The 125,621-nt window shown below is 60.0% G+C and overlaps 4 protein-coding genes and 1 long non-coding RNA gene across 39 annotated transcripts; 3 read left to right on the plus strand and 2 right to left on the minus strand.

The window, feature by feature from the left end:
• The first annotated feature begins 17,096 nt into the window (after window positions 1-17,096).
• MAFK (MAF bZIP transcription factor K) lies at window positions 17,097-28,465 on the plus strand. Of its 2 annotated transcripts, none has more exons than XM_033840854.2 (3): window positions 17,097-17,264; window positions 25,005-25,084; window positions 25,921-28,465. In XM_033840854.2, exons 2-3 carry the CDS (start codon window positions 25,049-25,051, stop codon window positions 26,353-26,355), a joined length of 471 nt encoding a protein of 156 aa, XP_033696745.1. In that variant the 5' UTR covers window positions 17,097-17,264; window positions 25,005-25,048; the 3' UTR covers window positions 26,356-28,465. The 2 variants fall into 2 exon arrangements, with proteins under 2 accessions (XP_033696745.1, XP_033696746.1); XM_033840855.2 differs by lacking the exon at window positions 17,097-17,264 and adding an exon at window positions 18,705-24,354.
• Window positions 28,466-31,007: 2,542 nt separating this feature from the next.
• Window positions 31,008-42,266, minus strand: TMEM184A (transmembrane protein 184A). 6 transcript variants are annotated; one of them, XM_033840845.2, is made up of 10 exons: window positions 41,982-42,266; window positions 38,619-39,053; window positions 37,780-38,339; window positions 35,083-35,248; window positions 34,484-34,574; window positions 34,302-34,377; window positions 34,101-34,192; window positions 33,174-33,343; window positions 32,505-32,702; window positions 31,008-31,777 (listed from the first exon to the last, which is right to left on the minus strand). In XM_033840845.2, the coding sequence occupies exons 2-10, from the start codon at window positions 38,683-38,685 to the stop codon at window positions 31,518-31,520; spliced, it is 1,680 nt and encodes a 559-aa protein (XP_033696736.1). In that variant the 5' UTR covers window positions 38,686-39,053; window positions 41,982-42,266; the 3' UTR covers window positions 31,008-31,517. The 6 variants fall into 6 exon arrangements, with proteins under 6 accessions (XP_033696736.1, XP_033696737.1, XP_033696739.1 ...); XM_033840846.2 differs by having other exon boundaries at window positions 37,780-38,067; window positions 38,179-38,339; window positions 38,619-42,266; XM_033840848.2 differs by lacking the exon at window positions 38,619-39,053 and having other exon boundaries at window positions 37,780-38,067.
• Window positions 40,380-42,391, plus strand: LOC141276579 (uncharacterized). Its single transcript, XR_012326461.1, has 3 exons — window positions 40,380-40,520; window positions 41,238-41,309; window positions 42,266-42,391. It is a non-coding gene; the product is annotated as an uncharacterized lncRNA (long non-coding RNA).
• A 4,362-nt stretch (window positions 42,392-46,753) lies between these two features.
• Window positions 46,754-48,545, minus strand: PSMG3 (proteasome assembly chaperone 3). 2 transcript variants are annotated; one of them, XM_019947397.3, is made up of 3 exons: window positions 48,237-48,545; window positions 47,803-48,040; window positions 46,754-47,246 (listed from the first exon to the last, which is right to left on the minus strand). In XM_019947397.3, exons 2-3 carry the CDS (start codon window positions 48,016-48,018, stop codon window positions 47,094-47,096), a joined length of 369 nt encoding a protein of 122 aa, XP_019802956.1. In that variant the 5' UTR covers window positions 48,019-48,040; window positions 48,237-48,545; the 3' UTR covers window positions 46,754-47,093. The 2 variants fall into 2 exon arrangements, with proteins under 2 accessions (XP_019802956.1, XP_019802955.1); XM_019947396.3 differs by having other exon boundaries at window positions 47,803-48,545.
• A 261-nt stretch (window positions 48,546-48,806) lies between these two features.
• Window positions 48,807-106,291, plus strand: LOC109552128 (uncharacterized). Of its 28 annotated transcripts, XM_073793259.1 has the most exons (9): window positions 48,808-49,347; window positions 51,383-51,580; window positions 51,957-52,026; window positions 52,486-52,560; window positions 55,188-55,253; window positions 87,150-87,279; window positions 95,998-96,138; window positions 98,272-98,702; window positions 99,015-106,291. In XM_073793259.1, the coding sequence occupies exons 6-9, from the start codon at window positions 87,253-87,255 to the stop codon at window positions 99,331-99,333; spliced, it is 918 nt and encodes a 305-aa protein (XP_073649360.1). In that variant the 5' UTR covers window positions 48,808-49,347; window positions 51,383-51,580; window positions 51,957-52,026; window positions 52,486-52,560; window positions 55,188-55,253; window positions 87,150-87,252; the 3' UTR covers window positions 99,334-106,291. The 28 variants fall into 28 exon arrangements, 7 of the variants coding, with proteins under 7 accessions (XP_073649363.1, XP_073649360.1, XP_073649362.1 ...); XR_012326456.1 differs by lacking the exons at window positions 51,383-51,580; window positions 51,957-52,026 and having other exon boundaries at window positions 95,972-96,138; window positions 96,676-98,547; window positions 98,647-98,702; XM_073793257.1 differs by lacking the exon at window positions 51,957-52,026 and having other exon boundaries at window positions 48,809-49,347.
• Window positions 106,292-125,621: the final 19,330 nt, after the last annotated feature.

Genomic DNA, 125,621 nt, shown 5'->3' on the forward strand with positions numbered 1-125,621 from the left:
TCAGTGGCAGAGGATTTAGGGTCCATGCTCAGACCCTCGCGTCCTCCTCTTACTGGGGGTCTTCATTACGTCCCGGGGCTCTGCACCCCGCCACTTGCAGCGGGCAGCCTCCCTCGAGGGCAGCCCTGATGGGTCCCTGCAGAGCGGAGCGGGGTCCCTGCGCGAAGGGCAAGGTGCTCCTCACAGAGCAAGTGCGTCAGAAAGGCAGCATCGCAGACAAACGAAGCCGGACGTGGGGCAAAGCTGTGAAATGGATTTTACTCAGTAACGACTGAGGCGGGGAAAGCGCTGCGTTTTAAAGGGAGAAGGAGGGGGTGGGCCCAGGTGAAAACTTGCAGCGGGTGACGTGATGTCTGGGCGTGACGCTCGCGGGCCAGAGGCCACCGGAGGCTTTAGGGCAGGCGGCCTCACCGACTTCCAGCCACTGAGACTCGGCCCAAGAGCTCAGGCCGTGCTTGCCTGCAGCCTGGCGTGCAGAAGGGCCCGACTTCGGGAATGTGTTCCTCGTCCTCTCTCCACCCTGAAGCCCCCACCAGCCACCAGCCAGGATAGCGCGCCATCTTGGAAGCTCTCCCACCCATCGCAGCGTGGAGCAGAGACAGCCCTGCCCAAATTGCAGACGAGCAAAACCGCGATTGTTATTATTGTAGGTCACTAAGGTTTAAAAAACCTTTTGGGGACATAATTTCAAACTTATGGAAAATTTGCAAGAATAGTACAAAGAATTCCCATATATCCCTCACCCTGTACCCTAAAGGTTAACATCTTACTATCTTTGATTTATTCATTTCTCTCCGTTCGGATTTTTTTTCCTGAATTATTTAAGAATTGCAAAGAGTCCCCTTAACTCCTAAATTCTTGAGTGTATATTTTCTAAAAATAAGACATTCTGTTATGTAACAACAACAGTACAATTATCAAATCAAGAAATTAACATCAAAACAATCCTCTTCATTATGCTAAGGCCTTATTAAGACTTTGTTGGGACTTCCCTCGTGGCACAGGGGTAAGACTCCATGCTCCCAATGCAGGGGGCCCAGGTTTGACCCTTGGTCAGGGAACGCGATCCCGTGTGCTGCAACTAAGGAGCTGGGAAGCCACAACAAGGAGCCTGCCTGCCACAAGTAAGACCTGGTGCAACCAAATAAATAAATAAATTTTTTTTTTAAAAAAGATTTTTGTCAGTTGCTCCTATAATACCCGTATAGTGGGAGGCCATCCAGGACCCTGCAGTGCACTCCGTTGTCATACGTCCCAGAGACCCTTTCGTCTACAGCAGTCCCTGAGTCCTCCTTGGTCGTTCACGACCTTGACAGGCCTCCTCGTCCAGGACTGCTATTCTGCAGAATTCCCCTCAATTCGGGTTTGTCCAGTGCGGCCTCGTGAATAGGTCCAGGTTACGCACTTTTGGCAGGAATGTCGTGGTGATGCTAAATTCTTCTCTGTACAACTTATCAGGAGCTACATGATGTTAATTAAGCCCATTACTGGCAAAGTTAATTGGATTACTTGGTTAAGGTGGTGCCTGCTGGATTTCTCCTTTGTCAAGTTACCACTTTGCCTTTGTAACAAAGAAGTGCGTGAGAGATAAGTGGGGCAGGCCTTGAGACTGGACAGCTGTCTTCCTCCCCCTCAAACTTTACCAGCTCAGTTTCAGCGCCCTGGGTGGCTTGAGCCAGAATCAGTGATGATGATGTTGGTAGCGATGGTGGTGATGGTGATGGTGATGGTGGTGATGATGGTGGTGATGGTGTTGGTGGTGTGTGATGATGATGCTAATGATGGAGATGGTGGTGATGGTGATGGTGATGGAGATGATGGTGATAGTGGTGATGATGATGGTGATGGTGGTGGCGATGGTGATGGTGATGGTGGTGATGATGGTGGTGATGGTGGTGGTGGTGATGGTGATGGTGGTTTGTGATGATGAGGATGACGGTGATGGTGATGATGATGGTGGTAGCGATGGTGGTGATGGTGATGGTGGTGATGATGATGGTGGTGGTGGTGATGGTGATGGTGATGGTGATGATGGTGATGGTGGTTTGTGATGATGAGGATGACGGCGATGGAGATGGTGGCGATGGTGGTGATGGTGATGATGGTGGTGGCGATGGTGATGATGGTGGTGATGGTGATGGTGAGGATGATGGTGATGGTGGTGGCGATGGTGGTGATGGTGATGGTGATGGTGATGGTGATGATGGTATGATGATGGTGATGATGGTGATGGTGGTGATGGTGATGGCAATGGTGGTTTGTGATGATGAGGATGACGGTGATGGCGATGGTGATGATGGTGATGGTGATGATGGTGATGGTGGTGATGATGGTGATGGTGGTGATGGTGATGGTGGTGATGATGATGATGGTAATGGTGATGGTGATGGTGAAAGTGGTGATGATGTTGGTGATGATGGTGATGGTGGTGATGATGGTGATGGTGTTGATGGTGATGGTGGTGATGATGATGGTGATGATGGTGATGGTGTTGATGGTGATGGTGGTGATGGTGGTGATGATGGTGGTGGCGATGGTGGTGATGGTGATGGTGGTTTGTGATGATGATGACGGTAATGGAGATGGTGGTGATAGTGGTGATGATGATGGTGATGATGGTGGTGGCGATGGTGATAGTGGTGATTGTGATGATGGTGATGGTGGTGATGGTGATGGTGATGGTGGTGATGGTGGTTTGAGATGATGAGGATGATGGTGATGGAGATGGTGGTGATAGTGGTGATGATGATGGTGATGGTGGTGGCGATGGTGGTGGTGGTGATGGTGGTGATTGTGATGATGGTGATGATGGTGGTGGTGATGGTGGTGATGGTGGTGATGGTGATGGTGGTTTGTGATGATGAGGATGATGATGGAGATGGTGGTGATGGTGGTGATGATGGTGATGGTGATGGTGGTTTGTGATGATGAGGATGATGGTGATGGAGATGGTGGTGATGGTGGTGATGATGTTGGTGCTGACCGGGAAGAGGTGCTCTTCTTTCCCTTATTCCTTCTGCATTCCTGAGCTGGCATTCTAATGTCAGGAAGAGCTGTCCTGTCTTCTCCATTTATTCACTTATTTTTCCCATCGGTTTGGACGCTTGGCTTCTCTATTCAGCAGATCATAATCCTTTACTCTTACTATTTATTTGATGCTCAGATTGTCCGAGGTTTGGTCAGCGGGGGCCTCACCCAGCAGGTTCCTGCCTTCTTTTGATGTGACTCTTGAAACACTGCCTTGCTTCCCTCCCTTTCTTACTTTTCAAAGCCACTAAGTTTTGAGGTTGTTTGTTACACAGGAATGAATAACTGATATAGATGGCTCAGAGGGAGGATGGAAAGAGTGAAGGATAGATGAAGGATGGAGCAAGGGAGGTGACACTCAGTGAGTGAAGAATGGTACCCGCCACCTGAGAGGGGAAGACAGGTGGGGGGAGGACAGGTGGGGGGAGGGACACAGGGGTGGGCGGACCGCTAGGGGATGAGTTTGGGTGGATGCGTCAAGAAATGCCCCCTCTGCATCAGCCTCCTGGCGGCCTCCCCAACCTGCCCCATCAAGGCTGCCCCTGGTGGCTCTGGAGAGACCCTCCTTTCAAACCTTCGAGTGGGAGCTGGTCTGTGGCTGCTGCAGACAGCTGAGTTCTAGGAAGACCTTCAAAGAGAGCCATCAAACCAGGGCCAGGTTCCAGCAGACACTCTGCCCAGTGCCGGCCTTCCTCCGGGGGGCGTGCAGCCGGCCCCCATGCTGTGTGAACTCACGACCATCATGGGGAGGGGTGGACGTCTAATGGGAGGCTCCATTCTGTGAGCTGTGCCCAACCTCTGACCCAGCCACCATTCCTAGGATTTGACCCCTACTGTGCAGAAATGTAGGCACCAGGTTGATCTTCTAGGAGATCCAGTGTCCAGCCACCTGGACTGATCAGTGCAGCCGTGGGGCATCCCGACAACACACTTCTCAGAAGCTTCTGCAGAAGGACCACGTGGACCCTTCTGTGATGAAACAGCCCAATCGGTGGTGAAGAGAAAGAAGCCATTCGTGCACCAGCATGTAGGAAGTGACCACATCCATCTAAAAGTGGGAAAAGTCTGGAACGAAACACACCCAGTGGTCCCCATGGTTACAGGGATGGGCGGGGCAGCCATGCAAGCCGTCCTCTCTGTGTGGTTCATTTTTGCAATTATGTGAATGTCCCAGAAAAAGAAGTTTCCATTAGGGAATGAAGAGCAGTGTGCTTGCCCTGTGGGATCCTCCCGCAGGGGCTGCTCAGGCCCCAGCCTCCCTCTCTGTCCCAGGACGGGACAGGCATGGTCCAGGCTGGCATTTACGGTGCGGGTCCTCCCCGGAATGCTTCCTCCATCCTCTTTCTCACCGGACACAACCTCTTCTTCCTTCCAAACCCAGCCTCCCAGCTCAGTCGCTTCCTCCGTGAAGTCCTCAGGGGTTCCCCTGCCAGGGCAGGTGGCGGCCACTCTCCTGCTGGCACCTTCCCACAGCGATTCGCATGCCTGTGCGGCTGTGCTCGAGCAGTGCCCCCAAGGGACAGCGCCTGGCCCTTGCAGAATGCAGCCTGCCTGCCTGCCTGAACGTTCTGGACAAGCCCCGAGGCTGGGGTCGGGGTCACGGAGGTCAGAGGTCAAGGGGTAGATGGAGGGATCTTTTCCTCGGGAGATTCTGGGGCAGCAGCAGGCCAGGGACTCAGATGCACAAGCGGCATCGGAGGACTGTCCCCCACGACGCCGTCCGTCCACCCGGAGGATCGACCACGCCTGGTCCGGGAGAAAGGAAGACGCTGCAGAGGGGCAGCGAGGGGCCACCAAGCAGCCCACCCAGGATTCTGAGTCCCGCGGGGCCCAGGAATCTGCGTTCCACAGTCTCCCCGAAGATGCGGGGTCTCCAGACCTCCCTGAGACCCCACTGCGTTAGCTCCCTGGGGAAGCACCTCAGGCTGGGAGGCAGAACCACAGACATTTCCTCACACAGTCCTGGAGGCTGGCCATCGAGATCAGGTGTCCCAGGGCCACGCTCCCTCCAAAGGCTCTGGGGGAGGGTCCCTCCGGCCCCTTCCAGCTCCTGGGGGCCCTAGGCTCCTGAACTCGGGCCGCGTCCTCCGTCTCTGCTGCCGACTTCCCAGGCCTCCCCTCTCTGCATGTGTCCTTTTCTCTCCGTGGATTTAGGGCCACGCTAACCCAGGATGATCTCAGCTCGAGATCCTTACCCAAATTATAGCCACAAAGACCCTATTTCCCAACAAGGTCCATTCTGAGGGTCCTGGTGGCGTGTGTTTTGGGACCTCCTTCCCACCGACAGCAGCTGCAGGACCCCGGTCTGCGTGGCCAGCCGCTCCCCCTTGCATCCCACCCGGCACCGCAGCCTTCTCGCCGTCTCTGGGACACACCAGGCTCCTGTCTCAGGGCCTCTGCTCGGCCCTTCTATGTCAGGAAGCCCAGGTGCTGTCACCCTAGCTCCCAGAACCACAGCCCAGGCCCTATGGGAACTGCCGTGCCCAAAAGCTCCCTTTAGAGCCCTGGCCGCCCCCGAGATCCTATGACTTACCTGCCGGTCTCATTTTTAAGGCCTGCTTCCCACCTGACTCAGCCCCCAGCAGCACCTGGCCTGTGTGTCCCCTGCCCGGTGCAGGGCTGCAGGCCACACTCAGTCATCGTGGGCGGGGTGAGTGGACCAGGGGTGCAAGGCCCCGGAGCAGAGGGAGACCCTAAGCAGAGAAGCCACCATGGTCGGGAGCTGGGTTCAGCCTGGAGGGACACGTCCGGCGGGCAAGCCCAGGCCTCTGACCCCTGCAGTCCCAGGTCATCTGTACTGTGACCTGGAGCCACGCAAGAGCCTTGCCCCCCAGGCTCCGGACCTAGCGACTGCGTGAGGGGCACGCATGTCTGCCGGGCCCCCCGTGGCTCCATGGGGGGAAGGAACCCACCGGCACCAGGGCTGGGGTTGCCGCAGGTGGGCGTCAGAAGTGAGAGGGACCAGCCCAGGCCCCCGGGGGGGCGGTGCGGAGGGCAGGGCTGCAGCTGTGTGTGTCTAACGGCCTCTGGGCAGGAAGCAGCTGCTCCCGGCTGGGGACCTGGGCCCCAAGCTGGGCTCCAGCCCGGGCGGTGTCTCCGGGCTTAGGTCTCCTTGCCCGGGTCAGTGGTCCCCAGCCCAGCCAGGCCCGGCCCTTCCCAGCACTCACAGTGGGGGGAGTGGGATCTGGATACCCCCTGGAGCGGCCACAGGAGGGGGGGGGGCTGCTCGGCTCCCAGCTACCTGGTCTCCCAAATTTAGAAACTGCCTCACCCGCACTGGAAGCCCCGTCAGCCTGGTGACTGGGTTTCGAAGCCATGAGTCAGTGTTTGTGGGGACTCAGACACCCGCGGCTGGGCAGGGGCAGCGGGTGCCCATCTGCTCTCACGTGGAGCGTTCGGGAATTTCCTCCGGGAATGAACAGTCCTGTCCAGAGCGCGTAGACCTGGATCTGCCCATGTGATGCCGCTGCAGGGGGGCCGGGCCGGGAAGACGGGTGCCCCGGGCGCCCCCGGCCTGAAGCCGGCTCTGGGGGCCAAGAGCTGGGACTGTGCCGGGCAGATCCTGGCCGGGAGCGGAAGCCCCAGGGGCCGCCTCTGGCCGGAGGTGGGGAAGCGCTTTCCAACAATTGTCTGAAAATAGAACGGGCTGGCTCCCGAGGAAAGGAGTCCCTGCCCCGGGAAGGGAGCACATGGGAGCAGGAAGCCTGCCGAGCAGGGAGGGGCTCCCCGCCTCCCACCCGGGGAGGCCCCGAGGCCTCGGTTTCTCGCTTGGGGAAGTGGAGCTGAGGAAGCAGGCCTGGGGTGCAGCCCGCCCCCCGCCCCATGCATGGCGCAGAGGGTGCGCTTCCTGCCAGGCCCCAGCAGTGTCGCTGCTTTGCCCCCCTCGTCCAGTGAGGGCCGGAGGCCTGGCACACTCTGCGGAGTTCAGCAGTCCCCCCACCCGAGCACCCAGGCCCCCAGGACCAGGCTGGCACTCCCGGGACGAGGCTGAGCCCAGGGCCCACTTCTGCTGCAAAGCAGATCCACCTCGGCACACAGTCCACCTCGGGACACGCTGTTTCCACGCCTTCCAGAGACCGCGAGGGGGCAGGAGGCTCGTGGCACCCACAGAGAGCAGGGCACAGAGGAGCCAGCTGCCCCTGAATGGGGGCGCGGGGGTGCAGAACCCTGGGGTTCCAGGGAGCACAGTTGGAGAACCAGTGCAAGGGGACTAAGGAGTAGGGACCCCCAGGCCCAGCCCCGCGTTCTCTCCCATCCTAAGGCTGCTGCAGCGGGCTGGAGGGCACCGCGACAATGACTGCATCCCTCCGGCCTGTCCGGGGCAGCCCGGATTTCACCTCTTACGTCTCACTGTCCCGACACACCCTCAAAATCTCCCCAGCACCGCCAGTGGGGTGGCTATGCAGGATTTAGTTTCCTTGTTTGCGTTTGTCAAGTTTCCTGCAAAGAGCATATATTACGTTTGAAATCAGAAAAACACCCTCAAGCACTTTTTTAAAAATAAATTTATTTATTTATTTATTAATTTTTGTCTGCGTTGGGTTTTCGTTGCTGCAGGCGGGCTTTCTCTAGTTGCGGTGAGCGGGGGCTACTCTTCCTTGTGGTGCACGGGCTTCTCATTGCGGTGGCTTCTCTTGTTGCGGAGCACGGGCTCTAGGCCTATGGGCTCCAGTAGTTGTGGCCCGCAGGCTCTAGAGCACAGGCTCAGTAGTTGTGGCGCACGGGCTTAGTTGCTCCGCGGCACGTGGGATCTTCCCAGACCAAGGCTCGAACCCGTGTCCCCTGCATTGGCAGGCACATTCTTAACCACTGCGCCACCAGGGAAGCCCTCATGCACTTTTCTTAAAAGCAAATACATACATAAATGAAAGTCCCAGAGATTCTAACACACATCCCAGTCCCACTTTTCCCCGTCGACACTTTTCTTCGAGAAGCACCGCCACAAACTCATACCATGTCATGTGTTTGAACTTTGGCTCTGAAATTAGGGACAGATGTTCCCAGGTCGTCTTGGCCCACCATGACGTTCTCAAGCTGAGGAAACGCCTGCCAATGGAGGGAGAGGAGGCCCCCGGCCTCCAGGTGGGTGACTTCCAGACTGCGTTGGTCATGGGAGGGATTATTCACATCCCGGGTTATTATCTCTCCCGGTCCAGGGCTAACTGGGCTCAGCTGGGCGGTTCTTGTGTGTGTGCATGGTGGGGGGAGAGGCAGGTGCAGACGTGGGCCGCAGGTGTCCGCGTTTCGTCTGGCCGCAGCTGGGACCTTCGCGGTGGCACCTGCGTGTGGCTTGGGCTTCCTGACTGCATGGCACAGGGTTTCCAGGTCAGGAGGTCTGAGAGACAGAGCCAGGCAACACAATAGTAAGACGAATGTGCTTGGTCTCCTTCCAGCATTCCTGGCACAGAGCTCAAAGCCCTTGGAATTTCCTGAGGGACAGGGCTGTCTTTGGTTATTCCTAACAAGCCCCTTTGGACCACACCTGAGTTTATGCTAATGAGGCGACTCAGGATGGGGCCCCTAGCCAGCTGCTGGTGGAACCCACCCTGTGATGAGAGGGTCGGAACTTTCAGCTGCACCCCACCCACCCCTGACTCCAAGGAGGGGAGGGGCACTGGAGATGGAGTTCAATGGCCAATGGCCGGTGGCTGGATCGATCTTGTGTACGTAAAAATACTTGATGAAAACTCTAGAAGGAGAGATCCTAGGAGCGTCCGGGTTGGCGTACACAAGGTGTGCAGGGAGGGCGGCTGCCTCAGGAGGGTGTGGGGCTCTGCACCCCAACCCGGCTCTGCGCACGCCTTGCCGTGTGTGCCCCGTCCATCGCGTTCTTCCTGAGCTGAAGCCTCTGCGGTGCACCTGTCCTGAGTATAATGATTTCCCACGTTCTGTACTTTGTTCACATAGTGAATTATTGAACCTGAGGTCAGGTTCATGGGAACCCCTGAATCTGTAGTCGGCCAGGTAGACTGGAGGGAGCCTGGGGACCCGGGGCTCAGAACAGGCCCCTGAAATTGTGGGGGGACCTCTTGGGACCGAGCCCTCACCCAGAGGAGTTACTGGTGGAGCTGAATCGAGCCGTAGGATGCCCCGTTGGTGTCGGAGAGTCACAGGATTGGTTGGTGTTTGGAAAAACCAAGCAGTCCCTTTTATGACCGACCTGCTTGGACGGTACAGCACTTCCACCGTCCTCTGTGGGTCAAAGCTGTCACGAAGGCCTGGCCCGGTTTCCGGGGAGAGGACACCCGCTCCACTAGTTGGAGGACGATGTTTCCGGGGCCGTCCCGGGGCACATGGCGCTACAGTCGTGAAATCGTGACTTGGCGATTGGCCCGCTGCGGACCACGGCATCCGGTCACGAGCCGTGCCCGCGGGTTGGTGGACGCGTGGGCTGTTTCAGTTTGGGGAGGTTACAAATAAGGCCAGAATAAACACCTGTGCACAGGCCTGTCACGTGGACCGACTTCACTGCACCCAAATACCCAGGCGTGGTCCTCTGTCCTCCTTAACTTGGAGGTGACAAAGCTGTCTTGCTGGGTTCTTCAGCGGGGGTTTCGGGGCGGGGGGTGGCTAATGAATACAGCTAAGTGCCTCACCTGTGTCTGGGGCAGAAAAGGACTCAAAGCGCAGCTATTAATATCCTTGCTGTTGTGGGAGGGTGGGGAGAGACAGGTGACTTGCATCTCCCCCGAGCAGTTCCGTAACATTTTGTATCGGATAATTCTTTGTTTTCTGGGGCCATCCTGTGCCTTGTAGGACGTTTAGCGGCATCCCTGGCCTCGACCCACTAGGTGCCAGTAGCAATTTTTTCTCTTGGTAGAACAGGGGGAAGAACCATTCAGAATTTACTCTTAAATAGTCCACAGCATCTGCAGGGAAAACTACAGGCGTTTCTCCGCAGATCGCACATACACAAGGCATTATTGGCTTCACAGGTGAGAGAGCCTCTGGTGTGTTCTCTGTAACAAAATCCACATCACCGTGTAAACAGGTACCATTGTCGTGTTCACTTACGATTCCAGAAGGAAAGGCACGATTTGGCAAAAAATAATAATAATAATAATAATTTTGTTTTTGGATCCTAAAGTCAAGTGCAATTTTTGAGAGATGCACTTCTGGCAACAGTCTTCTGTCACTTCTCCAAGCTGTGACAGCCAAGAATACAAAAATGTGTCCTGTCTCGGCCAAGTGTCCCCCAGGCCAAATCATCCTGGACGAGAACCCCTGCCCTCCAGCGTCTCTAAATTCCAAGGGCAGGAAAGGCTATTTATTTGCAGAATAAAAGGCACGTCTCCTGGGGTGAGGGAGGGAACGCAGCTCGGCTCTCCCTGCCCCAAGGGTACCTGGTAAGAACCTGGTATCAGAGCCGTGGTCACTGCTGGCCCCCTCCTTTGTAATTCACAGGCCCTAAGACAAGGGAACGAGCAAGTTCAGTGACACACTGGTGGCCACGAGCACAAGTTTGCCATCACCTGGGTCTCAGGTGTCCCGCCTGGAAAATGGGACCAAATTGCATCTGTGTAGCCGTCAGTACCAGTTTGAGGAGTGGCTGCAGACCCCAAGAGCAGCCAGTATGTCCTCGCCAACTGGCCGCCGGCAGTTGACGGGCTGGAAATATTAGGGGGAACCCCACCCAGAGGTGTGGCGCTTTGCAGAGGACACGGCTGTCGCCGGCAGTCGGGCAGGGGGTTGCAGGGGGAAGGGAGGTTAGGAATCTTGACAGAACTGTTCTCAAATTGTGACTGGGAATCGGCTATGTTATTTAATAATACATGAACACACAGTAATCATAATCATGATAACGGGAGTCTTTTCCTTTGAGAACAGTTGGCCTTCTACAAAGAGCTCCCCTCCCCCCATGTGATCCTCCAAGTCAATCCTATTCCCAGTTCAAGGGTGCAGAGACAGGCCCAGACGTGACCACACAGAGGAGCCTTTGGAAGCCAAACTCTGCTGCTTCCCTCTCCGGAGCCCCTCGCTCCCCTCCTAGATTTGAGATGCCCAGGGGCCCCTTTCCCCTTGGCTAGGGGAGGAGGAGACCCTTTCAGGACTCAGGGCTCCAGACCGCTCCTGCCCACCACCTCCTTCACCCCAGCAGCCAGGAGGGGATAAGCAGTCAGGCTCACAGCCGCCCCCCCAACCCCTGCCACAGCCCTGCCCCCCGGCAGAGGTCCGGGCTGCAGGAGGCACTCCCAGGAGGGGCCTTGGCCCTGGGGAAGCTTTCTGGAGGGAGGGACGGCTGCAGCCCAGCAGGGCCCTGAGAGCAGGTGCGTTGGTGGCATGGTGGAAGGCCAAGGAGGGGACCTGGGCTCTGCCTGGCCAGTGCCCTCCTCCCCGAGCCTCAGGTCCCTCATCCTCAAAGGGCAGCCGTGGTCAGCGCTGGGCAAGGGGAGGGCACCGCTGGCCGGGCCGAGGGCAGGAGTCATTTGTTCTTGGGTCAGCAAACATCCCCCCGCAAAGGCAGCCCCGTCACAGGCGTGGGGTGCCAATACCAGCCCTTCAGTTCCTAGAGAGCCCCACTGGCCTGCCCGTGGAGGGGTGGGGCCTGCAGCAGGTGCCCCATGGTCCGGCCCATCCAAGGTTCCAGCCCCCTACCTTTCTGGGGTCCAGGACTCTGGGGACAGCTGTGAGGATCCTGAGGGGTAGTAAGTGCTGGGAGCCCCTCGCGGCTAGAGCTGCCCCTCACCTCCCTGCTGAGTAATTGATCTCGGGGCCCCAGTGTCCCTCAGTTTCCCTGGACCTTGGCCAGGGCCCGCTGAGTCTGCCCACGGCACGCCCGACCTCCAGCTCTCCGGAAGGAGGGGGCGGGGTGGACCCTGTGCCGGGAGGGGGGCCCAGGCTCCTAAGAACCAGCTCTGCCCAGCTGGGCGACGGGCAGGTCTGTCTACCCCAGGCGTGGGCCGTGATGGTCGCAAGGCTCTTCCCAGGGCAAAGAGGAGCCGTGTATCTGGGTAAGCAGCGCTGTCTCTGCCGTAAAGCCGTCGTAAAGGCGCCATTTATTAAGGCCAACCAGGGACCCGGCGCTGTGCGACGGTCTTCACGGCCATCTAGAAACTGCACTCTCACACCAGTCCTGTGAGGTCGGCATAGTTCCCTCCATTTTATTTCATTTTTAATTTGATTCTGTAGTTTTGAATAGCTAATACACTTCACGGTCTGGCAGTCAGAATGACATAAGGAAATTGACACAGCAATCTCGTTTCTATCCGCGCCCCATCGTCCCCCAACGGCCAAAGGCAACCCTTTTCCTTAGTTTCCTTTTTATCCTCCCAGGCTTCCTTCTGCAGGTACAGACATGAATACAGTTGCTGCCCCTCCACGGATACCAAACTCTGAGGGTGCTCAGGCCCGTTACATAAAATAACACAGTATTTGCATGAAACCTGTGCACATACACTTTCAATCATCTCTAGATTACTTATAACATATAATACAATGTAAATGCCATGTAAATAGTTGCCAGTGTGTTGCAAACTCGAGTTTCTGCTTTTTGGAACTTTCCAGAATTTTTTCCCGCAAATATTTTCAGTCTGAGATTGGTTGCATCCCGGGACACGGAACCCAAAGGTACAGAGGACTGACAGTATACATTTTTATAACTCTCCCTTCCTTACGCTAAAGGTAGCACATCACACCCCCAGTTCTGCACCTTGATTTCTCATTTACAACAGACCCCGAGGTCTTCAGTATCAGTGTACGGGGATCTCCTGCATTCCTTTTGCATGGCTGTGTACTACTCTGTCATACAGGTGTCCCACAGTTTATTTAGCTGGTCCCTTGATGAGGACAGCTTGGTGGTCTCCCCTCTTCCTTTATTATAGCCGCTGCCTCAATGCTGAGCTCGTACACCCCCAATTTCACATTTGACCAGGTGCGTGTGTGGCACAGATTTCCAGGAGTGGGATGGCTGGGTCAGAGGACAAGTAAGGTCCAAGGTAAGTATGGAAGAAGCTGCCAGATGCCCCTCCTGCGCCCTCACCAGCAGTGTACCTGAGGGCCCGTTCGCCCAGCCCTGCCATCAGAGGAAGTGGTCTGACTCTTGGATTCTGACAGATGAGCGATGGCGTTGCAACGCCGTTATCGTGTGTGCTTTCTCTTACGACAAACGTCTTTCCTGTGTTTGTCGTTTAGATGTCCTTTTCTATGAAGGATCGCTTCGTATCCTTTGTTCCTTTTTAATATTTATTTATTTCGGCCGCACCAGGTCTTAGTTGCGGCACACGAGATCTTCGTTGCGGCATGCAGGCTTCTTAGTTGTGGCATGTGGGATCTAGTTCCCCAACCAGGGACTGAACCCCGGCCCCCTGCATTGGCAGCGCGGAGTCTTACCCACTGGGCCACTAGGGAAATCTCTCCTTTGCTCCTTTTTATTTGTCTTTTTCTTTTACATTTCTAGGAGCCCTCTGTACATGAGGAAGACAGTCGGAGTCTATACTTTGTGGTGTGACTTGCTTATGGTGATTTTTGCCTCAAACCACTTTTACGTGTCTGGATTTTTAATCATGATTAGAAAAAACTTTCCCCACTGCAAAGTTTTAAAGGAAGTCACTCACGTATTCTTCAATATTTTGATGCTTTTTTAATCTTATTCTTCTTATTGTGGTGATGTACACATAACGTGATATTCACTATTTTAACCATTTGCAGTGTCTCAGTTCAGTGGCATCAAGTATATTCGCATTGTTGTGCAACCACCGCCCTCCATTTCCAGAACCTTTTCATCATTTCATGGTTTCTTTTTAAAAATGTTAATTCTTTGATCCATTCAAAATGTATAATACTGCTGTACCGTGTGGGTAAACCGTGGACCCAACTTTATGTTTTACTAAATGGTTATCATGTTGTCTCAACATCATTTATTTAAAAAGCCCATCTTCATTTCATTTTATCAAGCCCATTTTATTTTTGTATTTATTTAAAAAAATTTTTAATTTTGTATTGAAGTAAGTAGAGTTTATTTATTTATTTTTATTTATTTACTTATTTTTGGCTGCGTTGGGTATTCGTTGCTGTGCACGGGCTTTCTCTAGATGTGGTGAGAGGGGCCTGCTCTTCGTTGCAGAGCACAGGCTCTAGGCGTGTGGGCTTCAGTAGTTGTGGCGCATTGGCTCAGTAGTTGTAGCTCGTGGGCTCTAGAGTGCAGGCTCAGTAGTTGTGGCGCACGGGCTTAGTTGCTCCACGGCATGTGAGATTTTCCTGGACCAGGGATCAAACCCGTGTCCCCTAAATTGGCAGGCGGATTCTTAACCACTGCTCCACCAGGGAAGCCCCAGAGTAAGTAGAGTTGATTAACAATGTTGTGTTGGTTTCAGGTGTACAGAAAAGTGATTCAGTTATACATACACACGTATCCTTTTTTCAAATTCTCTTCCCATTTAGGTTATTACAGAGTACTGAGCAGAGTTCCATGTGCTGTACAGTAGGTCCCTGTTGGTTGTCTATTTTATTTTTCAAAATATTTGTTTAGTTGGCTGTGCTGGACCTTAGTTGCAGCATGCAGGATCTAGTTCCCTGACCAGGGATTGAACCCAGGCACCCTGCATTGGGAGCACAGAGTCTTAACCACTGGACCACCACAGAAGTCCCTGGTTATCTATTTTATTTTATTTTTTAATACATTTTTAAAAATTTACTTTGTTTTTGGCTGTGTTGGGTCTTTGTTGCTGCACGCGGGCTTTCTCTAGTTGCGGTGAGTGGGGGCTACTCTTCGTTGTGGTGCACAGGCTTCTCATTGGGGTGGCTTCTCATTGCGGAGCACAAGCTCTAGGCGCGTGGGCTTCAGTAGTTGTGGCACGGGCTCGGTAGTTGTGGCTCGCGGGCTCTAGAGCACAGGCTCAGTAGTTGTGGCGCACCGGCTTAGTTGCTCCGCGGCATGTGGGATCTTCCAGACCAGGGATCAAACCCGTGTCCCCTGCATCGGCAGGCAGATTCTTAACCACTGCACCACCAGGGAAGCCCCTGGTTATCTATTTTATTTTTGTTTTCTTTATTTTTGTTTTTGTTTTTTTTGCGGTACGCGGGCCTCTCACTGCTGTGGCCTCTCCCGCCGCGGAGCACAGGCCCCGGATGCGCAGGCCCAGCGGCCATGGCCCACGGGCCCAGCCGCTCCGCGGCATGTGGGATCCTCCCGGACCAGGGCACGAACCCGCGTCCCCTGCATCGGCAGGCGGACTCTCAACCACTGCGCCACCTGGGAAGCCCCTGGTTATCTATTTTAAATATAGGAGTGTGTACACGTCAATCCCAAAGTCCCAATCATTCCCTCCCCAGCTCCTTCCCCGACGCCCCCCGGGCCCCACCCCCGTAACCATACGTTCCTTCTCTAAGTCTGTGAGTCTGTTTCTGTTTCGTAAATAAGTTTGTTTACCAAGCCCATTTTACAGTCGAGGAAACTAATACCCAGAAGTGAACTGATGCGAACGGCTCCAGCACAGGTGTGATCTCTCTCTCCCAGGTCCACCTGATGCAGCCTCTCCAGGCCCTGCTTTCATGGTGTTGATGAGACCATTTAGACAGCGCTCTTAGTAACCAAAGGTTACATGAAGAGACTGCGGTCCAGTTAGGGAAATGAGAACAGTGAGGAGAGAGTCAGTTACACTGATCGCTCACTGTGGTGTCCTGCTGAGAGGGCCACAAAGCAACAGCCTCTGAGGACAGAGGGTGTGGGCTAAGGGAAGGGGAAACACCTTTCAAATTCCGGCTCTGAAAACATCCTGGAGAGATGGGCTGCTGCTGCTGCCGCTGTGTTTATTGGTAGCTGTTCCTGTTGAGGCCGGCAGCAAACTCCAGTGAGCCTGGCTGCCCCACGAGGCCAGGGCGCCCCAGCAGAGCAGGTCACTCAGAAGGAAGCCCACCAGTGGTACCGACTGCAAACCTCTCAGCACTTTCTCCCGTTCCCTGAGCGGCCTGAGATGGTGGGAGGCCTGCCCCCCTCTCCCAGAGCCTTGGCATTTTTCCCTGTTCTCTACTCAGAACTCAGACTTGTGGCCTCATTATTATTTCTGAGAAGGATCCAGAAACCGTCCAGGGGCTTGGCCTCCCATCCAAGTGCTGGGGAGGGGGTAGTGGGCCAGGCCGTGTGACTGGACGGGTCACCTCCCCAGCTTTGTCCTCCATCTGCAGCACGCGGAGGCTCTCCTCTCCTGGGGTGGCCCTGACCTGAGGCCGGGGAAGCATCCTGGTTCTGCCTTTGCAGAACCTGCAGGGTCTGTTTTCCCATGGCAACCATCAGCTGGGCCTTAGGTGGGCACTGTTCCAAGGGTCTTGGACCCCTAGACATAGAGGTTATGGGATGAAGCCATTTATCACCATTTTATGTTGTTCTCTTTCCAATAGAAGAGAAGTAGTTCTCTTTACGCACATCTTGGTCAAGACGGGAAATCAAAAGAAAGATAGGGGCGCCTATCAGGAGGGGACGCCAGGTGCCCTTTCCTCATTTGTGGGGCCGGCCTACCCCACAGACAGGGAGGTGTGTGTGTCCCTGGACCCATCTCCTCTTGTGATAAGACCACTAGACCGTCCCCAGACACGGGCTTCCGCTGCGATCACTCCTGGGGAGGGCGGGGTCTCCGAGGGCCCTGGTGAGGCTAAGGGATGCGCGGGGGTGGGCGGTGGGGTGTTCAGGGTTAGGGTTAGGGGAGGCCAACTGGAGAATACGAATGTGGAGTCCATACAGGAGCCTGCCCTTCCCCCGAGCTGAGAGAGGGCGAGCTCGAGGGAGAATGGGGGTGCTCCCGGCTCGGTTCGACGTGTGGGGACGACTGCCGCCACGTGTGGGGCGCAGGGCACGCCGGGGCCGCCACCACGCAGCGCGCGCTGCACCTGCGGTCATAGGTACCGCCCGCCCGCCTTGCACAGGTGGGCGCGGGGGCGGAGCCTCTGGGTGGTAGGAACCTTGGGGCGGGGCGTCGGCCCGCGGCGGCGGGCGGTGCCTCGGGTGGGCGGTGCGCTGGCGCGCGCGCGCGGCGGGTGGGCGGGGGCGGTGCGCGCGGTGGGCGGTGCGGCGTGACGCGCGCCGACGCCGATCCCGGAAGCGGTGTCAGATGCTGGGGAGCCGGGCGGGCGGGCTGGCGGCGGGCGGTGGGCGGCGGGGGGGACTTGTTGTTCTTCGCGAAGTCCGAGCCGGAGCGCGCGGCGGAGGCGGTGGCCGACGGGGAGCGCGAGAGTGAGCGCGAGCGCGAGGAGAGCGCGTGCCCGCGAGGAGCCGCCGCGCGCCCGCGCCCCCCGCGCGACGCCAGGTGAGGATCTGCCGGGCAGGGCTGGGCCAGGGGCCTGGGGCCGGGGGACCGGGCGGGGGGCGCCAGCCGCTGAGTCATGGCCCCCTCAGACCCGTGACCAAATTGGGCCGGACCCTGGGACTCCGACCCGGCCGGCGCACCTGCCGTCAGGTGTCCCGTCCCGAGCGCGCCGCGCGGGCTGGGGGCCTTCCTTCTGGGGAGGGGAGCGCGCTCCCGACCCCGGACCCCAACCCCGTGTCCGGAGGCGGCGGGTGCAGGGCGGGCCGGGAGAGGGCCGAGTGGGGAGCGCGGCGTTCCTGCGGGCCCGGTGCCCCCTCCCGGCTCGCCCCACCTGTTTTGCTCTCAGGCCCCGGAGATAAGCTCCGGGGGAAGCGGGGGCCACGTGCCGGGGAGCGCGTGGCGACCGGGGCGACTCGGGCCTCGCGCACCTGGGCGCTGCCCGGCTCGGCCGCGCGGTCCCGCCCCGGCGGCGCTCAGGCCCGGCCTGCGCTGCCCGCGCCCGGGTCCCTGCCGCGCCGAGGGTGGCCAGGGCGAAGAGAAGGGGCCTCACCGACCAGGTCGCGGTCCGAGCAGCCGACCTGCCGGGGCTCACGGAGGGAGGCCTCGGTGTGGAAGCTTGGGGTGGGGAGGGGGACGGCGAACGCGTCACTTCCCGAACCCCATGGCTCGCGGCTCATTTTTCTCCTCTGTGAATGGGGTGTCTCCATCCCTTCTCACTGGAAATGCGGGTCCTTCGGTGCCTTTCCCGAGTTCAGGACACAGGCGATGTGTCAGTAGTCTGCCTGCTTCCACACGCCTTCTCCGGAACCCGGGAGGGAGGGAAGTGTTGGGCTATGGCCCCGGGTCTGCGTTGGAAAAGCACATCGCTTTGCCCTCCGTCTCCTGTCTCCCGTTGTAGTATCCTCACGCGCCACGTGTCCTGGAGTCTTCACCCAAGCGGCACTTGCCCACGTTCTGCCCACATTCCCGGAGCACTCGGTTCGGGTTGCTGGAAGTCCCCCGATCTCTTTCGTGTGTTAATGATTACGCTCTTGTTTACCTTCCCCACGGCCCTGGTAGCCCAGGCAGAAGTGAGCTCTTCCCCCTAACAGTTCATTCAGAGTTGACCAGCACTCATCACCCCCTTGCCAGGAGCCTGGCCTCACTCGGGGAGCTCCCGCGACTCGCGTGCCCACACCCAGCCCATAGTGACAGATCAGCGGCTCCCCCGCAGTGTGGCTTGGCGGCCCCACTGCCCTCCCCTTGCCCCTTTATTGGCATTGGCGAGGTTTTCCCGCACAGCAGTTGCTGCACAGGTGGCTTAATGAAGTACGGCTGTGTGCCATGTGTGCTGTCTCTGGAGCCCGGTCTCGAAGCCTCATGTCTTCGGGGGGATGGCGCTTTTTAAAAAAGCATTTGTCTAAGCGGGGCGGGGGGGGGGGGCTGGGAAGCTGAAGGTGGGCTGTGCCGTGGGTGGGGCACACCTGCAGCTTGTTGCATCCTGGATGGTTGACACCTTTCGGAGAACTTCTCTCCCTGGGTCCAGTAGGAATGTTTGAGTCTGAGCTCGGTAGAGGGTGTCTGCTTTTATGACTTAAGGCTAAACCTCTCGCTCTTCCAAAATAAAACATTTATTAACTCAGAACCACAAGTGAGGCTTCTCCCCAGAGCGCCTTTGCCTCTTGTGCTCGAGCATAGCTGGCCTTTGAGGGCTGGCTTCCAAGTTCAGCATCGCTCACTTTCAAGGTGGTTGCTAAAAATGGGAGTTGAATCGAGGCTACTGGGGAAGTCGACTCCGGGGCTTGCTGCGTCCCAGCCCTTTTTCCAGCCCTGCAGCTGAGGCTGCCTCGGAGCCAGGTCGTTTTCCGGACCATTCTTTGTCCCCCGCGGTGCATTCTTTCACTCTCTGGCTCTGCCGTCGCTGCGGAGTTTGTTTACAATCTCGGGCAACCTAGAATTCCTGCCCGTGTCCTGGCTGTTCCCGAGTCTAAAGGTTTCTGGACGGACTTTCTGGATGTCGGGTCCAGTCCACACGGGAAATGGAGCCCCGGCCAGCTGGGAGCGTCCTCTGTGTGGCCGCTCCTCAGAGCAGTAAACAGTGACTCACCCTCCCCTCTGCTCCCCGCCCCCTGTTCTCTGCTAATGGAAGATGCATTGCTCCGCTGTTTACTTTTGCTTTTTATAAGTCACAGACTCGTCATGTTTCCTCTTTCTTACAGTCTCAGGAAATTGAAAGTGTCGTCTTAAAATTGTAGGATTCTAGAGCAGGTAGAGATGAACCTGTGTGGTCTCAGTCCACACACACACACACACACACACACACACACACACACACACACTCCATTTTATGTGAGGAAACTGAGCCCCGAGCCTCCTCGCCGGCCTGTGGGGCGGGGTCCCGTGTCCGGGGTCTGTGCAGCACCTGCCTGCCCTTCTGCGCTGCCTGTCTGGGTGCCCTGGGCCAGGGGGCAGAGAGGAGACGGGGTGGAAGCCGCCCCAGGCCCCCTCCCTTCAGTGCAGTGCTCACACACTTGCTCATGCAGCAGACCTCTCACCTGCCAGGAGTGGGGGGAGCAGGTAGGTAGGAGGGTCCGCTGCTCTCCATCCAGCGAGGGAGGCAGGGCTTGGACAGAAGGACCAGGTCTTGGGCTCAGCCCTCGACGTGTGCTCAGGAGGGGGCACCCCCCTAACCACAGGGAAGGCAGGGGAGTCTTTCTGGTGATGCCAGGGTTGGGGGAGGGGAGGGCAGGGGGCTCAGAAGTGGGAGGGTACCCAGCACAGATTTGGGGGGGAGCTGGCATGGCAACATGTGGTCAGGAGAGAGGTGGGCTCAGGAAGGACTCTGACCGGGGGGGCTCCCTCTGCCTGCTTGGAGGGGCTGCATTTGAGCGACCGAGATAGGAATACAGACGAGACGCAGGGGGCCCGGGCCCAGGCGGTGCCGTAGGGCCGGAGCATCTAAAGGGTGATGCAGGCCGAGCCTAGCAGGTGGGCATGGAAGGAGAGGCGAGGCCTGGGGGGCCATCATCACCTGAGCTGGAGACCCAGGAGGAGGGCAGGTGTGGAGAGAGGGTGAGCCTCCGGGGCCCGTGCAGGCATCCCTGGCTGGACCTGGAGGTTGGGCTGGTTGGAGCCCTGCATGGCACAGCTGGGCTGGGGGAGAGCAGAAGCCAGAAGGGGACCCCCCGGGGGCTTGAGGGGATCAGGGCCTGGCCTGAAGCTCCGTGGCAGGAGCAGAGGGGCACGGGGCGTGGCGGGTGCGGGGCGGCGGTCCGCCTGCTGTCAGCCCGGCAGCTGCCTGAGTCACCTCTGGACGTAGCCAGGATGACACAGCTTCCTCGGGCTGCAAAGGCAAGGTGACCAGACGTCCTCCGAGGCAGGCAGACAGTCACGTCTTGCCGGAGGGCGGCCAGCCAGGGCCAGCCTGGAGGCTGGGTGCAGGCCGGGCTGGTGGGGTGCGCGTAGAGGTGCGGCAGGACACACACCCCGTCTTGCGGAGCTGGGGCTGGGCGGTGGGAGCCCTTCTGGTCCTGGGACCTGTCTTCAGCTAGTTCGTTCGTGGGATGAGTCGATGTGTGCTTGTTTGGGAGATGGGTGCCCGCTGTGTGGCCAGAGCGGGGGCCGCCGCAGCACGGTGGCTTCTGGCTTTGGGGTTCGCTCTCGGCTGCGGGAGTGGGAACCTGCCCTCCCTCCTCCTCCCCCTCCTCTGACCTGACACCCTCGAGGCCTGGGAATGGCAGGGCTGCTCCGTCCGCTTGTCTTGGGCTGAGGGGCACGGGCACGGGCCGGACAGGAGCAGTGTTTCGAGGGCCCACCCTGCTCGGTATCAGAGACGCGGCTTCTCACGTGCAGGCTCACGATCTGGGCAGGCGGGCTAGTCGTCCAGTCTAGGCGCGAATCTGAAACTCTAGAACCTCCCTTGCTCCTAGGTAATCCAAACCCGGGGCTGTTCAGGTGGGTCAGTGCTCCTGTCAGCCACTGGCTCCCCTGATGGAGAAAATGTTCCCCGGGCCCTGGACCCCGGCCCAGCCCCTCGAGGGCCGGAGCACACGGGGGACGGCCAGGCCGTGAGTCACCTCAGGAGCTAGGTCACAACCGAGGAAGGGGTTTGTGAGAGGGAAGGTAAGAAGTGGTCCTGGCCCAGGCCCACCTGCCTTACAGAAGAGCAATCCTGAACTGTCAGACCTGGCCGCCCTGCCCTGCCCTGTTCCTAATGGGCCCGGAAGGGGAGGGACGCCCCAGCCCCTGAAGGCCCTCCAGACCACGCGGTCACCTGAATTGCCTCCATCTAGTCTGCTGGGGTTCCCTTTTCCTGGAGAGGAAGCCGTCTTCCGTGTTCAGCTGTAGGTGAGAATGGAGTTTCCGGCTTTGGGTTGAAAACCAGCCTTAGTTAGGCTGACGGTCGCCTGGAAGGTGTTCTGGGGTAGAAGTGCTGGCTGCACGCTGTCTGGCCCAGCAGCTCCTTCAGGGCTTGGGGAGGGGGCAAGCGGAGGGCAGCCCCGCCATCCAGGCTCCCAGCCCAGCGCTGGCCACCGAGCTTCTGGGGTGACCCCACCAGGACGAGCCCAAGGGCTCTCTGCACGTGTGTCGCCAGGTTCTGTTACTTGGCGGCAGTGCCCGGGCGTCCTTCCTTGTACGGGGCTGTTGAAAAGACGTGTGGGGTGACCAGGCTCCGATGCGGCGGCGCTGGGCGCCCCTGCCCGTGCCCAGCTGCTGTCTCCCACCCCAGCCGGTTCCAGCCGAGTCCCAGAAAGCAGTTCGTCCTGTGTGAGCTCTGCTGGCCCATGAGGTTGCCTGATGTTCCGTGGTTCACAAATACCCTTTTAGGGCAGTTGTTTCAAAATCAGGTGTTTTATAAACTCTTCTTCACACCTACAAAACTCTTCTCCGAACCTCTTTCCAAGAGCGAGCTGTTGTTTTTCTGAAGTCAGAAGTGACGTGAGGTCGATCCTTTGTGTGTTTTGGGTGTTGGGCGAGAGGCGAGTAACCGTGCCGCTCCTGTCCCTGTGCCGAGTCTGCGGAAGGGCCCTCTGTCCCTGGGCCTGACTTTGGTGTGAGCCCCTTGGGCAGGCACCGGGCCGGGAGGAGCAGGTCCCTGAGGAGGGGGCGGAAGCCACGGCAGTGGGGGTCATGATGCTGAGCAGGGCGGTGGGTGTCTGCTCCCGCCCCGGACTTGCCACCTTTCCGCAGGGCCGGGGTGCTGGTACAGGCCCTGCAGCCCGGGGGGTTGAGAGCGCGGCCCTCGGCCGGAGTGTCTCTCACGGCGTCACCTGCGTGGCCCAGCTGAGGACATTTGGCACTGGGGCCCTTGGTTCTGATCCCCTCATTTTTCAGAAGGGACGATCGAGACCCACAGAGAGAAGGGGGTCTGCTTCATCACCCCCAGAGGGAGACCAGCCCCTCGGCTCCATATTTGCACGCATTCGCGCCATCTGCTTGGACACAGAAGGTCTGAGAACTGAGGAAAGGTCCCCGAGGTCAGACCCCGGCTGGGACCCCAGCCGGACCACTCTCTCCCGTCTCTGCCGGGGCTCCTCGCCCGTGGTCCTGGGCCCCAGTAGCCCAGGTGGTGGACGAGGTGGGCTCAGAGCCGGTGGACGTAGCCTGAGGGTCTGCCTGGGCGACCTTGACCTGGTGAACAAGGGCGCCTAACGCTCGTGGGACCTGTGCAGAGGGCAGGGGGCCGAGCCCACGGGGTGCTGAGGCCCAGGCCTATGCACATCCTGGGAATGGGCGACCCACCAGGCAATGTCACGGTGGGCAGGTCCCCAGGGGAGGCGTCCCTGCCCTGAAGGTGCCCGGGTCCTGGCCAGGCCGGTACGTTACTGAGGGTCTGCTCGGGGTCCGAGCGTAGCCCCCCCTGCCCCCCCCTTCCTTTTCCCACCGGGTGGGAGCTGGTCCGGGTGGATGGGCGGGGCCTCAGGCTGTGGGAATGTGAGCCCAGCTCTGTAAACAGCTGGTGACTCACCGCCCAGCTATGCCCTGGCGTGCTGAGAGCGAGCTGGAATGATAGCCGCTCGTCCTGGAGAAGTTTCTCATGGCCTCCCAGCCGCCTGGCCCACCAGCCCTCCTAGTGGCTTCTCCAGCCCAGCGTTGACCCCTGCACCGGAGGGAGGGGCGGCCCGTGGGGCACTCTTGGGTCCCCCCAGATGCCAGGGGTCAAGCCACAGTCAGGAAGCAGCTCTTACTTCCCTACTAGGATTGCCCCAGGAGCGGCTGCATGTCTGTCTTGAGCACACATGTAGCTGCGAGGAGAACAGAGGGGCACGGCTCCCCCCGGAGGCCACACTGGCCTTGCTGCCGTCCTGCTCTCCCGCACCAGCGCCCGGGAGAGTGGCTGTGCTGCCGGGGCCGACCAGGGGTCCAGAGACCTGGGTGCTGAGCCCCTCTGGTGGTGAAGGGTGGCGGGCCGCGGAGGCAGGGTGGATGGGTGGAGGGTCCAGGCAGCGCTGCAGCGAGGGTCTCGGGCTGCGGGAGAAGGCCGTCCCCAGGTCTCCCTCACCTTGAGGTGGAGGCTTTGCTGTGGCTCCATCTCTGGCCCCAAGACCCTCCTTGGGTGTTTCTCTGCCGTTCTCTCTGCTCAGTTCACCTCATCCGGCGTTCGGAACTCGGGGGGCAGACCCCGACCCTGTAAGCTGGAGACACGGCGCACCAGCGAGTCGGGCCGGTCCTCCGCATGCCTCCCCCAGCCGCAGGCATGAGGGGCCTGCTTGCTGCCCCACAACCTGCGCTGTCTGCTCGGCCTGCCCCAAGCCATTGTTGCTGTGGGCTTCTCTGTTTCCATGACGACCATGGGGGGTTGGCTACTTCCCAAGGTCGCCATGGCAACTATCAGAGGGGAATCGTGCTTGGGATGCTTTGGCTGGCTTTTTCATGAATGATTAGAATGTGTGACACAATGCAGACGCGAAAACGAGAAGGGCGGGGCGGGCGGCCGGGGCTGGCGGGCGGCAGAGACGGCTCCCGCCAGACGGTCAGTGAGCTCTGGAGGTCCCTGGTCGCGGGCTGGCTGGCGTAGGGAGCCCCCGCCCACGCTCTGGGCCTCAGGTCATGGCTGTGGGGCAGCCTAGGTGAAGGTGGTGATGTCACAGCTGCAGTGCCCTTGGCGGAGGTAGGTCTGTTGGGGAGGGTGGGGCCCGGCCAGGGCGGGCACGGGGCTCCCCCCAACCCGTAATTACGGTGAGCTCAGCAAGCCAGGGGCTCCCCACCTGGCCTCTCGGGGGGCCAGGTGGGCCCAGAGTGATGGGGTCTTGCCAGGGCAGGGGCTGTCCCTGGGGCCAGTGGCGATTCACAGGGGCTAGGTGTGGCCTTTCGGGAGGGGGCTTTGCTACGGCGCACTTGGACCCCTGAACATGGCGTCCTGCCCCAGGTGCAGACGTCTAGCTTGGGGCCGGAGGCAGAGCAGGAAGCGGCCGCTGCTTCTGCCCGGTGCCAGCCCGCGGCGCTGGCGCTCATGGCCCGGGCCCAGTGGGCGGGGGCAGTGTGGGACAGCCGTGGCTGCCAGGCCCCAGACAAAGTGCACGCAGGCCGCTCTCGGGCCGCTGCTGGAGTTGGGGGTGTGGGCAGGTGTCCTCCCGGGCCCCCTGGGCAGTGGCTCAGGACCCCCAGGATGCCCCTGCTTGCAGGGTGCTGTGACTGGACAGTGCAGAGCGGGGAGCTGAGCCTCCTCGGGGCATCCCTGCAGGGGGTCGTCCCTGCTTTGGGTCACCTGTGCCCAGTCAGGAACTCATCACACTCGCTTCTGTGCTCTGTGATTTTCAGTTACCATTTCCAAGCGGTTCTGTCCGGGTGACTGTACCCAGGTTATGACGACTAATCCCAAAGCGAACAAGGCGTTGAAGGTAAGGGGGTGGGATGGGCACAGGCCCGGGAAGGTCCCTCCCCGCCCCCGAAGCCCCTGTCCCAGGACCGCCCTAGAGTTGAGGAAGGAAGCCTGTCACCGGGCGTGGGGAGGGGCCGTGGGCTGGAGGAAGTACCTTTGGGAGAAGTGATGCTAGAGTCGCGGGCTGTGGCTTCAGGAGACGCCGGCCCTGGCGCCTGGGGGTGGAGGGGTGGGTGCCTGCCGGCCAAGACGTACTTGTCAGCCCAGCCCCGGACGTGGGCAGGGTGGCGTCTGGTTCCGCAGAGCCCCTGGTGGGGTGCCCGTGAGCGGGTGCTGCAGCTCCGAGCCTGGTGCCGTGGGTCCGCGCCAGGCGCTGCCTCCCTGGGGCTGGCCGTTTCCCTGCTTAGGAGCAGAGCTGGGTCTGGCCGGAGTCAGCTCTCTGTGCGTCTGTGGGCTGTGCCCTTCCAGGCGCCTCCTGGGGTCCCGCTGGGTCCACGTAGCCTTGTCCCACCGGCCTTGGCGGGACCTAACGGGCCTGAGGGGTGCAGAGGGAGGGGTTGCCGCCAGCCCCGCACCAGGCACTGGAGAGTCCCGGGGCAGCACAGCCGGGCCGCGGCCTCGTGGGGTTTGGGCAACAGAGGGCGACCGGCTCTCGGCCGGGCATGGCCGACAGCATCCCTCAGGGGACACCCTGCCCCGTACCGCGTGCACGATGCCGGGCGACCCCACGGCGCCCGTCCCCGTTCCGGGGTGGAGGCCGGGCCGGCCTGGGGCGCAGAGGGGAAAGGGGCCGAGCCCTGGCGCCCGTGGCATGTGTTCCGGTCCCCGCCCCGACCACGAGCTGCGGCCCCACAGGTCAAGAAGGAGGCGGGCGAGAACGCCCCGGTGCTCGGCGACGATGAGCTGGTGTCCATGTCGGTGCGGGAGCTGAACCAGCATCTGCGCGGCCTCACCAAGGAGGAGGTGGTCCGCCTGAAGCAGCGGCGCCGCACGCTCAAGAACCGCGGCTACGCGGCCAGCTGCCGCATCAAGCGCGTGACCCAGAAGGAGGAGCTGGAGCGCCAGCGGCTGGAGCTGCAGCGGGAGGTGGAGAAGCTGGCCCGCGAGAACAGCAGCATGAGGCTCGAGCTGGACGCCCTGCGCTCCAAGTACGAGGCCCTGCAGACCTTCGCCCGCACCGTGGCCCGCGGCCCCGTCACGCCCACCAGGGTGGCCACCACCAGCGTCATCACCATCGTCAAGTCCGCCGAGCTCGCCTCCGCCTCCGTGCCATTCTCGGCCGCCTCCTAGTGCCCGGCGGGGGGCGCGGGGTGCTGGTCGAGGGCCCCACGGGGAGCGGACCCCTTCACGCCGGAGTCAGATCGCGGACCTGTGCCGGGCTCGGGCCGGGGCTGGAAAAGAGTAGGTTCCCGGGGGCCCGAGTGCCACCTGCTCCGCACACGCACGCGCCCACGCGGCCCGCCTTCCCCCGGGCCCTGCCGCCTCGCTCAGGGCCGTTTCCAGGGCTCTGTCTTGCACTGGGGGAGTTGGGATGTGTGGAGGGAAGGTCCTTGGGAGGTTCGCGGCCCAGACGTCTTCCGCCCCTCCCACGAGCAGCGCGTCCGTCCCCCGCTCGGCCCCCCGGCCGGTGCAGGACCCCCTCACCGCCCTGGGTGCCCCAGGAGGAACCGTGCCCCAAGGGGTCCGAACACCCGGGATCCTGTGCCCCGTGAGCGGGTGGAGGAAGGGCTGCATGTGCATGAGAGCGTGTGCGCGCCTGTACACACGAGCGCGTGCAAGCGCGTGTGCACGTGTACCCGTCCTCCCGTCAGTGCGGCAGTAGCGCCGGGGACCTTGGGGAGCGGCTCGTTAATGGGGCTCGGGTGAGCCTTGGGCTTTCCCCTCTGTGTTGGGTGACCTAGGGCAGGTCCCCATCGCGGAGCAGCAGCCGCCTGGCCGGGGAGGCGGAGCCCTGTGTTCCGTGTGGAACAGGTGTGAAGGCGGCGGCGGCAGCCTCAGGCACGGGCCACGGAGCTGGGCAGCGGCGCCCGTGGTCCTGCCCGTGGGTCCTGCTGCTGGAGGAGGTGAGAGCAGGGAGGAGGGTGGGGTTGGAGAAAGAGGAGTGTGGACGGTGGGGGGAGGTGACGATGGGGGCGGCGCTGGGCTGGAAAGGTGGCAAGGACCAGCTGCCGGGAGTGCTCGGACGGTGTGTCGGCAGAGGACACGGGGACTCTGCAACCTTGGTGCTTAATCATCGCCTGGACCCTTCACCCGCTCTTCCTTTCTGGCACTCGGAGCCACTGATGACTGGGGGGCCTTTGCTGGGGTGTCCTTTCCCAGAGAGCCGCTGCGGGGCTTCCCGCGTGGCTAGGCAGGGGCCGCCCCTTCCTGCCCCACCTGGGAAGATGCCGGGGCCGAGGGGTGGGCGGCGAGCCCCGAGCCCACCACAGGCCAGAAGCCCTGGGCCCCAGCTCGTGGTTTCCTCTTGGCTTGCCTCCCACCATTTAGTAAGCCCCCGCGCAGGGTGCCAGCCATCCCGGGAGGAGTGGGGGGAGGGGGAGGGCCCCAAGGGCTACAGCCAGAAAGCGTGCCCCTGTCCTGGGAGAGGGCGCGGGGTCTGGGGCGTCTGGGTCCTTCCGGAGCCACGGCCGGTGTGTAAAGAAGCTGTTGATACCATAGCCATGGTAGGTAATCCACATTGGATATCAGTAAGGACCACGGGGATATTTAAAAGAGAGAGAAGTATATATATATATAAAATTATATGCACATTTTATCGTACAGATTTTCATACCTTTTCTTCCTATTTGATACTGTAAGCCTCTCTAGGGCAGAGCTGCCTGGGAGTGTGGGTGGGAGCGGGACCACCGCCCGCGCCTGGCTTCTTAAGCTGGCCGCTCTCGCCGCCCACCGCTGCCCTTGGGCCGCGCCCCGGCCGGGTGCCCCGCGGGGAGGGCGGGCGGCCCGGGCTCTCCGAGCACCCGATCCCGCAGCCTCCACTCCCCGGCACCAGGCCTGGGAGACCAGCGTGATCCCTCCCCCTCCTCTCAGAGCGTTGAAATTTCATTGTCACAGTTTTAATATATGGATGTTTTAATTTAAGAAAACAGGCCCAGCCCCCTGGCCGGGGGGGCTGGTTTCCCGTCCCCCGTGCTTCCGGTTCGCTCCCCCAGGCGACAGGGCCCTGCCTAGCCCCGCTCCTGTTCCCCGCACCTCTGGCCTCTCAGCAGTTTCATTTGAATATTTATTTTTGTGCTGCTTTCACCATGGTATAAATTATTGAGAAGAGCCCCTATGTCGTGGCCCTGTGGTGTGGCGTGCGGCCCGCGCCCGCGCGTCCCCTCCCGGCCGCACCTAATTTATTGCTGTACCTCTCCGCGTGGCGCTTTTGTACCTTTCAATAAAGAGTTTTCTGGTTTCACGTTGCCTTGCTGCACGGTTGGCGCTTTGGGCCAAGCCTCCCTCCTTCCCTGGCCCGGGGGGGGCGCTGTGGACCGCTGCCTGCGCCGCCCCCCATCCCGGCCCCCGTGGCTGGAGCCCCCCCGGGGGTGGGGTCGCCGTCAGATGCTGCTTGTGAGTGGGTCTCCAGGGCTGCGCGCGGAGGGCTCAGGCAGGTGGAGGCAGGCGGGCTCCCTTTCTAGGTGGTGGGTGGAGTTCCCAAGGCCCCTACTGCCCTGACGAGGAGCCCCTGTCGGTGGGCGCGGCCCCCCTTCCCAGGCGGGGGCTCTAAGGTGAGCTCGCAGTGGGTGGGAGAGATGGGGTCTGCCTGGGGCCGAGGGCAAAGCCAGTAAGCAGACTCCCCTGAAAGCCAGAGCCGGGGGCCCGGCCAACTGGGCCTGCTGGCGGGGGAGCGGGCGCCCTGTCCTCAGGATGCTGCCCCCTCCTTACCCCCCTGACCTTGGAGGGTCAGGTGGGTCAGCACTTGGTCTTGGCCTCTGAAGGAGGGTCAAGCTTGCCAGGAGATCTGCTGCTCGTTGGGGTTTCTGAACACGGGCAGCCCTCCCGCCCACCCCCCCGCCGGGCTGACTGGGGTGGCACCTCGTAACCAAGGGACTGTGCTTCAGCGCCAGCCACTGGGCTTGAGCCCCACCCCCAGCTTCCGTGTGGCCTCCGCCGGCTCCTTCCCCGCCAGCCCCCGAGCTCCCTTCTGCGGAATCAGGTGCGGGGATGGATGCGCTCGGCACAGTGCGGTCGCTGTCTTCCCCCAGCTGAGCAGACCCCCGTAGCAGCCCCGGGAGAGCCCGCACCCCAGCCTGCTGCTCCCGGGAGCCCCCTGGGTGTGTCCCTGAGACCAGAGCTGGCAGCAGCCTCTGGGTGCAGGCTGGGGAGTCACGACCCCGCCCGGCGCTGGGCTCCAGGGAGGTTGTTAAAGGGTTCCTGCCTCCAGGCCGCCCAGCTGCTCTGGGGGCCGCCACCCTGTGGCGTGGACCGCTAGGGCCATTTCACAGGTGAGAACACCGAGGCCAGAGCATGTGGGTGAGACAACCGGCCTCCGTGGCCACCCCTGGCCCCACGCAGTGCGGCCTGGAATCGGGAACCGGGTTTTCGTCAGAGATGGAGAGGTGGCCCGCGGTCCCCTCGGAGCACCCATGCTTCCCCGTCAGCAGGGCCAGGCCCGTGAGGCCGGCAGCCCCTCTGACCTGCTCTGAGGCTCTGTCCCACCTGCAGGTGTGTCGTCCTCACTGCTTGACTTTGTTATGTCGGAAGCGCCTGGCCACGGGCAGAGGGGCCTGTGGGGCTGGGACCGGTGGGCAAGCAGCCCCTCTTGCCAGCTCCGTGACCGCAGGCAAGTGGTTCCACCTCCCTGGGCCTCGGCCACCCGCCCGGGGCCGTCGTGAGGACCGCGCGTGTGACAGTGCTGGCCCGGCCCTTGGCACACGGCGGGTGCTCCCAGAGCGCCAGGCCTGCCTGAGAGCACCCCAGGACCGCACGCTGTGTCGGGGTCTCCAGAAGGCGGCCCTGGCCCACATGCCCTCTGGGTACACAGCCTTGGGCAACTCAGGCCCCAAAGCAGGGCCCCTCGGGCAGCACCGCCTCCCCTGGCTCACCGCAGGGCCTCTGCCCCGCAGCCTCCAGAAAACCTCCCTCCTGGGTCAGCGGGTCTCTGGGGGCCCCGTGGCCACTCGCAAACCAGCTGTCAGACGTGGGGACCCGAGCTGGGCCTGCCAGCCGCAGAGGGCGCGGTAAGGCAGATGGGGGGCCTCCCAGCTGGCGGCAGGGAGGAGGCCAGCCTATCTTATCAGGCAGCCGGGCTGGGCCCTGGGAGAGGCCGCTGGCCTTGAGTCCCGTGCCCCAGGCCCAGGGAACAGGGGGACAGGGGTGACCCCACTCTGCCCTGGAAACCGTACGCTGGTTCCTGCCCTGCTCAGTCTCTCTGAGACCCTCGGTGCCTTTCCCTCTCTCCCTGGGTGACGTGGGAGCCGGCGGCCGGGAGGTGTGGGAGGTCGTGGCTGGGTGGTGCCCAGGCCTTCCTGCTGCAGCGCTGCCAGCTCTGCACGCCTGCCCGCGGGCGCACCACCCCGGCACCTTTCCCCGGCTCCCGCCTCACCCTACTGAGCGCCCCAGACACACTGGACGGACCAAGGCTCACAACCCGCTGCCTCCCCTCCCCACGCGGGGCCCGGCGTCCAGGGCCCACCCTCACTCCCCCGTCCTGTTCCGCCTCCTGGGCCCCAGGCCCCCCGGGCACCAGCCCCCTCCTCGAGCAGGGCTGGCACGGGGCCTTGAACTGGGGAAGCCAAGGCTCCGGACCGCACAGCCGTGCGCACGGCGGGGCAGGCCATCCCGGCTCTAGTCTGAGCTCGTTGCCTGCCTGCTCTGAGCTGCTACTGTGGCCCGCAGCCCCAGAGTGGACGGGGACCCTCCCCGCTGCACCCAGACTTCGCACGATGGGTCTCATCTGTCCGCCTCACTGTGGTCCATTCATTAGAGCACTGACCCTGCAGGAACACAGGCCACTAGAGTCACTAGAAAACCCAGGCTGTTTATGCATAAATAAGTGCAGTTCACCGGGAAGCCGGAGCCCTCCACCCGTGGCCCCAGCCCCTCCCAGACGCCCAGCAGCCACACCGGCCCTTCCTCCACGGGGCCACCCCGCCTCCTGCGCTCAGTGTGGAGCCCTCCTGCCTGTAAGGCCCACAGCTCCGGGGTGCCCGGCCCTGCCCGGGAGCTGTCCATCCAGGGAGGCCACCCGAACCGATGGCCAGGTGAGCCCGGCAGGTCCCTGGGCTTGTCAGGTAGGCTCAGGTGCCCTCTTCTGAGGCCGAGGGCCCACCAGGCGATGGTGCGGCCCCGGGGCGCCTGGCAGGGCTACCAAGCGACCTGCTCCACTGGCCAGAGGTGGGATGGGCAGTGGGCTCCACGGGCCTAGCAGGAGGCTCCTAGGAGAGGCCTGACCTTTGGCAAGACGGTCGGTGGGTGAGGGGCCCTGTCCTTTCCCAGCAGCCTGGAGGCGGCTGCTGACCCCGGGGCCCCTACAGCTCCTCCGCGGGGATCAGCATCCTCTTCTCCATGTTGCGGCTCTTCCTGCCCCTGCTGGAGCCAACATCTGTGCCAGGGTGGGTGCTGGGCAAGGGGTCCCTGCCCTGGCCGGGTCCCGGGGCCTCGTGTGTGGCCTGCTGCGTGTACTGCTGGTAGGCGGGCGAGAAGTTGTGGATGGCGTCCTGCACGATGTCCTGCGGGCTCACGGTCTCCTTGAGGCCGCTGGAGATGCTCTGCATGGGTGCCGTGGGGGCTGGCGACAGGCAGCGGGTGGGCTGGGGTGCTCCCTGCGCCCCATCATCTTCCCCCGTGCACCCGGACCCCAGGACCTGACCTGTTCCCCACCAGCCTCGGGGCTGCCTGGGCCAGGGCTCCTGCATCTCCAGGCCCTGGCTTCGGCCAGCAGAGGGTGACTCCTAGGACCCAGAATCCCAGCCCAACTTCTCCACCCCAGCCCAGCACTGGGGCTGTCCCAGCCCAGACCCCCTGCCAGAGGTGGCAGAGAGAGACCGCCGTGAGCTGGCCCCCATCCTCTCTCTGCCCTGGTGTGAACCCTTCACACCCTCGGCCACTCCAGGCTGAGCGGTCCAGGCTCAGGCCACCCCTACCCAAACGGGCCATTCTTTAGGGACACCAGCACCAGCCAGCCCTTGGCCTCTCTGGTCAGGCTGGTCCAGGTACCTGGGTATGGTTGCCGGAGCGCCCAGGCTCAGGCGCTGCGCCAACCCCCTATCACCGAGGGACCCTTGGGGGCCCAAACATCAGGTCCAGCCCATCTCACTGAGTGTTCAGCCCGCCTGCTCGCCGGCCTGCCTGGGCTCTTCCCCTGGACCACGTGCCGGTGAGGCACCTGTCTGGAGCTTGGGTCCTCCATGGGGCCATCTCCCTGCACATCAAGTCGACATTCCCAGGGCCCGTGGGCAAGACGGGGGACAGAGACATGGCGCTGGGGGGCCCGGGGCTGGCGGGGCCCCGGCTACCTGGCGAGCGCTCCTTCTTCTCCGAGTACACCTGGCAGGTGAAGGCGTAGCGCAGGGCGATGGAGGCAAAGAGCATCTCGATGCAGATGATGAGGTTCTGGTAGCCGGCGGCTACCGTGCCGGCCCGCACACTGCTCCCATCGATGATCTGGGCCTCAGGGATGACCCCACACCGCTCCAGGATGGCCAGCAGCATCCCTGGGGGACGGTGATGGCCACTCAGGTGCCTGCCCCGCACAGGAGACTGGACTGCAGCCGCCCCCAGCCAGGAGTCCCCCTGAGGCCGGCCTCATGGGCTTGGCGGCGGTCTGCCGGGTCTGAGGTCCAGAGGGGCTGGGAGCCTCCAAAGCCGGGGCCTTGGCACAGCGGACGTCCAAGAACTCCCCGAGCGCCTGTCCTGACCTCTCCCTGGCCCCACCCCTCACCGTCCCCTGAGAAGTGGGGTCTGGCGGTGCCCAGAGCCTGGCCCAGGGCCCGCTGAGGACAAGACTCCACCGCCCCCGCATGGCCTCTCCCCCACACATTGGGCCAGACCTGCCGGGTGGGGAGCCCACCATCTCCCCCGTGCCGGGGGCTTGGTGGCCTCCCACTGAGAGGGCCGCCTGCTGAGCCGGCTACAGCTGGGGCATCTCTCTGGGCTCCAGCCCCTGCCTCAGGAGCCCCACCCACCCTGCCAGAAAGAGAGGAAGATGACGGCCTTGATGGTGAGGAACTTGAGGACAGGCTCAAAGGGCCGCAGGAGCTCCCTGGTAGCGAAGTAGAAGAGGAACAGGGCGTAGAGGGCCAGGCTCACGGAGGCGTTGTAGATGAGGGTGACGTAGAGGTAACCGCTGTGGATGCTGGGGGCCAGAGCCGGGGCCGGTGGTGAGGGTGGGCCCGCGCCCCCATGCCCTCCTCACCCTGCCAGCTGCGCCATTGGCCTGGGCCCCCAGCCTGGGCACCGGCAGTGGCTCAGACCTGGACCCTCCCTCCAGGGCCTGCAGATGGCACCCTAGGGGAGCGGCAGAGGAGCTGGTTGCAGGGAGTCGTCTCCAGGTCCTGCCCCCTTCCAGGCAAGAGCCCTGCTGCCCCTCCCCTCTCTACCCTCCCAGGCACGGGAACGGCCCCCACGTCGTGGACCCACCATCGTGCGTGGGCGCTTCGTGTGCATGTCAGCTGTATGAGCGTGTGCACATGCTCATTGTGTGTTCCCATGTGAGAGCACGTGTGTCTGCACATGTGCATGTGTGTGAGGGTGCGTGCGCGTGCGCGTGAGGAGTTCGTGTGGACCCAGGGCAGGGGCACGGGCCAGCGCAGAGCTTGGCTCTCTGGGCCCGAGCGCCCTTAAACCCACGCTCGCCCTCCAGTGGCCCTGCTGCGGGGTAGCGCCGGGGAAGGAGCCCATCGCTGCCCGGGCCGCGAAGCCCCGGAGTCCCCAGGGCATGTGTGTGACAAGGGTCTGTTTGCCACGGCCTTGCCCCCAGCCCTTTCCCAGGAGGAGGAGGGGGAGGGGATTTGGCCCCTGCTGAGCCCTCTGCTGAGCCCTGCCTACCTCCCCTGTGCCCCCCAGGCCCGGCCCGCCCACCCCTCCCTGCCCGCGCGCCAGCCTGGCCTCACTTGAAGTCCCCGTCGTGGTATTTGCCGAACGCCTGCAGGATGATGGTGACCAAGGCCATGATGGGCTTCACAATGCAGAACTGCAGTGTGGCCTGCGGGTGGGGGAGGAGAGTGAGGGGATGGGGGAGGGGCCGAGGACCCCCCAGCACACTGGGCGGTCAGGGGCGGTCAGGGGGCGGCTGGGAAGGGCCGGGCACTCACCTGCTTACAGAAGCGCAGAAACCCGATGGAGTAGGACATGCCCCGAAGGCAGCAGGTGCCGTAGAAGCAGCTGGGCCTGGGGTGAGGGAGTCCCTGAGGTGTGTCCGAGGACACACCCCAGACTGGCCTGGCTGCCCACCCTGGGCGTAGGGGTGCCCGGCGGGCTCTGGGGAGATGCTCACCGGATGGGTTTTCCCCGAATCTCAGCCATGATGCCACTCTCACCCCCCAGGTACTGGAAACAGAGGCTCAGGAAGCTGTAAATGACAAAGGCTGCAGGACAGGGGTGTCGGCAGTGAGCCCGGGCGGTCCACGAGGGCACCCGGCCTGCACGAAGGCTCCCTGGCCGCTCAGAACTCCTTGGCGCCCATTGCCCAGAAGACAGCTGGGGTTCAGCTCGCGCAGCAGGACGCACTCCTCACGGGGGCTCCCGGCCGGGTTCTGGGACCACATGCCATCCCTGGCGGGGGTGGGGCCTGCAGCAGTCACGGCAGCTCTGACGCCCCCCACCCCATCTAGGGCCCGTTCCATTCCACCCCCAGGCTCTGGGCAGGCCCAGCTGCAGTCTCGCCCCCCGCTTGGGAGCCTGGGAGTCTTGTATCGTGAGCACCACTAATCCCGACTGTCCTGCAGGGGCCTCGCTAAGCCAGACTCAGGCCTGGAGGGCGGGGCGCCCCGGGGCAGGCGGGGGGAGTGCAGGCGCCTGGGAGCCCCTCACTCGGCTCCCCCTGCCAGCCCAGCTTGGGGCCACTCTGGGGCCCGGGGAGCTAGCTGTGCTCACCTTCGTAGCAATCCCGCACGGAGTCAAAGTAGACGTAGTGCTGGTGGCCCCCCAGGAGGAGAAGGCTGAGCCAGGAGTCGAAGGCGTAGATGGGGACGATGAAGAGCAGGCGGATGATGTAGCGCTGCTCGTCGGGGACGGTGTAGGAGCGCAGGTGCAGGTAGATCTGGGGGGGCAAGGCAGGCCTGGGGACACGGCCCCCCGCCGCCACGCGGGAGGAAGCAAGGCGGACCTCCCTGGGCCCTGCCCTTAGCGGACTCTGCGCTGGGAACGTGCATTCACTCACGCGCCCATTCATTCATTCATTCAACGAGCATTTCCCCGGGGGCGGGGCATGGGCGGCAGTCACGGCCCCCTCGTGGGCATGACTGGTCTGGGGAGCAGTTTGGCATTTTGACACGGAGGCATTCAAAGGGCTGATACCCTTGGACCCTTTCTAGGGATTTATCCCACGAAACAGATTTATTCAGAAACAAAAGTAGGATTTGCGTTCAAGGACGTTCACGGTAGGGACGCACACGAGGCTGAGCGCGGCGGTGGGGCCCGTGACCGAGATGCAGCCGCGCAGACTGCAGCCCCGAGTCGCCAGCGTGGGGAGACGCTCCGACAGAATGCAATCGGTCACATCAGGATGACAACCTGAGCAGGACCCAGGTGTGTGAAAAAGCAGGGTAAAAATGAAGGGAAAGACATCCCTGGACAAAAGGAAAAGGTGGGTGGTTCTCATGTTCATCTGTATACCTTCTTAGATGGTCCACATTTTCTACGAGGACAAAAAAAAACAGTGACAGGGTCTTTGGAAGGAAGAGGCCCCAGGGAGCCAGGCAAACAGGTAGCTGGCTGTAGTCCCAAGCAACTCTGGGAGGCTTCCCGGAAGAGGTGCCATGAGAGGAGGTGGAGAGAGGGCAGGCAGAGGGCAGGCTGTGTGCAGAGACCCAGCTTCTCAGGGCCCAGCACGGGGAGTGGCGGGGGCAGCCTGGCGTCAGTCAGGCTCCTTATCAGCCACTCCCTCCCCAGCTGGTGCGGCGGGAGGGCACGGCCTGAGCGGCTATCAGGAGATGGACTTCTGCTCCTGGGCTGGCACTGCCTGGCTGAGGGCCTTGGCAAGCCGCTGTTCTCTCTGTCCTTGGTTCCCCGTCTTTAAAGTGAGGGTCCAGTCTCTCTGTCCCATTGAGCTCTGGATGGGTGGGGAGGGTGGGACTCCTCCATGGGAGTGCGGGTGGGGGCAGGGAGGAGGGTGGGGCCTGGGAAGTACCACCCATGGGGTCTCCATCAGCACTGTCCAGGCCGTGGGGCCCCAGGACGCTGGGCTCCAAACACACGTGCCCAGCTGGCACCCAGGATTACAAAAGGTCAGGGCAGGAGACAGAGGACCAAGCCAAGGCCCAGACTGTGGCTGGAACTGGCCCGGACCCAGGGCGTCGGGTGCCCATCCCCCTTACTGCTCCTTGTCCCACAAATCACAGCCGACACCAGACCTAAAGCCATTCTGCCACCAGGGAGGAAGGCATGGCTTCCCTGCAGAGGCAAATGCACCACCCTCCTGTCCGGTCTACCTGTCCAGATGCTCCAGGGCAGCTTGGTAAGACTCAGGGCAAATGCTGCCTCCTCCAGGAAGGCCTCCCGGATGGCCCCAACCTCTTCCGGCTGCTCTCAGCTGCACCGGGCCCACTAATACATTTGCCGTGTCCCCCTTATATTCTGGTTATTTGAGGCCACACCTGGACACGCACCACACAGCAGGCAGCTCTCACTGAGAGGGTACCGCCCTGCCTCGGAGGCCTCTGGCCACCTGCTTCCCTGCCAGCCAGTCTCCTGGCTCACCCCTCCAACCCAGTCCCTATGACAATGCCAGCCAAGTCATGCCAGCAGCTCTGCTCTCAGCTCCCCGCAACGACAGCCTCCCCTGGCTCCAGCACCCCCGGGCTGAGAGCCAAACTCCCACATGATGCCGGAGGCCCCTCCTACAGGCCCCGGGTGCCCCAGCCCAGGCAGCCCTCTCCCTCCCAGCTCTGCTCGTGTCTCTCTGGCGCAGTCCTGGGCTCCCGAGACCCTCCGCTGCCTGAGATGCTCGGGACCCCTCTGCCCAGCCCTGCACTCGGGCGCCACCTCCTGTCACCCGCCCCCTGGCTCTCGCTGCCAGGCCTGGCACCGCTGCATCTCCCCAGCTCTGGGCCCCTCCAGCCAAGCTCTGACCCTGCTTCCACCCCCAGAGCCTGGTCTCACTCCTTACAGAGCCACGTCCCAGCCTCACCAGCTTTCCCGGGGATGCCGCACCTCTGGAGGGGAAGGACCTTTCTGCTCCGGGCTACGTGAGCCTAGGAAAGACCCCGGCCTCTCCCAGCCTCAGTCTTCTCATCCGTGAAAGGGGACAGTACTGCTGACCTCAGTGACCAGGCTGAGGGGCCGACGAAATGCCCCGGGGGAAGGGCCCGGCACCTGGCTGGAGCTCTTCCCTCTGCCTGGAAGAGGCCGCCCACCTTCGGGCCCAGATCTCTCCCTCCCCTGCCCCCTCCCCTGGCCCGATGCTGCCTCCGCGAGCCCCTGGGCGCTGCCCCTCTGGCCCGAAGGCCTCCGAGGTCTGCACCCAGGCCATTGCGCTCGTGGACCCACAGCCCCAGTAGGGCCGGCCAGGGCCAGGCTGAGCTGTGGCTCACGGAGAGGGGTTCCCAAGGGAGCGCGCAGGGGAGGGCTCACCTGGTGGCCGGTGAGCACCAGGGCGGTCCACACAAAGACGCCCGAGATGCCGCGGGCCAGTGCCGTGGTGAGGAAGAGCTGGGAGGCGCCCTGGGAGCTGTTCCCCACGCGGTCCACCTGCAGCCCGGTGGGCACGGCCAGCGGGGGGCTGGACTGCGGCCCGGTTGCCCACATCAGGGGGTCTCCCAGGAGCCCTGAGGCATTAGTCATCTGCAGAGGCGAGGGAGGACACAGACGGGGAGGAGGGAGGGCGAAGGTGCCCGCAGACGCCGGAAGCAGCCCCGGTGCCTGTGGGGGGAGAGAGTGGGCAGGGACGGCGAGGCTGTGCTGAGCGGGCATGCTGGGCTCGGCCACCGTCCCTCCCGGGGGAGTTCCGGTCCGACCCTCCTGCCCTCTTGCCTGGGCTCTGGGCAGCCCTCTGTGTGCAGAGACCCAGGTCCAAGGCCCGGGCCTGGGCGCCCTCTTCCCTGGGGTCAGCCACCTGGGTGCAGACACCAGCTGCCTGACTGTGTCCCGGGGCGATCGGTCCCCACCTCTGGTGTCCCGGGCTTGTGGGGAGCCTGCTTTTCAGGGGCCAAAGACATCTGAGAAAGTCGGGGGGCCCCTGGTGCCCTGCCTACCAGGGGTGGAGTCCGGGAAGCAGGCCAGACGGGGTGGGGAGGCGCCCTGCACCCACAGGGCCTGCCCGAGCGTCTGGTGCCCAGCTCGGCCAGGGCCCCCGGCCACCCCAAGCCCGCTTGCTAGCCCTGGGCGCCCTGTTCCTCAGCTGCTCGTAACCCACCGGGGTGCCGGGCGCCTCCCCCCTCCCTCCAGACCTGGTCACAGGGTCCGGCACCTACCTCTCAGGCAGGAAGCTCCTGGGCCAGTCCTGGGAGGCCCGGCCTCCAGGGAAGCCTGGCTGGTCATTTGTGTGGCCACATGGCCCCCACGGGCGGCCCCCGCGGGGCTGGGACCAGGCTGCCTTCCGGAGGCTGGGCCAGGCCTGGGGACAGGCGGCCGGCACTCCACTCCCGGCGGCCCACCCGAGCCTCCGAGCCTCCGGCTGCGGGGAGGTGCTGGGCGGAGGGGAGGAGTGGAGGCTGTCCCCTCCCCCTTTGACACTCTATCCCTCCCCCGGCTGTTTGCTCAAGGCAGCTGGCTCCCAGGAACCCGCCTGCGCCAGGTGCCCTCACCTGCCTGCGCCAGAAGGCCAGGCAGCTGCTGCCCGGGCCTGAGCTGGGGGAGGGGTCTGTGTGCGCAATGGGTACGGGCTTCCAGCTGGGGTGATGAAAGTTCTGGAAGGAAAGGGAGGTGGCATGACATCGAGGGTATACTAAGTGCCCCTCTGAAACGGGTACATTTATTACGAGAATTTCCCCTCGGCTAGAAAGGCCCCTGGCCCCGGGAGGTGCATTGGAAGCATTGCTGGTTTTCTCTGCCAGGGGGTGGGGGGAGGGGAGGAGGGGGTGTGGCTGGTCACAGACAGGCCACTGGGCCTGCCCTGTGGTCAGCCCTGGGCCAGTGGGAGGGGCTCACCCCCCTGGGCCCTTGGAGGCGCCGGCAGGGTGGGGGGCCTCAGCCGTCTACCACCCTGGGGACTAAGTGCCCACACGGTCCCATCCTTGGTGCCGCCGGACCCTCCCTGCGGCCCTGGATCGTGGGGTCAAGGGGTGGGAGTCAGGGACTCCCACGTGTCCAGGGTCCCCCAAGGGTACAGGAGGGTCCGGGGGGAGGCTGCCAGCCCCTCGGACACACCACCCCGTTCCCCCACCCCTCCGCCCACACTGCCCCCCAGGGGGTCCCCCAGACTCGCCCTGAGGCCCCCATCCTGACTCAGGTAGAACCCGGGACCTGGCCCGGCTCCCCTCACGGCCTCCTCCGGTGCCGACTCTCCTCCTGCCGTCTCGGGTGTCACCTCCTCTCTCTCTTCACCTCTTCAACTTCCACAGGCGCGTCGGGAACCCCGCGCCTTGCCCAGCCCACGCCCTGGACACTGGTGTCCCGCGTGGGCTCCCACTTGGCCCGGCAGGGCTGGCCGGTGTGGTCTGGCCCTTCTCCAGCGGACATGAGTTCCTGCGAGCCCCGCGCCCGCCCCCGAGCCCCGCGTGCCCATGGCGCCCGGACCTGCGGCGCTGTCCGCTCGGCTGCATTTTATAAACCCGGGGTTCCCCTTCCTTCTCTGGCTTCCTGACCCGGTCGCTCCAGAGGCAGCCCCTGCTCTCTGGCCACCTGGGCACACCCCTTCGCCTCGCTGGGCCTCTGCTTTCTCGTCAGCAAAGGTGAGTTTAGGGTCCGCCAGCCCCTGCCTGGGGTATGGCATGCAGGTCCCTGCAATCCCTGGAGACCTGGGACAGCACCCCCTTGCCTTCCCCCTAGCCCCAGACCCCAGACCCCGAGCAGGGCCACATGCCAGGCGCAGCCGGGAGCCACAGGGCCCCGGGGTGGGTAAGGCGGGCTTCACCGGCTTAGAGGGCACGACTGACACGGGTACCGGGTCTGGGGGAGCAAGGGACTTGGCACCCCGGTCCCAGGAGGGGCCGGGGAGAGGCTGACCCTGCGGCCTCCCATGGGGCTCTCCGGCCGAACGAGGCCCCACCCCTGGCGGCTGCTCTCACAGGCAGCAGCCACTCGGGAGAGGCGGCCTGGCCGGCCTGGCCTGATTTCCCTGCCTGGGGCTGGACGCTGACCAAGCCTCTCGCAGGACAGACCTGCCGCCCAGACGCGGGCGGCTGACGCCTCTGACCGCTGTTTACCGTGACCAGGTGACTGGGCCCTGGGCAGCTCCCGGCTCAGCTGTGGGGTGGCCGAGGAGCCTCGGGCCAGTCACAGACCTCAACACCCCGCTCCCCACGCCTGCCCTTCACCCCAGGGACCTAATGGCCTCATTGTGGCACCGAACCTCCTTCCAGGCTCCCCCGCTGTGCCAGCCCCCGTTCTAGGCCGGCCTGCCATTTCCGGTGGCACACGGCTCTCTCCCACGGGGGACAGGCTCTCCCCTCCTGCCTTCCCTGAGCCAGGCCCTTCCAGCTCTGAGCTGCCCACTCTGGGCTCCAGAGACGGGGCTGGAGGACAGGGTGGTGGGAGGCGTCCTGACACGCCCCCTTCCCCAGGCCGGCCCACCAAGGAGTGGCAGATGGGATTTGGCCCTGGGCTTTGGTGGTGGCCCACACAATGGCCACTGACTCAGCTAATGCCACCACAGCCTGGGCCGGGGCGACTGCAGAGGCCCCCAGCACACCTCTGCAGCCTGGGGACCCCGGAGCCACTCCGCCCCTTTCTCTGGGCCTCAGGGGCCGGGGGGCTGAGGGTCCTTCCAGCACTAGTTTGGGGGCAATTTGGGAAGCTGTGCCTCCCCGTGTCCAAGGTGCTGGCCCCTCTGGGCAGGGCACTGGGCCCCCAAAGCCGGGCAGGAGCAGGGCCCTGGGTCCGACACGAGGGCTGGGACCCTGGCCTGGCCTCTCACCGTGTCTGTGACTTAGGGCCAACCGTGGGCCTCTCTGAGCGTCAGTTTCCGCGGGTGACGGCCGGCCGTGTGCAGCAGGTCAGCCCTGGTAAGAGCGGGGACTCGGGAGGCTTTGCCCACTCCTCTCACAGGCTGCTGGCGCTGGGGGCTGGGCGCGGGGTCCCGCCAGCCTCGGGCACTTGGGTGGTCTCCCTCTACTTCCGGGCTGCCGGGCCGACCAGCCCTGCCCTGCAGCCCAGTGGGACCCACCTGGGGCCTCGGAGGCTTCTCTCTTCACCCCGTAGGCCTCCCGTCCTCCGTCCTGCCCAGGCCAGGCCGAGCCCCTCCCCAGGCCTGTTGCCTTGGTCCCCAGGGAGAGCCTGTGACTGCCCAGGGCCTGTCCGTACCTGCCCGCTGCCCCAGAGCGAGCTGCCCCAGCCCTGGCGGGCACCCTTCCGTGAGGACCTGGGGCAGGGGTGCCGACCTGGGCCTGGCCCGGCTGGGCTGGCCTGAGACCCTTTCTGGTCACCAGGTGGCATCCTGGGGCCTGGCAGGCGGCACGGCCTCTGGGGTAGAGATGGGGTGGGGACGGAGCAGCTGTGAGTCTCAGAATTTCAGGGTGTGGGCGCTTCTCTCCAGGGGTGCACGGGGCCCCAGGCTGGACACCACACCTCTCTCGTGGCTGTGCGTGCACACACACGTGCACACACACACACGTGTACACACACGTGTACACACACACACACACGTGTACACACAGGCACACACACGCACAGCTCACCTCCCTGGTGGCTCCCTTGGCCATCTGGCCAGACCCCAGGTCTGTCGCAGGTCTCCAGGCCTGAGGGGGCGACCAGGGTTGTCCGGCCCCGCCACCGGGCCTCCAGGTCTCTGCCGTCCCTCCTCACAGCAGCCTGGGTCAGTCTGGTACGATTGCTACTGGCAAAGCGCTGGCCTTGCCCCAGACCCAGAAAACCCCTCCCTGCTGCCCGCCCCACCCGTCCTGCCAGGCTGGCCCTACCTGCCCAGGTAGCCCGGCCACACCCTCCACCATGCCCTGCCCAGGTTCGGGACCAGCCGTCCCTCCCCCCACCGTCCAGCGGGCTGTTGAGTCTCCGACACCCAGGCGTGGCTCTTTCCTGGACCACTGACCAGGTGTAGCTCTGGCTGCTTCATCTCCCTGGCCCATCTGTGTAGGTGGGGGGGCTCCCACGCCCACTTCAGAGGTGCAACGAGGGTTAAACAGGGTGATGCAGCATCCGCCGCGCGTGGAGCTGGGATGTCCACCCCCCACCCCGCCCCGTTCACGCTGCTCCGTTTTCCTTTCTCTGGTCCCTTCGCCCCTTGATGCCCCACATCGGGGAGGGCCCTCCTGCCTGTTCGCTCCCCCACCTCCCCCGTGCTCCGGCGCCCCCCGTCTTCCCACAGTCCTTCTGGAATTTATGAGTCCCCACACAAGACCGGGGCTCCCCTCTGCTTCTGGCTGTGAACGCGGGGCCTCGACGACAATGCCCACGCCTGCTCTGAATTCGTTCTGATCCATCCGGCCGGCACTCACTCTCGTCAGCTACCCGGCACCCGCTCCTGACGTCCGATTTCACTGCAAGGCGCTACGCCAGTTTATCCAGCTGGGCCCCGCTGTCACTGCCTTATTCCGCGGGTTATTTGTCATAATTGGTTCAGGTGGATCCAGGGCTCTGTCAAACCCTGGATAAGCTGCTCAGACTGGTAACCATGGGCGGCCGCCCTCCTGGCCTCTCTTGACCGCCGAGGGTACCCACTGGCCCGCCCTTGACTCTGAACTGTAGCCACAGGCCCATGTCCACTTAGGAAAAGGGAGCTAGAGGGAGGGGAACTTGGGGTTCTCTACTTGTAGCTCAGCAGGAAACCGTGTCGGGTGAATCATACCGCGTTGGTCCAAGGGCACGGCCAGTCATCTGCAGGGGCTGGCAAATCAGCCCCACGTTCACTATTTACGTTTGGCCATAAACTGCTGGAAGTTGTAATTACAGTTTGATCGCTGGGCAAGCACCATATGCACCCTTTCCATCTAGAGGAATAACGATTCCCACAAAGCCGACGGCTCTGCCTGCGGAAACTGCGGCTTTCTCGGCCTCTTTACCGGAGAATGTATCTCTCCTCCTGAATTACAGCACCTGGGAGCAGAGCAACGCGGAAAGCCAAGGGCCAAATGCCTTTTCTTTTTTTTTTTTTTAACATCTTTATTGGGGTATAATTACTTTACAATGGTGTGTTAGTTTCTGCTTTATAACAAAGTGAATCAGCTATACATATACATATGTTCCCATATTTCTTCCCTCCTGCGTCTCCCCCCCCAAATGCCTTTTCATACGAGTCGCGTGTCTTGATTTATAAGGCAGAGCAGAGCAGTGAGGCACTGGCTTCAATGACGGAAGCCTTTGGTCTCAGCCCGTATTCTGTAATAGCTACCAGACAGCCTCGGGCAGCTGTAAGTGCTCCTCGGGAAGGCGCTGGGGACCCTGGTTTCAATTATACGTCAGTTGCCCCACCATGTTCCGGGTGGGCAACCGTGGGACTGTGCAAATGACAGGGGCTCAGGTGTGTTTGCATCCTGGGGCCACCACTGATCACCTGGGGGTCTGGGCGACCCGCCCTGTCCTGCTGAGCCTCGACTTTCTCCACGGCCTACCTGCCTCTTAAGGGCAGTCATGAGGACTAGATGGCGTGTGCACCGCCAGGGCCTGGCTCGCAGGAGGCCCCCGCACGGAGGCTGAATCAGAGCCAGGCAGAAGCACCGAGGCAAGTCTGCCTGCAGCGTGGACAAGGCGGTTGGCCCACGCCTCAGAGAGAAAGGGGTCCAAAATGAGTGTCAGCGAGGGCCCGGGTGACGGGTGACCGGCGTGGACTCCAGGCTCTCCGCCCACGTGAAATCCCAGACCCGCTGCTCGGTGGCAGCCACGCCTCAGTTTCCTCATCTGACATGTAGATGAGAGCAGCGGCCTCGCGGGGTCGTCGTGAGGATTAAACGTGTTACCACGACTGCATGAAGGGCTGACCCCAGACCTCACCAACAGGCAGCGTGGGCCAGTCCTGTCGTTGTGCACTTAGGGGCCAAATCAGAAAACTACAGCTGCAAATCTGAATTTAGCCCCAAGCTGGAGCCCGGCCCACGGTTCAGGTTCCCCGCTGGTCAAGCGAGAGAAGCATGTTTCCACGGACAGACACATCTGATTGTTAGATGAGGGGTGTGCCTAATTACAGGCTGATTCTGAGCGAGGAGGCTCCGGCCCGGTTGTGCTCCAGTGTCATCGGACAGTGCCCTGCCCTTGCCCCTGGCCCAGGTGCCGGTTCTCCAGGGGTTGCCCGCCCACTGGACCTGCTGACGCCCCGCACATCTCCTTTACTCCAGTGCCTGTGTCCCCACACCTGCTATGAACTGTGTCACCTTTGGGGTCCTCACACGTGGATGGACAGGGCCTTCCCTTCTTCTCCAGTTGGTCAGCTGTTTTCTGGCTTTTAAAACTAGTGTCCGTCCAGGCCCTCCCAGTGCAGACGCCAGGTGGGATCTTCTCAGGAGAAAGACTGGACTGAGAGCAAGCAGGGAGGGAGGTGCAAGGCTGTGGAGATGTCACACCGCAGTCCCTGAGCCGGATTTGGCCACCAAGGAGCCCTGTGTCTCCCGGGGTGGGTCTGCCTGTTTCCCTCGGTCGGGGGTCGGGCCCTGGGCCCCTCAGGCTCCCCGCACAGGAGCCCGCGAGGTGCCGAGCCTGCTCGGGCATCAGCGCCCACTCTGGGAAGTCTGGCGGATCCCCACGTGCGACTCCCTGGCCCTTCTGATGCTGAGGCCGCCTGGTCACCGCGTGAGCCTGGTGTGCACCTGTGGATTCACCCGACTGTCCCCAGAGGGGATGTGAGCTCTGCAGGCTGATGGTCCCGCCCGGGGAGGCTGCTGAAGGAATGAGCCCTTGAAGACAGCTTTCCTCCGTCCCACCTTCAACAAACTCACTAAGTTCTTTTCAAGTTGGACCAGCAGTGCAGCCTCTCCCATCACCTGTCCTCAGCAGGGGTTTCTAAAATCAGACTCAGGGGCTTCCCTGGTGGCGCAGTGGTTGAGAGTCCGCCTGCCGATGCAGGGGACACGGGTTCGTGCCCCGGTCCGGGAAGATCCCACATGCCACAGAGCGGCTGGGCCCGTGAGCCATGGGAGAGGCCACAACAGTGAGAGGCCTGCGTACCGCAAAATAAATAAATAATAAATAAATAAATAAATAAATAAAATCAGACTCAGGATTCCAGAGGCTTTTGGTTCCAAGAAAACCAAATTAAAACATCCTTTCTGATCTCAAACACTCGGATCCACCCCCCGGTGTTCCCCGGAAGGGCATCCTGGCTGCCCACTCCGTTTCAGGATCCCAGCTGGTCTCTGCTTCCAGACCCCGGCTCTCACCTCAACTCTCCTGCTGCCCCTCTTCTCTCATGAGACTAAGAGTCAAACGGTACAAAGATTTACCGGTCTGGTCTCTAGTACGACCAGTGACTCAGGTCACCACATCTGGAGGGATGAGGGAGCCCAGGTGGGTCCCAGGCCTGGGCACCTACAGGCCGTCTTCTGTGGCAGACACGCTGTCCTGAAGGCAAGCCTCGCCTCGCGCTTCCACCAACCCTTGGGGTATCTCCAAAGGGCAAACCCAGCCTGACTTGGAAGCCTTCAGTAGCTCCTTGCAGCTCAGGATCAAGTCCCAAGGGCTCAGCAAACACAGAAGGCCCTGGCCACCTGTCCCCAGCCCTTGGGCTTCACGTTCAGCCGGCCCCCAACACCCTACAATCTGTGCTTCTCCTGCCCCCTGGCCTTTGCTAGAAACACCCTCCTCCCGCGTCAGGATCCCCTTGCTACAGAGCCTTCCCTGGGCAGCGGGGCGCTGCCTGGTCTGCCCCACGCGGGCCCTCCCCGGCTGACCCTGTGCCCGAGGGGTGACGCACGTCTGCCCCCAGCCTTCAAGGACGTGGCTCCGGAGGCTAGGGTACCAGCACGCAGTGAGAACTCGAGCAGCGTCTGTGGAACGGAAGGCTCAGAGAAGTCACGGGCAGAGGGGCAGGATGAGAGTGCGAGCAGAGCCGGATGCCGGGAGCCGAGTGTTCACCCAACAGGTTCTCTTCCCCGCTGTGGTTCACTACAGTGAGCGTACACGTGTGCCTGAAGGGTTCTCTTCCCCCTGCAGTGAACGTACACTCTGCCTGAAGGGTTCTCTTCCCCGCAGTGAGCGTACACTGTGCCTGAAGGAAGGGCTCTCTGCCACGCAGTGAGCGTACACGTGTGCCTGAAGGGTTCTCTTCCCCGCAGTGAACGTACACTCTGCCTGAAGGGTTCTCTTCCCCGCAGTGAGCGTACACTGTGCCTGAAGGGTTCTCTTCCCCGCTGTGGCTCACCACAGTGAACCTACCCGTGTGCCTGAAGGGCTCTCTGCCCCGCTGTGGCTCACCACAGTGAGCGTACACTGTGCCTGAAGGGTTCTCTGCCCCGCAGTGAGCCTACACTGCGCCTGAGGTTTGGCAACGTCGTTAAGGGCGGCGTTTTGGGACACACATTTATTTTTAAGAAAAGAAAATTTCCCCCAACAATTCGTCTGCACACTGAGGGCCATGACTCGTTCCGCCAATTCTCAAACATGTGCAACCGTGTGGACCCAGGGAGGACCGCTTACAACGCCCCAGGACACATCCCACGTCCTCCCTCCACAGGTGACGCCAGCCCCCAAACCAAAGTCGGCCCGAGACGTCATGTTTCTTCCAGCTTCAAGGACCAAAACCAGATGAAGGCGCTCCTTCTGACTGAGGAGGGTCTCCAAATCCTTGAGAGGGCGTCTGAGTTGCCACGTGGCCCTGCTGGACAGCAGGGGTGGTTACTCCGCGGTCACCACACCTGGCACGTCCGGATCTCCTCTTTCAAGGCCGTCACCCCCGCCATGCTCTTGTCCTTTACGGCTAGGGCGAGAAGGACTGCTCTGTTTCCAGCTTCCTGAGACACAAACGCCACCAGATTCTTCGCGAAGACATGGACGAGAGGCTGGCGAAGGCAAGGAGAGACCACTTTAACTGCAAGAAACCTGTTTTCTTCTTACTGCCTTCACCGAGTACCCCTGAGGGACCCAGAAGGGCTTCCCACACCACCATTAAAGCACCACCCGGTAAGTCCAGCGTGACAGCGATTCAGATTCAACAAGACTCTCCAGACACTCCGGTCATAAACACACTGCTAAGGAGCATCATAGATCTGCCTCCTCAGTGCTTTCTGGCTCCTGTCTCTTCCGGCTATTTTTACTCTGGAAGGACCCATGTGGGTCTGCAGAGGGAAACCCTGTCAAATGTCACAGGCGATCTTTCCTGAGTGGAGTAGGCACTCACCACCATAACGTGCTATGACAGGGTCAGAATGAGGGGAGGCCTACGTTACAGAATCAGCTCGTCCGGGAACAGCAGCCCCCAAGGGCAGGCGGGTGCCCTCAAGTGCACGGAGGCTGCGGAAAATGCTGTCCTGGGCTGGAGGCAGGTCTCGCCTACCAGATGCTCCACATCCGTACAGACAAATTACAGGCACGGGGAGCCCTTCCCAACCACTTTACCTCGTCCTGCCCGAGAAGGACTTTAGTGGTCAGCACGGGCTTGCCGACGTCACTGGTCACATTGCTGGGTTCCAGGGAGACCAGGGTACCCATCTTCCCGAACTGGGTCACCACCACCAGGATGTGAGTGCTGAAGGCTGTACAGACCACCTGGGTGGGGACCCCACACACCACTGCAGTCTTCTCTTTCGATATCACCAATGGCTTACCTTCCATAGCTGGGACTGCTCGATGGCGCCTTCAGTTTACGTTAAAAAGATAGAAAAAAAAAAAGAGTCAATCGATCAATGGCAGGTAGCCTTGAGGCTCCAAGAATAAGCAATATTGGGCATTAAAACAGAAACACAAGTAGGCCCATTCAAAAGCCTGTGCCTCTTCATCCATACAGGCTTCATTCGCCCGGAACTTTCTGGATCCCTTAACTAGACACATACGTATAAACAGACAGGCGGGATGTCAAAATACACTTTCGCCTCAGGAGGCAGGTGAGAACTCCCCTTCCCCACGCGTCGGCCCCCGCCGTCCTGCATCACTGTGACCCCCACCGCATCCCAACGGCTCTCATTTGAGTCTTGGGGGCCTCAGTCGTGCCATCGCGCGGGGGTGGGGGTGGGGGGAGTAAGCGCCGCAGGTGCAGAAACCCGGCGGAGCGGGTGGCGGCGCCCGCGTCACCCCTCTAGTCCGCACACTGAGGTTTCGTTTTCTGCGTTTAGGGAAACCATCGGCCCCATGGGAGAAGCAGCACCCCCCCCCCCCCCCCCCAAGGCGGAGGGCAGAGGGCGGCTGGAGCCGCCCGGGGCCCGTGGGGACGCCCACCCCCTCCTCCCCCGTCCGGCCCTGCCAGATACCCAGCAGCCCCGCCGCCCGCCACGCAGCCCGCACTCACCGCGCCACGCCCGGAAGTGACGCACGTGGGCAATGCGGGCCCGCCCCCCGGCAAACCCCGCCCCTCGAGCCGCAGGCCTGCGCGCTCGCTCCGCCGCCCCCCGGAAGTGCAGCCTCAAGTCTTCCGGTCCCGCCGGCCGGCGGCTTCCGGTCCCATCGGCGGCTTCCGGGCCCTGGGCAGCGGGCTTCGGTGCTGCTGGGCAGGGACGGGCTCGGCGCCGTGTCAGCGGGAAGGACCCGCACCGCCCCCCCCAACCTGCAGGCCTCGGCTCCTCGGTTCCAGGCCCTCAGTCGAGGGGCCTGGGGCTTCCCCAGAAGGGGGTCCTCGGGCCTTCCTGCCGGGGACCCTGCAGCTCTTTGGTTGGGGAACCTCAGGAATGGGGTCTCGGGCCCCTTGGCCGTGGGCTCCAGGACCCTCACAGAAGCACAGGGAGCTGAGAGAGAAAAGCAGGGCCGGAGGGCAGTTAAAGCGCTGAAAACATTCCACTCAGGACCGTTGCCATAGGGCACAAGAGACCTCAGTCATCCCCGAATACCGTGTGGACTGAAAAAACAATGCACCACCTAAAAGTTGAGAGTTACGTTTTATTCGGTGGACAAGACTGAGGACTTAAGCCCGGGACACAGCATCTCAGATAACTCAGGGACTGTTCCGAAGAGGTAAGGGAGGATCCAGGGTACTTAGGGGCTTTGACAACAAACACCGGGTAGTCGGAACGTCAGAAGATACTGTGCATTACGGAAAACCAGACACCTCGAGTTAAGGAATTTAGTGCTTTGCTGTGTATGGGAAGATGCGAGTCTGGGCTCACAGAGATCATTCCTTTGATGTGCACCTCAGCTCTCTGGGGCCAGTATCCTTTGCTTTCCACCCTGAGGAGTCCCCTCAGGGTGCAACGTCCGCGGGCTGTGACGGGATGGCTTGTAGGTTGCAACATCCTTTGTTTACTGTTATGGCAGGTGACATTTTTCACTTAAAACCGCAGGGGCCGGTGGGAATTTACAGCCAAGGAGCAGCGTTAGTTAGGTCAGTGGGTGGGAAATTACTAAGAGGAAACATCAGGGGGTTGGGGGTTTCTAGCCAAGGAAACCTAGCAGGATTCTCGCTGAAGGTAGGCCTGGGCAGTATCAGACCACCTGGGGGTCGGTGGGGGATGAGGAACCGATCAGACCTGGGCGGGAGGGTATCAGATATGGAGGATGGCGGGGGCAGTTCTTGCTAAAATTGGAAAATGCAGAAGTCCAAAAAGGGGAGGCCTGGTTGAAAAAGAGTTTGGTGTAGGAGAGAATCTTTGTCAGCGTCATAACAAAGGCTTTTTAACCACTCTAGACAGTGCCAGGGGCTTCTGCCCCCGGAAGCCCATCTGGGATATCCTCCCATGTCCAAGGGCACTTAGTATGTGCCAGGCGTTGTTCTAAGTGCTTTCTTTTTTTTTTAAATTTATTTATTTAATTTATTTATATTTGGGGCTGCGTTGGGTCTCCGTTGCTGCGCGCGGGCTTTCTCTAGTTGCGGTGAGCGGGGGCTACTCTTTGTTGGAGTGTGCGGGCTTCTCATTGCGGTGGCTTCTCTTGTTGCGGAGCACGGGCTCTAGACATGTGGGCTTCGGCAGTTGTGGCTCGCGGGCTCTAGAGCGCAGGCTCAGTAGTTGTGGCTCACGGGTTCTAGAGCGGAGGCTCAGTAGTTGTGGTGCACGGGCTTAGTTGCTCCGCGGCATGTGGGATCTTCCCGGACCAGGGCTCAAACCTGTGTCCCCTGCACTGGCAGGCGGATTCTTAACCACTGCGCCACCAGGGAAGCCCCTAAGTGCTTTCTCTATAGTAACTCATTTAATCTTAACATCCCCATTAAGTAGAGTTGTTATTTTCCCGGTTTTATAGACAAGATGTTCAGGTTCAAAGAACTTGCCCAAGGTCACAAAGCTGATAAGGGCTGGATCTGGGCTTCGGACCTTTACCCTTAATTACTGGTCTCTCAACGCAGCTCCGGGTAAAGGGGAAGACGAGGGACAGTGCTGCCCTGTAGCAGGATGATTTCTGGTTCCTCCCAGGGATTCAGAGAGCCCCCCAGCCCCCCGCATATCTTCCCTTTCTCCACGCTGGAAGTGGTATTGGCAGGGTGGGGAGTCTTGTCTGATACTGCAGTAATTTGAGCCTTGAGACTCTTCCTGAGGGGATGAACACCCTTCAAAACCGCACACCCAGAAGGCTTTCTCTCCGGCTCCCTGACAGGCCTGTCAGGGCACATTCTACCCCACCCCCAGCCTGGTCTGTCCATATCACTTAACCCCTTAGGAAGCTCTGGGACCCCTCATGTCCTTACCGCCTTTTCTCATGATGTAATTAAGTCAAGTGAAGCATGTTCATTCCACAATGATTTCTGGTGGCCTAAAAGAAAAAGGCAAGTCTACAAAACATTATCAAAATAGACATAAAAACCAAGAGGAAACTTGTTTTTTGAGCTTTCTTGCAGCCAGTGCACAGTGGGAAAGGTTATGAGTTTTGTGGTTCCAATACTCAAAAAGGAAGAAACATATCAATTTCTCAGGAGAGTCTAATTTTTTGTTGGTTCTAAATTTAAACACACATCCACCCCCCACACACCCCAAAAGCCAATTGCCAATGTGTTGCCATGTGAAACCTCTAAAAGGTTCATTTACTTTTATTCACCAATTCATGCATTCTCTCTCTGTAGGCAGATTGGTACAAGAAGTCTGACCCTCCCCACACCAAAAACAAAAACAAAAACGAAAACAAAAACAAGCCTAAGTCTGAAATAAGCTCATCACTTTTATAAAAGAGATGTTGGAAGAACAAAGTGGATGACGTTTCGATGACACTGGCTGTTTTTTGGTCTAGATCTTCGATAAAGACTGAGTTTGGAGGAAGCGAGGTGCGAAGGCTGTCCTCGGGCGAGGTGGCGGCGGCCCGGGGAGGAGGCTTCTTGGTGGCCTAAGTGGACGTGTGGGCAGAGCTTACACACGCACAGTAGTGGAGCAGGTGCTCACTGCCTGCCACTGACCATTCTCCAGCGCAAGATGGAGATCAGACTGGAAAGGAGGGTCCCTTAAGCGAATTCACTTAAAATGGGAATCAAATAGTAATGATGTCAATGGTGGGGCAAAAGATTTTGAGAATTTATCGTGAGAAAGGAAAAATGGGGGGAATATCTTGCCTTTGTCTTGTATTCAAGGAAGCTTAGGTTCTGAATGCAATTGTAAGTTAATTCGTAGAACCGACAAGGAATTAATCAAGTGTTGATTTGGCAGGCTCATAATTTTTCCAACAAATTGTGTGATGGCTCTCCACATTCTCCTTCACATCGTGTGATTTTCTCAGGTGCGTTATGAAGAAAGAGGATCAGTTGCGCTAAAATACGCAAGAGCGCCTTCCACTTCCCCAAGAGCCTCTCTCTGATATTCGAGTCACTTCTTGTGGGAGCAGCAGCCTGTCATTACCTTGTCACATTCGTGGTCCTCAGCTGCACGGCCAGGCCCTCCCACCCTTGCCAGTTGCTTTGGGCTAGATCTGAACATCCCTCAGTATTATTCCATTTATGGACTTTCTGAAATCTTGCATCTTCCATAAGATTTACAATTCGACTTGATTTGTACTTCCACAGCCTCACAACATGATTCCCAGGCCTTTCAGTGTTGGGGGTGTGTGTGTGTGAGAGAGAGAGAGAGAGAGATTCTGGAGCTATACAGGGAGGGGTGTTGGAGTGGAGCCCAGTTATGTAAATGGTCAATTCGTTCGTGAAACTCTCTGTGCTATGAGAATATCTGTTTTCCCCTGCAGCCTCCTGACCGCAGGTACCCAGGTAGCCAAAACTTGGACCAAAAGGACCTCCTGGGTAGCACAGTCTCGGAATGGGTAAGGCTTTGCCGGGGTTTGCCTGAGTCTCGTAGAGGCAACATCCTTCTCAGTTTTTGTGAGACACGGTAATAGGTGGAACCACTTTATTTTTTAAATTTAAAATAATTTTTTAGCCGCGCCTTGAGGCTTGCGGGATCTTAGTTCCCCAACCAGGGCCTGAACCCAGGGCCTGAACCCAGGGCCACGGCAGTGAAAGCACCGAGTCCTAACCACTGGACTGCCAGGGAAGTCCCAGAACCACTTTATTTATATAAATTAATAATCACTGTCACTTCTCTTGGCCGGTATTTTAAGAGGCGCTGGGTAGCAGTTGTCGGGGATTCCATTTGTGAGGCAGGCCTGAGACACAGCCATCAGATATTTTTGACATTTAGATTATAGATATTTTGGAATGAGTGAGGGAAGCGGTATCCGTACGATTTTTTCAAGTGTAGGTGACAGACACAGATGTGAAACCGTCTTCTGCCCCAAAAGGAGCACAGATGGGCTTTTCTGTGGGCTGAAAAGACCCAGAGAGTCGCGTGATGTCTTTCTCCGCCTCTTAGCTGTGCGGGCGTGTGGGCCCTACTCTCAGACGGGCTGTCCCCCGTGCTGCGGTAGAACCAACAGCCTCCACACCGCAGGAGCTGTCCCTTCCCCATATACCCAGTGACAGTCCCAGGATTGAATCTCCCTAGACCAACCTGGGTCGCGTGCCTGTCCTTGAACCAATCACTGTTTAAAACAAAAGTTACTGTTGGGAATTCCCTGGCCGTCCAGTGGCTAGGACTCGTCGCTTTCACTGCTGTGGGTTCAGTCGCTGGTCGGAGAACTAAGGTCCTGCAAGCCGTGCAATGCGGCCAAAAAAAGAAAAAAGTTAATGTAAAAGCAACTTCCCATGCATCTGGGAGTTTAAAAAATAATTCTAAATAATGTATGTCAAAGAAGAAATCGTAAGTGGGAAGTACCAAGTATTTAGACCTCCCCACTGGAAACCACTCGTCTACTTTCTGTTCCTACGGCTTTGCCTGCCCTGGGCATTCCCTATAAACGGGCTCACCCTCTGTGGCCTTTCATTTCGGCTTCTCTCCCTCAGCCTTCGAGGTTCATCTATGTTGTGGCCTGTGTCAGTGCTTCGTTCCTTTTGGAGAAACCCATTCTTGCTTGTTCAGTAATGGGGAGGATTAAATGACATCCCATTTGCAAAAGGGCCTCGTTTAGGGCCTGGCACATACAGCGCGCTTGATAGAGTCTCCTTCCGTTCGTGGGTCGTTGGAATCCACTGGCAGTGCCCCACGCACAGGCCCTCGTGCGATCGGTGGCTCCGGCCTCTCCACGCCCAGGCTTTTGCAAGGAGCAGAAAGACCAGGAGGGCGATGTAAAGCCACCTGCCCAGTCCCCTAACCGTTAGGGCTGTGAGGTCCTTAATGCCACCATCCCGTCTCTGGAGAAAGGCTGTGATGATACCGAAGCTGGGTCTTTCTGTGACAGGACGTAAATTCCTAAGCCGGCACGAGAGCTGCAGAGGCAGCGAGGCCCAGCACGGCGACCGGGGTCAGCCTCAGGGCTGTCTGCAGATCTCCCTCAGCTCGGCAGCCCTGCGGCCAAGGGCAGAGAGTCTTGGTGCCTGGGGACCCTGGTTGCTACCCTCAGCCTCGCCACTGGCCTTCCTCTGCCCCCAGCGGGCGCGACCTGGTCTTGTGGCGCGGCTGCGTGCCCAGCAGTCACCTGTGTGGCACAGTGTCTGTGCGCTCAGCGGTCGCAAAGGCCTATGACTAAGCAGCAGCACGGGAGTAAGACAGTTCTAACCAGGGAGCTCCGGGACACAGAAACGGCCTTGTACTGCACCCGGTTATCTAGAAGAAGATAGTGAACAATTAACTTTTTATAAACCAGGTTTATCCAAGTTGAGGGAAGGGATAGGGTATAAAGATTAAAGGCAACCCACTGAAAATCACATATATCTTATTACGGAAACAAAACCCTGAGACTACGTGAAATTCGAAATTTTCCCGAGGGAAATGAATGAATACCATTAAAACTGAGCCCAGTTTATAAGGGTCCAGGGAGCTGTTCACCCGGAAAGGGCATAAATCCTCTTCCCAGGGAGCATTTAAAGATATTTCTGAGAAGCCTGCTGCCCAGGGTCAGAAGTGAAAGCATCACTTTCCCGTGGAGGCCGGTGGTGCCCTGTGGGGCAGGCGCTCGCTTTGTGGCCTAGGGGTGCCCTGAGCTTTGGAGTTTTATGTCAGCAGGAGTATTTTTATTTAACGTCACATGGTCAACACAAAGAAAATGCTCTATTTTTGGACCTAATTCCAGCAGGGCACAGAATTGAGAGTTTAGCTTGTCACTTTGTTTTCTGCCGAACTTAGTCAAGCTCAAGTATTACAATCTTTCTGTTCCTGGAGTGAGGCTTCCTGCCCTCGTTAGAAATATTGAAAACTGCCTTGTACCCACATCTTGCACTGTTTGTTTAGTTCTTTAATAAATGAAACCTTAATCCATGTGCAATTTCTGAAAGCCTTTCTTTCAATATTTTAAGAAGTTATTTCCCCTGATAAGAAGCCGTCTTGTTGCCCCACGTCAAGCCAAACGACAAAGCCTGCCAGGCTGGTTATTGTTCGTACTCTTTTCTTTTACAGGGAGAGGACGGAAAGCCAGCGTGCGGCTTTGATAAACGTTTGCCCAATTGGATCGCATTCAAGTTGGTGTGTAAAGCAGTGGGTCCAGAGTGGTGGGTGGGGCTAGGGAGGGGGCAGGATGAAGTGGAAAGAAACCCAAGCCCTGCCCCCAGGCCCTGGCACTAACTTGCTGATGACCTTGGACAATTCCCTTCCCTGCTCCGGGCCTCTGTTTCCTCATCTGTAAAATGGGCAGATTGGCCGGGTGGCCTCTAGGTGCCTCTGATCCATTCCTCCGTGCTCCTGCCCTCTGATGGGGACAGGGCCCTGGGGGATGGACTGGAGTTGGTTTTGTCTGAGCAGGGAGGGAGCGGAGTGGGCTGGGAGGTCGGGGCGGGCCCGCCTTCCTGAGGGCCCATTCTGTGTCTGTGGGCTGGGCCCAGGGCCTGTACCACATGGAGGTTCTGAGAAGGTAGATTGGGCACAGCACATGGACTTTCTGACCAACAGAACTTTCCAGGAATGCCAGGGCCTTCCATGGGAGGTGGTGATCGCCCTCCCTGTGGAGGCGTTGGGACCAGGTGGTCATCGGGGCTGAGGACGGTACCAGGATGTCTGCGCTGGGGAGACTGGACTCGAAGTGTTTTTTGTTTTTAAATTTATTTATGTATTTATTTTTTTTTGGTGTTGGGTCTTCACTGCTGCACGTGGCCTTTCTCTGGTTGCAGCGAGCCAGGGCTACTCATCGTTGTGGTGCACAGGCTTCTCATTGCAGTGGCTTGTCTTTGTTGCGGAACACGGGCTCGAGGCACATGGGCTTCAGTAGTTGTAGCACACGGGCTCAGTAGTTGTGGCTCGCAAGCTCTAGAGTGCAGGCTCAGTAGTTGTGGCGCATGGACTTATTTGCTCCGCGGCATGTGGGATCTTCCCGGACCAGGGCTCGAACCTGTGTCCCCTGCATTGGCAGGCAGATTCTTAACCACTGTGCCACCAGGGAAGCCCTGGACTCAAAGTGTTTTGAAGGCCTTTCCAAATCCCAGCGTCTGCGGTTCTGTGTGTCGAGGTGAACTGATGACCACAGAAGATGTGGCTAAATCCCACTAGAGTGTCCACAGCGAAACACACAGCTAAACTCAACAGGGTCCGGCCACACCAAGTGTGGCAGGAACTGGGAGCAACTGGAGCGTCGCTGCCTTGCTGCTGGGAGGGCCAGTCAGGGCAGGCACTGTGAAAAGCAGTTTAGCTGCTTCTCATAAAGGGGAATATACACCTACCATGTGACTCAGCAATCCCATTCCTGGGTATTTACCCAGGAGAAACGAAAATTATGTCCACACCAACAATTATGTTCATAGTGGCTTTCTTCATAGTGACCAAAAACGGAACACAACCCAAATGTTTCCAGCAGGTGAACGGGTAACAAACTGGGGTCCATCCACGTGATAGGTCATTACTCTGGGCACATGACAGTGTGGAGGGACCCCAAAACAGTGCAAGGAGGGAAGGAAGCCAAGCACAGAAGGCAGTGCGCTCCGCGAGTCCATTCGTGTGACGTTCTGGAAAAGGCAGCATTATGGATCAGTGGTTGCAGAGTGGGGGTGAGGGGCAGGTTTGAATGCAAATGGGGGGGCCCAGGGGATGAGGGATCTGCTGTATCTTGGCTGTGATGGTGTTTGCAGGACTGTGTGTTTGTCTACACTCTTGGAACTGTGTGTCGTGAGTGAATCCTAAGCTGTGTAAATTGAAGAAGGGCAAGTAAACGATTCAAGCAAAGAGCAGACAAACGACAGGAAACTCTCACCCCAGCCCAAAGCAGGCGCCGCCTTTGAATGCAGGCCTGCCACTCCCATTAGGATGGCTAAGTGCACGCACAGATGTAGAGGAGGCACGTGCTGGCTGGGGTGTGAGGAATCGGCGCCCTCGGGCACTGTTCACGGGCTGTAAAATGGTGCAGCCATGGCGTGAAAGCCACGTGGCAGTTCCTCAAAACACTGTGACCCAGCAATTCCACTTCTGGGTTTGCCCAAAAGAATTGAAAGCTGGGTCTTGAAGCGATATGTCAACATGCACACCCACGTTCACAGCAGCATTATTCACTGTAGCCAGAAAGTGGAAGCAACCCAAGTGTCCATGCACAGACAGACGGACACACACAGTGTGGTCTGTCCCTACAGTGGGAACTCATTCAGCCTTAAGAAGGAAGGAGATCTTGACGCCTGTTACAACGTGGGTGAGCCTCTTTTTTTAAACTTGTTTTTTAGTGGTTTGAGAGACGGCAATTTTTAAAAATTAATTTATTTTTGGCTGCGTTGGGTCTTCGTTGCTGCGCGCAGGCTTTCTCTAGTTGCTGAGAGCGGGGGCTACTCCTGCAGTGCACGGGCTTCTCATTGCATTAGAGCCCCGTGGAGCACGGGCTCTAGGCACGTGGGCTTCAGTAGTTGTGGCTCGCGGGCTCTAGAGAGCAGGCTCAGCTGTGGCGCACGGGCTTAGTTGCTCCGCGGCATGTGGGATCTTCCGGACCAGGGCTTGAACCTGTGTCCCCTGCATCGGCAGGTGGATTCTTAACCACTGCGCCACCAGGGAAGTCCTGGATGAGCCTTTAGAATGTTGTGCTCAGTGACCTAAGCCTGTGTAGGTGCCGAGGGTCCAAGGGCCCTGTCCTGTAGCCCACGGTGGGGAGGGGGGCAGACACGGAGCCAGGACTGACAGGTGTGGCGAGACCGGGGGAGCAGTGTGGGGCTGGGGCCCAGGTTCCAGGGCTCTTCGCAGCTGGGTGCCGCCAAGCCGTCCTCAAGAAGCTGCAGCTCAGCCGGGTCCCAAGTGGTGTCTGGGGAGTGGGCAGCTGAGAGATGGAACAGGTGGGCAAGCGTCTGGCGCTCGGAGGTTTTGGATTCACTTTTTCACACCTAAGTCCCGGTAGATGGAGTCTTATTTCTTTTCTTCTTTCCTGAAATTTACTGATACCGTTGTTGTTGTTAGAATAGCTGACATGTTCATACCCTACAATATCCCAGTACACAGAGGGATCCAGGGTGAAGCCAGCCTCTGTGCACAGCAGGTGTGGCCAGTGTCCTGCCCAGGTGCTGTCACCTCAGCTCCTCAGTGCTCACAGGCGTGCTTCCCACTGCCTGGGCCTGCACTGCATCGCTGGGGGCTTTCTGTGAAAGTGCTGAGCTCGCTCATCCATCCATCCATCCGTCCATGTGTCCATCCATCCGTCCATCCATGTGTCCATCCATCCGTCCATCCATCCGTCCATCCATCCAGGGGTGAAATGTTTGCTTGGTCACTCAGTCAGTGAACATTTTCTGTTAGGAGCTGGTGTGAGGGGACCCCCAGTTACCACCTCACTGCAGAGAAGAGACCAATGATGAGCAAACAGCTGAAGGTCAGGGCAGTCAGGGAGAAACAGGAGTAACTCCACCCCGACAAACGGAACAGGCAAGATTTCAAAGGAGGTTGAAAGCAAGGTGGAAATACTCCCCTAGGAAAACAACTTTGAAAAATAAGATGGACCTATAAACAAAGAGGTCCTAGAAACACAGGGTCTACTGCCTGGTGAAAAGGTCATCATGACACTTTGTCACAGACGTGACATTTTGGCGTGGTGGGGGTGAAGAATTAGTTGGGACTTTTATCAGTTTCCATGGCCACACATTTCTGTACTGTTTGAATTTTTAGCATAGTTCAGAAAAGAGATAAAAATGGGAAAGAAGGAAATGCACTCCTGGCCGTGGTGGCAGGGGATTTTGCACCGTGTAGACGCACCCAGAGCCCCCAGGCGAACCCAGGCCGGGATCTGAGTTGCGTCTGGCAGGAATGAGCTGCAGGGCGGCCCCCAGCCCCAGGGAGAGCTGGGTGGGGAGTGCCTGCGTTACCAGAGAACACCTCTGGGGGCAGCAGAGGCCACAGAACGCTCTCAGCGTGCGGAGCAGGGACAGGGCTGAACCCAGTGTGGGCGGAGGAACGGAGGAGCCCTGTCCTCCTCTGCGCCGGGGAAGGGGGTGTCCTCCTTCCCTCGAGCCTTCCCACCCCCATCCACGCTAGGGCAGGGCTGGCCCCCTGCCTCTTCCGCAGAGGCCGGGAGCCAGTTCTGTTCTCCGTCTCTCTCCCCTGCCCACCCCTCTGTCTGTCTCTCTCCCCACCCCCACTCCCACCTGCTTCTCTGCGTGTCTCCCTCTCCCCATCCGAGGAGTCATCTAATGACAAACCTCTTTGTCCTTCAAAGGTGTCGACATCTGTCATTTACGTCACAGGCACTTGCAGAGCTTGTTCTGAGGGCCGGACCCTGAGCTATGCACTGTAGGGCTAGCAGGAAGTCCAAGTCCAACCCCAACCCCTGGGGAGACCGTAGGGCACTCACAGCTAACAGGATTATAAATCAGACCACAGCATGAGCGTTAGAGATCAGGACCAGGGAATACAAGCTGGGCTGGACTGTCAAGGCCGTAATGGAGCACAGAGTGGGTGTGCATGCTGGCCACTGGGTCCTCCACAGTCGCTATGACTGGGCCTCAGGTTTAGCTTTGAGCTTCCTGGTAGCCACAGAGAAAAGGGAAACAAGATCAGGCACCAGGTACCTACCTCCCTGCTCGTGGTCAGAAGCGCCAGGCTGTCCAGACTCCACAGGGAGGACTGTCTGTCCTCTCCCAGGCTTTCTGGAGGGGCCACTGAGGTGTCAGGGCGACACCTGGGCACTCTCACTGCCCCTTGCTGGGATGTAACCCCAAAGCATCACTCAGACAGCACAGGAGGGTTGGGGGGATGGAAAGCAAGGACCCAGCCTCCCCCGGGGCTAAACCTTGAGGAATTGAGGGCCTTGACATTCTCTGAATAAATAGCGGGGCTCTAGGCCAGGTTAGGTTTATATTTTTATAACTTAAAAAAATTGACGCATGAAGTTCATGCAGTAGATGCACTTGGTGTGCCGTCCTGAGTTTTGACAAACGCGTGTGATCGTATAACCGTGACCGCGGTGCCCCATCTGCCCAGTTCCCTCCTGTCCCCCAGCCCCCGTGACCCCTGGTCTCTCCTCTGTCCCGTAGTTTTGCCTTTTCCAAAATGTCATCTGAACAGAACCCCGTGGTATGTGCTGGCAGGGCTGTTGAGGGGGTGAGCTGTGCAGGCATGCGTGTGTAAGTGTTTGCATGTGTGTGTACCTGTGTGCGCGTGTGTTTCCGGTCCCTCCTCGTGCGCCGGTGGCCCTGTCCGCCCACCACCCTCTCTGCCTGACTTGCCACCTCCGCTAGGGATGAGCTCCCTTGGGAATGAACCTCCATCCCTCGTCAGCTGACAGTCCCCCCTTGTTTTCAAGTGGTTCCTAACTGCCAGCCTCCAGTGAAGGGCATGGCCCCCACTCCACCTCCTGGGCACTGCTGGGCACTTTCGTAAAGACACGAGTGACATCGGAAAGTGAGGCTGTGGCGCGGGGACCCCGTGGGTACAGCCCCTGGAGGGGCCCTTGTTCTGCTGTGCCTCGTGTACGTCCTCCCCGCGGGACGCTGGGGGCGAGCGGGGCCATGCGGGTACCTCCGTCCTGGCTCTTGGCATCCGGCTGTCCTGGCGACCCTCCAGCGTGAGAGAAGTCAGACCTTCGGGGGTGGGGGGCACACAGTGGGGGCTTTTTAATTCATCCAGGTCGTGGTTCTGCTGAACCCTCCCGGGCGGCCAGTCAGCTGTCACCAGCGATCCCCCGATGTCCCCGCCACCCGCTCTGGGGGGCAAGCTCTCTGCGTTCCCGCTCAGCTCACCTTCCCCGCTCCCGCCTCCGCGGCTGGCCAGGAGCCCCGAGCCCCGCTGTGGCCGCTGGAGGAGCCGAGGCCCAAGCCTTTCCCTCCCCACAACGAGCGTCAGGCTGGCTGTGTCCTGGTCCTGGGAGGACGGCAGGTTTTGCAGAGCGCGGCTGGGATGCTGGCGAGGAGACTGGCAGTGGCCTGCCCCTTACTGTTACGGTTGCCCACACGCTGGGCCTCGCGTTGCCTCGGGCCCTTAGAGGGGCTTCTCCATCCGCCGCGTGTCCGGGGAGGCTCCAGCGCCCCTGCACAGGGCTGGGGGCAGGGGAACTCACTCTGGGACGAGGCCCTGCAGAGCAGGCCCCTCCTGGGGAGCCCGGGTCTGGGTGCGGGTGGCACTGCAGGGCGAGGAGGGGGGTGGGTCTGCCGCCAGCTCCTGCCCACCCCGCTGCACATCAGACTTGGCTGCATCCCCAGGAGGCAGTCCGGCAACAGCCTCCTGCACCTTCTCTCCTGTACCGGAAGGGCGTCCCTGCTCGCGGCCTGCCCTCTACCCGCTTCTCTCCCGCCGCCATGGGTCTGGTTTCCCTCCGCAGCCCCCAGGGCCGAGGCCCCTGAAAGCCTGCGCTCTGGGAGCAGAGTGGCCTGAAACCAGAGACATGAACGCCGGGGGATTTGGCTTCAGCTCATTAGACGCCATGAACCCGCCTGCCGAAGGATCCCAGCCTGCGCCCGCCTGCCTGGTCTGTTAACGTCGTCCGGGCCTCGGGCTAATTTGTTTAGCTGTGCCAATCGGTTGAAGGTTGATTCAATTGGACTAGGGTTATTTATTTGTGCCTGGATTTGCTGAGTGTCATTGGAGGTACGTGAGGTCTTCATTACGGTGGCGAGATGGCTTCATTAGGGTGACGGCCACTCCTGCCCTCCCCTGACCCCCCTTCTCCGAGCACCCAGGCCCCCTCCCGCCTAGGGAGGGCGTGGCAGCCTTGGGGGGCTGGTTCCCTGGTGCAGCCTGGCTTGGGGGGTGAGCACTGCGTTGAGGGTCCAGAGACCCAGGTTCTGATCCATGCTCTGCGTTGACCACCTGTGGCTCTGCTCAGGAAATGGTCACTCCTAAACGAGTTTGGGTGACCTGCTCTCCTGCAGTCATCCCCCCGGAAGGACCCTAAAGGCATCCACCTCCCCAAGCCTCAGTTTTCCCATCCACAAACTGGGAACACCCGTCTTCCCTCTTGCCGCCTCCGGGGTGGGCTGCCTAGTCTGCGAGCCCCTGCGACTTGTGCACTTGGCGCCAAGGTCACAGGGAGGGCAGGTGGGGTCCGCGGGCCGGCAGAGCGCGCTGCCCAGAGCTGGGCTCTCTCTCCAGGCAGCTGGGAATGATGGATGGATGCGGGGCCGCCCTGGATGAGCAGACCTGGCAGTTTGCCGCTCTCCTGCCCCGGGGTCAGACGCCGGCTGGTTCCTCTTCCCCGTCCTGTGTCCTCCTAGCCCGTCCTGGGCATCGACTCTGGGGCTTGTGCCTGGGGCCGTGGGCGGGCAGGTGGGAGGCCCCATCCCTGTGACAGGGCTGCTCTCCGGGTGCCCCCCTCCCAGCCAGCAGGCTCTCTGGCACAGAGCAGGCACCCAGGATAAAAGAGTTCTGGGTGGAGCTGGAGGGCCCAGGTCACAGGCTAGAGCGACTGAGGTCAGCGGAGGCGAGCGAGGGGTGGGGGTGCCCGCCAAGGAGTACCTGCCGTGCCCCGAGATTGCCAAGAGGGCTGGAGTGCTGGCCGTCCTTCCCCATCGCTGACGTAGGAGCCCAGAGCAGGGCAGGGTGGGCAAAGCGTCCGGGGGAAAGATCCTGCCCACGCTCCCCACCCAGCAGCACCCCAGAACCAGCGGGCTTGTCCTTCCATCCCTTCCAGGAGAGGAACCAGAGCCGTAGCCAAGCGTCCCCCTGGGTGGTATTTCCTAAGCGAATACCCTGTGTTCTAAGAGCTCAGTGGGTCTCAGCAGCTTAGGCTGATCCCTTACCTGAACCTGGGGGAATCTGAGGCCCAGAGAGGGGAAGGAGTGCCCCCAAGGTCACACAGCGCACCAGGGGCAGGGCAGGGACCACCGCTGAGGGCCACACGAGGAAGAGACTGGTACTGACCCAGGAGCCAATCCCTCCATCTAAAGACATTTGTTAAGGCTCAGAGAGGTTAGGTGACCTCTCTAGAGAGGTTGTCCGGGGCTGCACAGCTGCTCCACTGAAGAACTGACTGCAGACCTGTCTGCTTCTACACCCATCCCTGTACCTCCCTGTGCACGACAGGCATCAGGGCTGTTCTGGGAAAGACTTGGGGATCTCCCTGGAAGCCAACCCTGAGAGGAGGGTCTGAGAAGGAGTGCTGTCATGGGGAGGTCCTCTCAGGGCAGGGGCGGGTGAGTCAGGGAAGGGTACATGTCGCCCTGTGGACGGCTGCGGCTCCCCCCTGCTCAGGGCCCTGGGCGACACTGTGGAGCATCCCTCAAAGCCATCCCCCTCCAGGTATTGGGGGTATTTCTACACCAACTCCATCAGGTGCTGGTGAATGTCTGTGTCCTGGACCATCTCCTCCTGGGATGTCTCATGGTCCTCATGTCACCAGGAGGAGACACCAGATGGAAAAACTGAGGCTCAGAGAGTCTTGACTGGGTCAGAGCCCAAAGCAGCCACACCAAGAAGCCTTCCCTCCTTTTCTCCAGCTGGGTCCCACCCCTCATCAGGCTCCTGTCCCACCAGGCCGTGAGCCCCCCAGGGAAGGGTTTGTTTCTAACTCACCTGAATGTCCCCAGCTGCCCGCATGCTCTGGGCCCCAGGAAAGGGTCAGTCGTGTCCTGGGTCGGTATCTGGATGGTCTGTCTGTCTTACCGTGTGTTCCAGTTTGCTGTATGACAAACCATACAACAATGATTTTACTATAGCTCATGACTTCGTGGGTCAGGAATCCGGGCTGGGCTCGGGTGGGCGGTTCTTCTGCGCCACATGGCGTTGATGAGAGGCCACCTGGGGCAGTGTTTGTCCTGTGGCTGGCTTATCACTGAGCGTCATGTCTTCCAGGTTCCTCCATGCTGTAGCAGGCATCAGAATTTCCTTCCTTTTTAAGGCTGAATCATATCCCATTGTGTGGATGGACCACATTTTATTATCCATTCATCCACTGATGGTCACTTGAGGTTGTTTCACTTTTTGGTGAATAATGGTGCTGTGACCATGGGTGTACAGGTATCTGAGTCTGAGTCCCCGTACGCTCTTTTTTTGTGTGTGTGTGGCCATGCCACATGGCATGTGGGATCTTAGTTCCCTGGTCAAGGATCCAATCCGTGCCCCCTGAAGTGGAAGCGTGGAGTCCTAACCACTGGACCACCAGGGAAGGTCCCCCGCCATACACTCTTGAGCGCACAGATTAAGGGGAGGGGGTGCAGGCTCCACATCAACGGGAGGAGGGCAGGGACTTGCAGCATCTTTGGTCCACCACGCTGTGCTGTGCAGAGAGAGGGGTTGCCTGGACACTTGGGGTCACGTAGAAAATAGGGAGGCAGCAGCAGCGACGGCAGATGGTGGGGGAAAGGGGAGCTGGGGGCCCGCTGTCTGGGGTCTGGGAGGATGGGTGGGAAGCAAAAGTGGCCTGAGAAGTGAAAGCAGGGGCTGGAAGCCTCTGGAGAGGGCGGGGCTGTGGCCCTCAGGTCTGGCCCAGGGGGGTGTGGTTTCAGAGGACACAGGTGGCCTGGGTGTGAGTCTGGGCTCTGCCGTCCAGGAGCTTTGTGACCTGAGCTCTCAAATGTCCTCCCTTGGGAGATGGGGGGAAATAGCACAGCCGCCCTCGCAGGATGTAGAGAGAATTCAGCGGGGAACTCCTGCAAGCCTCTTGCCTGGCTCTGTCAGCGGGTGATGAGAGGGGCCGTAGACTCGCCTCCAAGGGCCCAAGGTTATGCCCACATGGATCAAAGTTGGCAGGGCTGGGGCTGGGGGCGGGTGGCTTCCCAGAGGACCAGGCAGAGAAGGGCTGGCGGCTCCCTGTGGTGTAGCAGGGCTCACCCACCTGCGGCAGCAGCCCGGGATCCTCCCTCCCAAGGCCGTGGTGCTGGGCCGGCTCCCTTCCCGGGGCCCTGCCCTCGGAAGCCTGGACCAGCTTCCCTACTGGGACAGGGCCGATCGGGGGAGCCTTCCAGGGCCTCCTCACGTCAAACTTGGGAATGGGTAACTTCAATCCCACGCCATTCCAGTGGCAAAGCGTGTCGTGGGCCTGGCCCAGACCCAAGGGAGGGGAAACAGACTGCTCCTTGGTGGAGAGAACCACTGTGGCCGTACCTGCAGGCAGCTCGCCCAGAGTCCCGGCCACGAGAGTGCCGGGCGTGATGCCCCACCACCACGGGCTGGGGCCGGGAGCCCCTGACTCTGGCGGGGGTGGGGACGCTGGGGCCTGAGAAAACGGCACCGGGAGCGTCCACAGGCGCTCGGTGTATGCTCAGGGCGTGATGTACGGGGGGGTGACTAAGTCAGCCAGGCTGGACCCGCCGGCCAGCAGTGAGTGTCCTGCCCTGGCACCTGGAGGGCTGAGGCTGGCGGGGGGGCACCTTCCTCGGGTTGCTCCCTGCCCCCAGCTCCCCGAGCAGAATCCCGCCCGCGCCGTCTCCCCGAGCCTTTCCTTGCACGTCAGCCGAGTTCCCCTTCCCCCAAGGCTGCCTCACCGAATATTCCTTCTTTCTCATCACCATAATTGTTCATTTGTAGGTTAAGCTGCACCTGGGGTTCTCAGAAATCCGCTCGCTCCCTTGCAACTTGCCAACTTCTCCAATGTCTCGTCCTCCTCTGCCTCATTCCTTCTTCTTCTGGAGGAGGAACCTGGCCACGGCGGGGGGGCGGGGGGTGCGTGGGGAGGGTGGCAGCTCCCGGTGCAACCTGTAGGACTTTGCCTGGAAACGGTGGGACTCGAGCCACGCTCTCAGCTGGAGAGAAGGCAGCCCGATCTGTCTGTCTGTCCTCCCTTTCCAGGCACCGTGGACTAGAAAGATTAGTCAGGCTTGACCAACATTTTCCAGCACCTTCCACGTGCCAGGAGCTCTCTTCGTGCCCCGGTGATATTATCTTGTTGAACACTGAGGACCACACCCCCTGCGGTCCGCATATTGTCCCCAGAGAACCAGGCTCAGGAAGGCGTGTGGCTGGCCCCAGGTCAACTGGACGGTGATGAGCAGAGGTGGGATTCCAGTTCGGCTGGGAAGAGGAGACCAGTGGATAGGAAGCTATGGCGCAGAGGGCTCATGGCCTTGGGGTGGCACCCCTGGCAGGGGCACAGCACTGGCAGAGCAGGTGGTAGGGAAGCTCGATGTCCCGTGAAGGAGCGGAAGCCACGGCTGGGGCTGGGTCCCGTCCTCCGTCCTCCGTGCAGCTCGTCAGAGCCCTCGGCCTCAGGGGGCTCTGCTCACCTGCAGCGGCACCCAGGACGTTATCAGGAGGGCAGCAGGACCTGTTGGTCAGGCCGAGTGCTGGCGGGGCGGAGGCAGGAGGCCTCCGGAGACTGGGAACAAGGCCAGAGCCCAGGCGGACTGGGCACCTCGGGGCCTGGGGAAGCTGTCACCTAGCAGGGCTGGCAGAGGGCCGCACAGGAGAAGAGGCCTGATTGACTGCAGACCCCAAGCCCAGAGGCACCCCCGCTGCTATTCCGCCAGTTCCTGCCTTTCTGAGATGGTCCAGGGTCCCCCTCCTGCCCTGCAGCAAGAGGGCCGGAGCCCCAGGCCAAGGGTGCTGTTTCCTCCCTCCTTCCCTCCCTCCCATCCAAGCAGCCAGCGCACATCAGTACGGGGAGGGAGCTCTGCTGGGCGTGGGGATATGGTGGTGACATGATCACAAAGGCCACCGTTTAGCAGGAGAGGGAACAAACAGGAAACAACAGGTCCGTAATGTGTGCTCCGGGGGCTGAGCCTTGTGGGAGGAATAACGGGGCCGCCGGCTTGGGTTGCAGGCCTGGGGAGTCCCTGATGAAGGGAGATGAAGGGACATTTGGGCTGGGGCAGCGGGGAGGCGAGCAGGCCATGGGGATGGAGACGAGGAATCAGCTGTGTGAGGGCCTGACGATGCGGGGTGCGGACACAGGTGAGATGGGAGGCTGCCATTCGCTGAGCAGCTGTGTCCTGGGCCAGCAGGTGGGGTGGGGCAGGTGCAGGGCCCCTCACTGCACTGTCCCCTCCCCCGGCCCCCACCGGCATCTCCTCATCCAGGACACCTGCCCGCCCCGGCTGGAACAGGCCTGAGTCCTGGGGGAGGGCCGTGGAGACGCAGACAAGCCTCTCTCCTCGGATGACAGTATCACTCGTCACTGACAGGAAGCAGCTCTGCGCTTCCCACAGACCCTGAGGGGTTGGGCTGTGTGTTTTTAGCCCATCATACGGATTATTATTCCATTAGCGGGGTCACACAGTGGGGGCCGCGGGACTTTCATCTCCAAAAGGCCTCGCGAACATTGATCACTAAAAATTAATTAAAGCATTCTAATCCCCAAATGCCTCTAGGCTGCAATATTCGCTTCCTGTGTCAGCTGAGAGAAACACAGCCCTGGTTACGGGAAGCTCCTGGTGGGGGCATTGTTCACAAGGCAGTGGGGCAGACGTCAGACACGTGGGGAGAAGGGGTGAGCGGCCCTGTCCCCCCAGCCCCGGTCCCTCCGGCCGTGCTGTACTGGGGATGGAGCCCAGTTCTGTGCTGAGGTCTCGTGCCCTCCTGCAAGGAAGCCGTTTGCCAACCTTGAGGGCTGTGTCCCTCTGCTTCTGCTACATCCCCGGGGGAATTTGAGAAGAGGCTGCGTGATGCTGGACGACCCCCCACCCCGGACCTCCATTTCTCATCAGTTACTTGGTCTCTGGGACCCCTTCCCATCCTGATTCCCCCAAACCCGAGAGAAACTGCTGGCACCCTGCTGCCTTGCCAGGCTGACTCTCTGGTGTAAACTCCAGTTCAGCCAGAAGGTTGAACTAATAATGCAGGTTCTCCGGATTCATTATGTTCCCCGGGTTTCTCCCCCCTTGGGAGCCCTTGATGTCAAGGTTTGGGGAAGCCGAGTGGCCAGGCGGCGGGCCGTCCTCGGGCTGGACCAGGGCAGGCTCAGTAGGTGTCGGATGCAAAGACCCGGGGGCCTTCTGCCTGGCTGCCGTGTGCCTCGCGTGTGGACGTGTGTGTGCACGGTGTGTGTGGCCCCTACAACCCAAGATTCAGAAAGCCAGGGCTGTCCGGGCCTTCATGGCCTGCTGGGTGCTTGGGGATGGGCGTGCCCGGCCACGCGCCCCAAACACACGGAGGAGGGTTAGGCCTGGTCTCGGGACTGTTGGGAGGGTGCTGCTGAAGCGCGGTTTCGCAGGCCCCGGGGTGCAGGGGACGGTCCTGCTTAGTCCTGACTTAGCAGAGTGCAGGGGCTCGGGGAACTCTCGAGCCGGCCGCAGGGCGGTCCAGCACCTTGGCTGGTGGCAGGACTGGAGTGGACATCCGGTGAGCAGGGGGCCGTGGCTGAGGGTCCCCGTCGGAGGCCAGGGTGGGGCGCGCTGGCCCAGGGCTCCCGGGAAGGGCTCCGATGATGGTGCCGCCACGCTGGCAGTGCTGACGGCTGTCTGTGCCAAGCTTGTGGGCGTGCGGGGTGGGATTCTGCGGAGCAGCGACCAGCAAGGGAGGCTCTGGAGTGACGCTGGGAAGGCCTCCAGACCGGAGCCCAGTCAAGAACCGGAGCCTTGCGGAACGAGCCGCAGCGCTGCGTCTGGGTGAGGGCCGCCTGGCCTCCCATCCTGGCGCGGCCTCCGAGGCGCTGCGCACCCCCGGGTGAGTCGGTCCCTGTCTCTGAACGGCAGCGTCCTTGTAGGCAAGGCCTGAACTCTGAGGTGCTCTAGGAGGTAGAAATCGTGCATGTAAAACACTGGCCCAGGGCCCGCCTGGTCCGGGGAGGGACACAGCCCATCGGGGTACTTAGTGGCTGATCGTTGACCCGTTACGGAGCGAGGCTTCTCCAGGGCTGGGGAGCGTGAGCGCGCACGGCTGCCTTCCAGGAGCTTACCTCCTCGCTGAAGGGACAGACGTTCAACAAGCAGCTCCAATCTAGTGCACTCAGTGCTGTGATGGGGAAGGAGGGGCTGTGGGTGCCCAGAACAGGGGGTGGGGTTCTCAGGGGAAAGGTCCATGAAGAGCTCTCCCAGCTTGGACCTAATGAGTGAGTAGCTCTTCTCCAGGTGAAGCTGTGTAGAGAGTTCTGGAAGGAGGAGCCGGCATGTGCATAGGCCTAGGGAGAACGAGTGTGCGCTGACTGTGAGCTGACAATGGTGGTGACCGTGACGGTGATGGGGATGACGGTGATGATGAGGGTGACGATGATGGTGATGATAGGGGTGATAATGATGGTGGTGGTGGAGATGATGATGATGACGTTTATGGTGATGATGGAGGTAATGGTGGCAGTGATGACGATGGTGATGACTGTGATGACGGCAGTGATGATGAGACAGCAGTAGCAGCAGCCTTCTCCACCCCGGTCAGGGCTTCAGGTCAGCTGAGGGACCAGAACAAGAGCGCTGGCTCGTTAGGGATTGGCCGACTTTTCCCATGCTCCTTTGCTCTCCGATCCCTCCGCCTTTTCCATGGTCCCGTGCAGACTACACCCCCTGGGTTCCTCCTGCCTGTCTTTAGACAGGGCTTTGGTCTAAGCCACGTCCCATCCCGGGGATGAGGACCACCCAGGCGTCCATGTCCCTCAGCTGTACCCCAAGTCCTCCACGGATGGCCACTCCCAGTCTGGTCAGTTGAGGGGGGTGAGTCTCCACCTTGGAAGGGTAGGCCATCTCTCCCTGGTCCCCTCACCAGAGCAGCCCCTACAATGAGGTGATGGCGGGCAGCTGCTGGACCGCTGTTTCCAAGGCTGGCTGCAACCAGGGGCCTTATCAGGCAGGACTGACCCCTCTGACTGTCCCCTGAACCCATCCTCCTGGACCCAGCTACATCTTCCAACTTCTTCCTTAAGAGCAAGTAATTGGGATTTGAAATTAAGACCAATTTGGAGGTTCTAGAAATCCTGTAGGGACCCCATGTGGTCAGCAGCTTCTATTGGAAATGAACCAATCTGTGAGCTTCTGTCCCTAAGTGGCCCCCAGCCCACATGGGCACTGGCTGGGGAGCCCATGCTCCCCTTCCACCTGTGACAGGGAGCTGGCTGAGAACACAGGACACAGGCCCTTCCCAGAGGTGTGGCTCCACGCTTTCTAGTCTCCTCCAGACCCTCCAAAGGCGTCCATGCCCCGCCCTGGCCTCCTCCCTCACACCACAGCCCGCATCAGGCGCTCAGTGGGTACCAGGCGTGGGGCTACGCTCACCTTTTTACGGATGACAGAACTGAGGCCCACGAGGCAGACCTGTCCAACCTGAGCCCGGATGCTTAGCCACGAGGCCACGGGCCCAGCTCACTTCCGCCTCCCACCGTGTTCCAGCCACGTGAGCTCCCCGCAGTCCTGCTCATGTGTACTGGCACAGCATCCTGACACTAGCAAAACAATCATCCTTTCATGTTCCCTTGATGCCTCCCACCTCTGGGGCTGAGCCCTGAGCTGCCTCGAGGCCCCTGGGTGGGGAGGACAGACAGGTGAAAGAAAGGTCAGCCCAGGGTGCGAGCCAGCTCACAGCGAGGGGAGCGGTTGGGACGGCCAGGCTCTGTGAGTGAGAACATCCTCTCGGTTCCCTCGACTCCTGTTTAGCATTTCAACGGCCAGGGCTGGCAGTGATGTCCTTGAGCCTGGCTGGGGAGCGAGGGCGCGAGAATCCTGGATGGGGTGCAGTAAAGGGGAGTTCCGGTCCTGGTGACGGTGGAGAGGCAGGGAGGTGGGGAGGGGGTCGGGGGGAGTAGCCAGGACCTCTGGCGTCCAAGGGGCTTTGGGTGTGGGGACACACGAGAACTTGGGGGCTTCCGCCCTGGTGCAGCGTGGGGAGACTGAAGGCCCCTTGGCTGTGCCCTGCCCACTTGTGACACAACATAGGCAGGAAGAAGCCAGGAAGATGAGCAGGACAGGGTCCTGGCTCCGCGCGCCCGTGTGGGTGTTCGGTACACTTGGAAGTCCCGGAGGCTGCAGATCAGTAGGGAAGGGCCGTCAGGGATGGAGAGGCCGCAGCCTGGGCGGACGTTGTGACCGGGGCACACGGCCTTGAGAGAGGACGATGCGGAGCCGTCCTCGTGCACGTGGCAGCAGCGTGGATGCCCGACCCTCCCCGCAGACGTCCCCGCAGGACCTGATACGCTCACCAGCTTGGCAAGCAGCCCCCAGCTTTTAATCTGTGGGAGAAGTGACCTTTTATGTTTCAGATCACATGAAGTTAATTTGCACTCCAAGTTCAAGAGAGCTCCTGAGAAGGTACAAATGTGATTTCTTAACAGCTGTTCCTGTAGGACTCAACATGACAGAAATGATGAGAAGTGAGGATTCATTTTTAGAGAGAAAGAGATGCTCTCTCCCCAGAGCCAGCCCTGGATGGCGGCCATCAGATGAGAAGAGCTGCGGGAGCGTGGGGGGCCAACTGCTCACCCTGTACGATGTTCCTGACCCACAGCTATCCTGTCGCTGCTTGAATACCACCAGTGATGGAGAGCTCACTACCTCGAGGGCAGCCACATCTAATGCTGGTCGGGTTGGCTGTGGGAAAGTCTCTCCAGTGTTGGGTCAGATCTGTTCCGTCGATTGTGCTCTGCCCTCTGAAGATGTACAGATCACCGCCCCCTCCTGTCTGGTGTCATCCTCCCCTTCTGCTGACCACCTCCAGTTCCTTAACCGTGTGTCCTAAGCTGGGGTCCGGGTCCTCCCATCCTGTCCCTGGGGGTGTTCTGATCTGCCAATGTCCCTAAAGTCAGGCACTCAGAACCAAGCAGAAGGTTCCTTTTTCTGACCAACCGGCCAAGAGTCCCATGACTTTCCTGCTTCTGGACACCGCACCTCCAGCCGAGGTGCGCTGCTGGCCCACCTGGTTGACATCCAGGGAGAAGCCACATGTGACCGGTTCTGTGCCAATTGCTGTGGGAGGTTGGACAGGGGACGTGGCTGCAGGAGCGGTAGCTCTAGTCCAGGCACCGAGCTGACACTGATGCGGGCTGTCGTTTTAGGGTGAGCTCAGCTGTCACGTCTTCCCTGCCATCCCGCCCCATACCCATCTGGGCCCTGACGATTGGACCAGGGCCGGTCACCTGACTTAAGCTAGACCAATCACATCAGCAGTTGGGGTAGCAGGTCAGTCCCAGCAGGTGGCTGCGGGGCAGCTTTATTCCCACGGGGTCTGGGAAATCTGATGTCCATTTGCAGAGAAAGAAGAGAGATGGCGTGGGGGAAGCCATGCGGAGAGAGGAGTAAAACGTGAAGCAAATGCAGAGAGGTGGGGGTGGGCGCACACCCCCAGAGCCCCCCTGTGACCCGCCCTCCCAGCCACGTAGACCCACAAGGTCCCACAGGGAGGGAGGGGGGTGCTGGGGGTCTGGCCCTGAGCCCTTCCTGGTGCCAGGATGCTCCAACGTCCTTGCGACCCACCTCAACCTTGCGGAAAGATCCAAGGCAACCCAAAGCCACCACCTCTCAGGGTCCCACCCTCCTTGCTGCCCAGGGTGACACAGGCCAACAGCCAATGAGGGGCCGACAGCCCATTGCCTGGGGCTCCTGGAGGCTGTGTCATCTTGTAACGTTTGTAATTTTTTCCCGCCACTCCTTGGGGATGTTTACTGGCTTCTGGACCTGTACCTGCCCAGGTGTGGAACCCGCCAGTTGGCGCCAGGGGAGCATTGTCCAGGCTGAGGTGGCACGATTCAATGCTTGGGCAAGAGTGGTTAAGACCAGCGTGGGCTCGGCCTTTCCTGGGCCCTGCTCTGGCGTGAGCAAGGGGCCTGCCCTCTCTGAGCCTCCAGTCTCTCCCCTGCAGAACGGGGACAGTTGTGTCTCCCGCCTCACAGGCCTGCTGTGGCTGCGCTAGGAGCCAGTGTAGGTAGAGAGCCTGGCACAGAACCAGTCCCATGGAAGGCAGGTCCCGATAGGAGGATGCCTTGCAAGATGGTGCACTCACGTGGCTGGCAGGGGGTGCTGGCAGAGGGCCAGAGGCCTTGGTTCCCCTCCACGTGGGCCTCCCCCCGGCCCCCACTGCGCCACCCCTGTGTTCTGGCGGCAGGCTCATCGCCTGTTATGATGCCAGCCTCAGACGTCAGACAGCATCTGTTATGAGCGCAATTGTGCCCCTCCAAATTCGTGCGCCGGCGTCCTAACCCCTAGCAGCTCAGGGTGTAATTGTGGAGGACGGGGTCTTTAAAGAGAGAGTTAGGGTAAAATGAGGTCATGTGTGTGGGTCCTAATCCAGCCTGACAGGTGTCCTAATACGAAGGGGAGAGTAGGACACAGACACACACGGAGGGACGACCACGTGAGGACACGGCAGAAGACGGCCGTCTGCAAGCCAAGGAGAGAGGCCTCGGGAAGAACCACCCTGCCCACACCTGGATCTTCGGCCTCCAGAGCTGAGAGGAAATAAATGTCTGCTGTGTACGCCGCCGGGTCTGTGGTATTTGTTACAGCTGCCGCGCTGACCGAGAGCATCTCTCAGCTGCACTCTATCCATAGGGCGATCGGAGGCCTGCCAAGGCTGAAAGAGGGGCCACAGGTGACCCCACCCCTTCATGGGAAGGTTCTGGAAGAGCAGGTGGTCCAGGAATATCGATGGTGGGAAAGACCGTGTGCTACACTGACGCACACGGATTGCCCAGGAGCGGGACTCAGGCAGGTAGTGCGGAGGGGCAGGCAGCCGAGAGGAGGCCTGCTGCATCATAGACGCGGGCCGAGGGGGCGCGGGGCCGAGCGGGGCCTCCCCAAGCCGCCTAAGCTGCCGGCTGCGAGGGTGGTTGACAAGAGGCGGCTGGGCCCAGGGCCCAGCGTGTAACACCTGAGAGCACAGTTCCGCGGCCCCGGAGGCAGAAGGTGCAGCCGGAGAGCCGGGCGCTTCCCATCCTCTGCGAGGCGGAGGACGGGGAGGTCCCTCCGAGGACTGCCCACCCCGGCCCGGCCCCGCCCCGTCCCGCCCCCAGGCACCGGCCCCGCCCCGGCTCTGCGTCTCCGCCGTCTCCGCCCCCCCCAGGCCCCCCCCCCCCCCCCCCCGGCGCCGCGTCCCGGCTGTGGTATCTTTGCCGCGCACTTCCGTCCCCCACGAAACCCCTCTAGGCCGCCCGCGGCAGCCTCAGGTTTTGTGTGCCGTGCTGGGTCACGTCTCAGCGGGTTTTATTCCTCTCATTATGTTGTTTAACAGGCTGTTACAGCCTCTCAGACAGCGTGGGGAGGCGTTGTCAAAGTGAGAGGCTGGAAGACAGTGACTTAGCCGAAGGAGGGGCTTCTGGGCTGCGATATCCCGGAGCAAAGCCGAGGCCCGGGGTGGGCGGGCGACAGGAAACAACTGCTGAGAGCCCCTCGGCGGGGTCTCCTCCAGGTCCCACCTGAGTGCACATGGGCTCGGGCAGTGCCCAAGCCGAGCTCGGCTTCAGGACTGGGAAACCAAGACTTCTCCCCTCTATTGTCTGTTTCCTCTTCTCCCAGGTCCCTCGGGTCACCTCATTCATTCACTCACTCACTCATCCATGACAGGGCCCTTTGGTGCCAGAGGACACAGAAATGAATGAGACAAAAAAATCCCAGTTTCCCGGCACCGACCAGACACAGCACAGACGCGTGCCCTAAAGCACCATTCTTGTTTCCTTTCTCTTATCTTCAAAATCGATTCGTTTTCAAGCAGTCCAGCAGTTCAAATGGTTAAACACGGAATTACCCTACGACCCAGCAATTCCACTCCTTGCTATTTGCCCACAAGAAAGGGAAACACATGTTCACAGCAGCCAAAAGGTGGAAAGAACCCCAATGTCCATCAGCCAATGAACAGATGATAAAATGTGGTCTGTTCACACAGAGGAATATTATTCAGCAAATAAAAAGGGGCTGAGGTCCTGATACGTGCTTCAGCCTGGATGAATCTGAAAATGTGGTGCTCAGTGAAAAAAGCCCTCCACACAAGGCCCCAGAGTGTGAGATTCCATTTATGTGAAACGTGGTGAGCAGGGCTGGGAGGGGTGGGGGAATGGGGTGATGGCCGAGGAGTGCAGGCGTGCTTTCTGGGGTGATGAAAATGTTCTAAAGTTGACTGTTGGTGGTGGGTGCACACCTCTGGACAGGTACTAAAAACCTTCGAATTACGCGCTCCGAGTGGGTGATTAGTGCGTGAGTTATATCTCAGTAAAGCTGTTGGAAAATCACCATGCCTACCTTCACAGGGGTGTTAAGGATATTAATTATTCTCTGTAAAGTAGTTAAAATAGTGCCTGGCACGTGCTAAATGCTCAGTAAATGTTAGCTATTTAAAAATAGTAAATTCCTTTTAAGCACTTGAAACCCCGGGCGCTGGTGCCTTGCCTTGCCTCCTGCTTTCCCTCAGAGACACTCTCCCCTTTGATTTCTTTGAATATCTGGATTTCATAACCGGCTCCTCTGCCCGTGTTTTTTTTTTTTAAATGAAGTTCTATTTTTTTTAAAAAAATTATTTATTTTATTTTTGTCTGCCTTGGGTCTTTGTTGCTGCCCCTGGGCTTTGTCTAGTTGCCGCGAGCGGGGGCTACTGTTCGTTGCGGTGCGCGGGCTTCTCATTGCGGTGGCTTTTCTTGTCGCGGAGCACGGGCTCTAGAGCGCAGGCTCAGTAGTTGTGGCGCACGCGCTTAGTTGCTCCGCGGCATGGGGGATCTTCCCGGACCAGGGCTCAAACCCGTGTCCGCTGCACTGGCAGGCGGACTCTCAACCACTGCGCCACCAGGGAAGCGCCTGTCCGTGGTTGTAGTGTCGCCTTTGAGGGGCCCTGGCATGGCCTCCCCCCCACCTTCCCCACTGCTCCACACGACCCAGACTCTCGGCTTACGTGGCCTTTTTGGGGGCGGCCCCCTCCCTGTCCTCCCCCACTCACTCGTCCCAACCGCAGCGCCCCTTCCTTTGAGGCCAGCAGCCTGCCACACACGCGCTCACACGCTCGCAGGCCCGCCCCCATGCTTTGCTTGCTCCCCGAGAGGCGCCCTCGAGGCTGGCTCTGGGTTTGGCTCCCGGGACCCGGGCTGGGGGCCGCCTCCACGAAGCTCGTGGATTTCTGACAGGGGACAGGCTGGCAAATCCATGCGTGAACTTTGGCAGATACCAGTAAACGGACAGAATGGCTAATAATTTACATGATATTAAAACCGAGCGACTTTGTCTGAGTTAATTAGAAGGGTAAAATGAGATTTATTAAGGGCAAAGCCAGAGCAATCCAACAAGAGAAAGAGTCAGAAATAGAAAAGGCAGGAGTTTGGAACAGTGTTAAGAGCCACGGAGAAGTACTGGGAGGTGGTGTCTGATGAGAAACGACATGTTAATCATGGTAATGACCCCCTCTCCCCCTCGCCCCGGGGAGCCCAGAGCAGCCCAGGGGCCTCGGCTCTGCGAGGCAAGAGGGCAGCCTCTTGGTCTGCTCTGGCAGCTGGTGGCACTGACCAGGGGCTGGGGCCTGTCACAGAGCTCCAGTTCCCAGGAGAGACCAGAGGCCCAGCCAGATGAGCGGCCCTTGGAGCCCCCGCAGCATCTTTACAGGTACTGAGCACCTACTGTGTGCCAGGCAGGGGCTGGAGCACTTTAAAATACATTTGCTGAGCGCTCACCGTGTGCCGTATTCGGGAAGTGCTGCAGTGACTGTGTAAGTCAGGTTTGTGGGTGAGTAGCCAGGCTCGGAGAAGGTCAGCAACTTGCCCAAGGTCACACAGCCGGGAAGTGGTAGAGCCAGGGCCCAGAGCTGCTGGATTCTGGATCCCACAGTTCTCCCGGCTGTTCAACAACGGTGTGGCATGCCTGCTATGCAGGGAGCCGAGGGTGCAGGGCTGGCAGGGTTCCTGCCCCAGGTGGTGTGGCCCAGAGGCCGAGAAGAACGAGCCAGCAGGTAGGGATGAGTCCTCTGCTGGGGTGAACCCAGGGGCTGCAGAGGCGCGTCCAGGGTCCCTGAAACCCACCCTGTCCTGGGTGATCAAGAAGAATGGCCGGAGCTTTAGCCAAGCCCGGGGCGTGGGATATGGCGGAAGTGCTCCAAGCCGACGAAACAGCAGGTTCAGAGCCAGGTGTCCTTGGAGAGCTGCCAGTCACTCCTTCCCCACAGAGCCTCTGGCATGAAGGGACAGGGGGGACAAGTATGGCTGGGGGTGGGGGTGGGGAGAGATGTGGCTTGGAAGCCGTGCCAGGGAACGCTGGGGACCCCTGCCCACTCACGCCCCTGTCTGAGGACGAGGGTGAGGAGAAGGGCCCCTGGGAGAAGAGAGGGGCCTGGCCTAAGTGGGCAGCAGGCCAGCTGAACCTCATGGGTTCTGAGCAGGGTCGCCAGACAGCTCAGGTGGCCCCAGGCTGGAGTCTCCCTGACGGAGCTGGTCACCGTCCCCGGCTCCCAGGGCGCCTCGCAGCCCCATTCTGCAGGGCCTGGTCCCAGCACACGGACACAGCTCTGGGCTTCCTCACAGACCCCACGTGCGGGGCTGTCCCTGGACTCAGCCTGTGCTGGCTGGTTGTCCGGAGCTAGCCGTGCCTGTGTGCCCAGCCTGGACACCCCCAAAGGAGGGGACGCTCCTTTGTCTTTCCAAGGGCCTGGCCATGCGGTGAGTGTGGCCTGCCAGCAAGCTGGGGGAAAGGCTGAACCAGCAACTTTATCTCCATTTGCATTTGAGGAAAGTGAGGCTCAGAGCACGGTCGGGAGCTGTGCACTGAGAACTTACATCAGGGGAAGCCACGTGGGCCTGATGCTCTGGTTGGTTTTCCCCACACACTTAATGAGGTCCCCGTCAGACCAGCTGAGGCTGACCCAGGGAGGCAATGCTGGTGATGAGGGAGAGCAGAGACCTCCCAGCACCCCAGAATTTGACCAGCCTCCCAGGGTGGGGATCTACGCAGGGACAGGCCCCGGGGCCCCCTAGGAGCCTCAAAAACAGCCGCCCCAGACCCAGCTGTCAGAGAGAAGACTGGGGAGGTGGGGGGGGGTCTGCCGGGCCGCGGCTCCGGGGGTGCAGGGGTGGGGACCGGCCCCACTGCAGAGCTGCCTGAGGAGCTCTAATGATGGCTCATGTCAGAGCCGGCCCTCGGCTCTCACCGCCCTGCGTCTCCAGTGGCACCACGCCAATTAAGGATGAGTTGAGTGTATCGTTAGTTCCCGAACCGTCAGGATTCCAATTAGGGGCGTCTTAGATCCACTTGAGCGGCTCTGCTCATCATCCAGGCTGGAGAAGGTGGGCTGGGCCGGGGGTACCTGCTGTATGCTGACAAGCTGTAATGGGCTTTGCCAGTCAGGGGGCTGGATTAAACTGGCATAGCGAGGCTGAATTCCTGGCTCCACCTGCATGCCGAGGGCCTTGGTCTCCTGACTGGCCGGTGCGAGTGTCCTTCTCCTGGGGGTGATGGGCCAGACTGACTGGAGGTCCCCTGAAAGGCAGTTCCAAATGTCACATTCCCATCAGACCTGGCCCTGAGGGGCCATCTGGTCTATCCCTTCATTGCCAATGGGAGAAACGGAGGCCCCTCAAGGCCACAAGAGACCCCAGAGGTGGACCTGATCCAGACCCTCAAGCAGATTGGAATCCCCTCCACTGTCCTAGCCAAGGGGCCATTTACTTAGGCCTCTTTTATGACAACAAGGCCACTCCTCCTCCCATCAGGGCTTGTTCCCTGTGTCCATTGGGGTTCTTTATCTGCAAAGGAGGTGACTTTGGCCACGTGCAGATCTGGAGGAAGAGCTTTCCAGGCAGAAGAAAGAGCAAGTGCAAAGGCCCTGGGGTGGATCAGAGACGTGGGTCAGAAATGTGGCCTGTGGGGCTTCCCTGGTGGCGCGGTGGTTGAGAATCCGCCTGCCGATGCAGGGGACACGGGTTCGTGCCCCGGTCTGGGAAGATCCCACATGCCGCGGAGCAACTAAGCCCGTGCGCCACAACTACTGAGCCTGTGCTCTAGAGCCCGCGAGCCACAACTACTGAGACCACGCGCTGCAACTACTGAAGCCCGCACCCCTAGAGCCTGTGCTCTGCAACAAGAGAAGCCACCGCAATGAGAAGCCCGTGCACCGCAATGAAGAGTAGCCTCTGCTCTCTGCAACTAGAGAAAGCCTGTGCGCAGCAATGAAGACCCAACGCAGCCAAAAATAAATAAATAAATAAAACTATCAGTAATAAGATAATTAAATTGAAAGTCAGGTTTGAAAAAGAAAAACAAAGAAATGTGGCCCATGTGGCCACTGGAGCAGGAGGAACTGAGGGCAGGGAGGTAGAGAAAGGAAGCCCTGTAGGCTGGGGTGGGGAGGGACATGGGGCGCTCAGCTGCGGAGGGACGTGGTCTGTGGAAGGCGGGAGAACATGGAGATCCCGGTGTGGCCACTGGCTGGAGGGGGGACTGGGGCTCCTGGACTTGCTCTGGCCTTGGGGGCGCTGCTGGGAAGAGGGTATGATCAGAGGGTTTGGCCTGAGCCGCTGCCGAGGAGCAGAGAACGAGGCGCTCTGTTTGGACACATCCCGTCTGAGCAGGTCTAGGGACAGGGCAGTGGATCTGAAGGTCTGGGGAGAGGCGGGGGCTGGAGCTGAGAAGGGAGCAGGGCCGAGAGGTGAACCATCCACACGGAAGTGTCGCCTCCACCCAGGAGCACGAGATCCAGCCCAGCAGGTGGTGGGTGGTGCTGGAGTGGCCTGGTTTGGACCCAAGCTCAGTTCCTCCCCACCTGAGTGTGGCCTCCTGGGGCCTCAGTTTTCTCACCTGTGAAACGGGAGCACACCCCTCCTTTGCAGGCAACCGCTCTCTGGCCACCAGCCTGGTCCCCCTCTCGTGGGCGTGGCTCCCTAGATGGCCAGCTCCTTCTGCCCACGGGTGGCTTCTGGGGCAGGTGCCAGAGACCCCCGCGCTTTGCAAGCTGCAATGCCCCAAGTGCTGGGCGTGTGGGTGCTGCCCCCCAACTGTCTCCTTCTCCCCTGTGCGGACATACCCGGGGGAAGGGGCTCCAGGGCCCACGCTGACATCTGACCTCCCGGGTCACCGACCTGGGACCACCTCTCATTTGACTTGCTCTGGATGAGGACACGTCTCACCTGAGCGTCCCTCGTGGCCTGTGACCTGGGACTACTTGCCCCAGGTCCCACCCTCCCCACACCTCGGGGGCCTTGGGGTTGCTGCTGCTCTGCGACCTCCGGGTCAGGAGGGTCTCGACACAGCAGGGTGCTGCGCCGGCCCTGGGGAGGCCCAGGCACTGAGTGTGATTTAAACCCAGGTCTGGTGTAGGCAGTCGTGTCCTGAGGCGGGGGTGGGGCTGTGGCTCCCAGGTGAGAAGCCCTCTCCTCGCTGCAGGGGGACGAGGGGAAGAGGCCCTGCTCGGGACAGAGACAGAAGGGGTTGGAGCAGAGCCGGGCCTGCGCTTGACCTGGGAATGGTCAAACCGCTCCTGGAATAATTAGGAGCTTTCTCCACTGGCTGAGGGCAGACAGTGACGCGATGAACACCTGTGAGCCCAGCACCCAGGCTGAGCAGACGTGGCATTCTGACACATGCCCTTTCCTCAGATCCTTTGTCAGCATGGCTCAGTCCCACGGTGTTCCTGTATGTTTACAACACACGCTTACATCCCAGCAGCCTGCAGGATCAACGTTTAAACTTGACGTAGATGGTACCTCGAGTCCCTGACATTCAGCGTTGCTTTTCTGCTCAAATATGACCCTCCCGAGACTTGCCCGAGTCGGTCTGTGTCTGGTTCGTCGATCGTCTGTTTACATTAACCGCGGGCCAGGGCTCCCGCGTGAACGCCATTCCTTCCTTTCCCGTGAAATACACACGGTGCTCTTCGCGGCGCTTCTTGATCACATGCCAGTCCCAGCACACGCGGCCGAGGGGTTGAGGCGCGCGGCCGGGAGCTCAGCCGCCGGGTCCCGGGCAGGTGTTGCAACTCCAGGAGAAACGGCCGCACGGCTTTTCGAAATGCTGGCGCCTATCTGCTGTCCCGCCACTGGGAGAGGTCCCGGTGCTCCAGAGCCTCTCACCAACACTCCGTTCTGCGGGCCTGAATTTTTGCCCAGCTGGCGGCTCTGAAGTGGCATCTCACTGAGGATTTAATCTGCGCTTCCCCGGTGATGCCCGCGGTAGACAGCATGCGCCTCCCACTCAGGGGCAGGAAGGTTGCCCAAGGCCCCAGTGGAGGGTCCTCTGCCCCCGACACCCCCATCACCCGCAAAGCGAGCCCCATGCCCCAGGCATCACACCGGCACAGCCCTCTCGAACCCCAGAGCACCCACCCCTCCAAAGGCTCAACGCAGGTAATGAGGCCAGATCCCCACTGCCCCTGAACCCCCCTCCATCCTCTCCCGTGACCCTTCTCTGTCCCCATCCCCCCGTTATGGGCTGAACTGTGTCTCCCACCAACTTCATGTGTTGAAGCCCTACCCACAGCACCTCAGCGTGTGACTGTGTATGCAGACGGGGCCTTTAAAGAGAATTACGGTAAAATGAGGTCACATGGGTGGGTCCTAATCCAGTGTGTCTGGGGTCCTTATAAGAAAAGGAGGTTAGTACTCAGACGCACAGAGGGACGACCCCAGGAGGACACAGGGGGAAGACAGCCGTCTGCACGCCAAGGAGAGAGGCCTCAGAAGGAGCCAGCGCTGCTGATGCTTTGATCTCAGATGTCCAGACTCCAGGACGGGGAGAAAATCAGGCTCTTGTTTAAGCCGCCCAGCCTGCGGTGCTCTGTCAGGGAAGCCCCAGGAAGCAGACACCCCCAACCCAGGGCTGCAGGGCTCCTGCCCGCCCAGCCTCCCAGGCAGCCCCGGGTTTCCTATCTGAGCTGCCAGCCCCACTGGGCACCGTGGTGTGAGGACTGGAGCTGGTGGCTGAGCCGGGGGTGGGTGGGGGAACCAAGGTGGGGAAGGCGATTGGGAGGCAGTGTCACCAGGGGGTCCGAGTGTCCCCTCCCCGAGGGCTGGGGTAGCTGTCCTGCACGAGAGGGGGCCCCAGCTGGGAGCCTGGAGTCCCAGGCCTGGTCTTCTCTCTTGTAACTCTGTGTGGCCTTGAGCAAGCCCCGGTCCCTCAGCGGACTGGGTGACCCCCTCCAGCAGGTGGACGGTGAGGCTGAGGCCGAGGTCAAGGGCAGGGAACCCTCCACTCCGACCCCACTTCACAGGTGGGGAGCCTGCAGGAGGCCAGGGTCTCAGCTAGCAGGGTGGCTGGGCCTCCTGACTCCAGGGCCTGTGCTTTGCCCCCCCTCCCCCCACCGGAGGCCTGACCCTCACACAAGGCTTCTGTGTGCAAAGGAGGCTCATCACAAGGTTTCGGGGTCCAAGGAAGCTTCTATCACAGAACACAGACATCCCAATGTTGCCCATCCCTCAAAAGTGTCCCGTTTAACTGTTTAGCATCCCCAGCGCCCCTCCCCCAGGAATCCCCCATCTGCCACGTCGTCCCAGCATCCCAGCCGCCTCCACCTCAGTTGGCCTCCTTGCTCCCTCAAGGCCCACTCATCTCTCTCCCCTTCCACATTTCCCCTCCCCTAGGGCTTCCAGGAACTCAAACCACCCCGTTTATCACAAGGGGATGGTGGCTATACTAATCAGAGGCAAAAGAGGGATCAAGCAATAAGGGGACCTGGGAAATCAGCCCCTAGACTGAAATCACCAGGTGAGACCCCACCTCACATCACTATGAAATGCGACCCCGATGGTTAGAGACCTAAGTGTGCAGGGAAAACTTTTTTACCATCTCTGGGCGGAGAAAGACTTCTTAAACAAACAAAAAATGAAGGGAAATATTGATAAATCCAACCAGAGCAAAATTAGAAAACTTGGTATGACAAAGCACACCGTAAACACAGCAATAAGACCACCCGACACAGAGGAGATATTTACAATACGCATAACCAACGAGGGCTTAACACCCAGGCTACACAGAGGACGCCTAAAAGAATCAGGGAGCCGGCCCAGCAAAGCAGAGAGAGCCCTGGAGGCCATGTGACCACAGGGACCACGGTGACTTGTGGGGTTTTGAAGGACATGGGCCACACCCAAGGGCCATGGGGCAATGCCCCAGGGCAGGCCGTGGTGAGAGCGGCCCCTCTCCACACACACAGAAGCACTCAGACCCACGTCTGCGGGGAGAAGGGAGGGGAGCTCAGACGGACAGCTGGCTGAGTTCCCGCCTTGTGGGGAGCAGCGCCTCAAGGCGGACCTTCAGCTGAGTCACAGAGACTCATGAGTCGTCCTTTCCTTGCGCACCTCAGCCTGGGGGCCAGTGTCTGTGTTTTATTGCTTCTCGTGGGAGCCACGTATTTTCCCCAGAGCCTGGGATTAAGTCACCAACAAAGACCAGGGACCCCAGGCGGGCTGGAAGGGGAGGGGTCCCGGATGCCCATCTCTCCCCGCCTGCTCTCTACCAGGCCTGTAATTGGATCTGGAGCCTGAGAGCTTTGGCCTGGGGATGGGGGCGGATAATGGGATCCCAGGTCTCACGCTCTGGGCTAAGCCTTGGGTGGGGAGAGGCCGGGGGCCACAGAGCACAGAAGGCCCACCGTGTGGCCTGTACCCCGGTCCCACCGGCCCCCTCTAGGCTCCGGGCCCCTCCAGCTCCGTGTGAGCCCTGGGTGGGCCTGCCTGCCCGTCGTCACGGGAGATTGGGTGTGAGGCGGGCCTGGCTGCCTTCGAAGGCCAAGGCCAAGGCTGCTGAGCCCCTGGCGTTAGGCCTCTCCTCCATCACCAGGTGACACACGGGGCTGAGGGCTGACTGGCGGTTTCTCCGTGGGGTCTGGGCTTCCTCACAGTGCGGGGGCCGGGCAAGCATCCGGAGACAGTGCCCGGCACAAGCGGTGTCCTCTCTGTGACCTAGCCCAGAACATACAGACTGCTTCTCTGCACCGTCCTGGCTGGTGGAGACATGGGTCCCCACCCAGATTCAAGAGGAGGGAGCACAGTTCAAAGGGGAGTAGAGTCCTGACCACCACCAGGGACCAGGAATACAGCCGTGGCCAGTTTTAGAAACTACAGCCAAGCACATCTTTGAATCCATGGTGCTCAGTGAGACCTTGGCGCATGGATAGCCGCCCGCGATCTGGGGCCCCAGTGGACAGGAGCCCGCGGGGCAGAGCTCCTTCTTCCTGCGGCCTGCCAGGTGTCTGAGCTGTTGTGCCCACCTTTAGAGAGCCCTCATTCCTTTCCCACCTCTCGGGCTCTCTGGATACTAGGTCCCTCTTGAAGTCCCTTTGCAGCCGGGCCCCCCTCCTCCCCAACCTCCAGTCCCTGCAATCACGGATCTGTTTTCTGTACTAATAGCTTGGATTTTTCTAGAACATTCTATAAATATAATCATATAGCATGTAGCCTTATGTGTCTTTTTAGGATTTTAAGCAAATCCGGAATAGGACTTGCCTATTTTGGACATTTCATATGAATGGAATCACACGATATGTGGCCTTTTGTGTCCAGTTTCTTTCATTCAGCATCACGTTTTCAAGGTTCCTCTAGGTTGTAGCAGGTGTCAGCACTTCATTCCTTTTTTTGTGGCAGAAAAATATTCCATCATACGAATAGACTACATTCTATTTATCTGTCCATTCATCAGTTGATGGCCATTTGAGTTATTTCCACCTTTTGTCTAGTGTGAATAATGCTGCTACGAACGTTTATGTACAAGTTTTTGTTTAAACAACTCTTTTCTGTTCTTTTGGGGTCTGTACCTAGGCATGTAATTGCTGGGCGACATGGTAACTCTGTGTTGAACATTCTGGAACTGCCGAAGTGTTTTCCACAGCGACTGCACCATTTTACACCCCACCAGTTTGCACGAGGTTCCAGTTCTCTACATCCTTCCAACACCTATTCTTTTCTTTTCTTTTTTATTATTGTGGTCAAACTAGTAGGTGTGAAGTCGTACCTCACTGTGGTTTTGACTTGCGTTTCCCTAACTAATGATGTTGAGCATCTTTTCATGTCTTGTTGACCATTTGTATATCTTCTTTGGAGAAATGAATGTCTATTGAGATCCTTTGCTCATTTTAAAAATTGGGCTGTCTTTTTATTCTTGAGTTGTATGAGTTCTTTATACGTTCTGGGTACTAGACCCCTACCACATATGTTTTGCAAATATTTTCTCCCATTCTGTCGTTTCACTTTCTTGGTGGGGTCCTTTGATGCACAAAAGTTTTAAAGTATGATGAAGTCCAATTTATCTATGTTTTCTTTTGTTGCTTGTGTTTTTGGTGTCATATCTAAGAAACCATTGCTATACCTCACTGTCTCGATCACTATAGCTTTATAATTTGTCTTGAAATCAGGTTGTGTTAGTGCTCCAACTTTGTTCTTTTTCAATCACTTTGCCTCATCCAGGTCTTTTGCATTCCCTGTGAATTTTACAAATCGCTTGTCAATTTCTCAAGACATACAAAACCAGACCTGGTGCAGCCTTTGCACTGATCTCTGAGAGTTGGCCGTTGTTATGGTTTATATTGTTTCCTCTCCTGCAGGCTGAACTTTCCAGGAACTTCCCTGCTTTTCCCTGATGTGGCCTGTCCATCACTGTGTCCACTCTCTGAACTAACATACTCACGTTTGTTGTCCCCCATATAGAGACACCGGGCCCCTTGCATTACCCACTGAGTTTCTTGCGGTGAGGGGGTCATCACTTATTCTCCACCATCTATGAAGAGCCCATCGGAGCTGGGTATAGGGAAGTTTTTCCTAAGGCTTTGATCATATTTCCAGACAAGTTCATTACTTTATGGACTAAAATTAGGATGCTAGTGGGAGGCCTAATGCTGTGAGTTCCCATCCACCCAGGCATTGTTCACGTATTTACCCATCTGTATTCCCATCCATTTTTCACCCATTCATCCATCCATATTCCCATCTATCCATGCATCCATCTATCCATGCATCCACCCACCCATTCTTCATCTATTCACCTGTCCATACTCCCATCTATCCATCCATCCACCCCACCCATCCTTCATCCATTTACCTATTCACCCAACTATTCATCATTTACTCATACATCCTTCACCTATTCACCCACCCATCCACCCATCCATCCACCCACCCATCCTTCACCCACATCCTTCCCTCTTCTACCCACCTTCACGTTCCCCTACCCGTCCCTTTCTGATCACCAACCATGCTGGACACTGGGGTTTAGAAATACCTTCCAGGACCTAAGTTTCTCTGTCTTTTTTTTTTTGCGGTACGTGGGCCTCTCACTGTTGTGGCCTCTCCCGTTGCGGAGCACAGGCTCTGGACGCGCAGGCTCAGCGGCCATGGCTCATGGGCCCAGCCGCCCCGCGGCATGTGGGATCTTCTCGGACCGGGGCACAAACCCGCGTCTCCTGCATCGGCAGGCGGACTCTCAACCACTGAGCCACCAGGGAAGCCCCTAAGTTTCTCTGTCTTTAAACGAGCAGGTTGAATGAAGTGATTTCCCAGGGCCCTTCACACTCTGGTTTTCTTTGACTTCCATACAAGGACAGTCAAAATCTGAAGCTGACGGGGTTACACGCCTTCCCCAAGAAGGATGAGGGGCTGGGCCAAGTCTGAGGGGGGTTTTCATGCCACTGACTCTGGGACAGACACAGATCGCCATTTGCACCTATTTGTGCCAAGATCCCAGGAGCTCAGGTCCCCATCACAGGGCAATGCAGTGGGGGCCCCAGACGTGTCCGCTCTTGGCGCAGCTGGCATTAACTGGGCATCCAGGGGTGCCCTCGCTGTCTGTGTCCAGTGGGAGCCTCCAGGCACCCCGAGGAGGCAGTGGCTAAGCACAGAGGACAGAGAGGCAAGCAGTGGGGGCCACTGAGGCCCAAGGGGCAGGCCAGGGGCCTGGGGAAGCCTCAGGTTTGCTCTTCCCTCTGAGCTGACGTCAGCAGTGAACGAAAGCCCTGCTCTGGCCGCCACCGTACCCCCCACCTCACCTGTGCACACCCAGGGCTGTTTGCACCGACACGTGTGTCCCTGGCTAGACTGAGAATGTGGCATGCAGGGCTGGCAGGGCTAACGTCCCAGGGGGTGGCCTCCGGGCTGGGGGCCTGGGGGAGGCAGCGGACCCCGATCCCTCCACCGCGGCTCCGCCACCCCTGGGTCCTGGGGCTCGCCCTGACACCCTGGCAGCCTGGGCCCACTTGTGACAACATGCAGTCTGTAGTTAATAACGGAGGTTTTTGTCTCTTCCACAGTTTTCTTGTTTCTCTGTGGCCTCTGCCCACTGAATCGGGGCCCCGGCTGCCTCAGGGGGGAAGCAGACACAGCGAAGAACAAAGAAATCAACTGACTTTCCGGATGAATTTTTTAAAACTCTCAGCAGAGGTAAGATTCTGAAAGCGCAGAGGACTTCTTCTGCAAGGGCAAGGCTTTTTGAGAAAGAAAGCGTTTCTGAGTGAGAACAGAGACTTTATTGCATAAGCCATGGACGGGGGAAACCGTGTGAGGGCTTTTCCTGCTGAAAGGGGCAATAATTGGACCGGGGGGAGGCAGAGAAGGGGGTCCTGAGACCCCCTTCCAGCCCCTGCCTGGGCGAAACCACCTGGAGGCAGCTGCGGGGCAATCTGGGTGAGTGTGGGCATTCTCAGCGCGTCTTCACGGGGAAGCCCCGCCCGGCACCGTCGCGGTGGCCCCGGGGGCAGCTCCCAACCGCTGCTCCTGCAGAGATACTTTATCATTGTTATTAGCATTATTTTTGGTTCACAGAGCAAATGGTTTGTGTATTCGACATCTCTTGCTACGTAACAAATCTCCCCCAAGTTTAGTGAAGTAGAACGATGCGTGTTATCTCCCATAATTTCCGGGGTGAGGCATCTGGGGGTCGCTTAGCTGGGTGGTTCCAGCTCAGGGGCTCTCACGAGGCTGCATCTGAAGGCTTGACTGAGGCCGGAGGCTCCCAGTCCAGGCGGCTCAGGGTCAGTAGTGGCCGGGGCCTCGGTTCCTCCCACTTGGCCCCTGCTCAGGCCAGGTGTCCTCACGGCACGGCGGCTGGCCTCCCAGAGCCAGTGACCCAAGATGGCAGGGAGGGGAGGTGCAACGCTTCACGGCCCTGGGAATCGGCCCATTCAGCACGGGAGGAGCCGGAAGCAAGGGCGCAGATAGCGGGAGGGGCGTGTCCTCAGAGGCTGCCAGCGCGCGAAGCGCTTTCCGGATTCCAAAGCGCTCTGCACCCACAGCAGACACGTGCACACGTTAGCTCCTAGGCCCCTCCCTGAGATAGTCCCGTTTCTCCTACGAAGGGACTGAGGTGGGGGCTTTGTGAGTCGCTCTGGTCCTTGTTGTGCCCCAAGCTGGGCCTCCAGGGTTTATGGGGCCCAGGAAGGCATCCTGGAGGAGAAGTCCAACCCAGCCCCAAGAGCAAGCCCAGAGCTAAGAAGGATGGGTCAGTTGTGGGTCAGCGAGGGGCAGAGCACCTGAGAACTCTGCCGGAGTCGTACAGAGGGCCTGGGATACCCGGCTGAGATGTCAGCCAGCAGAAACCGTGTCCCCATATGTCCCCTCCTCTGCGTCCAGCGCCCAGCCCAGGGCCTGGCGCCCGGGCAGTATGTGGAATTGGGGGCCATCCCAGGTTTTGGAGTGGTGGCAGGGGGGCTGCTATGTCGCCAGCTCCTGTGGGAGAGGCCTGGAGGCAGGGAGGCCCAGTGGAGACGGAGAAGCCCCCTCGCCTGGCAGGCAATGCTGGGGCTGGCCCTACCTCACTGTGGCCCCCTGTATGATTCGGGGGCCCCCTCCCTTCTTGGGCCATCCGTGAACCAGGGCAGATGCCTTCTGAGGGTATGACCAGCCTAGGGGACCCATGCCCCAGTCTGACCTTGGGGCCGAGGCACAGAGCCTGTGCTGAGTGCCCCCCAGGTCCCCAGCTGGCCCCCACACGTGCCCAACTCCTTGTTTCTGGGCCAGACTTCTCCCCCAAGGCCACCTCCTGCTGCTTCACGGGCTCTGACAGTCTCTGCTTCCCAGCCTTCCTGGGACCCCCCAGCCCTGCAGCCACGGGGCACACACTCACTCTCTGAGCCTCAGGACCTCCCCTGGGGCCAGACCCCTGGCTGCAAGGCTGGCGCCACCACTCAGCAGTAGGGGTGCATCGCTGGGCAGTGCTGTGGCCTCCCACCCGCTCGGTGACCAGTGGGGGCCGGACAGTAATTTGGATAAGACTCTGAGGCCACAGAGCTGAGCAGGGAGCGGGGTCACCCCAGGCGAGTCCTTTTCTTCCCCTCACCACACTCCTGCGCAGCCTCACAGAGGAAAGGCAAGATGCCTTAGCCCTTCAGGTCTCACTTTTCCCATCTTTAAAATGGGCACCACAGTGTCTCTGGAAGGGCAAACACGTTAAATATTCACCAAGCCCCCTTCACTTCACTTCACTTTACAATCTGTGCTCTTCGTGTCACATTTGAGAAATGTTTGCCAAACCCAAGGTCCCTGTCTTTTTCTCCCACGAAAAGGCACGCTGCAGACTAGAAGAAAATATTTGCAAAACATACATCTGATGAAGGACTTGTATTCAGAATATATAAAGACCTTTCATAACTCGGTGATAAGAAGACTCAGAGCCCAGTGTTTGAAATGGGCCGAGTATTTTTGTTGTTGTTGTTGTTTTTTTGCGGTACGCGGGCCTCTCACCGTTGTGGCCTCTCCCGTTGCGGAGCACAGGCTCCGGACGCGCAGGCTCAGCGGCCATGGCTCACGGGCCCAGCCACTCTGCACATGTGGGATCTTCCCGGACCGGAGCACGAACCCGTGTCCCCTGCATCGGCAGGCAGACTCTCAACCACTGCGCCACCAGGGAAGCCCAGGGCCGAGTATTTAAACAGATATTTCAGTAAAGAAGACGCGGCACATCAGCACATTGAAAGGATGCTCAGTATCGTTAGTCACTAGGAAAAGGCAAATGAGGACCGCAGCGCGGCGTCGCCTCACGCCTCCTGGAAAAGCTAGAATGAGCAAAGACCGACCACAGTGTCGGCAAGGGTGTGGTCAGCTGGGGCACTCCCACTGATGGTGGGTGGGAAGCGGGGCAGCCACTTTGGGGAGTGAAACACCTGCCCTCGACCCAGACCCAGCTGCTCCGCTCCTAGGTTCTCACCCAAGAGAGACGCACGCATATGTCCCACAAAAATGGTGCACGGATGTTCCCAGCAGCTCCCTGTAACCGGGCAGATCGAGCACCCCCTACCCGGGTTGTTGGCAGGATTCCTGTTGCTGGTGAATGCTGTTACTTGGGCCAGCACGTGGCAAGCACTGAACGATTATATCTCCCTGTGTCGTCTTCATCTCGTCCAACTCTGTCAGGGCGCAAATGTGGAAACTGAGGCCGGGAGTGGGGTGGGGTGTTGACTGGGATTGGCCAGTGGGTCAGTGGCAACGCCGGACCCAGCAGCCAGGCCTCTTACTGTGGCCAGTGGGTGCCCAGTTCCCTCTTCTTCCTTCGTCTTGGTGGGGTTGCTGAACCTCCACGGGAGCAGGGGAACGGGGGTGTCTCCGAACTTCCTCTTGGCTGGATTGAAGCAGCGTCACCTGGGCAGACAGAGCAAATACCCTTCCCTGAACCGCCCAGCTAATAAGCTCCTCATTAAAACCTAATGAGGAGATCCCTTGCTGATTTGGGCTAAATTAATCCAAAAAGAGCGTCATCTGCTGCTGAGGCGGGCTCTTCTGGGCAGCCTGGACAGCAGCAGAGAAGAGAGAGGGCAGAGGGAGGCGGAGCTCTGAGCCTCCGCACTGAAAACTGGAGCCTTCAGTTCCAGGATGCGGACCAGAAGGGAAGGGAGGCAGAGGCAGCCCTGGCCTCATCTCCTCCCGGAAGCCGCTTACGCCTGGAGCCGGGGGTGGGAGTGGGGGCAGAGCCGGGGAGCTGGGGCACAGCTTGGACCACTGCAGCCCAGCCCCACCCTGCTCCGCCTGTTCTGATGGTACTATTGCTGCACCACAAAGTGCCCCAAGCTCAGTGGCCTGAAACAACAGCGGTTTATTCTGCTCCCAAATCTGCACCGTGGGCGGGGCTGGGCGTGGACTGGACGCTGGTCTCTGCTGCCCGAGGCACTGGGTGGGGCATCCGGCCCGGGTGAAGGGACCTCATTCCAGATGGTGAGCTCCAGTGGGGGCAGTCTGTGGGCAGAAGAGGGTGTCTGTGTCCCCAAGACAGAGCCAGGTGGCAGTGGTGTCGCCGTTTGTGGCCAGCGTCAGGAGTCACAGAGCATCACTTCACGCTGCGTCCTGGGGACCACCGCAAACGCAGGGCTGGAACAGACTCCACCTCTCAGCACGGGAGTGGAGGGTTCTGGAAGGGCGTGTGGGACATGAAAGTAGTGAGGCGACCATTTTTAGAGCTGCACCTGCACGGACCCCACACTCTGCAGGCAGAAAGGACCCTGATTCACCCAGCCCAGAGCCCCCCAAGAACGCCAGCCCTGCCGGACGCTCTGCCCCATGGCCCCTGAGGGCAAAAGCCAAACCCTGCGTTAGCTTTCCAGCCCTGCAATGGCCTCGAGCTTGTTAACTTGGAGGGTCTGAGGATGGAGGGGGAGGGGCGGCAGCCGAGGGGGCGCGGCCTGGTGGGGGACGGCTCTGTTCACCTGCATCAGAGGCTGCAGGACTTTCCTGATGAATGGAAAGCCTTTCTCTTTCATTTTTATTTATTTATTTTTGGGCTGCGTTGGGTCTTCGTTGCAGTGCGCGGGCTTCTCATTGCGGTGGCTTCTCTTGTTGCAGAGCATGGGCCGTAGGTGCATGGGCTTCAGTAGTTGTGGCTTGCGGGCTCAGTACTTTTGGCACACGGCCTTGGTAGTTGTGGCTCGCGGGCTCTAGAGCGCAGGCTCAGTAGTTGTGGCGCACGGGCTTAGTTGCTCCATGGCATGTGGGATCTTCCTGGACCAGGGCTCAAACCTGTGTCCCCTGCATTGGCAGGCGGATTCCTAACCACTGCGCCACCAGGGAAGCCCGAAAACCTTTCTCTTTAATGTTTGATTTTCTCCTTCCATTAACAGACCCCCCTCCCCCACCCCCACTCCCATTCACCTGGTCCCTGAGCTATAGGAGGTCTGAGCTGGGCAATACCGGGAAACAGAATTACACACTGTCCCCAAGCAATTGTGCTCCAAGTTCAGAGTCACCAGAGTCACCATGGTGTCCCCATATCTGCCCTGGGACTTCTCCAAAACCTCAGGGGTCCTCCGGGACCCTGCCTGTCCCCGTGAGATTTTGCTGAGGCTCGGAGTGGGAAGCGGGCTCTCCCACCGCACACACCTGGCAGCCGTGCAGCTGGGCCTCGGCCACACCCCTCTCACCTGTGGTCAGCAGTTTGCCTTGTCTTGCCAGCCACAGACAGGCAGGACCTGGCCTGGGCCTTAAGCCACCAGCAGGGGCCTCTGGGGGTGTGCACAGCTTGGCAAAGAGTGCGCTGTGCAGGGGTGAAGACCGGCTGCAGTCCCGGGCACCCAGGGAGAGCAGGGCGGGCCGGGCCTGGGGCAGCAGATGGCCAAGACCCCACGTTAGCCTCCACCCGGAGGTCGTCCCCAGGACAGGAGCCCTGCTGCGGGGCCACCTCCCGCGGCCCTGGGCGCATGGCTGCTCCTACCTCCTCCCACTTTCCTACCCACAGGAAGGGCCTGCCACCGACCCTGCTCCCCACAAGCTCCAGGTGAGCCCCAAGTGACACATGTCGGTGGCGACCCCAGGCTTCTTCCAGCGGAGGAAAGACAGGCCCCAGTGTCCCTTGCTGAGCCTCTGAGCGTCAGACCGGCTCGGCCCCATCGAAGTCTCCAGGTTAACAAGTTCAGTCCTGGTGATTATTAACTAGATTCACAAAGCTGATGAAAAAGCTCGGGATATAAATAAATATTCCTGGAGATATTCCACCCCCTGCAGGCATGAACTTTGAATAATTGGACAGAATTATGCTGAGGACTAATCAGAACTTTTTTTCTCTCACTAATTACCTCTGGGCTTCATCAGTGTCAGAGTCTAATCAACTCCAGACGTCCTAATCGACCCTCGGGCAATGTTAGGCATGGGGGGGCTTCGGTGTCACGTGGAGGGGGGCGGGGGTCCTGGCTGCAGATCCACCCTGGTCTGTGGTGGGGACGGGGGCGGGGGAGCTGCCTCACGGGCCGCCACCTCTGCTCAGGACGAGGAGGCCCATCGTGCACTGCGGGCCAGCTTCCCTCCTCTGCATCCTTCCGGTGGTCGTTGCCTTGTCTGCCCTGGCGTTCCTGGGTTAGGTGGATGGGGCCCAGGGTGGGGGCTGGCACTGGGGCGGCCCCCAGCCATGGGGAGAGGCGTGTGAGGGCCGTGCCGGGGCCCAGGGCCAGTTCAGGATTCCAGGCATCTCTGGCAGGGAAGGAAGCTTTGCTCCCCTCCCCCCAAGAAAGTCATTTGCATCTGTTGAAAAATTCCTCCAGCGCTTGAGCGGAGAGGCCCAGGCCGCCGGTGGCTGATGGCTGGATCGCAGCGGTTTTCTCCAGCGTCCTGGACGCAGGGGTTCAGGAGCTGTGACAGCTGGGCCGGCGCAGCCTCTCAGCTCCTCTGCGCAGGGCGCCCGCCTCCTTGGCCTCGCTTGCTGGCTGGGCCTCATTCCCAGGGCCTGGTTCTGTCTCCTTCCTCCTTCGCCTCCCTGCTTCCCGAACCCAGGAAGGCCTTTAACCAATTTCAGAGGGAGAACTTAGTCGTGTGGAAATCCACCTCAACTTCCTCAAGAAACCAAAACCCCACCCGGAACCCTTCAGGCAGTCACGCCCCCATCCTTGCAAAGCGCCCAGGAGATGCTGCTGGTCGCGGTCATGGTCAGCGCCCTTCCAGGCCCCCTTTGCAGCCTCCGAGCATGGGCCCTCCCTGCAGACCCCACGGAGACTTCTGCTGCCAGCAGGGGATGGGCGCAGCCCCGCGGGGTGGGGCCCTAGGAGACAACTGCCTCGTGAATCCCCAAGCCCCGAAAGGATCCTGGACTTGGGGTCCCGAGACCTGGCTGGGGGACTTGGGTGCCCTGCACCCTCCCATCAGGGGGCCCACATAGACCCAGGATGGCTGAAGGGGGATGTCTGGGACACTCTTCTCTCCTTGGGGTCCCCGACAGCTCCCCGCAGCAGGCAGGTCCTGGCCGTGGTGGTCGGGCGGGCAGTTCCTTCCTGTCCTCACAGCCCCTGAGGGGCCGGTTCTGACCCTCCCCCGCCGCGTTTCCTGGAGCCCAAGGCTGTGACTGCCGCACAGCTCCCCGCCCTGCATCCCTTGGTCGGCACGGACCCCAAACCCTTTCTCCTGCAGCAGAGGGAGAGGACTGTGGGTGGGAAGTGGGGTTCCCAGAGCATCAGAGCCTAGGCTGCTTCCCTCCCAAGCGGAGAGGGGGCGTGGCCTCTGCCCCCAGCTCTGCTCAAAGTGGCTCAGAGGCTGCGGAAGGGGCTTTGCTCATTTTCGTCCCAAACTTTCCAGAAAGGGGGTTGAGATCGCCTTTAATTACAGAGCAGAGGGGTGCGGGGAGGATGTACCAAGGAGCACCCTGCCCAGGGAGGCAGGGGGCCCAGGGGTGGGAGGACAGCTGCGCCCGCAGGGACCCTGGGAGGGCAGGGGTCCCGGGAGGTGGAGTCTGGGGAGGGGTCCTGGCGTCTCTGCCTCTGGCTCTCTCCTTGCTTCTCCGGGCCTAGCCTCCACCTTCCCGTCTTCCTGTCTCTCCCCACCTGCCGTGCAGGGGTCTCAGGTGTGCCGCTGAGCCGGGTGGCCCAGGGTGGGGCTGGCTGGACCGCCCCCGTCGCGTGCCCGTCCTGGTGCTGGCTGACCAGCTGCCCCCGCAGCCCCTGGCAGGGAGGGAGGTGATGTTCCGACTGCTTCCCGTCTCCCAAGGCCCAGAGGGGTTCAATAGGCCCGGACGCCCCCGAGCCCGGGCCACGTCGCTCCTTCCTGCCACCCTGCCACCTTAGCCAGAGCTTGCAAGTCGATTTTTTCTGATTCCACGCAAAGACAGGGTAGATGGCCACCGACCTGAGAGATTCTGCGTTCTCTTTTTTTTGTCTTTAGATACGTCAGGGGTTAGCATCCTCTGCTTCACAGGAGGGAACCCCAGGTAGAGCCCCCTGAGTGACATGGCACCAGAAGCTCCCGGGCCAGCCGTGGATGTAGAGGGGACCCCTGCCCTGTGCCCGGCACTGCGCGCCGGCCACCTTCCACATCCTGACGGGACTTGTGCGCCGGGGGACTTTCCTGGGGGGGAGTGGCTGACTCGGGATTCACACCCAGACTGGATCCCCAGCCCGTACCCCCGGGGGGATGGGGGGCTGCTGCGGCCGCCAGCTTGGCAGGAGCTGGTAGGAGGTAGCGAGGTCTCCCGACTCCTCCCTGAGGGAGGCCTGGATCTGGGGGTCCAGCTGCTGCTCCGTCCCCACCTCCCCTGTCCCCAGGGAGGCCCATGTTCCTGCCTCTCCCTGACCCTGGATTGCTGTGTGACTCTGGGCCCCGGCCTCCCCTCTCTGGGCCTGTTTCCCTTCTCTCATCCAGATTGGATTCCACGAGCCCCAGGCCCTTCAAGCCCAGACACCGTGTAACTTAGGCTGCCCAGGGCCACCAGAGGCTGTCCCCACTCTCCCGGGGACCTGGGCTCCTGCTGGGCCCGCGGCTGGCCTGGCCCCCTTGTCCGCAGCAGGAACATCCGTCATGCCTCCGTGATAGATTTTCTGTCCCTCTTCCTCCCGCCCTCGTGCTGTTTCGGCTGCAGAATAATGTTTATCACTTCACACTACATGACACCCTCCCTTCCTCCTTCCTTCCGTCCTTCCCTCCCGCCGCCGCCAGCAGATATCAGAAGATTTTCTTGGGCTATTTTCATGATTTTAATTTTCCATTCCCCATCTCCCCTCTTCCCCCTTATTACATTTTGGGCTCTTTTTGGGCTTCTGGAATGAGCCTACATTTTCCTGATGATACTTTTTAATAAAAACCATCATTTATGATTATTTTAGTCCCCCACAAACTGTCAGCCTCCTCATTTGATTTCCTATCAACGTGGTGTCCTGCCTGCTTTGTCACCATGCAGATGGACGTGTGTGCTCACCCTTTCAGCCTCGGGATTTGCTCCAGAGACTCAGGCCTCCCTTGGCCTTGGGACCCTCCTATCCACCTGCCCTGTCCTGTCTCAGCCCAGCCCTGCCGCCCTCCGCTCTCGACGGCCCTTGGTCTCCTGAGTCTTCTGTTTTCCTCCAGGTGAGTATCACTTGCACACCTTTCTCAGCTCCGTGTATTAGAAGGGATTGAGGTCACAGAGAGGCGGGGCTGCTAGCGGAGTCTTCCCCGCTCCTAATGGCTCAGGATCGCCAAAGATGGTGGTTTTCCACAAAGATCCGTGTCTAACCTGCAGGCATAACCCAGTGAGACAGGGGCTGACCCATCGTGCCCTCCAGCATGACCTGGGACGGGGCCCTTCCTCTGAGACTCGGTTCTCCCTTTAAAATACAGACACACGTGGAGCTGTGGAGCATTCATTCATTGGTTATATACAAATTGAGGGCCTACTAAGTGCGGGAAGAATCACACACCTGTCCTAGGGTAGGAACCAGCTCAGGTGTCACCCTCCTGCATACCAGAGCCCCTACCCACACTTGTACACTCACAGAATGGAGCCCTGGACTGCCTCATGGTTTTGCTGTGTGACCTCGGGCGAGTTACTGACCCTCTCTGAGCCGTCCTCGCTTTCCTTCTCTGGGCTCCCTCCACCCTTGACATTAGTCTTGTCCTCATCAGCCCCCAGGCGATCCTGTTTCCAGCAGCTGCAGCCTCTTCCCAGCTCCTTCTGGCTGCTTGCCAATCACCCGGAGGAGCCAGACCCATCTTGAGGCACCCAGCTCCCTCCCGGCCACTCCCCCCCCTCCCCCGCCCCCGTCCCCGCCTGCCACGCCCAGGCGTCCGTGACTAGCTGGGCCCGGGAGCCCACGCCCATGGCAGGGAGAGGCCATGTGGCCCTCTCACCCTGGCCAGGCCCTCGCTGGCCCCTGCTCCTTGTCAACCTTCGGAGAGGGGTCCCTGTTGGGCCTGCTGGTGGATGGGCCGCGAGGCCCAGGGCCAGTGCCCAGGTTCTGGCCCCAGGTTGGCCAGACAAGTGAGTAATGGATTCTCCCTCCCAGCCCAGCTTCTCCCTTATCAGTGGTAGGAGTTGCTATGAATATTCATGGACTCATGAATACTCACGCGGGTAATGACGCGCTCCTCTCCACCCCCTTGCCCTTGAGCACCTCCATAGCTCTCCAGGCTCCCTGCACCCTCTTCTCTCCTTGACCCCTGCCTGAGGGGGCTGTACCTCCATTGCAGTGAGGCTGGCAGGAGAGCCCGGGTGGGAAAGACCCCTGGCCTGGTGCCCAGGGGGTCTGGGTTCCTGTCTCCACTCTGAGCCCATTCTGCAAGGGAGGGCTGGCTTCCCCTGGGCCTCAGTTTCCCTTCTGACCTCCATGGGCACCGAGGGTCCGGCCAGGCTGACTGCCCCTGGAACAAACACATCCTCTGATTCCACTTTCTGGGCGGGTGCTCCATTGTGTGGGGACAAAGCTGGGGGCTTGGATTCTCTGGGGGTGAGCCAGGCAGACTTTGGGTTACCCAGGTGGGTAACCAGAGACGCCTGGGGTCCGATGTCACGGGCCTGCGGCCAGGGCCTGCTCAGCTAGCTGTCCCTTGGGACTGGGGAGACACAGGTGGGTGGGTGCACTCACCAGGAGGGGTGGGGTCAGCTGACAGGACAGCAAACGCGAAGAGCTGCTGAGCAGGCAGAGATCCTCTGCTGTGGTCTGTGTTCAATACCCGTGTCCGCAGGGGAGACCGGAGTGTTTACCTCTAAGATGAGGTCCATCTTGAGAGAGTCACCCTCACAATGCAGCAGAGACACTGGAGGGAAGTAGGGGACGAGGGGCAGAGATACGGCAGGAGAGTTCAGATCTGCGGAGGGGGGTGGGGAAAGGGGGCGGGAAGACCTTCGAGGTCAGGGTCAGGGTGAGCTGGGGCTTCCCTCTGCCTGGAGGGAGTCAGGCTCCACTGCTCTCGCTGCGTGGCCTTGGGCAGGCCGCCTGGCTCTGCATCTCAGTGTCCCTCTCTGTGCATGCCTCTTCCCGGTGTTTTCAAGGCCAGCTACCCTTGCCCTGCGTGGGAGGGCCCCACCCTGGGGCATTTGGCCACTTGTCCGGAGGGGAGCCAGCCCGGGGAGCCGTGATACACCGCAGAGCCCAAAGCTTTGGGATTCCAAGAGGGCAAACCCTGCCTCTGCGTCTGCCCAGGCTCCCTGCCGCCCCAGACCTCTGGGGGTGCTTCCTCTCCCGGCACCTCCGCCCATGCTGAACCCCGATTTCCCTGCAGCTCCCTCTTTGCTTGTCTGACTCTCCCTGGGCTGCAAGCCGTGGGCATCCAGGGCGCCCAGCCCCATCTCCTGCTGATGGACTCCCCCAGGGCAAGGAGCAGCTCCTGGCCCGCAGGCCTTTTCCAGGGGTGAGGGTCTCTGGCAGGAGCACAGCGGTGGCCAGCTTGTCGAGGAGAGTAAGCCCTGACCAGCACCTTCCAAGAGTTCCAAGACACGAGGCCCCTTCTGTCCACTGGTCACCAACTAGACTCCACGGACAGCGGCCTCCTTTGCACGTGAGCAAACTAAAGGCTCTGGGGGTCCTGATCCCCGATCCCCGTGCTTCCAACACACACTCTGACACCTGTCCTGGGGCCCTGCCCTGCTCTCCGCAGCCTGGAGTGGAGGCTCGGAGTGGTCCGGCGCTCGCCCAAGGTCGTGCAGGGGGCAGGTGAGGCCAGGCCCCCACCCACGCGCAGTCTGCACCCCGTCCCACCTTCCCGGGTGGAGGACAGACGGCGGGCCCCTGCCCATGGGTCTCACTCAGGCTGACCCCGCATGAGTTCCTTCACCGAGACCCAGCCTTCTCCGTGCTGTTTGCCTAAATTTATTCAACTCAGTCTTCCCACAGGAGCCCCACGGCCACTGTCAACATCTGTGGGGACACAGCCGAGGAATGCCTAATGAAGGCTCGGCGTGGCCCCGCCATGGAGCACAGGCTGGGACAGATGGTCCATCATTACTCATTTTTATTAATTACTAGCTCCGCATGCCGCGACTGGCCAGCCAGCTCCAGGCTCCTCGGTGGTGCCACGGGCCCAGCTCTTCTGGAAGGAAGAGACGGCCCTTCATTTAGATCAGCGTGCCTCCCGGCCTCCTTTGAGCCACAGTCATTTCTGGCTCGCGCGGTCCCTGGGGCGCTGGGCCGGGCGTGGAGCAGCGGGCTTGCAGCTGCCACCTGCCTGAGGGGACTGGGAGAGGGGCCGGCACAGGACAGGAACGGGGCTGCTGGGGACCCCGGCCCGGGGCTCGGGCGGGCACAGGACCCCCAGAGCCAGCTCCGGGCTGCGGCCGCCTCCTGAGCCCTCTCCCTGCTGGCCTCTAGCCTGCGGGGCATAACCTGCCTCAGAAGGAGCCTGTCTTCCCTCTCTGCCCTGCTGGCCTCGTGAGGGCCTTGGGGCCCACAGACCCCTGGTGCCGGGGAAGCTTGTGCTCTGGGTGTTGGTCCGGTTGGAGCTCCACAGCCATCTGCAGACGCTCCAGACCCCGGCTTGATGCCTCCCGGGGGCTCCCTGGGCCTCTGGGGCCCCATAGCCTTGGGTCCCAGCCCAGCATTGCCTCTGACTTGCGGGGATGCAGGGTGAATCCCCCCATCCCGGGACTTAGCCCCAGCTGCAAGATGGGCGCACGTCCTCCTCGCATGCCGGTGGTGGGCGGTCCCAGAACCTGCGCTTCTACTGATGCTGCGGAACTAGGACCAGTTCTGCTTTAGGCAAGTCCCTTGCCACCCGCAGCCTCCGCGAGGCGTGATCGTGTCCTGCCAGACCCCCGACGAGAAGGGGGAGAAAGTGCATGGGGGACGGTGACCCGCCGCGTCAGACAGTCCTGGGAGGGGTTCACTGATGCTGGGGGACGACTGGGGGCCCCAGGCTGTGTCAGGCGCCCTGGGAGCCCGCGTCTCCGTGCGGCCAGGACACCGACTTCCCTCCAACTTCAGTGTGTGGCCTGTTAGCCCGGGAGATAATGGGACACGAAGGACAAGATTTCTAGTCAATAAAAAGGCGCCGTGGAGGCTTTTTATATCTTGCTCTGTCACACTGGGTAGGCGTTTTATCTGCTGCCCACTTGACAGTACATCACACAGCTGGGTCCCTGCCCTGCTGGTGTCCATCACAGCCCGTCCCGGGCTGCTGCCCATTAGCCCGCGAAGCCCAGACTCCCGAGAGGTCAGCTCCAGGGGGCACTGGTGGCTGCACAGCCAGGAGAGCTGGGGACACCTTTGCAGAGATGCAGGGGAGGCGAGGAGGTGTGGGTGGAGGTCACGTGGGAGGGGGCAGGCAGGGCTGGGCCGAGGACCGAGCTGAGGCCAGGAGCCCTCAGAGGTGGGCCCACCACAGGCTGCCCTGAGATGGCCCGAGGAGCCGCCCTGTCTGGGGCAGGACGGGGTGCTCAGCTCTTCTCAAGACAGAGCCAGGTGGGACATGTAGGTGCATAAACCAGCAGCTACCAGGGCTGAGTAGTGAGCTCCCTGACACTGGAGGAAATCAACAGCACATCCTGATGCCCCACTGGGCCAGGAGGCTTGAGTGGGAGAAGAAAGGACAGTAACACAAGGGCCGTGTGTATTTTTCTCAAAAGTAATTGAGCGGGGGGGCACGTTGTCCTGCAAGGAGGTGGTGGAGGGCCACCTCCCACACTAGTTGGTGCTTTAATGGAGGCCCAGGGGCTGGGCAGCCTGGAGGGATCTGAGGCCTGCAGCTGTAGATCCCAGGCTGCCCTGCAGAGGCGTCGACATGGACCCAGGAAGGGGTGGATCAGGGTGGCTGTGAGGAAGGCCACCCCCTGGACTCTCGTCCACATGCCTCTGACCCACGGATCAGGCCAGAGGGAGGGCGCTCGGCCAGGAAGGATGGAGGCGCTGGCCTCATTCCTGGAGGAGACTCAATCAATCGTTCCCTGCAGCAGGGCACCTCCTGGCCCAAATCTCCTACTTTGCCTGGTTTTCCATCCTGACGGGGGCTCAGGGTAAGTGGCCTGTCTGTGGGGGCAGAGGGCCCTCTGGGAAAGGAGAGCAGCTGACACCGAAGCAGGAGATGGGACGGTCGGTTGGCATGGAGACTGCCAGGGGGAGGGGCGGAGTTGGCCTCTGTTCCCTGGACCCACTTGCCTGTCCCTCCCCTGGGATCCGCCCCCCCCAGCCAGGTCAGTTCAAGTCCTGTGAGGGGCACTGGGGCTCGGGGGCACTGGCACAAGCCCTTTCCTGCAAGGTGATCCCCGACCAGGAACCACGACCCCAGCCCAGGTGATGGGCATGCACGGGCACCTGAACCGGCCCAGGACACCCAAGCTGGGCCTGAAGGGCAGAGGCCTGGGGCAGGCTGACCAGCGTGCTGGACAGCATGCCACGCAGGGGCACAGGCGTAAGCACAGGCCTGGAGGTGAGGAGGCCACACCCTCAGAAGGGGACGAGCGCGCGCAGGATGGTGCCCACTGAACCCAGACCCGCCCTCCTGCCCCCGGGCTCCTGCGCCCCGGGGCTGGGCTGCAGCGGGTCTCCCACCGAGCAGGGCAGCAGGGCTACACGCTGACGGCCCACCTGTGAGGAAGGGCACGCCTGTGGCTCGGTCCCGAAGCACCTACTGTGAGTACTTTGCCCAAAGGTGGCACTGCTCTGACTGGTCCTGACCCCAGGGGCTCACGTGAGAAGTGGGGGGAGGACCGGTGCTGCGGCCGCTTTCACTGTCGGCCGGGGCCCACATGTGTTCAAGGCCACGCCCACCTGTGGCCTCCGACGGCCCCTCCATCTTGGAGTCCTTGGAGGGACCTGGCGGCCCCCCTGGGGAGCTGTGGTCCCCGGCCTCTCACGCTGTAGGAGACCAGCTCCAGCCCTCAAAGCACGAGGGGCTGCAAGCCCCTTTGGGACAGCTGTCCTAGCCCCACCTCTGCAGCCCCGGGAAAGGCGGCCCGCTAGTTCCCAGAACTTGGAGACGCAATGGACCCGACCCAGGTGTGAGGCCCCCCATGGTCTGTCTGTCCATCTGTCCTTCCTGCCCGCATCCGGTCTGCAAACACTGGCTGCTCCTTGATGGTGGCCCTGGGCCGCGCCCGTCGGGGACACAGACCTGACGTCTCAGGGTCCCTGAGGGCAGGGTGCCTCGGCGCGGCCCGAGCTCCGACAGCCCCGGCTGTCGTAATCCACATTCCTAATCGTCAAGAGGGACAATTCTGGGAAAAAAAAAAGAGAACGAAAAGCACCATCATTCGGCCAGGTCTTACTTCTACGCACACGTACATTTGTTCTTCGCAAAATTGGAATTGAATTTTCTATGCAGTTCATACTCTGTTGATTTCTCCACCCAACAGCCCATCGTGTGCTTTATCCCAGACGCGCGATGCCCACAAAGACGTGCATTTCTGCAGCCTCTGGCTTCCAAGGAGGAGACATGGCCCCCATTTCCTCCGGTCGGTGTGCAGCTGGCCCCGAGGAGCAGGTGGGGACACAGGTGCGAACAGAGGTCACGCAGGTGAGCAGGAGAGAGGCCAGAGCTGAGGCCACGGGGGAGCAGCGTGGCGTCTGAAGGCTGGGCAGATGTCTCTGCCTCCCTCAGACCGAGACACGCCATGGGAGTGGCGCTGCGAGGCCTCCAGGCGCCCAGCCCCACGATGGGGAAGAGCGGCCGTGATGTGCGAACGACTCAGAGCCGCTCAGCGAAACGGCAGCCAACGGACACACACCTTTGGACGGGGTGGAAGGAGCCAGACCCAGGGAGGGCGTATGCTCCATGACCCCAAGTTTATGAAATTCCGGAAGAGAGTAAGCCAACGTACGGTGGAAAAAGCCGGAGCCAGGGTAGCGCGGGGGGCTGGGGCACGTGGGCATTTTTGGAGCGAATGTTCTGTCTGTCAATGGGGGTTTGGGCTGCAGAGCACACATTAGAGCATTCGATGGTCCCCCTGATGTTTCTACATTTCATTATCAATTTTACTCCAAAGAATGAAAAAATCCATAACGAACATTGAAGTCTAGTTTGTGCTGTGCGCGCTGCCTGTTTAGGGGTGTCGTGTATGGACATCTGCAACGAGCTGGGAAAGTGGTTGATTCCTGGGGGCTGGAGAGAAGGGTGATAAAGCAAGTGGAGCCAGACGTCTGCTGTGGGCGTCTGGGTGTCACTATAAAATGATATCAACTCTTCTGTATGTTTGAAAATTTGCAAGATTACATGTGAAAGCCAATGAAAGAGCCCAGGTGCTGTAGCCAAGCGGCTGGACCGTGGTAGCTGTTCACTGACTGTGTGTGTGAGACCTTGGACTAGTTTCTTGGACTCCTGGTGCCTCAGTGTCGCCACGGCATGAAAGAATTAACGAGCATCAAGTACTTACACACAGTAAGTACTGGCGTACAGTAGGTGCTTGAAAAGTGCGCCCTTTGCTGGTAGCAATTCCACTGTTGGTAATATTGAGTTATCAGGGCTCCTACATGTGCTGGAGGCAGCCCGGGAGGCTGAGGGATAAGCCGAGGGTTTGCGCTGAGTTCAAGAGTAAAGGGCCCCAAAGAGTCAAAACGATCTTGCAGATGAAGAATGAAGCAGAGGGTTCCCACGTCCCACGGTCAGGTTCTACAGGGACCGGGACAGAGGGGTCTGGCAGAAGGATAGAGACATATACACCTATTCGGTAGAGCTGAGGGTGCAGAAATAAACCCTTGTATTTACGGTCACTTTATTTTTGACAAGGGGGCCAAGATGATTCAATGGAGAAGGAACAGTCTTTTCAGCAAATGGTGCTGGGACCAACAACACGTGCAAAGAATGAAACTGGACCCCCTTTTCACAGCATCTGAAAAATAACTTAATGGATCAAAGACCTAAATATAAGGGCTGAAACTATAAAACTCTTAGAAGAAAACATAGGAGTAAATCTTCACCTTAGGCAGGGGCTTCTTAGATACGACATCAAAAGCACAAGCAACGAAAAGAAAAAAAAAAATTGGACCTCATCAAAATTAAAAACTTTTGTGCTGCAAACAATTCCAACAAGAAAGTGAAAAAACAACCTATAGGAAGGGAGAAAATATTAGCAAATTATAAATCTAATTAGGAACTTGTGTCTAGAATATATAAAGAACTCTTACAACTCAATAATAAAAAGGTAGATAGCCTAGTGGCCGTGGACAAGGCCCCTAACAGACATTTCTCCAAAGAAGATTTACAAAGGCCGAGAAGCTCATGAAAAAGATGCTCAGCATTATTAGCCGTTGGGAAATGCAAATCAAAACCACAGTGAGATACCCTTTCGCACCCACCGGGATGGCCAGAATCAAATAGACATAAAAACAAGTGGTGGTGAGGGTGTGGAGAAGTCGAAACACACACACTGCTGGTGGAAATATGAAATGTTGCATCCATTTTGGAAACAGTTTGGGAATTCTTCAAAATGTTAAACACAGAGTTACCATATGACCAGCAATTCCACTCCTTGGTATATACCCAAGAGAAATGAAAACACATGTTAATGTAAAAACTACGTAAACGTTCATAGCAGCATATTCGTTAATATCCCCAAAGCGGAAACAACCCAAATGTCCATCAGCTAATGAATGGATAATAAAATGTGGTCCATCCACACAATGGGATATTATTAGCCAATCAAAAGGAATGAAATTGTGACATATGCTACAACATGTAGGAGTCTCAGCTTTGAAGTTCCTGCGGAAGTCTCCTGGGCAGGCGTTGGGCCAGCCCTATGGCATGGCAGTGGACGTGGGAAGAGAATGATTAATTCAAGATGCTACAGAGGCATGTGTCAAAGGGTGCAGGCATGGATCCTCCCTTTCCCTTCCTCTCCACATCTTGCCATCTCTGTAGAAGTTGGAGAAGAGGGATCTAGGATTCTAAACCGTGTAGGCCAAGTATTTGTCAGAAGGAGAAGCAGTGGAGTAGGAAGAAGGGAATCTAAATTTTCCTCGTAGACTTGCTGCCAACTAACATTTGACTTGGGCAAGAAACCTCACTTCGTGGGCCTCATTTTCCTCGCGTGTAAAATGCTGCTGCTTCAGCTGCTCTCTCAGACTCATTCAGCTCGTCTTCCACTCTTATTCCAAATGCCTACATCACAGGTTAACATGATTTGAGACAAACGCCATACCTGAAAAAACCGAAAAACCGAAAACAAAACCCCCCTGCATTTTACCACTAAGACAACACCACTAAGTGAACTTAGCCGGTCACAAAAGACCACAGAGCATACGATTCCATTGATCTGAAGTGTCCAGAAAAATCAAATCTACAGACACAGAAAGTAGGTCGCTGGCTGCCTAGGGCTGGAGGTGGTGGTGGAGAATGGGGGTGACTGCTGCCGGGTACTGGGGTTTCCTTTTGGGGTAAAAAATGCTCTCAACTTAGATGGTTGCACAACTCTGTGAATACACTAACATCCATTGACTAGCACGCTTGAAAGGGGTGAAGTGTATGGCATGTAAATTATCCCTCAATAAATCTGTTGAAACAAGAGAGCCTTGGGTTCAGGTTCGGACTCGGCTCTCTGGGGCAAGTCTGTCATTCCAGGAACGAAGTTCAGTCTGATACGTAAAATGGGGCTGGAATGATTTGCCTTCCTGGGTTATTGCGGGGACCAGATGAGATGACAGATATGAAACAATTTTTCATTTTAACTTCTGTGTTTAAATGTATTACAAAAGGAAATGTATGCACATTGTACAAAATTCAAATGGCAGACGTGGGTACTCAGTGAGAAGTCTCATTTTCTGGGCGATGGAAGTTTCAATATCTTGATTGGGGTGGTGATGACACAGATGTATACGTTTGTCAAAACTCGTGGAACTGTACTCTTCAGGAGGTTGAATTTCATTGTCAGTAAATAATACACACAAGCAAGTAAAATGTTATTTTGTTACACCCTTTTTGTACTCGTAACAAAAAAAAAGTACTACATACACTGTTCCTCTCCTTGTTTGTTCCCCTGAAGACCGTTCTGGGAGATGGACTCAAATCAGTCTGCGCTTACCCAGCTGCACGCGCCTCCACGTGGATGTGTCCCAGCGCTCCACCGCCAGCCGATATTTAGGATGTTTCCAATCTGCTGCTATTACGAAGAGTGCTTCAGTGAATAACCTTGAATGCAGTAATATATCATTCTTCACGTTTGTGAGCAGTCTCTGGAGGACAGATTCCTAGAAGTACATGCTGCGCCAAAGGATATATGTATTTGTAATTTGGACATTGTTTCAGATGTTCCGAGAGTGCCTGCTTCCCTACACCATTGCAGCATGGTGTGTCATTAAACTTTACTCTTTACTCTTTGCCCATTGGATCAATGAAAAATCATCTTTGAGAGTAATTTTAATTTGCATTTCTGTTGTTAAGTGTGAGACTGGGCACTTTTCGTATATATAAGTGTTATTTTTATTTCCTTTTCTGTTCATAATCTCTGCTCACTTTTTTCCCTCTTGGGTATATTTTTTTAATTGATTTGTAACAGCTCTTTACATATGAGGATAAAGGATCTTTGCTTGGATATAAGTTGGACATATTGCTTCTTTTATGGCTTTTGGGTTTTATGTTGTTTGTTGTTGTTACTGTGAAGTTCCGGGCACAGGAAGAGACAGTCTCCATTTTTCTCTGGGTACCATCTCCCAGGATGGGGCTGGGGAGGGCTCTTCTCCACATTAATCCCGGCCACTTGTGTCCCTCTGCTCTTTCCCTGTGTACTCTCAGGTGACTGACTGACCTGCCTGGGTCAGCTCCTCCCAGCCAGGCCATCGTTAGAGGAGAGAGGAGCCATGACGGGGGTGTGGAGAAATGTGAGGCCCTCGTCTATTCTGAAACTGCGCTCAGTCACCCCTCCTGTGCTGGCCGGGTGTATGGCACCTGGATGCAGAGGTGGGTCAGACTGTCCTGCTCTGCTGAGTTCACAGGCTGGTGGAAAATCCAATGTGGTGAGTACTTGGCCGGGGGAATCTCAGAGTGTCCGGAGGAAAGAGGTGGGGGACACAGGCACGGGGGGGGCCCTCGCAGCTCGGGAAGGTGGTGGCCCCACAGCCCCAGGCCCGAGGGCCCTCACTTCCTAGCTTGCCTCTCCCCAGAGAGCACTGGGGTGCATCCAGATACGGCAGTGGGTTTGTTACAATAAAAACAAGAATCTTGCTGACCCAGTTCCTGTAGCGTTCAATCCTGGCCTCCCTGTGAAGCGGGAGGTGTTAATAGTACTCATTTCTAGGGTGGCCGCGAGGATGAACTGAACTGATGCACGCAGCAAGCACACGCTTGACACATGGAAGTGAAGTTTATAATTCCATGTGGGTGGGCGCGAGTGCACGTGTGTTAGGTGTGGACTCGGGATTCCACGTGGGCGTGCGCGAGTGCACGTGTGTTAGGTGTGGACTCGGGATTCCACGTGGGCGCGCGCGAGTGCACGTGTGTTAGGTGTGGACTCGGGATTCCACGCGGGCGCGCGAGTGCACGGGTGTTAGGTGTGGACTCGGGATTCCACGTGGGCGCGCGCGAGTGCACGGGTGTTAGGTGTGGACTCGGGATTCCACGTGGGCGTGTGAGTGCACGTGTGTTAGGTGTGGACTTGCGGTGTATTTGACTTGGGGGTGCTTGGAGCAGGCTGCCAGGCTATACCAGCTACAACTTAAGCTGGGCTTCTGTGAGGGTGGAGCAGTATCCCGCGTTCCCGACTAGGTAATGCCTCGTGGTGGAGTGGGCTGGTGGGTGAGGTTGCGGCTGCCTATAGACATGAGGTGTGTGGGTGCAGTGTGTCTACAACAGAGGCTGGGCGGGGGGGGGGGTTCTCAGGAGGAGAGGAGTGTCTGAGAGATGAAAGAGGGAGGGAGAAAGAGAGAGGGAGGGAAAGAGAGAGGGAGGGATCTTGCCTCACAGGAGACACACCAGAGAGAGAGCCCTCTGCCTTTATTTAGCCCAGAGAGAGACGGGCCTCCCTCCTCCCTCCTCCCTCCGGGTCTGCCCTGGGGTCTCCCATTCCCAGCCTGAGGCGGGTCTGGCCTTTCTGGGGGGCAGCAGCCGGGCTCTGCCCTCTTAGAGCAAACAAAGGCGTATTTCCACATCTCAAGATGCTGGAGCAGGAAAGGCCTGGGTATCCGGCAGGAGTGCTCCCCTAAGGCAGGAGCACCGCGCCTGGCGAACCAGGTCACCGAATTGCAAGGCCCTGGCGAGTTGGGGAGAAAGTGGGAACGGGGGCTGTGAGCCGGCCTAGGCTACAGAGGGGCAGTGCACCTCTAGTAGGGACCCTTGGCAAGAGAGACACCCCCCCCAAGGCAGCCTCTGCCCCCACCTCTCGGTCCCAGGAGGTCTGAGCACCCCTCAAGGACAGGACAGCCAGAAGACAGTGGCTCCGACATTGACCGTCATCCTCTAGGCGCAAGGGTCCAGGGGCAAGGTGGTGGCCTATCCTCTATCCCGGACCTCTCGGGGGTCTCGGAGGCGCGGGTGGGGTTGGGAGGAGCTGGAGGGCGGTAGCGGGCGCCGCAGGCTGGACGGAGTTTATGGGCTGCGGAGAGGCCGCTGGACCAGACCCCGAACCGGAACCCAGCGCGCCCATCCTCGGCCTGGCCAGCCTTTGGCCGCGCTGCTCGCAGCCTCACGCGCCACTCCCACGCCTGTCCCGGCGCCTCCTCCCGGGGGGGGGGGGGGCGCCCCTCACCCTCCAGCAGCCCCCTCCCCGATGCCGCGCGCGCCCCGCGGCGCGCAGGTCGACCCCGCCGTCTCTGTCTCCCATCCCGGGCCGGGGCAGGACGCGGGGCAGGGGCGCGGCGCAAGGCGCGGCGCCCGGAGGGTCTTGCCCCGCGCGCCCTCCGGCGTCCCGGCTCCCGGGCTCCGACACAGCGGCTCAGGAAGCGGTGCGCAGGCCGTGCCGGGCGGGGGCGCTCTTGAGTCTGGTTTGGAATTCTCACCGAACACGCAAGCCGCAGGCTGGGCAGCGGCCGTGGGGAGCGGGAGCCGCCCCGGGAGGCGGTGTGGACGCTGGGTGCGGGCTCAGGGAGACCAGGGCGCTGCGGATTTAGAACCCTGTTTAGAGGCCGACCGAGAGATTTCAGTCCCCCGGGGGTTCGGGAGGCGAATGTAGGGGAAGGGGATCGGTGGGAGGAAAATCCGCTAAACCGAACCTTCCGGAATCCGAAGAATCCTGGCTGATCCCACACACCCTCCTCGGCCCTCCCCCTAACCGAAAGGGGGGCGGGGCCGAGCAGTGGGAGGGTTAGTGGGGGTCAGCAATCTGGGGGAGGGCAAATCCTTTAGGGCGCGACCTCCAGCAGGTGCAGGGCCCTCCCCATCCCGGAAACGCGCGCCCCTGCGGGCCGAGCAATTGCACTCGCGGACGCGCGCGCCCACACAGGGTCTGACTTCGGGTCAACTTTCACGCGGTTCCCGGGTGTGTGTGCACAAGGCAGTGCCCGCACGCGCGTGCACATCTCCGCCCCAGGGGCCCACCTCCCATCTCCACCCAGTGTCCCGACTCCTAGGCCTTCGGGGGCTTCTGCTCTAACGTGGCCTGGGGCGGGGCGGGGGCGCGCAGAGCGAGCCGGAAGGAGGGGGCGAGGATGCCGCTGGGATCCCCACGCCGCCCCCACAGCACGCTCCAACTTTCCCTCCCGCCTCACCCTCCGGACACCCCCAGTCCACCGACGTGAGGGATCGCCACCGCCGCGCGCCCCGCCCGCGTCCCCCACCCCTCCTCCAGCCCTCCCCGCTCGGGCTCCTCCACGAAACCTTCGCTCACGCTCGGAAAGAATGTGCTACAACCTCGGCGCGGCCGCGGCCGCCACCACCGCGCCCGCGCCGGAGCCGGAGCCGGAGCCGCCGCTCCCCCGCCTGCCCGGCCGGCCCAGGGCTCGCCACGCGCTGTCCGCGCCGCCACCCCGCGCTCGCCCCGCGCTTGACGCAGTGAGCGCCGCAGCCCGGCTCCCGCCGGCTCCGCTCCTCTCCCCGTCGCAGGCGGAGCCCAGCCCGGCGGGCTCCGGGAGTGGCGGGCAGGGCGCGAGGGGGAGGAGATCTGTCTGGAGCCAGCGAGGCCGGAGGAGGAAAAGCTGGAGGAAGGAGGGGAAGCCGCCGCCGCCGCCGCCGCGCTCCGGGGACCTGGGCGCGCGCGCTCCGCTCGCCCGTGACCGTGCCTCCGGCCCCTGGCCCGCACCCCGGCCCAGGTAGGAAGGGGCGTGTAGGGGAGGGTGCTGCGGCTTGGGGGTCGCTTCTACCGCAGCTGCAGGGCCAGCGGGTCCCAGCCCCTGGGGGAGGCAAGGAAGATGCTCTCCCAGGCGGCAGCGGGGGCGGGCGCGGGGTCCCCAGCGGCTCTCGCAGCCCGGGCCGCTCCAGTCCCCGCGCCGTGCCCTGAGCGTCCGCGCCGGGGCCGAGTCCCCTCGCCGGTGGGGCTTTGGTTGTGGCGCGTTGGGTCCGTCGGTCCTGGGCGTCCCCGCTCTCGGCTTCCGAGGCGGGCGCACTCGAAGTTAGCAGTCGCCCAGCCCCGGCTGGACAAACTTCCCTCCCCGACGCCGCGGCCCGAAGGCCCGGGACTCTGGACCCCTCGGGCTAGGAGGCGCCTTGGGGACCCCGAAACTTTCCTGAGCGCTGTGAGCACGAAGGGCGGGATAGGCAGGGATCGGGGTAGGGAGGTGGTCTTGCCTGCGAGGGAGCAGTGGTAACCGCGGCGCCCCAAGTTGACGCGGAGACTGCCCCCCATCTGGAGCCCCATCTTGTAGTCGAGGACGGGCAGGGAGCAGACTGTGGGCGCCTAGCCTTCGCACAGCCGGCGTGGAGGGAGCATTGCTCCGCCCCCCGCCGCTGGAGCCCTTGGAGGGGGTGTTACAGGACCCCCCCAATCCGGTCGCCCGGCTCTGCCCGCTGCTGCCATGCTCGCGGGAAGGAGCCGGCTCCGGGCTATTAATAGGCGCCTGTAACCCGCACCTGTCTCCGCCGGGGAAGCCGTGAAGCTAGGCTTGGCTGCGGGGTGTGGCGGGACCCCAGGCCCGGAGCTGCCCCCGACCCTCATGGTCCTCATCCTGTCGCTCTTCCCTCCACGCCCCCCCGCCTCTCCCCTCATTCTTTACTCTCCGGTCTCGGAGTGTCGCCCCCCCCAACTTTTGCTCTTCCCAAACTGCATGGTGTGGCCTGTGACCGCCCAGACCGGCGCGATCCTAGCACAGCCCTCACCCGAGCCCTCCGGCGCTGGGTGGGTGTGGGATCCCTGGGGCCGGACTGCCGGCGGTGAGCGGGAATTCCTGCCGAGCTCACACTGCTGCGCGGCCCATTCACCCGCCCCATCTGAGCGGCGGGGGTAGTGCGGTGGTCGCCGCGAGCAGCCGACGGGGTTCTGGAGAGTGAAGGAGACCCGCGAAGCTCCTGAGAGGGTTTTGGGGTGTAGCTACAGCCTCACGTGCAGGGAGGAGGCGATGTCCTGGTGGCCGCCACTCCAGCGTCGCCTGCGCGCACCCCGAAGGCCCAGGAGGACTCCATTTCCTCCCCCGCCCCCGGTCCACCCACCCCCAACAGTCAGACCGGAGCTTGAGTGGATGTGAGGATTTGGGGGACAGGGGACACGGGGTACTGGTTCCCGTCTCCCCGTCTGCAACACCCAGCCCCCAGGCAGCGGGGGGGGGTGTCTTTGTCCCCAGGGCTGGCCGCGGGCCCCGCCCCCTCCTTCAACTCCGGGACCCCGACGCTCTCCAGCGCTCGCTTGCTGTGCTCCAGCGATCTGCGAGCCTCGGGGAGGTAGGATCCGCATCCTTTCCCCCGCTCTGGGTCTGGGGGTGGGCTAGGGGGCGTGGAGCGCCGTATGTGGTCCCTGACAGATGTCCTCGCGGCGGCGCCGGCGTCTCTGTAACAGAATTAATGACTTACACGCAGGCCGCCAATCGGCGCGGCCACGGGGGAGGGGCGACCCAGCTGAGACTCAGCGGACGAGGTCGCAGCCCTAAGGTGCAGCCTCCGCTTGGGGTGGGGGGTTCAGTGGCCAGGACCCGGAGCCCCGCCTTCCGCCCCACCTCCAATCCCCTGTGCCCCCAACTCAGCGATTTGCTCTCTGTGGGGCCGGCTCACGGATCCCCCGGGTGCCTGGACCCTCCCTGCCCCTCCCGTTGGCCTCTGAGCCCCTCCACAGAGCCCTAACCCTGGGCAGCCAATACTTGCCTGGGGGGTGGGGCAGTGCCGGTGAGGGCGCTCTGAGGCCTCTGGCCTTGGCTTCTACGCCTTAGAGATGGGCGCGTAGCCCCTGGGCCTGGGGAGCAAGCAGCAGGAGGTCGGGATGTAACTCTAGGCAGGCCCTAGCTCGGTCCCTGGCAGACCCCAGCGGCCCATCCCAAGCCAACCGGATCCTTCCTGAGCCCGAGCTGCTTGGCCAGCGTAGCCCTGGGGGAACCAGCCAGAAACGGGAGTCAGTCACCTCTGGCAGAGGCTTGCCTGGGAAGGAATGCACTGGAGCCTCGGCTCCCATGCATTCCCTGCACAGGGCTGGTGAGGCCAGAGGCTTGAAGGGTGATTTCTTGGACCTTCCTGGAGTGACCAGTGTCACTCTGGGGGAGGACCAGTTTCTCCCCAGTCCCAACTGCAGCTGCGGAGGGCCTCTTAGACAACAGGGAGGGGAAGGGGGTCCTCTCACCAACCCCTCCGTTCCCTGGTCCCCAGGCCTGGCACATCCGAGGCTTGCAGTATATCTATGTGGTAATAGCCATGAGGCCTGCTGGGACAAGGGTCCAGGTACGAGGCAGCCCAGGGAGAAAGGCTGCAGCTCAGATGCCCACGCGGCCCCGCTGCCTCCTTCCCTGTGCCTCACCCTGACCCCCGGAGCTGTGATACGTTTCTGGACATACCGCCCCCCAGTACATAACCACGGGGCACCCTTGCTTTTGTCCTAGCACCCCCTTTGTGGCTTTGCACCCCCTCACAAGGGAGCCCCACCTGGCAGGCAGGAGAGGGCCACAAAGCACTAAGGTCCTCAATTCCCACCTGGCAGGGGGAGGGCAGCGTAGAGCCCACTGCCCACTTCCTGGCTGACCTTCCGTGCCCAGGTGGTGCGGGGCGAGGGGGACCTGCCGGTCCCTACAGGAGTCGCTGGTGCCGTGGGCGTTCATTCACATTCTCTCTCCGGTCCCCACACACTATAGGATTTATCTTGATTTGCTGTCTTTGAATTGAGTCAACTCTTTTGTATGCTCGGTGAATTGCCCAGCTGCTGGCGGGGAGCGGAGAGCGTGCCGGGGGTACTGAGGCCGGGAATCAGAGGCGGGCGGGGGACAGGAAGCGGGGAGGGGGCTGCGGGCGCCGGCGGGGACGAGCCAGGCTGCGCGGGGACACGAGCGGCCCGAGGTGCGGGCCGGGCAGCCCACCCGGGCAGCCGGGGGCACCGCCGAGGCCTGCCCGGCCCCAGCGAGGAGCCCCGAGGGGCCAGGAAGCTCAGACCTGGGGTCAAAGCTGCCCTTCGGGCTCTGCTCCGGACCTGCTGTGTGACGTGGGGCAAGCCTCTGGGCCTCTCTGTAACTTGCGGAAAGGGGGCTTCCGCACACGCAGGTTGTGAGGGTCAAACTAAGAGGGAAGAGTGCGCCGAGGCTCTCGGAGTTTTCCCAGAGGTTGGGGTGAGTGAGGGAAGGAAGGGGGGCCAGGACTGGGGAGAGGGTGCCAGCCCTACCTGTCCGCCCCCGGCCCCCCAGCTCTCTGCCCCCGGATCCCTACCTTCTCCTAGGTGGGCCGGACAGCCGGGCCGAATCGGGTCCTGAGGACGCCTGGTCTTTGCTTAAAGGGGAGGGGTCGTGGGTGGCTCTTCCCGGCCACAGCTGTTGCGCGCGCCCCTACGCGAGGGCGGCCCCGCCCCCACTCGGACGTGGGTGGAAGGGCTGGAGAGGGCCCGAGAAGGAACCCTCCTGCGCTTTCTAGTACCTCCCCTCCCGCTGCCCTCCCCTCCCCCTCCCCCTCCCCCTCCGCTCGGCGGCCGGAGGGCAGGAGCGCGGCCGTGAGGAGGCCGGGCGAGCGCAGGGGGTTCTGGAGGGAGGGGGAAGGGGGAGGGCGCGAGACTCCGAGCCGGACTCGAGCAGGGCGGAAGAGGGGGTGGGAGGGAGCGCGCAGGGGAGGGGGGAGCGCAGGGGAGGTGCGCGAACACCAGCCCCGCTGCCCGCGAGGCGAGGGGCGGGGCGGCGCGCGCGGATCGATGGGCGAAGCTGGGGAGGAATTTCAATCCCCGGAGCGAAGTTAGAGCTTGAAGGACGGCGGCGGTGGCGGCGGCGGCGGGCGCAGCCCCGGAGCGGCGGCCGGGCGAGCAGGTAAGTGCGGAGCCCGCGGAGCCCGAGTCCACGCGGGACTGGGGCCGAGCCTGGGCACGCGGGAGTCCAGCCACTCCCGGGGGCGGCGCGGCGGGCCCCGCATCTCGCGTCGCCGGCGCGCTCTCCCTACGCCCCCGGCCCTAGTGCGCCCAGGCCCAGCGCGCCCTCCGAGCGCAGCGGGCAAAGTTGGAGGAACTTGGCGGCGGCGGCGGGGAGAGCGGGGTCCTGAATAGGGGTACCGCTGGCGCCCCCGGATCGCCCCTGCCCCTCGCACAACTACTCCTCGCTAGGACCTGCCCCTTCCCCAGCACCTCTGCCCCCTCGTCGCTCCCTCGTCGGTCCGCATCCCACCCTCGCCCAGAGCTGCTGCTCCCTGCGGTCGACCCGGCGCGGCCCTTGCCCTTCCCCAAACCTCCTCGGCCGAGGGTCCCTGAGCCCCGTCGGTGCCGGTGTCACCATTCCTGCCCTGTCTGCCCGCTCTCCGACGTTGCGCGCCTCCACACTAGGCACCCCGGGACGGTCCAGCTTTACTCGGGGGAGGGGCCGCATTCTGCGATCGGGGAGCCAAAGCCCTGGCGTAGGGGTGGGGGCGGGGGCCTTTGCTCAGAACCTGGTGGATGTTCTCCACCCCTCCCCCACCTCGGACCCGTTCTCACTGTCATCCCTTGGGGGAGGGGTGCTGAGCCTCCTTGCCCCAACCTGCCTCTAAGGACGCAGGTCCCCCCTTCCATCCTGTAAAATCCGCAGGTCACCTGCTCGCTGCTCAGGGTGGGGCCCCTTGCAGGTGTTCCCCCTCCAAATCAGACCGACAGCCTCTGGCATCAAAACCAGACTCTTGCCGGCATCAGCTGTGTGACCTTGGGGCAGGTAAACCTCCCAGAGCCTCAGTTTCCAAGGCTGTAAAATGGGGGTACAATGAAAACGTGCGCCTTGTGGAAGGAGCATCACAGGGGAGGCTCAGCACAGGCGGGGCCCTGGGGGCCTCTCCTCCAGGTTTGGGGAGACCAGGCCAGGTGAAAACGTGCGCCTCATGGAAGGAGCACCACAGGGGAGGCTCAGCACAGGCGGGGCCCCTGGAGGCCTCTCCTCCAGGCGTGGGGAGATCAGGCCAGGTTTGCAGCCCCAGCAGAGCCTCAGGTGTGAGCCATCTTCCCTGAGCCCTTGCTCAGATGCAGCTGGGTCTGCCTCTCTCCCTCTCTGTTGGGCTGGGGGCTGGGAGGAAAGCACTGACAAGATCTAAGATCTCAGGAGCCTTGGAGGCAGGAGCTTTCGAAGCCTGCAGGGCGAGGGGGGATACCAAGGTAGACTTCCCCAGTCTCCTCTCTCTGGGGCTGTCTCCGGTGAGGCCCCAGCCCCAGAGGAAAGGAGCAAACGGGGCTTATGTTGGTTTGAAGCCACAAACAGTCTCCTGTTTCCTGGCCTGCACCCTGGGTCGTTGCAGCTCTCAACTTCTAATTGAACGAGCAATGGGGGACACACTCCCAACCTCGTCTCAGGTCTGCACCCTGCTTCATCAGAAGAGGCACACTCAGAGGCAGAGGGACAAACTGCAGATGGCCCGTGCGTCAGAGGGAATGCCCACCTGCTATCTAGATTGGGGGGCTGGAGCCGGGCCAGGACCCCAGCACTTTGGTGCCTCACTTTCCTGGGCTCTTGTTAAGGGACGGCTGAACACGCCCTGGGCTCTGGGTCAGGAAGGTTGGCAGTCATACAGTCGGATCCTCTTGGACCCTCTCCTGCCAGCAGCTGTGCAGTCCCCCTGGCCGCGGCAGCAGGCCGGCTGCCCGTGTATCATTTAGGATGATATAGCAGCCACAGGCCTGGAGTCCTGACTGGGAAAAGCAGGGATGGGCATCTTATCCTGAGACCTGGCAGATGTGGGCGGTGGGCGAGGGATGTGGTGGGCATGTGTACCTGGGCCGGGGGATGAGAAAGCCTGATGTCCCTTCCCCAGAGCCCCACAGGAGTCCCTCTGGAAAGCTTAGCAGTTCTTCACAGATTTTAGAGGCTGACGCCCGCCACCTGAGCTGGGGAGAGGCTGCTGCTCCCCCAACTCCCTACCCCCCAAAAAAAACCCAGGTGGCCGGGGCCCCCAGGAGAAACTTGGACCCAGCAGCCCCTCTCTTAGACCCTGGGAATTTGAATCTAAATGTCTGCTTGTCAACATCACCTGCTCCAAGAGAGAAATTAGTGGGGCCAGAATCCTGACAGTGGCTTGGATCTCATCAGGGTAACACGCGAGTGCCTGCCTGGTCCCACGTCTGTGTGTGTCTCTAAGACGCACGCACACACCAGCTCTAGATTTCAGTGGGATTTTCTAAACACTCAGGAAACTCCTCAGATCCCTCGGGTCAGGGCCCCTACCCCTACCTTGCAGTCCCCATCCCCTTAGAGGCCCAGAGCCCATTAGCAGAGGACCCTGTTTCTGAGGGCGCGTAGCAGCGGGAGAAATTTACGAGCAGAGGTGCTTGGACTGGGGTGTTCATATATCTCCGCAGGAAACAAACAGGCAGACCCCGTGGTTGCCTGGGCTGGTGGTGGATAATACACATGCGGGGAGGGCGCAGGATGAAAGATGCGGCTGACTGACAGGCAGGAGATAGATCTCCAGGGCCGGGTGATGGGGCCATAAATTTCCAAGCGTGAACCTGGAGCAGCTGGTGGCATTGTTGCGCTGTGGACATTGGATACATTTGTCATCTCTCCAGCGCCCCCCCCATGCCCCCTGCATCGCCCTTCCCTTTTTGTCTCCCGTCATGGATTCCGATTTCTTCCAATAGAAGCTTGGGTGTCACCTGGCCTTGGGCAGGGCTCTGTTGGGGTGACTGATGGTGGAGCTCATGCAGGGGACTGCAGCCCTGCTGTGGAAGGGACTTTGGTATCGTCCTTCCCAGGACCCACCGTACAGATGGGGGGACTGAGAGACTGAGGCCGGAGTGGGGTGGGGTACTGTCTGGGGATGCACAGTGAGTGGGAGCAGAGGGTGGCGGAGGGGCTCCTGTGCCCCTGCCGTGTTGGTTCAGTTCTGGTATTTGAGCAGGGCAGGCCGGCCTCGGACACTGCCAGGTACCCTGTGTCAGTGGGCGACTACGTAGGTGAGCAGGAAGTGGGGCGGCGGGTGTGGACACTCACCTCCTCTTTCTGGCCTGCCTGTGTGTGGCCGGCTGAGACCTGGCTTTGCCGAGCTCTCCCGGGGAGGGGAGGGGAGGGGAGGGGAGGGGGAGGAGTGGGGTTGGAGAGACCACCTGGGACCCAGCAGCCACATGGGGGCAGCAACTGAGGCTCTTGGCCCTCTGAGCTGGAGGGTCCCGAAGGTTGTCCAGCAGACGTGTTGAGGGTCCACTGCGTGCTCTGCTGGGGTCTGTGGATGAGACTGTGTGAGGCCCCGGCAGTGGGGGGCTTGTGTCTGGGCTGGGAGACAGCCGATAGACATGAACACGCAAGTACGTGTACACCATCCTTCCCAGTGGAGATCAGCCAGTCTGGCCCCATCTTTCAGAAGGGTCCAGCATCACCCAGGGTCACACGGCAAGCACGTCACGAGGCTGAGGCTGGAATCCTCCTGGGAGCCAGGCCTAGGCTGGCCTCGGGCTTAGAACAGAGGCTGGGGGCAGCGGGGGGCCCCAGAAGGGCCTGATAGCCTCCTTAGGGGGTCAAGAGGGGGCTGCATGCTCTGGGCCCTGGGGACTGAGGAAGAGCTGTGGGGAAACTGAGTCACCAAGGCTGGCCTGGTGTCTGAGCACTGGGCCCCGCCTGCCCCCAGGCCTCTCCTGACGGCGCCCACCACCCACCCTGCAGCTGAGACTCCTGGGCTGTTGCGTGCTGGGAGACCCCGAGTCTCTGACTCATCCCTGCTGGGGCGCCTCCCTTCCTGTCCCAACAGTGAGCCTTAGTTCCTAAGAATTTGTGGCCAGTCTGGCCCTCGGGGCTCCCCACCCCGTGAGTGGGCCCCAGCTCCTCCTTGGGGGGCTGCTCTGTCCCAAGCATGGGGGCTCCCAGAAGACGGGGTCTGGTGGGCCCTTAAGCATTTAGATGATCTGGGAGGAACCGGCCCCCCAGATCAGCAGCAGGGGCGGGGAGCAGCAGAAGCTGAGGTGCTGACGAGTAGCAGGGGATGAGAAGGGAGGGGCGTGGCCCGGGAGCACCCAGCAGCCCTCCCAGCCATCAGTGGGGCCACTGAACTCGGTGGAGCCACTGAACTCGGTGGAGCCTCTGACTCAACCCCTCCATTAAACAGATTGGGAAACTGAGGACCAGACAGGACAGTGACAGCAAGCCCGGCTCAGCCCTGCTCCCACGCTCTGCCGGCCCCGCCTTGGAGACAGCAGGGGGTCTTTTTAGACACCCCCCCCCCCCTTGCCTGCCAGGTGGGGCCCCAGCGGCCCCGCCCTCAGCTCTCCAGCCTCGGGGGAGGGTGTGCGTGCAGTGGACCAGCCACGCTCCACCCCTGCTGCCTCTGGGCCCACACTGGTCCGTGCCCCTCTTTAACACTGTCCCCCTACCCCCAAGCACAGCTCTCTGCAGCCCCCCCCCCCCCCGCCCCCAGCAGCTACTTCGTAGAAGAGCCGGTTGGATAACAAGCATCTACGAAGCCCCGCTGTGTTGAGAGCTGTCCACCAGTGCTGGAGAGGTGGACGGCATGACAGGGGGCCCAGGGTCTGACCCCGAGAGTGGGCCACTGCGCCCCTGCCTTGGGATGCGGTCGGGTCCAGTCAGAGTCTCCCTCGGGCAGGGAACCCGGGGAGATGATTGATGATTGATGGCCGAGGCTCCCTCGTGTTTGCTGATAGATCCTGGTTCATTTTCGGCAGGACCGAACCGGGCACCTCTTCCTCCTTGGCTCCCGGTAGCTGACACAGACCCAGGGGCTGGCCTCTTTGCACGTGGGGATGGGGGCGGGCTGGGCTGGCCTCAGGGGTGGGGGACCAAGAGCCCTGTCTAGAAGGGGGCTTTCTAGATCCTTTTCACACACAGTGGGCGCTGCAGAGAGAAGGCTTACAGAGCGTGCAGTGAGGAAGCGCCACTGGTCCTGTGTTGTCAGGACAGAGCCTGGAGGACTTCCTGGGAGGGGCAGTGTGGATACCAGAGCTGCCCTCTGCACCCACCCCCCCAGGCTTCCATGCTGCCCTGGAAACCCGAGGGCCAGGGGATGTGCTTCTGAGCCTGTGTTTCCTGTTCCTGGCCTCTGCCATCCCCACTGAGCTATCTCCCCTACCTCTGATAGCCCTACAGAAGTTTCTGGAAGGGCCCAGCTGCAGTTCAGGGGTAGCTCAGTGTCTGCCGTGCGTCTGGCTGGCCATGCGAGCTGGTGGCTAGCTGCCTTTCTGCTTGTGCCTCAGTGCTTTCGTCTGTCAAATGGGTCTAGAGCAAACGCCCTCCCAGGGTGTTGGGGCTGGAAGCAGAGTCTGGGGCCAGATGCATGGTCCCCGGTCAGGAGGCCCAGGCTGTGGGGTGGGTCCCTTCTCCTCGCTGAGCCTGTTTTCTCCTCTGTAAGGTGAGGACTGGGGTGCATGGCCAGCTGTGGTGAGTCTGAAATGGTGATACAAGTTCTGTGAAAGGCAAAGTTGCCACTGATGCTCATGGAATCCTTGGGCCTTTGGTTTTGTCCTGTGGGACCCTCACTCAGGCCTGTGGACCCACTTCCTCTGGCTGCACAAGCCTTGGCCCTCCTGTCCCTCTGCACTTTGCTGTGCAAAGAGGCACGGAAAGAGGGAGCTGGGAGGAGGACAGCAAGTGCAAAGGCCCTGAGGTAGCGAGCACCAGGCTTGGCGTGTTGGAGGAGGGATAAGGCCCACCTCCAGAGGTGCGAGGTCAGAGGGAGACAGAGCCCATCGTGCCTGGGCTGCGAGGGCGTCGGAGTTCTTGGGAAGAGGTGGATCTCATTCTGTTTGCCTTGGGAAGCTTTTGGGGAGTTTGAGCAGGTAAGGGACGCAGTTGGCTTCCATGTTTGAAAGGTCCCTCTGGCTGGAGGGGAGGGGAGGAGTCTTAGGGGCATGCGTGGGAAGGAGCCTCCCGGTTAGGAGTGTATGCCAACATCTGGGTGAGATGGGGCAGCCCGCAGCAGGCTGACGGCTCTGGCGAGGGACAGACAGGGAGGCCTGCGCCATCTGTTTTGACATCGCTTTAAAAATTGGAGCTGTGTTCCTGTAGAGAAAAACATTCTGTAAAGCAAAACCCGTATTCCCGTTTATATCGAAATGAGGAATGCATTTGAATAGAGACTGGGATTGCGTTAAGTAAATCCTGTTTTCCGCTGACATCCATTAACATTTCAGAGATGCCTTTCCAAAGGGAGAGGAACCCCCCCCCCCGCAAAAAACAGTGGGTGGGTGTGAAACCAGGGGGTGTCTTGGCGCCCACCCTGGGGGTGCCGGGTGCAAGTGGCGCTCGGGTTGTTTCCCCAGGCGGCTGGCAGGCGCCTCCTTTCAGAGACGCACTCGTCGGGTCTTAGTGTGCATGTGCGTGTGTGTGTTTGTGTGTGCGTGCCCGTGTGTGCGTCTGTGTACCCAAGTGTGCATGTGCGTGCCTCCCAGGGACGCTGCTCCTTCGTCCTCTCGGGGACCAGAACAAACAGCAGGTGTAGTCTCACGAGTTACGTTGCCCGGTGAAGGGCAAGTTCCAATCTCAGATCCTGTCTGAGGGTTGAAGTTCTGTAAAATGAATTTCTCGCCTGCTTTTTTTTTTTTTTTTTAAGCAAATTCAGTGGAGCGGACTGTGGTTTTAAAAGCAAGGGGCATGGAGAGTTCCCAGTGGCTCCCACGTGGGCCTGGAGCTGGCCGGCTCTGCGTCCTGGGGGAGAGGCCAGGAGAGACTCCGTTGGCTTCATTTTGGCTTCCCCACAGAGCAGGAACAGGCTAGATCTGAAGGACACGATTCACCAGAGACAGCTTTTTAGAAAAACATCTCTCCAGAAATCCGGAGGTGCACCCCCCGTCCCCGGCCTCACCCACACGTCAGGGCTGAGACGCCCCAGCCTGGGCAGCTGTACCCAAGCCCTGAGGACACGTGGCTGACACACCCTCGACCTCACCAGCCCACACACACAGCCACAGGGTCTTATGCCCACACAGCCCACTCCGGATGCACAGGTGCAGCCTCTGACACGCACATGTGCCCGCAGAGCACGCGTCATACACGTGCACTGACACGCAGGCTCCCATCTTCCGGTGCGCGTCCAGACACGCCCGGGGCTTGCACTGGGCCAGGTGCGCCCCCGCCTCTGCAGTGCCCTGGCCCCCGCACACCTGCACGGCCGCTACAGCCCGCGCTCCGTTCAGTGTGTCCTGTGCGTGCCGACACACAGGGCAGCTGTGACGCTGTTTGTCTCCGGGGTCTGCGGTTGGGAGGAGTCGTCCTGGGGGCAGTGTGTGTGTGTGGGCTCCCCTCCCAGAGCCCCACCCACGCCCGGCCAGGGGACCTGCTGCATCGTGGACTCACCTTTGCTGTGCCAGGTGCCGCTGCTGTGCCCTTCCTTGTGGGCTCCTTGGGAAGCCAAGGGCCTGGGAGGGTGGATAAGGCGGACGGTGCTGACCGTTGGGGAGGGCACGTCTCCAGGCCGTGCAGGGGTGTCTCGTGAGTGTAGACTGTGGAGCCGCAGCCGCCCCGGCCAGGGCTGGGGCCACGTCGCTGAGGCACCCCCAGGTCGTCTGGTATGGGCTCTGCAGAAGGTAACGGGCCGTGGGGAAGCCTGGATCCTCAGTGACACCTGCACCTCCCAGAGTTGTATGGCCACGAGGTCGTAGGAGCCAAATTCCGGTCCTTTCAGGTCAGAAGCCCTTCCATCTCCCACTTTCCTCTTGGGAAATGTCTGGAAGTTCTAAATTCAAGGAGAAAACCCCCATTTCTAGGGCCAGGAGGTGGCAGATGTGGGTACTTGGCAGAAAGGACAAAGGCGGCGACGCTTCACACCCAGAGCGTTAGGGCTGTTCCAGCTCCCTCCTTCCGAAAGGGGACACTGAGGCTGGAGGGGCAGGGCCTGACCCCTGGGTGCTCGGCCCCCACCCTCTGGCCTCCTCAGCCTCGCAGGGAAGGCACCCGAGCCTCGTGGGGCACAGCCCCTCCGCCACACGGGACCCCTGGCTCCTCTTCAGCCACCTGCCGCGAGCCTGGCCTCGGGAGGTTCCTAGAACCACAGAGCTCAGAGCCTGTTTGGGCGCGATGACCCCGACCCTGCCTGGCCCCATGCCCAGTGTGGCGGGCCCGGCACCACTGGGAATCTCCCACAGCCGGGGAGGGAGGTGATTGGGCCCAGGCTCGCAGCTCACAAGCACCGGAACCCAGATCCTTCCGTCTCTGACACCCCCTCGCTCCACCCCGTCCTGCCCATTTTACAGATGGGAGACCTGAGCCTCAGAGTGGAAGGCAGCACGGGGGAACTGACTGTTGACGGCTCTGGGCCCTTGACTGCGGAGGAACTGGGGCCTGCCCTGAGTTGGGGGTCTGGGGAACCCCACCTGGCTGAGGGGCTTATGGGGTCCAGGCTGCCCGGGTACAGCCCCCTGCTCCCTTTCGCTTCCTGCCCAGGGTTCTTCTGTGTGTGCAGAAAGGTACCCCGAGGTCACGGGAGGGGGTCCTCCTGTTTGAGTGAGATCTCAGGACGGCAAAGAGCCTGCTGGCCTTGGCGGCTGGAAAGTTGTCCTGAGGGCAGCGCTTGCCTTTGGGATAAGGCTGGTCGCCTAGGTGAGGGCGTCCAGTGGAGGTCCTGGGGAGCGCGTTCGGAGCGCGCCGGCCTGCTTGTTCTTTCCCGTTCCCCGCTTTCTGGACGTACCGTGACCGCGTAACCACGTTTCCAAGCCACTGGGAAGGGACTGCTCAGTGGCTTGGGCACGTTTACAGATGTGCACAGCCGTGGCCACAGGCGAGTTTCAGACCCTTCCCATGGCCCTGGAAGGTTCCCCACGTCCTGTCCAGCGGTGGGTGGTCCCCGCTCCCCCCAGGCACTGGTCTGCTCTCTGTCTCTCTAGGTTTTCTTTTCTAGGCGTCTGGAGAGGGTCAGCCCCACATTCCCACAAGGCTTGGTGACGTTGGTCTTTTTTATTGCAGGTGCGCAGGCTGGTGAGCTGTGGTATCTCACTGGGGTTTTGCTTTCATTTTCCTACTGAGCAGTGAAGTTGGACATTTTTCTCATGTGTTCATCAGCATTCACATGTTGTTTTTGACAAAATGTCTAAATCTTTTGCCCATTTTAGTGTATTTATTTGTCTTGCTGAGTTTCAAAGTTACTCAGAATTGTTCTGAGAGTTCTTTCTACTTTCTGGATGTGTCCTTTATCAGAAGTATGGTTTGCAAATATCTTCTCCTGTCTGTATCTTGTCTTTAATTTTCTTCCTGGTGTCTTTTGGAGCACAGAAGTTTTTACTTATAATGAAGTGTGACGTACCAATTTTTTTTCTTTTATGAATCGTATTATTAGTGCTATATGCCTAATCCAAGGTCACAAAGATTTCCTCTGTGTTTTCTTCTAGGAGTTCATTGTTTTAGCTCTTCCTAGGTTTATTGCCCATTTGAAGTTAATGTTTGTAAATGCCGTGTATGGGTCTAAGTTCATTTTTTTGGTATATGGGTATCCGATCGCACCAGCACCATTTTTTGAAGAGACTGTATTTTCTGCGTTAAGTTCTTTTGGGACCACAAATATAAGGGTTTGCTTCTGGACTCTCAATTCTGTTTCGCGGACGGATGTGCCTCTTCTTTTGCCAGTACCACATTGTCTTGATTACGGTAGGTTTGTGGCACGTTTGGAAAGTAGGTAGTGTGAGTCCTCTAAATTGTTCTTTTAAAAATATTTTTGGCTATTCCGAGTCCTTTACATTTCTATGTAAATTTTAGAATCAGCTTTTGTCAATTTAAAAAAAGCTTGCTGGAATTGTGATGGGTTTGTTTAACTTATAGAGCAATTTGGAAATATTAAGTCTTCCTATCCATGAACATGGACTGTCTCTTCATTAAGTTAGACCTTTATTTTCTCTAAGCAATTTTTTGTTGTTTTCAGTGTGCAAGTCTTGCTAATTAAATTTCTTCTGTTAAATTTATTTCTAAGTTTTTTTGATGCTATTGTGAGTGGAATTATTTTCTTAATTTCATTTTCAGGTTGTTTGTTGCTAGTACGCAGGAATAAAGTTGAGTTTCGTATATTGACCTTTTATTCTGTGACCTTGCTGAATTGAGTTATTAGCTGGTTCCAGCAGACTTTTGTGGATTCCTTAGGGTTTTCTACATACAGGGTCATGTCATCTACAAATAAGGGGAATTTTCCATCTTCCTTTTCAAACTGGATACCTTTTTTTATTTTTCTTGCCTATTGCACTGACCAGAGCCTCCGGAATAATGTTGAATGGCAGAGGTGCTTCATCCCTGACCTTAGAGGAAAAGCATTCAGTCTCTCACCATTAAGTATGATGTTAGCCGTGGCTTTCCTAGATGGTCTTTATCAGCTTGAGAAGTTCCTTTGTATTCTCGGTTTGTTGAGCATGTTTTCTAAAAAATTTATTTATTGTATTTATTTTTGGCTTCGTTGCTGCACACGGGCTTCCTCTAGTTGCAGCGAGCGGGGGCTACTCTTCGTTGTGGGCGCGGGCTTCTCATTGCGGTGCCTTCTCATGTTGCGGAGCACGGGCTCTAGGCTCGTGGGCTGCAGTAGTTGTGGCTTGTGGGCTCTGGAGCGCAGGCTCAGCAGTTGTGGTGCACGGGCTCAGTTGCTCCACAGCATGTGGGATCCTCCCGGACCAGGGCTCGAACCCATGTCCCCTGTGTTGGCAGGCAGACTCTCCACCGCGCGCCACCAGGGGAGAGCTCTTATTGAGCATTTTTATGAATGAGTGTTGGATTTGGTCAGATCCTTTTTCTGCATCTACTAAAATGATCGTGTGGCTTTTGTCCTTTTATCTTACTAGTATGACTTTAGTCGATTTTCAGATGCTAAACTAGGCTTGCATTCCTGGGATGAATGCCACCTGTACAATCCTTTTTCTTTGTCACTGGATTTGGTTTGCTCATGTTTTGTGAAGGATTTTTGCAGCAGTGTTCATGAGATATATGGGTCTGTTATTTTCTTACGATGTCTTTGTCTGATTTTGGTATCAGGGAAAAAATTACTGGTCTCATAGGATGAGCAGGGAAGTTTTTCTCCTTTTTGTTTCTGAAAGAATTTGTAAAAATCAATATGATTTTAAAAAAATAATGGATAGACTTTACCACTAATGCTACCTGGGCTTGGGCTCTTCTTTGTGGGAATATTTTAAATTAATCATTCATTTTTAAGAAATGGCTATAAGTTTGTTCAGATTTTCTATTGCTTCTTGAATCAGTTTTGTTAATTTGTGTCTTTCTACGAATTTGCCCACTTCATCTAAGTTGTGTAGTTTGTTGGCA

This window comes from Tursiops truncatus, chromosome 15, assembly GCF_011762595.2.
Source record: "Tursiops truncatus isolate mTurTru1 chromosome 15, mTurTru1.mat.Y, whole genome shotgun sequence".
Lineage (NCBI taxonomy): Eukaryota > Metazoa > Chordata > Mammalia > Artiodactyla > Delphinidae > Tursiops > Tursiops truncatus.

What these genes read in the sequence shown, in the direction of transcription:
- PSMG3 (XM_019947397.3), bottom strand. Translation starts at nt 48,018, where the DNA reads ATGGAAGGTAAGCCATTGGTGATATCGAAAGAGAAGACTGCAGTGGTG. An exon ending in TCCTTCTCGGGCAGGACGAG is followed by an intron (nt 47,247 to 47,802) that starts GTAAAGTGGTTG and finishes TGCCTTCGCCAG; the next exon opens with CCTCTCGTCCATGTCTTCGC.
- TMEM184A (XM_033840845.2), bottom strand. Translation starts at nt 38,685, where the DNA reads ATGACCAGCCAGGCTTCCCTGGAGGCCGGGCCTCCCAGGACTGGCCCA. An exon ending in AGGAGCTTCCTGCCTGAGAG is followed by an intron (nt 38,340 to 38,618) that starts GTAGGTGCCGGA and finishes CCTGAAAAGCAG; the next exon opens with GCTCCCCACAAGCCCGGGAC. An exon ending in ATTCGGGGAAAACCCATCCG is followed by an intron (nt 34,378 to 34,483) that starts GTGAGCATCTCC and finishes CCCTCACCCCAG; the next exon opens with GCCCAGCTGCTTCTACGGCA.
- LOC109552128 (XM_073793262.1), top strand. Translation starts at nt 87,253, where the DNA reads ATGAATTTTTTAAAACTCTCAGCAGAG. An exon ending in TTTTAAAACTCTCAGCAGAG is followed by an intron (nt 87,280 to 95,997) that starts GTAAGATTCTGA and finishes TCACCCTTTCAG; the next exon opens with CCTCGGGATTTGCTCCAGAG. An exon ending in CAAGGTCGTGCAGGGGGCAG is followed by an intron (nt 98,703 to 99,014) that starts GTGAGGCCAGGC and finishes ATTAATTACTAG; the next exon opens with CTCCGCATGCCGCGACTGGC.
- MAFK (XM_033840854.2), top strand. Translation starts at nt 25,049, where the DNA reads ATGACGACTAATCCCAAAGCGAACAAGGCGTTGAAG. An exon ending in AAGCGAACAAGGCGTTGAAG is followed by an intron (nt 25,085 to 25,920) that starts GTAAGGGGGTGG and finishes GCGGCCCCACAG; the next exon opens with GTCAAGAAGGAGGCGGGCGA.